This window comes from Dipodomys spectabilis, unplaced genomic scaffold (genome assembly GCF_019054845.1).
Source record: "Dipodomys spectabilis isolate Male_0828 unplaced genomic scaffold, ASM1905484v1 ptg000262l, whole genome shotgun sequence".
NCBI classification, from domain to species: domain Eukaryota; kingdom Metazoa; phylum Chordata; class Mammalia; order Rodentia; family Heteromyidae; genus Dipodomys; species Dipodomys spectabilis.
Genome location: NW_024870939.1, coordinates 3,096,948 through 3,237,678, shown reverse-complemented (window position 1 = coordinate 3,237,678; position 140,731 = coordinate 3,096,948). Strand labels below are relative to the sequence as shown.

The 140,731-nt window shown below is 44.1% G+C and overlaps 1 protein-coding gene and 1 pseudogene across 2 annotated transcripts; both read right to left on the bottom strand.

Annotated features, from left to right (window-relative positions):
- Window positions 1-27,408: 27,408 nt before the first annotated feature.
- Window positions 27,409-137,465, bottom strand: Tet3 (tet methylcytosine dioxygenase 3). Of its 2 annotated transcripts, XM_042699710.1 has the most exons (12): window positions 137,362-137,465; window positions 135,825-136,562; window positions 122,377-122,433; window positions 81,717-83,865; window positions 61,807-61,897; window positions 52,262-52,355; window positions 44,557-44,765; window positions 43,128-43,278; window positions 40,457-40,546; window positions 39,167-39,304; window positions 35,970-36,306; window positions 27,409-35,089 (listed from the first exon to the last, which is right to left on the bottom strand). In XM_042699710.1, the coding sequence occupies exons 2-12, from the start codon at window positions 136,125-136,127 to the stop codon at window positions 33,306-33,308; spliced, it is 5,403 nt and encodes a 1,800-aa protein (XP_042555644.1). In that variant the 5' UTR covers window positions 136,128-136,562; window positions 137,362-137,465; the 3' UTR covers window positions 27,409-33,305. The 2 variants fall into 2 exon arrangements, with proteins under 2 accessions (XP_042555644.1, XP_042555645.1); XM_042699711.1 differs by lacking the exons at window positions 122,377-122,433; window positions 137,362-137,465 and having other exon boundaries at window positions 135,825-136,148.
- LOC122125143 lies at window positions 71,101-71,366 on the bottom strand (annotated as a pseudogene).
- Window positions 137,466-140,731: the final 3,266 nt, after the last annotated feature.

The window sequence follows — 140,731 nt, the reverse complement described above, 5'->3', positions numbered from 1 at the left end:
AGCTCTTCAGCTCAAGGCTAGTGCTCTACCACTTGAATCACAGCACCACTTCCAGTTTTCTGGTGGTTTATTGGAGATAAGAATTTCATGGAGGGGCTGGGAAGGTAGCTCAGTGGTAGAGCGCTTGCCTTGCATGCATGAAGCCCTGGGTTCCATTTCTCAGCACCAAATAAGCAGAAAAAAATAAGCTGGAAGTGGTGCTATGGCTCAAGTGGTAGAGTGCTAGCCTTGAGCTGAAGAGTTGAGGGACAGCGCCCAGGACCAGAATTCAGGCCCCACGACTGGACCCCCCCCCCCCCAAAAAAAAAAATTTCATGGACTTTGCTGATGGGGCTGGCTTTAAACCACAATCTTCAGATCTCAGCCTCCTAAGTAGTTAAGATTATAGGCATGAGCAACTGGTGCCTGACAAGCCACTTAATCTTAAAAGCAAGAAAGCTCCTTTGCTTTGGCTATAGTATAGTTTATCAATGTTTCTTTTCCCTCCCAAACTTCTCCCAAGAATAACCTGAGTACCTCATTTTCTCACATTCTGGAGCAAAACTGAGGATTGGGGAGGAGGGTGCTTGAACCTGGGGATGGAGGTCCCCCATCTTGGTAGGAGACAAAGCCTGCCTCCTAGAATAGAAGCTGAGAACATGTGTTCTTTTCAGCCTCCCTTGCCGAAACAAGAAGCATGTGAATGATCTTTGCCAGGACTACTCAGTTTACTATCCCCCAGCTCCTAACCAACTTAACTAGAAGATGCAGATGTTTGTTATTTTAGGTCATTATGTTTTAAGTTAAATTTTTATGCAGCAAAAGATAAAGAATATATTTGTGAATTACTGCAAGGACACTGGAGCATCTCAAATACTGACAGAGTGACTGAAGAACCAAACTTCAGATAAGACAGGAGCATGGTTGAGTGTTGGAAGCACCCATTCACTAGGCCACACTCCTTTCTCTAGATCAGCTTTACTGTTTCTTTCTGGGTTGGTGTCCACCATTATTAGATTTGATCATGAAATGTGTTGGGGCTTGTCTCCACTGATGGGCTTTTGGGAAGTATTGGATACTGAAGGCTCTGATGTAATCAATGGATTGAGCTCTTGATGGAGTCCTAATCTGTTATTCTTGGGAGGTGGTAGAAAGTAGAAGATGGAGCCTCGTTGGAGGAAATAGGTCAATGAGGAAGTGTCCTTAGGGCTCTGTCTTCCTGTAGTCTAACTCTGCTTCCTGTCTTGTTAGGAGGGGATCAACTCTCCCCTGCACATGCTTCCACTACCATGATGTTCTTCCCAAGTGCATGGAGCCAAGCAACCATGGACAGAACCTCTGAGACCCTGGAGCCAAAATAGCTCCTCTCTTAAGTTGTTTCATCAGGTGTCCTGTTACATGACCTGAAAAGCTAATACCACTCTATATTGCTGACAACTACCAATAACTTCGGATTTCTTTTATATCTTAATGTCAAGCCACTAAGAAGGGCAGACACTCCTTTGAAGTTCCAGAGAAAGCTCACCATTTGTGTGTGTGTGTGTACCAGCCCTAATATGTTGGTCCTGGGGCTTGAACTTGGGGCCTGGGCACTGTCCCTGAGTTTTTTTGCCCAAGGCTAGCACTGTGTCACTGAACCACAGTGCTACTTTTGGTTTTCTGGTCGTTAATTGGGGATAAGAGTCTTACGGATTTTCCTTCTTGGCCTGGCTTTGAACCTCAATCCTCAGACCTTAGCCTCCTGCATAGCTAGGATTACAAGTGTGAGCCACTAGCTCTGGGTCTTGAGTGTCCTTTTGAAAACAGCACAGTTGTCCAGTGTAAAATGTAGTGTCTTAAAGTAGGTGCTCCTGACTGAACCAGTTAGTCTGAGTGAAGGGCACACTCCACAGCCCTTCCCTTGAGGTCTCCTGATGCCCCTCATCCTAATTAGACTGCCCCAAAAGTATTGGACTGACTGGTCAGCAACCCAGGAGGAGACGGGGGACCACAGAGCCCTACTGAGACATAGTGCTAAGGAACCATGAGTCTCAACTTGTTTTCTAGAAAGTCCCAGCTGGGAAGGGAGAGTAAATGAGCCAAAGAGAGCCAATCCTTAGGCTAATGACTGTGGCAAGTTCAAGGCAAATGAATCAGGAATTGTAATCGGGAAATTGGAAGAGAAGCTGCAGCTGAAACCCTGGACTGAGGGATGGGAATGAGGGGCCATGGCAAACTTGGGTTGAGAGGAAGCAGACTTCATGAAACAAGGGTGCTATGGAATCTGGCTGCAAATTAAATATTTTTAAATCACTCACATATGGGTCCCTGCCAGGTCTAAAGGGCTGTTAGGGAGGGGAGAGGAGCTAATACAGATACAACGAAAGTGGTGCTAAAGGTGGGTCCTCAAATCACTTCAAACTCCTTTCGGCTCCATTAGTCAGGGCTACTCTTGCCCTGCTGCTGGCTCTGTCCACGCCCTTGTTCCTCCACAGAACTCCTGGGCACTTTCTCTCCCACCAGTTTAGGAGGCTTGCCACCTCTACACCATAGGAGGCACCACATGAAACCCATAACAATCTCATACTCCTGATAGAATACTATCAGTCATAATTCCAGTTCTCCCCTTCCCCCTCCTCATTCTCCTCTTTGTCTTCATTGTTAACCTCCTCTTCTTCCTTTTTCCTCTCTCTTTTTCTCTCCCCTCAGGGCTGGAGCTCAGGCCTTAGTTTGCTAGGAATATATGCTACCACTTGAGCCCTACCCTCTACCTGTTTTACTTGCATTGTTTTTTAAAATAGAGTCTCAATTTTATGCCCAGCCTATTCTGGACCTCAGTCTTCCAATTTATGCTTCTTGTGTTGCTGGAATAACAGGTGTGTATCAGCCTGCTCATCTTTTTTATTTACTAAGATGATTTTTTGCTAGTCTTAAATTGTGATCCTTCTGATTTCAGCCTCCGCAGTAGTAAAGATTAAGGTGTGGGCCACTACTCTCTGCTCTGCTGCTATCTTAAGGTATATACAGCAGAGGTGACTGCATTTCTTTGTCTTTATGTCAGTGTAATGAGCTCTCCTTTCACAGCTGGTTAATTGTTCACTTAGGCCTGCAGTGTTTAATCTTCTAGGAGACTCTGGAAAGAACTCTGACAAGTACAGGTTTTAGTCTCTCTGAGATTATATAATTGGGTTAATAATTTAAAATTCTATTGGAGAAACTAGTCATAACAGGAATTGAATGGATAGCAGAGAAATTCTCTGACAGATTTTCATCCTGAATTGCCAAAGCTGGACTGCTGAGATTAGTCCTGGGAAAACCTGGTCCTATTGAGGGAAGCAACAAGGAAAGAGATGGACAGGTCCAAGATTGAGGAGTGCACTTGGTTGGAAACAACTGTGGTCCCAGGACTGCAAGACAGTGGATCCCTGTCATTTGGACTAGGAGGGAGGGAGCTTATGGTTAGAACAAACGTGACTTCGTCTGAGTGGAACATGTCTGTTTTATCTCAAACTATCATTAAGGCTGTTGAGCACAGGAGGTACTATTGGCACCTGGCTCCATTATAAAGCCATGCTAATGGTCTTGTCTAGAGTATATCAGGACTAGGGAAAACAAGCCAGGTTACTCAGGGGCAATCATGGTGGTTAAGATTTAAGACAGCATTATTTACCATAGCTAAGATATGGAACCAACCCAGATGCCTGTGTATATAATATTTATACACACACACACACACACACACACACATAGACACACACACAATGGAATTCTATGCCTCCAACAGAAAGAATGACACAGCCCCATTTGTTAAGAAATGGAAAGACTTGGAAAAAATTATATTAAGTGAAGTGAGCCAGACCCAAAGAAACATAGGTCCCATGGTTTCCTTATTTGCAATAACTAGTATAAGTCTAGGATAAGAGAAAAGGTCAAAAGCTATGTACATATGACCATATAAGATGATGTTAAGTGAAATGAACCCCAAGATAGGGACACAACTGTTTTTTTCTTTCTTGCTATTGTTTTTAACATATTTAAAATGTACTATGTGATTTTTTTCTTTGGTATGTTCTTCCCCCCGGTATAACTGCTGTTTTCACTGTATTTGATGTCAGTGCCCTGCATCTTGTATATACATTTTTCTAATTTGGGGAGGGGAAGGGAAATAACACAAAGTTGAAATAAGGATACAGATTGACCCATTGTAACAATGAGATGTACAAGACACTATGTTGAAAACGAACTTTACAACTTGGGGGGTGTGGTGGGGAGCTATAGAGGTGGGAAAGGAAGGGATGGTAGGGGATAAACAAAGGAGGAGGTAACAACACTCGATAGGAAATGGACTCATTACCTTACTCATGTAACTAACTCCTATTTTTACAATAAAAACCATATTAAAAAAAAAAAGACTCAAGACAACTGCAGTCAGGTCAAGTGGAACCCTTCCAGATGTGCAGCATGAGTGAACTCTGAAGCCTCATCAGGCCAGGTTGCCTGTGGTGGCCTGTTTCGTGGTCAGCGCTATTCACCTATTGGAGAAATGAGACTGGTCTCTGGAAGGAGGTAAGCTCAATGGTAAGCATGGTTTATGGCGGGCCTGAGTGGCCACATGGTCTTTCCTAAGAACTATAAAGCTCCCATTTCAAAAGGATCTCTATTTCCACCCAGGATAATTCAAATAATGGAAAATATCAGTGTGGTGATTACATAGAGCCCCACTTGAAGGGCTGATATCAATTCTTACCACCCCCAGTCCAGTGAAGCTTCAGAGCCTCAAACCCTGGCTCTCTACCTTGTAGCTTAAGGGGGGATCCCAGAGATCCCTGGTGCAGAGGACGCTGTTACCTGTAGTTGCCACATCAGGACGCCTCCAAGTGGTCACACTGTCACTTGGGAGCAATGGGGAAATAGTTAAGCCATAGTTTAGAGGTGGCCCACTAGGATTTAATCACAATATTGAAATTTCATTGGCTGCAGAAGGCTCCAAAGCTGATTAACTGTAACAGTGAGCTGTGCTCTACCCAGTTATGTTTTCTATGTATCTCTTCTTTTGCTTTCCTATAATGTGTCTGATCAAGTTTTTGTTTTTGTTGGTCATGGGGCTTGAACTCGGCCTGAGCGCTGTCCTTCAGCTCTTCAGCTCATGGTGAGCACTCTACCACTTGAGCCACAGCGCCACTTCCGGTTTTCTGGTGGTTTAGTTGAGATAAGAGTCTCACGGGCTTTCCTGCCCAGGCTGGCTTTGAACCGCGATCCTCAGATCTCAGCCTCCTGAATAGCTAGAATTACAGGCATGAGCCACTAGTGCCTGACTCTGATCAAGCAGTTTTCAGAATCTGCTTTGGTTGTGGGAGCTGTCCAATTCTCAAATTGTGGTTTGGTTTTGCTTTGCTCAACTAGGCTCTAAATTAATAGGCCTCAGGGATCTTCCTTTTGACACTCTAGGAATAAGCTAAAGGTAGTTCTGTTGTATCAGGGAATTGACCTGATTTCTGAGATGGTGGCAAGACCCTATCACTGAATTTAGAAGAGCAACTATATAGTTTATTATTATTATTAGTGTGGTACTGAGGTGTAAACTTAGAGCCTCATACAAGCTAGGCAGATGCTATACCACTTGAGCCACTCTGCCAGCCCTTTTTGTGTTCATTGTTGTTTGAGATAGGGTCTCACTTTATACCTCAGGCCAATCTGGACTTCAGTCCTTCTATTTGTACTTTCTTGCATCTTTGAGATGACAGGTTCACACTACCCATGCCTTACCATTTATAAAAATGGAATCTCATGAGTGTGTGTGTGTGTGTGTGCGTGTGTGTGTGCGTGTGTATGCTGGTCCAGAACTAGATAAGAGTCTCATAGACTTCCTTACCTAGGTGGCTTTGAACTGCAATCCTCAGATCTCAGTCTCATGAGTAGCTAGGACTCTACAGTTATGAGCCACTAGCTCCTGGCTTCATGAACTACTTTCTTTCCTAGGCTGGCCATGAACCTCAGTGCTCCTATCTCTGCTGCATAGATAGCTAAGATAACAAGCTTAACCCATTGCACCTAACTTTCAATATTTAGAAACCTTTTTAGGCTGGGTACCAGTGGCTCATGCCTGTATACCCAGCTACTTAGGAGGCTGAGATCTGAGGATTGGAGTTTGAAGCCAGCCTGGGCAGAAAAGTCCCCGTGAGACTCTTATTTCCAATCAACCACTAAAAATTGTAAGTGGAAGCCTGGTGCCAGTGGCTCATGCTTGGCTGAGATCTGAGGATCTCGGTTCAGAGCCAGCCTGGGCAGGAAAGTCCATGAGACTCTTATTTCAAATAAGCCACTGGAAAACTGGCTAGTGGCACTGTGGCTCAAGTGGTAGAGCACTAGACTTGAGCTGAAGAGCTGAGGGACAGTTCCCAGATCTAGAGTTCAAGCCCCACAACCAACAAAAACAACTAGAAGTAGAGCTCTGACTCAAAGTGGTAGAGTGCTAGCCTTGAGCAAAAAGAGATCAGAGATAGCGCCCAAGCCCCAGTTCAAGCTCCACAATCGACAAAAAAAAAAACAACAACAAAAAAACCCATAAAACTTTAAGCAAATATGTTTATTAGAGAGATGGACAGGATACAATTAAAAATGCTGGGTAAGTAATCCTACCCGTGGGCATTTACCCAAATGACCACAAACAAGGACATACTAAAGCTACCAGCACATCCATGTTCATTGCAGCATTATTTACAATAGCTAAGATATGGAACCAACCAAGATGCCCCTCAGTAGATGACTGATGAAGACAACGTGGAATTCTATACTTCCATCAGAAAGAATGACATTGCCACATATGTAAGGAAATGTAAAGACTTGGAAAAAATCATACTAAATGAAGTAAGCCAGACCCCAAAAAACATAGGCTCCATGGTTTCCCTCATTTGTAATAATTAGTATATGTCTAGGATAGTCCTAGCAGAGGAACACAATAGCTGAATAGCTATGTACATATGACCATATACGATGATGCTAATCAAAATGAACTCCCAGATATGGACACAAGAGGTTTTTCTTTGTTGTTGTTTTTAATGTATTGTGTGAAGTTATTTCTTTTTTCTTTCATTTTTTTCCTCCTTTCATTTATCATCCGTTGTCACTGTATTTGATTTTGGTACCCTGTGACTTGTATATGCATTTATATGATTTGAGGAAGGGAAGGGACGGAAAACAACGAAGTAGTGAGACAAAGAATAAAGGTTGAACCAATGCAACAGCAATACTCACAATACACTATATTGGGAATGAACTTTACAACTTAAGGAGGGGGAGTTTGGGGGGGGGGGGAGGAAAGTGGAGAAAAGCAGTGTTCAAGAAATGTACTCATTACCTTACTGTAACCCCTCTGTACATCACTTTGACAATAAAATTAAATAAAACATTTAAAAAATGCTGGGTAGAGTCTTGACCTCTTCAGGAAGACTGGAAAGAAGAAATCAACTGTTCATACTAAAAGCAAACTTGCTGAGAACCCAGATGTCTGTAATGCCATCAGATGCAGCGAGCCAAGCTGAGTGAAACTGCCTCACCCCTCCCCCACAGCTGAAAATGCAGAGGTCACGGGAGCAGGAAAAAGAAACAGATTAAGGGGCTGGGAAGGTGGCTCAGTAGTAGAGTACTTGCCTTGCATGCCTGATGCCCTGGGTTCAATTCCTCAGCACCACATAAGCAAAAAGAAAAAAGCCGGAAGTGGCGCTGTGGCTCAAATGGTAGAGCGCTCGCCTTGAGCTGAAGAGCTGAGGGACAGTGTTCAGGCCCAGAGTTCAGGCCTCACAACTGGATCCCCCCCCCCCCAAAAAAAAAGAGATGAAAAGGTTAAAATAACTCATGTTCAAAGAATGCTTTTAATGTTCTTTCATAAAAGCCTTTATTGTTTTTTATTACTTTTAAATTTATAGGAAAAATTTGGAGATGGTACAGAGTTCCTATATACCCTGCATCTAGTCTCTCACATTAGAATGCTACATTCATTACAATTAATGATCCAATATTGATAGGCTATTTTTTTTTTTAGCAGTACTGGAGGCTGAACTCAGGTCTTCGTACTTGACAGACACTGTACTACATGAGCCACTCTGCCAGCTTTTTAAAAATGATTTTTTTATTGTAAAAATAGTGTACAGAGGGGTTATTTACATGAGTAAGGTAATGTGTACATTTTTTTTTTTTGGTTGGTCGTGGGGCTTGAACTCTGGGTCTGAGCGTTGACCCTCAGCTCTTCAGCTCAAGGCTGGCACTCTACCACTTGGGCCACAGCACCACTTCTGGCCTTTTCCGCTTATGTGGTGCTGAAGAATCGAACCCAGGGCCTCATGCATGCAAGGCAAGTGCTCTACCACTGAGCCACCTTCCCAGCCCTTCTGCCAGCTTTTTTTGTATGTGTTTGTGTGCGTGTGTGCGTGTGTGTGTGTGTGTGTGTGTGTGTGTGTGTGTGTGTGTGTTAGTCTTGGGACTTGAACTCAAGGCCTAGCACTGTCCCTTAGCTGTTGTGCTCAAGGCTGGCAATCTACCACTTGAGCCATAGCTCCACTTCCAGATTTTTAATGGCCAACTGGAGATAAAAGTGTCATGGACTTTTTTGCCCAGGCTGCCTTCGAACCATGATCCTCCTGAATGCTAGGATTATATAGGCATGAGCCACTGGCTCATGATTCTTTAGATAGCTTTACTTCATTGTAAAAATTCTCTTAATCCTCTCCATTTGAGTTTATTGTAATGCATTCACTTTTGTCTTACAGCTTTCATCTTATCTGTAAAGGTGGAAGCTTTCTGAAATCCTTGCTTTAGACTTTGGAAACACTGAATGTAAGATTTGAAGGTCATAAACTTACTGGAACAATGAAGTCCTTTTTACTGTTTGGATCATTTACTTTTTTTTCTTTTGCAAGTCCTGGGACTTGAACTCAGGGCCTGAGCACTGTCCCTGAGCCTTTCTGTGCTCAAGGTTAGCACTCTACCACTTGAGTCCCAGCTCCATTTCTGGCTTTTCTGTGTATGTTGTACTGAGGAATTGAACCCAGGGCTTCATGCATGCTAGGCAAACACTCTACCACGAAGTCACATTCCCAGCCTCTGGAGCATTTATTTTTATGAGGACTCATAATGTGCCTTTAAATTTGCCCCAAAACTTAGCTCCTTTCTCTGGACTGTAAAAGACTGAGGTCTTTTCTTGGCCATGACTCCACTTAATCTTAAATTGTCTACCAGCTGAGTGCTTTCTGAGTATTGATTCTGCATGCTTGCCTGTTCCCTGAAGGCAGTAGGCATTGACTTCTGTCACCCGCTGACCAGCTTCCCAGTCCTCTTGGACTGCCAGCCTCGCCACTCTCCTGCACTTTCTCAAGACATGGCCATCAGAGTTGGTGATGTTCATGCAGCTTATGTGTGGCCAAACCTCTTGTTGAGGGATCATCTTGCTTTGCTGTGGTCAGCCATTGGTGACACTTTGTGATCTTGGGGTGCCTCTCTATTTACTTTGTTTGCAGTACTGGGTATTTGAAGTCGGCCTCTGCATGCTAACCAGGTGCTCTACGGCTGAGCAAAGCCTGCAGCCCTTCATCTACTTTTCAAAAACAGGTATGGCAGCGTCATTTTCTCACAAATGCCTTTTTACAATCACTGTGTGATGAGTTCTGGCTTTGTTAGGTGCTGAAGGCATGCTTCCTTTGGGTGTGGAACATGGTGGCTGCCCTGCCTCTCTGAAGGTCAAGTTTTCTGCTAACTTTTAGGCTCTGCTCATGCTTATGTTGTTGACTAGGCAGGGGCAGAAAGCTCCCCATGGGGCTGTGACCCCCTCATCCCAATTCTTTTGATGTTGGTGTTGCTTCAAAAGATTCCTCAGTTGCTTTGCATCCTTAAGTTCCAGATTGTGAACCAATGTAGTAAATTTCCTTAAAAAGCTGGGGGGAGGGGAGGAGCCTTGGCCTGTGTGTGTGTGTGTGTGTGTGTGTGTGCATCTGCATCCTAGGGCTTGAACTCAGGGCCTAGATGCTGTCCCTGGCCTTTTTGCTTAAGTCTGGTGCTCTACCGCTTGAGCCAGAGTTCCACGTCTGACATTTTGGTGGTAAATTAGAAGGGTCTCACAGACTTTCTGGCTGGCTTGGAATCACAGCCCTCAGATTTCAGCCTCCTTAGTAGGATTACAGGTGTGAGCTACCAGTGTGATTTGATCATTCGGCTCTGTGTCCCTGCTATGTGCTATGTGCTCTTGTGGGTCCCTCTGGGTCACTGGGCTCCCAGCTGCTCTCTTTGGGTCTCTTAGGTGGTTATTTCTTCTGGTTGATCCTAATCAAAGTACTAGGGGGAACGCACCCAGCACCCCCTCATCCCAAGTCCCGTGTGTTTAGTGTAAGTGACCCAGGTGTTTGCAAGCATGCATATTCCTCGAAAACAACCAGAGCACAAGTGGAGGTGGGGGCAGGACAGAGGGGTCTTGAAGCCCTTGTCCTGCCCGGCTGCAGCAGAGCAGCCTGTGGCCTGCACCAGCTGAGAGCTTTCCAAGCATTGGCTCCTCCTTCTTCCCTGTTCAGTCAGTGGGCCTTGACTGTTGTCCCCTGCAGCCTCATTGTTGACTCTGCCATCTTCGCCACTCTACTGCAGCATCACATTGCCTGTGCTTTCTGAAAGACAATGGAAACATGAGATGGAGGGTTTTTGGTTTTTTTTTTGGTTGGTTGTAGGGCTTGAACTCAGGACCTAGGCACTGTCCTTGAGCTTTTTCTACTCAAGGCTAGTGCTCTACCACTTTGAGTCACAGAGCCCAGTTTTCTGGCAGCCAATTGGAGTGCTGGCTTTGAACTGCAGTCCTCAGATCTCAGGCTCCAAGTAGCTAGGATCACATGCGTGAGCCATCAGGGCCTAGCATGATCAAATTTCCTCTTTTTTTTTTTTTTATAAGTTTTTTATTGTGAAATACTGTACAGAGGGGTTACAATCACATGAGCAAGGTAATGAGGCATTGGTGCCTCCTCCTTTGTCTTTCCCCTACCATCCCTTCCCTCCCATCTCCACAACTACATTTCCCCCATCCCCCTCACCCCCGCCTAAATTGTAAAGTTTGTTTTTCAAAATAGCATCTTGTACATCTCATTGTTGCAATGGGTTAATCTGTATCCTTATTTAAACTATTTGTTTTTTTCCCTTCCGCTCCCCAAATTGTACTAACGTCAAATACAGTGAAATGGGTTATACCATGGGGGAGGAACATACAAAGCAACAAAAAAATCATGTGGAGTCTTTTGAGGATCCTCCATACTACTTTCCAAAGTGGTTGAACAAATTTACACTCCCACCAACAATGAAGTAAGGTTCCTTTCTGTCCACATCCCCTCCAGCATCTGTTGTTATTAGAGTTCTTGATTTTTGCCATTCTAACTGGGGTGAGGTGGTATCCTAATGTTGTTTTGATTTGCATTTCTTTTATGGCTAGGGAGGTTGAGCCTTTCTTCATGTGTCTATTGGCCATCCTTCTTTCTTGTTCAGAGAAGTTTCTCTTTAAGTCTTTAGCCCACTTACTTATTGGGCAGTTGTTTCTTTGAGGATTTGTTGTTGGGGGATTTAATTTTTTGAGTTCCAAGTACATTTTAGATATGAGACCCTTGTCCATTGTATGGCTAGTGAAGATCTCCCAATCCGTAGGTTTTCTATTGATCTTGCTAGCTATGTCCTTTGCCATGCAGTTCATGCAGTCCCATTTGTCCAACCTTTCTTTGATTTGTTGTGTTTCCGGGTCTCTCTTAAAAAAATTTCGGCCTACGCCAAGGAGACCTAGGGTTTCTCCTATTCCATCCTGTAATGTTTTCAGAGTGTCTGCTTTGCCTCCAAGGCCTTTGATCCATTTGGAGTTGATTCTGGTGCAGGGTGATATATAAGGATCTAGCTTTAGTTTTCTACAAGTAGTTAACTAATTTTGCCAGCACCATTTACTGAAGAGGCTGTCTTTCTTCCATTCTATTATTTTAGCTCCCTTATCGAAGATTAGATAGCTATAGGTCTGTAGGTTCATTTCTGGGTTTTCAATTCTATTCCATTGGTCCTGAGGTCTGTTCTTGTGCCAATACCAAGCTGTTTTGATTACTATGGCTTTATAGTAGAGTTTGAAATTTGGTATTGATATTCTTCCAGCAGTGTTCTTTCCATTGAGGAGCGTTTTTGCTATTCAGGGTCTTTTATTGTTCCATATGAATTTTTGGATTGCCTCTTCTATTTCCTTGAAGAATGAGGTTGGAATTTTGATAGGTATCACATTGAATTTGTAGATAGCCTTGGGAAGTATTGCCATTTTCACGATGTTAATCTTTCCAATCCAGGAGCATGGGAGGTTTTGCCACTTTCTAAGTTCTGTTTTGATTTCCTTTTTCAAGATTTTAAAGTTTTCATCATAGAGATCCTTCACTTCTTTGGTTAATTCCTAGGTATTTTATTTTTTGTGGGGCTATTACAAATGGAGTTGCTTTCCTAATTTCAGCCACACTTTTCTCATTGTTGGCATACAGAAAAGCCATTGATTTTGGGGGGTTAATTTTATACCCTGCTAATTTGCCAAAGTTTTGAATCAGCTTAAGTAATTTGGGAGTGGAGTCTATGGGATTCTTTAAATACAAGATCATGTCATCTGCAAAGAGGGAGAGTTTTATTTCTTCTTTCCCTATTTGGATCCCCTTTATGTTTGCATCTTGTCTTATTGCTGTAGCTAGGCAGTCTAATACTAGATTGAAGAGAAGTGGAGAGAGTGGACATCCTTGTCTTGTTCCTGAGTTAAGAGGAAATGGCTTTAGTTTTTCACCATTAAGTATAATGCTGGCTGTAGGTTTGTCATATACAGCCTTTATTGTATTGAGGAATGTTCCATGGATTCCTAATTTTTCCAAAACCTTCATCATAAAGGGGTGTTGGATCTTGTTGAATGCTTTTTCTGCATCTATTGAGATAACCATGTGGTTCTTATCCTTGCTCCTGTTGATGTGATGAATAATATTAATTGATTTGCCTATATTGAACCAGCTTTGCATCCCTGAAATGAATCCTGTTTGATCGTGTGTATGATTTTTTGGATGAATTTTTGAAGTCGATTAGCCAAAATTTTGTTGAGAAGTTTTGCATCAATATTCATCAAAGAAATGGGTCTATAGTTCTCTTTCTTTGATGAGTCCTTTCCTGGTTTTGGGATAATATATACAACATTTTCTTGATCCATTCATCTACTGAGGGGCATCTGGGTTGGTTCCATATCTTAGCTATGGTGAATAATAGTGCAATAAACATAGTTGTGCTGGTAGCTTTAGTATGGTCTTATTTGTGATCATTTGGGTAAATGCCCAAAAGTGGGATTGCTGGGTTGTACGATCAAACTTCTTGATGAGTGATCAGGCCCCATGACCGGACCCCTGCCCCCGAAAAAGATTACTCTGTTTTCAACAGAGGCCACATGCCAGTCCCACAGATGGAGTGCTTTGAGGAAGGAGCCTCTGGGGAAGAGCTTGGAGGTCCACTCTGCTGTCTCTTTAGACAAAGGAGGGGGCCTGGTGGGGGGGCAATGATTGCAAAGCACCACTGATAACAAGGTCCTGGGGCCACTAGTGGGCCTTCCCATGTCACCCCAGACTTCCAGACTTCTGCCTTCTATCCCTGTGGATCACCTATCAGCCCAGACTGTCCCTACTAACCTCCTACCTAAGTTATATGACAAAATCAATGTTATACCAAAGGCAATGTGAAAGCAATGTGAAACGGAATATCAGAGGATTAACTCCAAGGACACAGAAATTCATGTGCTTGTATATGTTTAAAACTTACATTTCATCCTGGCACTGGCGGTTCACACCTGTAATCCTAGCTGCTCAGGAAGCTGAGATCTGAGGATCATTGTTCAAAGTCAGCTGGGCAGGAAAATACATGAGATTCTTATCTCCAATTAACCACCACCACCAGAAAACCAGAAGTGGTGCTGTGGCTCCAGTGGTAAAGCACTAGCCTTGAGCTGAAGAGCTCAGGGACAGAGCCCAGGCCCAGAGTTCAAGCCCCACAACCAACCAAAAATAAAAACAAAAAATATTTCAACAGCTGCTGGTGGTTTATGCCTGTAATCCTAGCTACTCAGGAGGCTGAGATCTGAAAATTGGGTGCAGGAAAATCCATGAAATTCTTATCTGCAACAAACTACTCAGAAAAAGCCAGAAGGGGCTCAAGTGGTAGAGTGCTAGCCTTGAGAAATAGAATCTCAGGAGCAGCACCCAAGTCCAGAGTTCAAGCCCCAGGATGGGCAAAAGTAAAAGAAAGAAATGTTAGAAAGTAAAGTGCAGGCCAGGTGCCGTAGCTCATGCCTGTAATCTTAACTACTCAGGAGGCTGAGGGTTGGGAACTACAGTTCAAAACCAGCCTGTGCAGGAAAATTGTGAGACTCATCTCCAATTAACTAACAAAAAGGCAGACGTATGGGTGTGGCTTAAATGGTAGAGAGCCAGCTGAGTAAGCAAGCAAATTGAGTATAAGGTTCTGAGTTCAAAACTCCCAAGACAAGTACCAAAAAAAGTACCAAAAAAAGTGTCAGGTAGATGGATGCGCCTATAATCTGCACGCCCCTTTACCTAATGAAACAATTTTCTTGTTTACAAGATAAATCTAATACTATCATTAACCTTCATTGAGGAAGATTTTTCATTAAGATTCTAGAAGGAATTTTGTTTTTAGAATCCATTTATTAAAAGCAAGTAAAAACCCTTTGTTCTTAAATGATTGGCAGGCTATAGCTACGTTTTTTTCTTTCATTTAAATATTTAGCTTCCTTAAAAAGCTAGAAAAGAAGTTTAACCGAATAAAGGTAGTAAAAAGGAAGCAAAAAAAAGCATAAAAGTGTATTGAGTTAGCAGAATATAGTAGAAATAAAAAATACTAGTTCTTGGGCTGGGAAGGTGGCTCAGTGGTAGAGCTCTTGCCTTGCATGCCTGAGGCCCTAGGTTCGATTCCTCAGCACCACATAAGCAAAAAAGAAAAGAAAAAAGCCGGAAGTGGCGCTGTGGCTCAAGTGGTAGAGCGCTAGCCTTGAGCTGAAGAGCTGAGGGACAGCGCCCAGGCCCAGAGTTCACGCCCCACGACCGGACACCCCCCCCCCCAAAAAAAAATACTAGTTCTTTGAAGAAGTTAATAAGACAAACCATTAACTAAACTGATAAAGAAAAATGGAAAAGGAAGCACAAAAATACAACACAAGAAGTGGGAAGAGGACACAAGCACCAGTACAGAAGGAAAAAAAAACACAAAAACACGTGTTACTCCCAGCTGATTTGTATAACTTTATACAAATGAGTTTGGAAACAAAAAGAATCATCTTGGAAGAAAATACAGTATACCAAAATTGACCCTTGTAGGCCATATGCATGCATATAAACATATTTTCTAAAATATGGTGCATGCAGGGGAGGATTGCAATGGTGTAAACTCCTTTGAACACCTAACATATAGTTTAGCACATTGCTGGGTTAGATGAATGCAGAAAGGAAGGATGGGCAAATACTGCCATAATATTCGATGTGCGTATGTGAAAATGGAACCCAGTAACTTGAGGGGAGTGGGGGGGGTTGGAACAGATGTGGGAGAACAATGGAAAGGGTGAAACTGATCAAGATACATTGTGCAGATAAACTGATATGTTGACTTGAAACTCTTTTATACAAGTACTTAAAACTAATAAAAAATTAAACCAAAATTAAAAACTAACTCTTGTAGTGATAGGAAACATTACCAGAAACAAATCTCTATAAAAGAATAGAGAGGGATGGGAGGTGTGGTTCAGCTGGTAAAGTACCAGCCAATGAGTGAAAGTGTCAGATACCAAGTTCAAGTCCAGGTTTTGGGTCTAATAAAAAAAAAAGGAAGAAAATAATAAATCAGAATTTCCAAGTACATGTAGAAGTCTACCAAACCTTTAAATACTAAATAATCCTAATATTACATGAATTTTTCCAGAGACTAGAAAATGAAGGGAATTGTCAAAGCCATTGTAAAGCAAATACAAAATCACATCTAAATCTGATACAACCAGCACAAAATAACTGTTGAATAATCACACTTAATAGTTAATTAAAATATTACACCCCCCAATTTAAAAAGCCATTAAGGAAATAAATCACTGTGATTAAGTGGGTTGTGTGCAAAAACAACAACCAAAAAATATACAGAAAAATAGAGATAGTTCATATTTGGAAATCCATTAGTATAGTTTACCATATTTATCTATATGTGTTAAAAGCCCTTTTAACAAAATTTATCATCATGTTGGGTGCTGGTGGTTCATGGCTGTAACCTAGTTACTCAGGAGGTTGAGATCTAAGGACTGTGGTTCAAAGCCAGTCTGGGCAGGAAAGTCTGTGAGACTCTTATCTCCAATTAACCACCAGAAAACTAGAAGTAGCGCTGTGGCTTAAGTGGTAGAGCACTTGCCCTGAGCTGAAGAGCTCAGGGACAGTGCCCAGGATCAGAGTTCAAGCCCCACAAAACAAAACAAACAAAACAAAAAAGAGTCTCATGGATTTTCCTGCCTTCGCTGCCTTCAAACTGCTATCCTCAGATCTCAACCTCCTGAGTAACTAGGATTACAGGCATGAGCCACCAGCACCCAGTTTAACAGCTCCTCCCTCCCCCCAACACTAAAGAAGATCATTTTGAAATTAACATGGAAAGAGAAATGGGGTGGTGGTGGGGGAAACATGCAGGAATTGCCAATAACCTCTAAAAAGAGGACAGAGACACTAGCTGTACTAGACATTAAGCTATACTATAAATATTGCTGAACATCTGTAATCCTAACTACTCAGGAGGCTGAGATCTGGAGAATCATGGTTTGAAGCCAGGCCCAGGCAGAAAAGTTTAAATGACTCCATCTCCAAAATAATCAGCAAAAAAAAAAAAACCAGGGCAGGAGGCATGGCTCAATAGAGCAAGTCAGGCAAGTTAAGGCCCTGAGTTCAACCCCAGTACTGGCCATAATAATAAAAAAAAATTGTATGACAATGTATCAATGTAACCACTAGGATGGTTATTAGCAAAAACACTGTGGATCAGTCTCAGAACCCTTACATATTGCTGCAAGGAGTGGGAGGGGGTAAGAACGGTGAGGTGTGGACACTCAGGGGAAAACAGTTTAGAAGGGCAACCACATGGCCCAGCAATCCCAAAAGTCTCATTCATACATTCCATAAAAAGCTGCACGTGCTGCAATATGGGAGAGCTGGGAGAGAACCATGCTAAGTGGAGGATCCAGGCACATAGGCTACATACACATTGTTTGATTCTACTCACATGAAATGGCCAGAAAAGAAAAATGCACAGAAATAATAGACACCATTAGAAATGGGGCTAGGAAGTAATAGCTAATATGTTTTTTTTGGAGGGTGATTAAAATAATCCTGAAATTAATTAGAATAATATGTCATTTGCAGGGAAATGGGTAGACCTAGAATGAATCATGTTAAGTGAGGAAAGCCAAGGTCAGAGACACAAATGGCCCATGTTTTCTCTCAGATGTGGAAGCTAGATCTAACATACACTGGGACATGATAACTTATGCAGGACTCCAGGCATTCACACACAGATACCAAAGGAGGATATTCTTAGGAGAGGAACACAAAGGTGTAATGCCTATGTGCATCTGATCATATAAAATAATATTTATCAAAATGAACTTCAGGAAATGAAAATGAGAGGGTTTTTATTTGTTGTTGTTTTCTGTCTTATTTGCCCATTTATTTGTCTTTGGGAGATAATAGTGGGCACAGAAATGGAGGGACAAATGATGAACGAATGCAGCAGTGGTACTCACTAGACATGATGTTGGAAATTAACTATACAAATTGTAGGGATGGGAGGGAAAAACTGGAAGAAAGCGAGGGAGGGGGTGACATTGTCCAAAAAGAAATGTATTCATTACCTAACCAATGCAACTGTCACCGCCGCTCTGTACACCACGTTTATAGTAACAATAAAAAATTTAAAAAATCCTGAAATTAGTAGTGATCCACACAACTTTGTGAATGTGCCAAAAACAAACTAAATTGCTGACTTTATTTTTTTAATTTAAATTTTATTGTAAAGGTGGTGCACAGAGGGGTTATAGTTACATAAATCAGGTAATGAGTACATTTCTTTTTGAACAGTCTTTCCCCCTCCCTAATTTTCTCCCATATTTTCCCCTCCTGACCTCCTTCCTCCCCAAGTTGTGAAGTTCAATTGCAATATAGTTTCTAGTGGGTTTCATTGTTGAATTGGTTCACCCTTTGCCCTGCCATTTCTGGGATTACTCTTCCCCTCCCCAAATCAGATAAACCTATATATAAGATAAGGAGTACAGAAATAAAAAATAGTGACAAAAGGGAATAAACCAAAGGGAAAAAGAAAAAAAGAAATAATTGCAAACAGTACAATAAAAAAGCCCTTTTTGTTTCCATTTCTTGGAGTTCTTTTTGATAAGCATCTTTTTTTGGATCCGGTCGTGGGGCCTGAACTCTGGGCCTGGGCGCTGTCCCTCAGCAATTCAGCTCAAGGCTAGTGCTCTACCACTTGAGCCACAGCGCCACTTCTGGCTTTTTTCTTTTTGCTTATGTGGTGCTGAGGAATCGAACCCAGGGCCTCATGCATGCAAGGCAAGCGCTCTACCACTGAGCCACCTTCCCAGCCCAACTGTGGAATATTTTCAATTAAACATGTCCATTTATGACTAAGGGAGCTATATCAGAGTCACCCCTTCCATCGTCCCCCCCCCATTTGGCCCCACCAATGCCTCAAGTTTCCTAGTTCCATTTTCGTATGTGTACATTGAGTATCACGGTTGATTCTCCCATCATTTCTCTTTGCATTCTTTCCTCTTACCTCTTTTTTAGCTTGCATTTCATCCAGTCAAGACATGTTTTAGTTTTCTGATATTTTGTTTCTTTTTTTGGTCGGTCGTGGGGCTTGAACTCTGGGCCTGAGCGCTGTCCCTCAGCTCTTCAGCTCAAGGTTAGCACTCAACCACTTGAGCTACAGCGCCACTTCCGAGTTTTCTGATATTTTGATAAGCTGATGTCTGCTAATAGATTAAAGAGGTTACACCATGGCAATCTACCAGTGTGAAATACCATACTTTAGTTTGTTCAAGATATGGTAGAATATTGTTATGCAAAGTAACAGGCAGGGATAATCAGTAGTTGCTAGAGGCTAGGAATGGGGGAAGAAGACTTAGAACACTTTTGGCAGCGGTAGAAACCCGGGTTTGGGTGGTTGGTGGTTGCCTGACAGTTTACTTGAAAAAACAATCAAACTGGACATTTAAAAAGAACAAATTTTCAGCCAGGCACTGGTGGCTCTCGCCTGTAATCCTAGTTCCTCAGGAGGCTGAGCTCTGAGTATCATAGTTCAAAGCCAGCCTGGGCAGGAAAGTCGGTGATACTCTTATCTTCAATTTACCACCAGAAAACCAGAAGTGGAGCTGTGGTTCAAAGTAGTAGAGTGCTAGCCTTGAGAAAAAGAATCTCAGGGACAGAACCCAGACCCAGAGTTCAATTCCCACGACTGACAAAAAACAACAAAAACCCACTTTTTTTTTTTTAAAAGGAGTTAAGTCCTTTTTATTCAGTGTTGCTGAAGGAAATTTCATTCCATTTTTTTCTTTAAAAAATACTTCATTGTTGTTTTAGAGGTGGTATACAGTAGGGATACCTTAACATACGTCTGGTAATAAGTACATTTCCTTCTGTTGCATAGTGTCATCTGTTCCCTCATTCTCTCCCATGTCCTCCCTCCCATCTCTGGCCACCAGTTGTGGGCTTCACTTTCATCAATGTCCAGTGCAGCCAGTGGCTCTGCTGCTGCACTTTTCCACCCATTTTTCACTGACTGTGTGCTCTCCCCCACCTTCCCTCCGATGTGCATGTACACATATACTGTATATGAAGTAAAGCATACAGAGTCAGGGTTGGGAAGGTGGCTCAGTGGTAGAGCGCTTGCCTTGCATGCCTGAGGCCCCGGGTTCGATTCCTCAGTACCACATAAGCAAAAAGAAAAAAGCCGGAAGTGGCACTGTGGCTCAAGTGGTAGAGCGCTAGCCTTGAGCTGAAGAGCTGAGGGACAGCACCCAGGCCCAGAGTTCAGGCCCCACGACTGGAGACCAAAAAAAAAAAAAAAATACAGAGTCATCAGAAAAGGGAAAGACAACTTAACAAAAGGCTCTTTGTTTCCTTATCTTTGGAGTTCGTTTCAGTGTCTATATTATTTAATATACATATGAAGAGGTGCTTGGGTATTACAACTTGGTGATTTTCTCCTAAGACTATGAGTGTCTAGAATTCTGTATAATTTGTCATATCCCATTGTGTTGTTGTTGTTGTTGTTGGTCGGTCGTGGGCCTTGAAATCTGGGCCAGGACGGTGTTCCTCAATTCTTCAGCTCAAGGGTAGCGCTCTACCACTTTGAGACACACTGCCACTTTCAGTTTTCTGGTGGCTTATTAAAGAATTTCACAGACTTTCCTGCCTGGGCTGGCTTTGAACCACAATCCTCAGATCTCAGTCTCCTGAGAATCTAGATTATAGGTAAGAGCCCCTGGTGTCCGGATTCCTGTTGTGTTTTAAATCTAATTTCTGCATGTAAGGGAGAACATGCACTGTTTGTATCTCTGAGTTTGGCTTAGCTCACTTAACATGATTTGTTCTAGTTCCATCCATTTCCCTGAGAATGACATCATCATCATCTTTATTATTATTATTATTATTATTATTTTGGGTCCGGTCGTGGGGCCTGAACTCTGGGCCTGGGTGCCGTCCCTCAGCTCTTCAGCTCAAGGTTAGCACTCTACCACTTGAGCCACAGTGCCACTTCCGGCTTTTTTCTTTTTGCTTATGTGGTGCTGAGGAATCGAACCCAGGGCCTCAGGCATGCAAGGCAAGCGCTCTACCACTGAGCCACTTTCCCAGCCCCAGAATGACATTATTTTATTCTTTCTAATGGCTGTGTAAGATTCCATTGTACAGGGGTACCACATTTTTTGGATCCATTCGTCTATTGTGGGGCATCTGGGTTGTTTCCATATCTTGGCTATTGTGAATAGTGCAGCAATGAACATGGATGCGCGGATGTCCTTGTTGTATCTTGGTTCATGATGCTCAGGGTAAATGCCTAGGAGTGGTATGACTGGGTTGTAGAGCAGGTCTGTTTAGTCTTTTTGAGGGACCTCCAGACTGCTGTATAGAATGGTTATATTAGTTTACATTCCCACCAATAGTGCACTAGGGTTCCTTTTTCTTCACATCCCCGCCAGCATTAATTGTTGGTAGAATTCAGAATATTGGCCAGTCTACGTGGGGTAAGATGGTATCTCAGGGTTGTTTTGATTTGCATTTCAATTTCTTTTTTCAAGACCTAATTTCTGTAACTTTGTCAGCGACTGTCAAAAGTGATCATCTTTATATAGCCTGGTTTGATTGGATGCAGGCAGGTGTGTCTACCTCCAGTGAATCTATTATTTATAGCTAATCGAGGGTGAAATATACAAATTGAGTTACAAACAAGTGGGAAAGTTCCACAATGAATTCTAGAGGTTACAATAATGTGCATGTATTTTTTTTAAAGATTGGTTCCATGGGATTTAAAATGCCCCCTAACTGGGAGACAGTGAGAAAAGGGGTGACATTGTCCAAAAAGAAATGTACTCTTAGCTGGACACCAGTGGCTCACACTGTAATCCTACCTACTCTGGAGGCTGAGTTCAAAGCCAGCCTGGGCAGGAAAGTCCATGAGACTCTTATCTCCAATAAACCACCAGAAAACCAGAAGTGGTGCTGTGGCTCAAGTGGTGGAGTGCTAGCCTTGAGCTCAGGAACAGCACCCAGGCCCAAAGTTCAAACCCCACGACTAGCAAAAAATAAATTTACTCTCTACCTGTCTTATGGAAATGTAATCTCTCTGTATATTTTTTTATTTTTTGTTGGTTGTGTGGCTTGAACTCTGGGCCTGGGTGCTGTCCCTCAGTTCTTTAGCTCAAGGCTAGTGCTCTACTACTTAAACCACAGCACCACTTCTGGCTTTTTCTGCTTACATGGTGCTGAAGAATCGAACCCAGGGCTTCATGCATATGAAGCTCTACCACTGAGCCACCTTCCCAGACCTGTATATCATTTTTATAATAACAATTAAAAAACTAAAAATGTCTCCTAGTTATAATTTTTTCACATTTTTTATTATGAAAATACCGTACAGAGGAGTTACATGAGCAAGATAATGAGTACATGTCTTATCAAGCATTGTTGTCTCCTCCTTTGTTTCCCTTTCCCATCCCTTCCTATTCCCCCCCCCCCCACACACACACATCCTCCTCCAGCCAAAGTTGTAAAGTTTGTTTTTCAAACTAACGACTTGTACATCTCATTGTTGCAATGGGTCCACCTGTATCCCTATTTAAACAATTTGTTTTTTTCCTTCCCCTCCACAAATTATACCAACATCAAATAAAGTGAAAGCAGGAGTTATATCGTGGGGGAGGGCCATACAAAGCAACAAAGCAATCATCTTATAAATATGTTAGAAACAATTGCATGAAAGGAAAAACATTTGAATACTTATCTTGGGGTTCATTTCACCTAACATCAACTTATCTGACCATTTCTGCTTGTCTCAGACATATATATACTAGTTATTGGTAATAAGGGAAACCATGGGGCCTATGTTTCTTTGGGCCTGGCTTACTTCACTTAATATAATTTTTCTAAGTCTTTCCATTTCCTAACAAATGGGGCAATGTCATTCTTTCTGATGGAAGCATAGAATTCCATTGTGTATATATACCACATTTTCTTGATCCATTCATCTACTGAGGGGCATGTGGGTTGGTTCCATATCTTAGCTATGGTGAATAATGCTGCAATAAACACAGTTATGCTGGTCTTGCTTGTGATCATTTGGGTAAATGCCCAAAAGTGGGATTGCTGGGTCATAGGGGAGGTCTATGTGGAGTCTTTTGAGGAACCTCCATACTGCTTTCCACAGTGGTTGAACAAGAAAATTCCATGTGATAACAGACAGAGAATAACAAAATTGAAGTAACTTAAGTTCTTTTTCTTCATCCTTGTAATGGAGTGTTTGCATTGTCATTTCAAATGTACTGTTTAAAGCAGGGATGTGTGGTTCCCCAGGAATTGGAAAGGGATTACACTTGAATCCAGAGCTGTGGTCCAGCAATTTAAATGTGAATGTAGCTGAAAAAGGGTCAAGATATCCTTTGTGAAAATGCCAGCTGATTAAGGGGATAATTTCTTCAACTCTCTCTCTCTCTCTCTCTTTCTCTCTCTCTGTGTTAGGACTGGGGCTTGAAATTGGGGTTTTGCTTGGCTGTTTCACTCAAGGCTAGCACACTACCACTTACACTACACCTGCACTTCCAGCTTTTATGCAATTAATTGGTGATAAGAGTGTCTCAGATTTGTCTGTGATCCTCAGCTCTCAGCTCTCTGAATAGCTAGGATTATAAGCCTGATGCTACAACTCTTATTCTGAACATGTGTTATTGTCCTTTAGTGAGAACTCTTAATATTCTCAAGGGGAATTCAAACGCTCTATTCTGGGGGATTTTTGTTTCTTTTTTGTTGGTTGTGAGGCCTGAACTCTGGGCCTGGGCACTGTCCCTCAGCAGTTCAGCTCAAGGCTAGTGCTCTACCACTTGGGCCACAGTGCTATTTTGGCTTTTTCTGCTTACAAGGTGTGGAGGAATCAAACCCAGGGCCTCATGCATACAAGACAAGCACTGGACCACTGAAACACCTTCTCAGCCCCTTTTGTTTCTTTTTGTTTGCTTTTCGTCAGAGACTGGGACTCAAATTTTGTACCTAATGCTTTTGCTCCTTGGCTGGTGCTCTACCAATGGAGCCAAGACTCCAACCCCTCTGGTAGGATTTTTTTTTTGTCAGTCATGGGTCTTGAACTCTGGGCCTGGGTGCTGTCCCTGAGCTCTTCAGCTCAAGGCTAGTGCTCTACCACTTGAACCACAGCGCCACTTCCCATTTTCTGGTAGTTAACTGGAGATAAGAGTCTCAAAGATGTTCCTGCCCAGGCTAGCTTTAAACAGTGATCCTCAGATCTAAGCCTCCTGAGTAGCTAGGATTTACAGGCGTGAGCCACTGGTGCCGGCTCTGGTAAGATTTTTTAATAGCTACCTGTATTTTAGTGTATAATTTTTCATTTTCTCTCCCAATCCCTCTCTATTTCACTGGCTCTGGGGATGAAACCCAGGACTTCCTGCATGCAAGGTAAGTGCTTCACCACTGAGCTACTCTCCAGCCCTTCACTGTATAGGCCTTCATGTTCTATAGTGAATTCTGTCCCCGGCACTATACTATCAATTGTGCTTTTGGCTAGACGCCTGGTCGAGAATCTGATGCTCTTTTTTATTTTTAGCAGTACTGGGGTTTGAACTCAGGGCTTCATGCTTGCTAGGCAGGTGTTCTTACCACTTAAGCTATGCCTCCAACCTTTTTTAGTCTGGTTGTTTTTCAGATAGAGTTCTCAGGTTTGCCTAGGTATAGCCTTGGATTTTGATCTTCTGACTTATGCCTCCTGCATAGCTATATTGGACAGAAAAGTGCCATCATGCCTGGCTTGTTTTGTTGAGATGCGCTCTTGCTTTTTGCCTGGGCTGGACTTGACCTGTGTACTCCTACATCTACTCTCAAGTAGTTGGGATGACATCAAGACGATGAGTTTCAGGATGTTAATATATGGGTAATTTGGCAGAGTAGAGAGGCCTGTTTTAGTTGTGGTGTGGTTTAAGGATTTGGCTCTGAGAAATAGCCATCCAGATCCTAGTCCGGTTGCCAAGACTCATGAGGGAGGCTTGGGTTAGTCACAGCTTTGGGAATCACTGACATTGGAGTCAGAGTTGAGGCCTAGTGTGTCTGAACAAGGGCTTTAAAGGGAAAGCCTGCAGACCACGGAGATTGAGTTGATTCCCCTGGGGAACTGGCATTTAAAAGACACAAGGCACCAACAGGACTATGAAGAGGAGAGTGAAGTGTTCAGGCCCTTGGGATGTGGAACATTACCAGCCATGGAGCCAGGAACAGAGGGCTGGGATGGGTAAGGGGGGACTAAGCCAAGGTTTTAGAAATGCAATGAGGAAGAGGCTGTCTGGCCTGGGAATCAGCTTTTTTTTTTTTTTTCTGGAGAAGGCAGGGCATGGACAAGTGAGTGAAAGTTGAGGCTGGGTGTCTATGCTTGTAGAAATGGAACAGGATGCTGGGGAAAGGATTGATATGACAGCGTGAGGCCGGGGGGTGGGGGAAGGTGCAGTAGGATTAGGTCTGGGCAGACCCAAGAGTATGGAAGGGGAGGAGCTGAAGAACTGGGGTAACAAATGCGGTATGTCCTCCCAGAATGGCAAAGGATGTCAATCAAGTCAGTAGGATGGGACACCCAGGAGCAGGGATCAGCGTGTACAGAGAAAAGGCTAAGGACACAGGGAAGTGAATGAAGGGTAGGAGGTTGGGGGACATCTAGTCAGGTGGGAGAGGGGTATCTACCTGTCAAGACTTCTGGAGGTGGGAGTGGGGGTGGGGTTGTCAAGATCTAGAGTTTGACAAGGCTGTGTTCCTGTCTTTCCTGTCACTTATCCTTGGCGTCCTCAGCATTGACAGGAATGTGCAATGGGTAAGTGTGGGTTGAGTGGTGAGTACCCATTCTTTGCAGACTAAAATGGGAGGCGTGAAGATGATTGGTGGCTCTCCCAAGTTAGCTTTTCATCAGGTTGTTGACTGTTGTGTAACTAGCTAGGAATAATGGATACTCCCGCAAAGATAAGATTCAAAATAGGCAGAGAGAATGAGTTAAACAGACAGGCCACTTAAAAATGGCTGAAATTCAAGTACTGCATGAAGTACTTGTCTATGCGAGTTGCATAGACAAGTTGAGAATTGATTGGGAGTTCACATGAGAAGTCATGATGTGGTCTAGGATTATTATTGGACTCTTCAGGGACTAACAGATTTGTGTGTTAGTCATAATGGTTCTTTTTTTTTTTTTTCCATCGGTTCTGGGTCTTGAACTCCGGGCCTGGGCACTGTCCATGTGCTCTTCAGCTCAATGCTAGCGCTCTACCACTTGAGCCACAGTACCACTTCTGGTTTTCTGAGTGGGTTATTGAAGATAAAAGTCTCATGGCCTTTTCTGCCCAGGCTGGCTTTGAACCTAGATCCTCAAATCCCAGCCTCCTGAGTAGCTAGGATTACAGGTGTGAGCCACCATGCCCAGCTCATAATGGTTCTTACCTGCCATGTTCTAAATGCCTGGGACTTTTACTTCTGCAGTACTTTATTATTCTTCATATCTATCTTCATATCTACCTTATGTTAGTAACCTATTTACAGAGAATGACAGAGAGATGGAACTGATCGGCTCACATCATGAGAAAGAGAGTCATGCATGTTCTTTCCTGAGCCTTCAGTGCTTTAAAAGTTATGAAACATTGGTGAGCACTTATCAAAATACCATGACTAGATCGTGGGGTTCTTAGTATCTTTGTGTGGGATTGACCACCAGATCCTACCTGGAATCAGATGGCCTGTCTCTAGAACCAATGAAGAATAATGCTGTAGGTGTGAGCAGGGAATTAGGATTGGAGTCATGTAGCAGAGGGGTCTTACTGGGACACTGCTGTCATAGGAAGAGACTCTGTGGGTGGGCTTACACTGAAGTATATGTGGATTAGTTCATAACTGCACCAAGTTGATATGGAATCCCTCAAGAATTTGATATCTAAAGAACTCCATGTTAAAGATATTTCTATCTGTACAACATAAAACAGGCAGATATTTTAAAAGATGTAGCTCTGTATTACTGATAGGCCCTCAGCAGTGAGCATTCCTGTTTACAATGACCTAGTGGGCTGTAGGGGGGTTTATGGAGGCTGAGTTGCTTGTCTCAGACACACGATGTGAGCGTGTTTGTGATTCCAAGTAGTAGGGAGAGGCAGCTTTTCATTCCTCTTTCTCCTTTCTCCTTCTTCACTCAGTTCCCTAATCAAGAGCCAATACCAGAATTGACACTATTAATTAGGAACATTGGGCCTGAGGGAGCAGAGCTCTTCTCCATCTTTTCCCTCTTCCTGTTCAACTTATGTCCAAGGCATTGGAACCAGACAGAATTCAGTGATCATTAGTAAATGCAATGCTGGAAGGTAAACTTTTAATGGTAGGGGAAGGGTACATCTAAGTTGGCAGAAGCCAGGTTTACCAGCAGACAGGGTCTGAGCACCCCTTGACCAGGTGGCAGGAGCATCAGGGCAGTCTCCCTCACCGTGGAGTCAGGGCTTCCGCTGGGCATCTACAACAGAAACTGGAAGAGGGACTATGGGTCTCTTCAATGTCACAATTTAGTCCATGTTCAAGAGGGAAAAAAAAGACCCACGCTGAATTTGAGTGCAAAAAATAAATATAAAATTTATTAAAACACCCACAATATTTTAAAGATACCAGGAGTAATACAGTTCACAAACCCAGTTGTTTGTGTAAATTATAATAAAATACAAATCAAAAAAAGGATACATACTTGCAATTTCTAGGCACCCTAAATTAAATTGACTGAAACACTGGGGGAGAAGGAAGGGCAAGGCGGGGGGGTAGCTCAGGAGGCAAACCAATAAAGTAGAAGGAAAAATATTAACAAAAAGGCAAAAATTATACAAAATAAAATTATCAGCATAAATTTACTGTACTAAGGATATCTACAGTTTAATAATACACATCCTATTGCCTTGAGACATTGCAAAAAATCTACCATTCATCCATCAACCCCAGATAAAACTTCATTTCAAGTAGCCACAGTTTACAAAGTCAAGACGGAATATTCAAGTATGGTTGTTAAGTTCACCTCCATTGGAAGCCAAGTAACCAAACAGGAATTCAAACAGATAAGAAATAAACCACATCCGAAAGCTACAAGGGTTCTAGATTAAGTCTAATGCATTAAAATGCCACGAGACGACCAGTCCTTGTTTCTTTAAATACATGAAAAAAAAAGACACCACTCCATTTTTTCTCCCTCTTCCCCCCAAAAAGAAAAAAGAAAAGATATTAGAACCAAGAAAATTTGAGATGTCCAAATGTGCCAATTAGTATTTTAAGTTGCCATGTCAAGAGTGATGAGTGCCCTAAGTGACGGCAGTCACGAGGAGAAGAGCACGAGCAATATAAAAAGCGTCCCTGATATCAGAATAGAAGCAAGTGAGGACCAGGCCAAATAGCTCGCTGATTCTTAGGCACAAATCAGCTTCAGACCTGGCATGGCCGCCAAGGTCTTTGCTCGGGGGAGAAGCCTATTGCTTGGCCTTTGCTGGCAGCTCTGCAGGAGGAAGGGCTGGGTGTGCCAGACAGGTTACACTCATAGAAACAACTGTGCATAGGAGGGTGTGGGGCTGGGAGCCTGTGCGGGGGTACGCACCTCAAAAACGTTCTTTTGGTCCAGGGTATGTTGAAGTTGGCCATGGACAGCAGCACATGCAGCTGGCAAATAAAACTAGGTGTTGAGGGGAAGTCATTTGAAATGACAGCAATGATGACAAAGCTCAATAAGATGGGCATAGGAAATTCACATTTTATTCAAAAGCAAGAAAACTTATGGAGAATAAAAGCCAATCATGCTCCTTCCTTTCAGCATTTTGCCATCATAACTGCTGAAGAATGAAAACCAAAATGACCCCAGATTTGTCAAGGTCAAGTATGTCATCAAATGGATAACCTGCAGGTATCAGTCGCTCAGAGAACCTATTGAAGATGTCACAATGTCCTGCTTTTGAGGTATTTAAAAAAAAATTGTGACAGTGGATGATGCAAAAATGGCGCTTCCTGTTATGTTCTTAAAACACCCAACTTCTGTGGACCCAAGGAGAAATTTAGCACCAACTAAAAAAGCAGCCTCAGTGGCACCAAAGGACAAAGGCCCTATGTCTCCAGTCTGGATTCAAGGAGCTGCCCAAGAGCAGCAGAAGCCATGCTGGCCAAAGGCTGTGGTGAGCGAAGGAGCAAGCCCCTTGTCTGCCATGGTCCCGGTGCCTAGTGAGGAAGGAGCTCTCTCTGGACCCTCAGTGTCCCCGTTCAAGGCTCCAGGGTCATCTGCTTAGCACCCTGGACCACAGGAGGATGCCTGCCAAGCTAGAAGAGGCAGGAGTACCTGAACCCCCTTCTTCTAAAGCATCACCCCCAGGCCCTGTCTCATCTGGCCCCAAAAGATGGGTACAAAAATCACAGTGTCCACTCTTCACTGCTTCCCTGACCAAGGAGTGACTTGCTTTCTTGCCTTTCTTTGGCCACCAAGGTAAGAACAACAAACCCAAACAACAATAAACCAAACCAAAACAAAAACCTGTTCAGAGCCGAGTATAGCATGGTAAACAGAGGTCTAGGAAGACAGCACCAAAAGGGGGGGGGGGGAATAAAAAGCAGAGAGACTGGAGCCCACCTTGTTTTTGGTTGGTCGTGGTTTCAGAACATTGATAGCACCTCAGCGAGACAGGATCAGGGACAGTCACATTAAAACACCATAGCACCATTTTATTTAGACTATTTCAATTCATAAAAATGCTTCCTAGTCCATAAAACACATTTCAGTAACAAAAGGAAAGATACTGGTTGAGGCACATCAGGGCTATCGGAGTTTCCCACCACCTTTGCCTTGGTGTGAGATCTTGAAGAGTTAAACTTCAAGAACAAAGTCTGGCTGGATTTCTTTCACTGACATCAGATTACAACCATCCTCATGCACCTATTGCTGTCTGATACAAAGCGACGGAACCACGCTACTTCCTTCCTTGCTTCAGCACTTTTCAAAACAGTCTCTTGCTCTGCAAACTACTGTTTCCAAGAGGCAGATGGGAGGGCCAGAGGGGCCTGGAGAATCCCTTTCCATGCACACCACTATCATCTCAGTTAGAAGGCAAAGTAGCACCCAGGAGATTGGGTGTGGGGAATTTAGGCCCTGCTGATAAACCAGACCCGAAAACAACCCCCTTCCCCCAAATCTATGCAACACCCTTAGTGGAGCTTTCTGATGGTAAGATGGTTTCTGAAGCTAGCACCAGTTATTTTGTGAGAACCTGCTGCAAGGTTAGTTTTTACTTAAAAAAAGGTCTCTTACGTTGAACTTTCCAAGTACTTCCCTGGTATACAATAAGCCGGGAAAACAAAGCAAAAAATGAAGCAGACATGTGCACGGTGTGTGGATGGTGTCTGTGGATGGGGCACCCAGGGGGGTGACTGTGAGACTATCGTTTTCCGATGACACAGTACTCTTAAAACTTGGTCATGCTGTTAGGTTCTTTAGTTGCAATGGCTTTCACTTTTCTTCTCATGATACAAATGTCTTTCAATCACTTTTAGGGCTTAAAAAAATGATTAGTGCCAGTAAAAAATAAAAATTTGATTTTTTTTTTCTTTTTTAAGAAGCCTTCAGCAGCAAGGGGAGGGGGGCTAAAGAGCTGTGCATAGTTACTTCTTCTTAAATACACGTCTAAAGCATGCTCATTTCAGTGACTGAGATTTGAGGTAGGTTATACATGTAGTGTGTGAAAAGTCAGCATGGGCACGAGCATGGCCACAGCACCCCTAACTCTGGAAAAATGCTCGCTCAGGGGTGGGGGTGGGATTGGGAACATCCAACACAGACTGCCTCTCCCTCACCTCGCCTGGCCTCGCTGGAGCCTGTTTCCTGGCCTAGAGCTTATGAACCAAGGCTGTGTGGCAAGGGGGACACACGTCACATGCTTTTTAGCTTGTATTGGTTTCTTTCTTCTAATGGCTTTGCTACCGTAGGGTGACAAGAGAAAGAGTATACTGAACACACATCAGAGAGACTCACACATGCCAAGTATCAGAATCACCTGGGTTACACTCAGGACCTTCCAAACCAACAGCCAACCTGGGGCTTCCACGAGCCATACGGACGGTCACATTCTCCAAATGTTTCGCAAAATAGCATATTTCTTGCTTAAGATCATTTAAAATGAAGTTTTCAAGGCACCCCCGCATCTACCTAAGCAAGGAGTCAAATGAGACCTGCGTAAAAGTACTGATGCGATAAGCAAAATAGCTTTTAAAGGACCCAACTTTTCCTCAAAACTAGAAAATCAGCATGCTTCTTAAAGACTCTGCCTCCTTTCGCTTGTCAAACTGAAGGTCAGAGGTTTTCCTATAAATCTGAGTTCTGAATAAATCTAAATCCTGATAAGCTCTTGGGTATTTATTTCAAAAGCAATAATATTTCATTTTTGTCCTGTAAAATAAATGCAACTTTACAGAATATGGTAAAAGTGGAGGATAGACAAAGCACATTAAATATTTAGCTACTATTTACAATTTCTCCCACAATTACATGTTAAAATGTATTTTTTTTCCCCCAAGTTGCTGTTTAAATCTAGGCAAAAGTGCTTAAAAAAATCTTTCACTATTTACAGTTAAAACCAGACCACATGAATGCTCAGGACATCTTACAGAGACTCTCCGCCAGGGCTTCCGAAGCTTCTAGTAAACGCAGTGGGGCGGCTCTCAGCTCTGACGCAAGGCACCTGGAGGCTCAGGAACTTGCCTTTAGCATTGCCATCTGATTGTTAAACTTAATTCATGAAGACCCACATCTGAATAAAACTGCTTAATAAATACCTGATTTTTTTTTCCCTCAGGGCTTGACTGTCACTCACTGGGTGGTCATGTCCCCCCTGTGTGCCCTCACGAAGCTTCCCACTCACCACACATATCCACATGAGTAGCTTGGTTTCTTTTCTGTGAATACCACAGGAAAGCACACACTCCAATAAGTCTGACTTGCTGTAAAATGAAGGTTGCTTCTACCAGACAGGCCCAACCTCTCTTTGACAATGTCACAAAAATTAAGCACCACATTCTCATCAAAAGACTACACAAATGCACCAGAATTTTAGAATGGGTGTGTTACAAGGGGTGGAAAGGGGAGGAAGGAAAAGAAAAATGATCCGATGGAGAACTGGCACCAATGAAGGAATAAAAATCATAGCAACCTGTTGAAAACGTTTGACTCTTGGACTTTCAAATTAAGTACAGGCCCCTCCCCACATGAGAATAAGTTGGGGGGGGGGGACCAGGGAGGCATGCACCATTGTCCGATGTGGAGATCTAGGAATAAGGACAGATGTGTTAACTGTTGTTACACTGGCTCGCTGAGCTCCCGAAGGACCCCACCTGACCCAAGAGTCAAGAAAGTTCCAGCACAATACTTACAGCACCAGGTTCCCTGCACAGCACAGCACCAAGCAGAGCCTTAGAGCCTGGATAGCTCGTCACAGCTTGGGTTCAACTTCTTGTTTTTAAAAATACAGTAGCCCTTTTTCAGTATCAGCATAAACTGTGGGGCGATTTTTAAAAACTGCCACTAAGATTCCTTCAGCCCAGTATTCATTGGCTTATCAAAGTGGTGGAAAGGGCTCCCAGGAGCCTCTTGACTCTCGCTCCAGCATGAGGTGCCATCTAGCGAACCAGGACATCATGTACTTGATAAATAACGGACAGAGAGGATTCAGTGTGGAGACTAGCAAGCTTGAAGCGGTCTACTTGCAATCTGGTTTCTGGGGAGATCTACACCAGCATCTCTGGCCAGACCTGGGGGGGCTGAGGCCCACTGCCAACTGGGAAGGGACCCCAGATGTTGTGTATAGCTTTTCCCACCCTACAGAGAAGACAGAGGCTGTCCGGAGCAGTCCCTGTGCACGGGGAGGGACAGACGGATGGACCGGGGCTACCCGCTGCCCTTGGCTCGGAGGGGCAGATGGCTGAGAGAACCATCAGCTCCCAGGAGGCTGCACTGGCTGGGTAGGAACAGCACGGCTGGCCTCTCCCGTCTAGCTGCTACCATTACTATTGTCGCTTTTTTAAAAAATCCAATAAATATACATTTTAAATGGAATTTAAAACCACTCCTTTGTGAAAGGACACTATAAACTTTCTTTCCATTATTGTGATATACAAGGATAGAGTTTTAAAAACAAAGGAAAAAAAAGCCCCTCAAATAAGGGGAAAAATAAAACATGGAGATATAAATATTAAGATCACGAAAAAAAAATCACCCGACAGCCGTAGTTTCTTCTTCAAAGTGCTGGGGAAGTAGGAAAGGGAGGGGCGGGTCAGTTCTGAGGTTTGGACCATAAATACATATATATGATAGGCATATCCATATATGTAGATATAGAAAGACTTCTGCACCCCCAACCCGCCCCCAGGTGTGAGGGCAAAAGCACCACAGAGGCAGCTCGGGCGGGCCCGACGCTGAGGTACGCTGGCTCCTGGCACCTAGATCCAGCGGCTGTAGGGGCCAGTGACCTTTGTGTAGGCATAAGAGGACACGGTGACCGCCGAGTCTGTGGGCATGGCCAGTGCCTGCCGGGTGGGGACAGCCCTCTTCTTCTCCTTGTTCTGGGACTCTGCAATGATAGCGCCCCCCCACTTGCGCTTCTTCCCATACAGCTTGGCCTCCTGTTGGCCCAGGCCCAGCCTTGCAGCTTCCTCCTGCCGCGCCCGTGCCCGCTCTGCCAGCTGCTTCATCTTAGCCTCCCAGAGGGCCAGCCCGTGATTGGGCTGGTTGAGGTTCTTGTGCTGGTAGAAGACCAGCGAGATGCGGGTGGGATGGAAGCGGTTGGGCTTCTTGAGCGGCGTGGTGGCATGCAGCTCCCGCCGGGCGCACTCGATGAGGATGGAGCCATGGGCAGGGGCCACGGCCACGCCACCAATGTTCTCATCCAGGAAGTTGTGTTCACTGTCTGACCACAGCTCCTCTTCTTCCTCCTCCACCACTGGACCACCCTTCTCTTCCTTCACCACCCCTTTGCTGGGGGGCTCCTCAGCCGTCCCTTCCTCCAGGCTGAAGGGATCCCACAGCTTCTCCTCTGACTTCAGGGCCCCAAATAGCTTCTCACTGGAGCCCAGGGGCATACCGAAGGCCTGCCAGGCTTTATCCAGCTGGCTTGAGCTGGAGGTAGGAATCCTTGCCTCCTCCCCTTTCATGGGATTCCACAACTTGTCTTGAAACCCAGGACCGCCTTTCAGCGCAGCGTTGAAATCTGCTCCCCCTACTCCCCATGGCTTCTCAGTCAGACCGGGCCCAGCCAAGGCCGAGGAGCTGTTCCCAAACTTGCAGGGGCTCCATGGTTTGCCTCGCAGCCGTCCTCCAGGATGGGGGGTTGACGGCTGCCCCTCACCAGGAAACAGCCCCCACTGGCCATCTGGGAAGTGTGCTGGGGTCAGGCAGCTAGCTCCAAAAGAATTAAGCTTGTCAGATCCAATGGCAGGGCTCTCCCCTCGAGGGAACATACCCCAGCCGCCACCTACACTGTTAGTCCTCTTGGGTGACATGCCTGAGCCTCCTGAGTACTGCCCCCAAAGGTGATTGGGTCCCCCATTCTGAGATGCTTCGGGCAAAGGTGTTTTGCCCATCTTTCCAGAGTCTCTGGGTACAGATTCAGCCTGAGCCAGTGGGTCTACTGGCTCTTGCTTGATGGATCTGTTATAGCAGTTGGAGCTTTGAGCAAAGGGAGAGGGGTCCCTGGATGCCGGGTGGAGCTGGGGAGCCTTGGGAAGTAGATAATCCTTGGGACCTGGGTAAGCAGGCTGCTGGTGGTGAGGAGCAGGGTGGTGGGTATCTGTGGTCACAGCCTGGCCAGGCAGCTCGGCAAACTCAGCACCACCGTAGGCCGGGCTCAGGCTGTTGTGCAGAGCGTGGAGGTCTGGCTTCTTCTCAAAACTTCCATTGCTCCCACCGTGTCCCCAGGCACCAGGACCCAGGAACTGGGAGGGAAAGACGGGGTTGCTGGATGGAAAGCCATAGTAGCTGAAGGAGGGAAGAGCATACTTGGCGTGGAAGCCATTGACGGAGGCCAGGCTGGGCTGTGCATAGTGGGAGTGGTAAGAATACACACTGCTCATGCTGTAGGGATCTGAGGGCCGGCAACTGCCCAGCACCGAGTAGCTCTCCACCACCGCGTTGCTGCTGTACTTGAAAGAGCTGAAGTGGTTCTGTGGCTCCACCTTCAGGGAGGGCTTCAGGCTTTGCTGGGACAACCCACCCTTCAAGGACAGGCCTACAAAAGCAGAAGGCAAGGTGTGAGGTGTAGGGCTTGGGACCTGATCTCCCTCTGTCCTTGAGATGGGTCTTGTCAGGAGAGGCAGGATGGGTGAGTGCTGAGCCTGCAATTCTCCCTAGGTACTCCTAAGCTCAGGCCCCAGTCCTGGGGGTGCGGTGTGCAGTTCATGTGGCTCTTGCAGTATTACCTCTCCACGTTAAACTCAGTTTTCACTAAAGCAAACTCCATTCCCATATACTGGTGAGGAGAAATGACAGCTGCCTACAACCCTGCTGCCCACCCTGGGCCCTGGTGTAATGTTCTATTCCCCAGATGAAGAGGGCATGTGAGCGCAGTGGAGGGGAATCCAAAGGCTCATTCCCTGAAGATAGTTTTGTACTCACTTGCCCAAGTGATTCCACTGTGTTACCTTTTTTCCTTTTCCTTTTGTGGTACTGGGGCTTGCACTCAGGGCTTCATGCTTACTAGGCACTTTGCCACATGAACCATGCCCTCTAATCCTTTATGCTTTAGTTATTTTGTAGATGATGTCTCAGATTTTGACCAGGGCCAACCATGAGCCACATCCTATTATCTATGGCTCCTAGGCATTAACCACAGTGCCTGGCTTATTGGTTAAGATAGGGTCTCCCTATCTTTTTTCCCCAGACTATTCTTGAACTGTGATCTTCTCATTTCTACTTCCCAAATAGTTGGGTGTTTTGAGAGACTGTGCCACCACACTAGGCCCTATCAGGTACCTTTCTGACACAGTGGCTCAGGGGCCAGAGGACTTTCTGCCTGAGTAGCCAGCATGATGTAGGAAGGAGGGATGGATGAGGTAAGACCCCTGGAAGATCTGACCCATGCCTGTCCTGGTTGTGTTCTCTCTACACACCTGGGTCGGTGGGGACCCCAGCCAGCTCCAGGGCCTCTTGCTTGATCTTCTCGGGGGTGCTCAGTTTCTCCTTCTGAATCTTCTTCTTCTCAGCTGCTGCCTTCCTGGCTTCCAGCTGCCGCTGGCGGCATGACTTGGCAGGCTCTGGCAGGCGCCGGACCTCGCGAGGGAAGGCCGTGAGCACCTGGATGGCCCCACTGCTCACCTTGGCATTCTGGTTCTCCTCACTACCAAACTCATCCGTGTTGGCCATCTTGTAGAGCGGGAGCACATGTAGCTGTTCATCCTCAGGAATCTGGCCCACGCAGCGATTGTCTTCCTTAGTCAGGGTGCACACCTGTCCCACAAAAGGAGAAGTCATGGGGCTGGGGGCCACGGTGGGAGGGAGGGATCTGAGTCCTCACACATGTGACCTCTTTCCCCACACAGCCCCACTTCCAGCCATTCACCTAGTCCTACGACTTCCTAGAGGTTCTGAAAAGCAACAGTATCAGCAACAAGTAACAGTCTGTACTGTAGCTTTCATAGTATCTTACTGTCCTTAGTGCTGCTGAGAGGGGCTGTGATGGCTGGTAAAGTCAATGCTGATGAGAGCCTGGGCCGGGCTAGGAGAGCTCTTCCACCTTGCAGCCCCGCATTGCTGCCACTGCACATGTCACCTAGCTGAGCCTCAGATCTACCTTCGCTTTTTTTTTTTTTTGTTGGTCGTGGGGCCTGAACTTTGGGCTTGGGCGCTGTCCCTCAGCTCTTCAGTTCAAGGCTAGCGCTCTACCACTTGAGCCACAGCGCCACTTCCGGCTTTTTTCTTTTTGCTTATGTGGTGCTGAGGAATCGAACCCAGGGCCTCATGCATGCAAGGCAAGCGCTCTACCACTGAGCCACCTTCCCAGCTCCAACAAGTATATTTTCTTATGCACTAAATATATTTGATATGATTTAAGATCTACATAGTATTGCTTTTTCTATCAATGTGCTAGTTTACTTAACTAATCCCTTATTATACATTCATACTTGTTTTCAAATTTTCCCTACCCTAACAATATTTTTCAAACTCTCCTTTGAACTACATTTCCTAAGATACTTTATTTCTTAGGTCTGTGACGCAAACCTGCTATGTACTGCCAAACTGCCCTCCAAAATGATTCAGTTTTCTACTTATTCAATGAAACATGTTTCAAATTTTTATATTTTTGAAATTAATTTTTTTTTGTTGTTGGCTTCTTGGCCTCAGGGCTTGGGCACTGTTGCTGAACTTTTTCACTCAAGTCTAGTGTTCTACCACAGTAAGTCACAGCTCTACTTCCAGTTTTCTGGTAGTTAATTGGTGGTAAAAGTCTCATGGACTTTCCTGCCTAAGCTGACTTTGAACGGTGATCTCAGATCTCAGCCTCCTGAGTAGCTAGAATTACAGGCTTGAGCCTCTAGCACCAGCTACAATTAATTTCTTTAAAAATACTTTGCTCACTACTATTGTTTGCTTTCTCAATAGGTCTTGCTTCCCCTCTCCCCCAAATATATTTTATTCTCTTATTTTTATTTTTCTGGGTTTTTTGTTTTTGTTTTTTTGCAAGTGTTCTAACACTTGAGTTTGAGCCCCCAGCCAAACTCTTGTTTCTGTACTCTTGATACTCTGGTCTTGATCTTGGAAGAAGGGCTCCATACAGAGCTATCTAATTCTTGGAGATGGAAAGCTGTATACATAGCCATAGCAATTGTGGGTATAAATCCATATCCTTGATACAGATAGCTTGAACTAAGAAAAGTATACAGATACAGTATATAGATACAATGTGATCTCCAGCTGTTTGAAGAGATGGTCATCAAATGCTAACTGTAGTTATCTATAAGATTTTAGGTAAATCTTTTTTTAAATATCATTTAAAAGTTGGTACTTTTTTTTCTCTTCAGCTCAAGGCGAGTGCTCTACCACTTGAGCCACACTGCCACTTCCTGTTTTCTGGTGGTTAATTGGAGATAGGAGTCTCACAGACTTTCCTACCCAGGCTGGCTTTGAACTGTGATTCTCAGATCTCAGGCTCCTGAGTAGCTAGGATTATAGGCGTGAGCCACTGGTGCCTGGTTAAAAGTTGGTACTTTTAATGACAGTTATTAGTTAAAAGACAATAGTTCTCATTTGGGGGGGGGGGGGAGAGAAATTACATTAATTTACACCAAATCCCAGAAGCTTTGAGATTCAAGCAACCTCATTGTTCTCGCTCTCTCCTATGTCCCAGTGCCTTCCCTTGGCTTTTTTCCTCACCCTGACACCTCTCCTCTCTATGTATTCCAGCTAGATACCCGCACACAGCCTGTAGACAGGAGCCTGATCCATCTTGCTTCTTAGTCTTGAACACAGAGACAAGACGGGGTAAAAATGAAATCCTAGGATGGGAACATCAGTCCCCACAGGATTAAAAGCTATAAGCGGAATCTAACAGCCACCTTCCCCCTTTCACAGATTCCTGCAAGAGAAGATCCTCCCTACATAGGATCTCATTAAAAAGCAGAGCAGAACACTGGCATCACCACCTCTTTGAGAGATTCCCACCATCTATCCTCCTTCTGCACTCACTTCCCACCTGAGCTTTGTGAACACTATGTTCTTCAAATCTCCCTCCTCTACACCCCACCTGCACACCTAGTAGGTACATCAAACTGAATTTTTGACTTCTCACCCCCAAACCTGGTCTTCTCATGATGCTACTGTTCTGTGAATGGCATCCAGACCCTTCAGCTGTTAGAGCATCTCCTATCAATTTATCCCTTCATTTCCTTCTCATGGTCTTTAGCACTACTATAGCAGTCACTTGACATGGCTAGAAACTTTGTTCCCCTGATTCTCCAGCATCTAGACAGGGCTTGTGGTCTGTTGATACTTAATAAATGTTTGTTTAATGTTTCAAAGACTACTTTGTAAGACCAAGTGTCCACTAAGATCTAGAAGTATACTTTACCTCACCAGAGACTTGAGGTGAGCAAGCAGCCTCATTATCCAGAGTTCATCTAGTACAGAATCCATCCCAGAACTGTCCATTTATTCCCTGAAGGTTTTCTCCTATTTGATCAGACACCTCCCAGAGAGTCTGGCCTCCATGTTCCTCCCTAGTCTAAGTCCATTTTCTATACAAATCACAGCTGGGTTTCCCTCCCAAGATCACCCTACAGGTGGTGCGGTGAACAAACACAAGATTCCTTACCACTGTGCACCCATTGTAGAGGTTATGCTGGTCTTTGTGGGCGTGGGCACAGAAGTCCATGCAGGCAGTAACCCCGGAGAAGGGTCGTCCTTCCTTTAGTCCCAAGCGGCAGTCTATTGCTATTTCCTCATTGGTCACCTGTGAGAATGGCCAAGGAGAGTTGTTTATAGAATCTGACGTGAAATGCCTTGATTCTGCACTTGGGGAGTTAGGTGAGGGAGGTTAAAGATCACAGTTGTCTTGAACTTAGAGATTTTTCTGATTCAAAAGCCCCAGCTCTCAGAGTTACTTCTAGTCCTGCAGTTATCATTTTCTTCTACATTAACTCAAGCACCTCTTGTCTCATTTGGGAGATGCAAGGGTAGGGGAGCTTTGTCTTTCATAGTGGAAACCAGATCAGAGGAGGGGGAGGACTATTAGGAGGAGGCCATGTAGAGAAGGGTTTTGAGAGGTGGTGTGGGATGCAGTTAAACCTGGAATTAAAAGGAAAAAAAAAAAAGAAGAAGGCTGGGCACTGGTGGCTCATGCCTATAATCCTAGCTACTTAGGAAGCTAAGATCTGAGGAATGCAGTTCAAAGCCAGCCTGTACAGGGAAATCCATGAGACTCTTATCTCTGATCACCAAAAAGCCAGAAGTGGAGCTATGGGTCTAGTGGTAGAGAGCTAGTCTTGAGCTGAAAAAGCTCAGGGACAGCATCCAGGGCCCTGAGTTAAAGCCCAGGACTGAAAGAGGGGTGGGAGAGTCTTGAGCTAGGAATTAGTAACTTACTCCTGTAATCTTAACTACTTGGGAAACTAAGAACAGGAGACTCAGCCCAGGCAAGAGAGTTTGCATGATCCCTTCTCAACACGCCTGTCATCCCAAGCTATATGGAAATCTGAGACTGGGAGAACCATGGTTCCAGGTCAGCTCAGGAAAAGTTCACCAAGAGCCCATGGAGGAAAATTAGTCATGGTGGCAGGTGCCTATAATTCCAGCAATGACAGGAAGCCTAAAGTAGTTGGATAGTTGCTCAAGTACATGCCTAAGGCAGGAAGCAAGACCCTATCCTAAAAATGTCCCATGAAATACAGAGCTAAAGGCATGGCTCATGGTACTGGACCAGTCTAACAACTGTAAGGTGCTGAGTTCAAACATCATAACTATAAAAAAAAGGAAGGGGGTTATTTAAAAAAAAATAATTACACCATTCCCTCACTTCTGGGCTTGAGCACAAAGAAGCACACATTTCCACTTCGCAACTTCAGGGAGCCTGGGTGGAGATGGCATGTGGTCTAGGCCCTAGTACCTGGTTCTGATAGGCCTGAGGGGCCAGCTGCTTGTAAAGGGGAGCGACTTCAGTGGCCAGGCCCTGGAAATTCTTCCGGAGCACTTCTTCCTGCAGAGGGAAAAGTCACACACATTCAGAGTGGCCCTGTCTGGAAAACTTCACTTGTTGAAAATGAACTCCATTCATCCCCATCCCCAGGTATCACTAGGAAAGTGGAGGTTAACTGCCATTGGGATTTTAGTGTTTCCTCTACCATATCCATTTTAATGTTGGAGACTCAACAAGAAAATTCATTGCCAGAAAGGCCCAGTCATCTTGACTACTGGGCTACCATTCCTCAGAGCCATGGCCCAGTTCAGGCCATGATTCATAAAGCAGGCTCTTGTTTCCAGTGCTGAATGCTCTGCCACAAGTGTGGTATATGGTAGGCAGGGAAAAAAACAACAGAGTAATAGGTAAGAGTCTTCTTTCCTATGCTAAAGACAAGAAAGCAGAAGCAGACATGAGCTCTTTGCTATGAACGCTATAGCTGGCCTGGACCAGAGCCTGTCATGAGCCAGTTGTTCTGGGGAATCCCAAAGCTTTAGCCACCAGACTGACATACTATTTGTATTACTCAAAAGACACATATGGCTATTGAAATGTATATTAATTTTAACTAAATTAAATTATAAATTCCATCCCTCGATCTTACTAGTACATTTCATATGCTCAGTAATGTGTGTCTCCTGTAGGGGACGGGACAGCAGAGAATGTTTCCATTACAGAGAATGCTCCACCAGATGGCGCTGCTCTAGACAAAGCAGCAGCACCTCACTACCCTTAGCAGAGTTGGGTCACCTCACAGGATGGCAGCATGGCTTGCAGAGCCTCCTAAGAGGCCATGAGCACAGGTAATTGAGAGTTTAAGAAGACAGCAGGAGGAAGAGACAAAGGCAAGTAGGCAAGATTAGAAATGAGAATTGAGAGTGATGGCTTAGCGGTCAATTTAGTAGTGACAGGGATTGGCTACCTCCCTGGCTGCTGCCTCCAGCACAGAGGGCTTGAAGCCACATAGCCAGAGATGAGATTTGTGAGCTCTAGGGAAACAAAGCCTGGGATGGAATCCTGCCTTCACCTTGACCAAGCCACAGCACTTGTGCAAGCTACCTGTTCCTCAGTAAAGTGAAGAACAGCGTCCAGTTCACTGGGAGATCCTAGGATGAACTCAAATACCTGTGAGGTGATCAGCACTGACCGTATCCACCATATAGCAGGTACACAGGAAATGGTGGCTGTCAGAATCAAGCTAGTATCTGTGACAAATTAAGCGAGTGGCTTTTCATTCCTGGTAACTCTTTGGTGTTGGTGACCATGGTGTTTCTCTAGTCACTGAAGCAACTGCATTTGCTGCTTCATATGGAAAGTGGATCCTATCTTATAAAATTCTTTATCAGGCTGAAACCCAGAGGTTTGTGGTTTGAAGAAAAGTCTGTGAGGCTCCATCTCCAAAATAACTAGCAAAAGTAGGACTGGAGATGTGGCTCAAATAGTACAGTGTCAACCAAACATGCTGAGCAAGCAAACAAGAAGCCCTGAGTTCAAACCCCAGTACTGCAAAGGAAAAATGTATTCTATCAAATTACACTTACTTAAGCTCAGAAAATAAACATCGAGTGTTTTTCTTTGTTGTTGTGTGTGTGTGTGCAGGGGAGGGGGGGGGGGAAACAAAAGCTCTATGTTTGAAAATGCTTGTTAAAGAAGAACAAAGCTGGAGAACAGTTGTTTTCATGGGCTGGGGAGAGGAGGCCCAGTAGATGCTCCTGCCCTACAGGAAAGTGGGAAGCCCTTTTGGTGCTAGGAGCTTATAATATTGGAATGTAAGGCCAGTCTCATGATGTTTGCCTACATCCTAGCAAAGGGACCCAGCACCTCAACTCCTCAGGATCACAGGCAAAAGAGAGGGAGGCTAGAAGTGACATGGTAAGAAGCCTAACACTTGTGCCTGCTTTGTGTCTGGAATTCTGAGGTCACTTCTTGGGATGGCCATTCAACATGAACGAGAAAGGAGAAATGGTTGAGGCTTATGGCTCCTACATCCTTAGTAGAGCCTATAGTAGAGACTTGGGGGCCCTAGTCCCATTGTCATGGGGATAGAGAAGAGGTCCTATGGGCAGTGACCCAGGTGAGGCGGCTACAGAGAGAAAGTGCATGCCTAGCATCTATATTGTATGGATGCCAGCCCAGACTAAGGTCCAGGATCCAGCATTGAAACAGTGAGGCCCTATTATGACCAGATAGATGCCCTGCAGGTGGCAAATCATAGGGACTTCAGACAGTCCTGCAAAGACTCAAGAGGATGACGCATGGACTAAAGGCCCCCTTTTTTTGCTGTACCTCCTGCACTCAAAAACATGTCTCAAAAAGAAATCTGATCCTTTGACAGGACCACCTTCTGATAAGCAATTTGAATACGTAAGTTTTCAGAGTAGTTACCCTAAAGTAGTTGATTAAACTGAAAAACCTGAGGTAGTAAGTTTAAGTTTGTATGCCTCTATACACCTTGTTTCACAGGAAGATAAAGTCAAACAATTTACATCTTCTGCACACCTGTGGTGTACCAATCTTACCTCCCATTTGACTACTGAGGACTCCAGGGTGAGAAAGGATGAGAGGGAGGCGCTTGTGTTTCCAGCACAGCTCCACTCACCTCTTTGGGATTGTCCCCTGCGAGACGGAACTTGCGAGGTGTCTTACTTCGTGCATACTTGCAGCCGTTGAAGTACATGCTCCAGGAACAGCCAAAGGAGAAGGAGGCACCACAGGTGTTAGGGTCTTTGCCTTGGCAGGCGCAGGTCCGACTGCAATGAACATCATAGGGTAGGTGTATAGATGTGATATCTTTTTGCCAGACTGTTCTTCCTCCCTTAAGAGGAAGAACTACCCTCTCTTTCCTGACCCCAAATTCCTTCCTCAGATTTCTTTTGAGGTAGAAAGCTAGCTCTCAGCAGCCTGTTAATCCTCAGTCCTAAATTGCTGGTCTAACCAGAGTTTATTGTTGGGAAAAGTGTATGGGTTGAGATAAGGCAAGGAATCTAGTGAAAGCCTGAAGGTTCATGCTTTGCCTTAACTGTAATATCCTGGCCAGCTCCAATGTAGTCCAGCCAGCAGGAATGACATGAGACCTAAAGCTTGAATATGCTTGCTCCTTTAGGTCAGATACTGATGGGTCTTAAAACTAATAGACACGTTACAATTCAATAATCAACAAAATCCAGAAATCAAAATGTCCTTCAATTGGAGAATGGATAAAGAGCAACAAATCCACATAGATGTGGATACTGACATGTTAACCAAGTAAATTTCAGAAACGCCATGCTCAATGTAAGAAGTCAGGTTCAGGGACTATATCGCAATATGATCCCAGTTATGTAGCATTCTTGTGAGAACAAACCAATGGAGGCAAGAAACAAGATGGGTGGTTGGAAAAGGGTTGCTAAAGGGTCCTGTGGGAGTGATGGAACATCATCTTGACTGTGATGATAATGACTATAAGTGCTAAAACTCTCCCAAGTACCTACCTAAAAGGCTTAATTGAAAGTAAATGTACCTTACCATAATAAAAGGTAGGTTTCATAAATATCAAGACCATATATTTGGGGAACACATATACTTTTTTGCTAACATCAGTTAAGACTCAATAGTGGGCTGGGAAGATGGCTCAGTGGTAGAGCACTTGCCTTGCATGCATGAGGCCCTGAGTTCGACTCCTCAGCACCACATAAGCAAAAAGAAAAAAGCCGGAAGTGGCGCTGTGGCTCAAGTGGTAGAGCACTAGCCTTGAGCTGAAGAGCTGAGGGACAGCACCCAAGCCCAGAGTTCAGGCCCCATGACCGGACCCCCCACCCCAAAAAAAAAAAAAAAAGACTCAATAGTGATCTGGAGCCAGAACTCACCCTGGGATCTGTCTATGGGTGAGCAACTGTTCCTCAGCCTCGGTCCTAGCTCTGCAGAACACACGGCTTCCAGGGAGGAGTGAGCCAGCCCAGGGCTGTAAAAATTCCTGGACCTGCTGCCTGGGCCTGGTGGAGGACCCTGGTTCCCTGACACTGCCCACCTACTGCCACCCTGCTACGTACTCATCGTTGAGGCCACATCTTCGGCTTGTGGGGTTGCCATACTTCCGGAGGGTGTCAGTGAGCTCCTGGTAAAGGGTGTCTCCAAGGCTGCGGGGGATGCCTTCCCAAGCCAGGATGAGAATGACGATCACAGCATTCTGGCAGTGGTGACCTGCTCGGTGCCGCACCAGGCACAGAAGCTTCTCCTCCAGTGTGTGCCTGCGGATCACCTGCAAGGATGGAGGGTTCAGTTAGCTGCAGGAGCTATGTTTCCTTCTTGGTGTCATCCACCTGTCACTGCCACACAGACTTGGGGTGCCCAGTCTTTCAGGATAGTGTCCCATGGGTGCCACATCCTGCCAACAGCAACCACACAGATTAAGAAGACTGATATAATCACAGGGCAACAACAAAAACCCCACAGTTTCTTCAAAGAATAAAATAAAAATTAGCAGCAAGTCTAAGATACTGATGACTGGCCACAGACATAGGAGTAAAATTATGCAAGATAAATTCCTAAATCAGAAATATATAGTCAGAGATTGTTTTCTTTGTATTTTTGTTTTTGCATTACTAGGATTTAAACTTGAGCTTGCTAAGTGGCAGGTCCTCTCCACTGCCATGTCTCTAGCCCCTTTGTTGCTAGTTAGTTTTGAGATAAGGTCTTCCTTTCTTCTCGGTCATGTGCCCGGGCAGGGTAATGATCTGTCTATCTTAGGTTTCCCAGCATAGCAGGGTTATGCCCACCACTCTAGCTCTTTCTGTTGAGATGAAGTTGCGAGGGCTCCTCTGCATGAGCTGTCCTGGCACTAAGATCCTCCTGACCTCAGTCTCCCAAGTACCTAGTATGACAAGATTACATCAAAGAAACCTTGATAGTATCCTAAAGCATTTGCAGAGAAAATGTGGTACATCTGTGTGGTTTTGGTTAAAAAAGCAAGGGCATGGCACTTGGGAGAACAGTTTGTGGTTCTTCAAAAAACAAAACACAGCTATGGGAAATAATGCTGCGATAAACCCAGTTGTGCTGGTAGCTTTAGTATGGTCTTGTGATTGTTTGGGTAAATGCCCAAAAGTGGGATTGCTGGGTCATACGGGAGCTCTATGTGTAGTCTTTTGTGGAACTTCCATACTGCTTTCCAAAGTGGAACAAGTTTACACTTCCACCAACAATGCAGTAGGGTTCCCTTTTGGCCACATCCCCTCCAGATGCCCCTCAGTAGATGAATGGATCAAGAAAATGTAGTATATATATACAATGGAATTCTATGCCTCCATCAGAAAGAATGACATTGCCCCATTGGTTAGGAAATGAAAAGACTTGGAGAAAATTATATTAAGTGAAATAAGCCAGGCCCAAAGAAACATAGGTTCCATGGTTTCTCTTATTTGCAATAACTAGTATATGTCTGAGACAAGCAGAAAAGGTAAAAAACTATGTACATATGACCAGATAAGATGATGCTAAGTGAAATGAACCCCACGATAGGGACACAAGGGTTTTTTTTTTTTTTTTTATCTTTCTTGCTGTTGTTTTTAATGTATTTTTAATGTACTATGTGATTTTTTTTTTTGGTATATTCTCCCCCATGGTATAACCCGTTTTCACTGTACTTGATTCTGGTGCCCTGCATCTTCTTTATACATTTTTCTAATTTGGGGAGGGGAAGGGAAATAACAAAATGCTGAACTAAGGATACAGGTTGACCCATTGTAACAATGAGATGTACAAGACACTATGTTGAAAACGAACTTTACAACTTTGCGGGAGGCGGTGGGGAGGGAGGAGTTAAGGAGGTGGGAAGGGATGGTAGGGGAAAAACAAAGGAGGAGGTAACAACACTTGACAGGAAATGTACTCATTACCTTACTCATGTAACTGTAACCCCTCTGTACAGTATCTTTACAATAAAAAATATATACAACCCCCCCCCACCGAATTAGCATATAATCCAGCAATTTTACACCTTGGAATATTACCAAAGGAACTGGGTGTCGAAACTCTATGGTATGATTCCACTAACATGAGGTACCTAAATATGACTCGGAGAGATGGAGAGAAAGTAGATTAGGGTTGTCAGGAACTGAGGAAGAATGAGTTCCTGTTAATGGGACAGAGCTTCACATAGGGATGATTAAAAAAAAGTTTTGTAAATAGACTATGCTGATGCTGCAACAATGTCAATGTACTTAATGCTACTGACTTGGACACAAACTAATTGAAATAGTAAATTTTACATTGTACATGTTACCATAATTAAAAAAAATGCTACACTCATCAGGAACCAGTGGTTCTTGCCCATAATCTTAGCTACTCAGGAGGCTAATATCCTGGTTCAAAGCCAGCCTGGGAGGGTAAACCCAAGAGACTCTAACTAGCACAAAGCCAGAGTAGAGGTGTGGCTCAAGTGGTAGAGCACCAGCATTGAACAAAAACAACTAAGTGAAAGCTTGAGGCCTTAAGTTCAAGCCCTAATATTAGCACAACAAAACAAACAAAAAGATATATTCAAAACACTGAATTGTGTACTTTAAAGGGCTGAATTGTGAGGTATGAGAATTACATCTCAAAAGCGGTTTGGTTTTTGGTGTTGGTCATGGGGCTTAAACTCAGGGCTTGGACACTGTCTCTGAGCTCTTTCACTCAAGGTGAGTGCTCTACCACTTTGAGCCACCATGCCACTTCTGGTCTTCTAGTGGTTAGTGGGAGATAAGAGTCTCATGAACTTTCTTGTGAGAGCTGGCTTCAAACTGTGATCCTCAGATCTCAGCCCCTTGAGTAGCTAGGATTGCAGGAATGAGCTCCAAGTGCCCAGCAATAAACCCATTTTTAAGCCAGGCACTAGTGGCTTACACTGTAATACTAGCCACTCAGGAGACCTTAGATCTGAGGCTCTGGGTTCAAAGCCAACTTGCGCAGACAAATCCATAAGACTCTTAATCTTCAATTAGCCAGCAAAAATCTGGAAGTACAGCTCAAACAGTAGAGCACCAGCCACAAGTTAAAAAGCTAAGCAAGAGCATGATATCAAGTTCAAGCTTATGAGTACTGGTGTTTGTGCCCTCGCATACTCACAACACTGCTCTGCAGCTAGGAGCCAGGTGCTCTCTTTCCAGTTTTCATTCTTTCTCCAAACAAAAAGATGTTATCAAGGGGCTGGGAAGGTGGCTCAGTGGTAGAGTGCTTGCCTTGCATGCATGAGGCCCTGGGTTCAATTCCTCAGCACCACATAAGAAAAAAGAAAAAAGCCAGAAGTGGCGCTGTGGCTCAAGTGGTAGAGAGCTAGCCTTGAGCTGAAGAGCTGAGGGACAGCGCCCAGACCCAGAGTACAGGCCCCACGACCAGACCCAAAACAAACAAACAAACAAAAAGATGTATCAAGGTCCTGGGAACTGGGTAAGGGGATGGTTGAATCTTCTCAAAGGGCCCCAAGTAATGTATGATCAATATGGGGTGACCCTGAGGCTAAAGGACAGGTAGCAGGTGGTTTCTGTGCTGTGTGGCTTAGAAGACTGGGTATGGTAGTGGTGCTGAGTGGTGAGATAACAAGGAGCATGCTGAGATCAAGCTACTTGGGAACACCTAAGTAGCTATTTCTAGTAGTTCTCAACAGGATGAGTCTGGAGATCAGGAGCTGCCTGGGCTGCAGATGGACATGCTAAACTCTGTCACTTAGCCCATGTAGAAGGCTTAGAAAGTGGCATCTGGGCACAGACAATAGTTATGAATGAAATAGCCAGATGCAATGCCAGGAGTGGTGTGGACACAGCAAGGTGAAGGCATCTGCTCATCAGAAGTGAGCTTGGCTTCTATCAACTGCCTGGGGGGAATGCAGCTAGTTGGTGCAGATAGTTTGTTCCATTTGCAAGAAAAGCGAAAATGCAAACTTAAATGATGTGAGCGCCACATTCCATCTTTTGACAAAATATACAAAATTCACAATTTAAAATGCCTATTTTAGTGGTATTAGGTACATGGACACTGTTTTGCAACTACAATGATTTCTGTAAGTTTCTGAAGCAAAAGCTTTATTCATGAAACAATTACTCCATCCTTCCTTCCCATGACCCCTGGCAACCAACTGTTCTACTTTCTGTCTCCATAAATTTGACTCCTCCAAGTACCTTGTATGAGTAAAATTATATGACATTTGTCCTTTTATGACTGGCTTTTTAAATTTTAGGTCTGAGACTGGTATTTGAACTCTGTCCCTAATGCTTTCGCTCATTGGCTAGCATTCTACCAACTGAGCCAAGCCGCCACCCCTATGACTGACTTTCCTTAGTCCATTCATGTAGCATGTGTCAGAATTTCCTGCAAATTTTTTTTTCCTGCCAGTCCTGGGGCTTGAACTCAGTCAGGGCCTAGGTGCTTTCCCTAAGCTTTTGTTCTTAAAGCTAGCCCTCTAATTTGAGTCACAGTTCCACTTTTGGCCCCCCCCCCCCCCCCACTCCCCTCATAGCTAATTGAAGAGTCTCATGGACTTTCCTGCTCAAACTAGCTTGGAATTGTGATCCTCAGATTTCAGCCTCCTGAATAGCTAGGATTACAGACCAAGGCACCACCGGGACCTGGCTCCTACATTATTTTTTTATTGCTATTATAAAAGTGATATACAGAGGGATTTCCTGCGAACTTTTAAAAGATACTTTCCATGCTAAAGAACTGGTCAGGAACTATTGCTTTGGACAAGGCAATGACAGCACTTCTTTCTGAATCACCAATCGTATCATTTTAAGAACTGCATTCTGGGAACCCGGAACACACAAATAAAGTCAGCTATTACATCAGAACTCTGTGTAGCTGCCTGATTTCATGCAGACTGGGCTGGACATAGGGGTGGTCAACATTATCTGTGGACACTAATGGTTTTCAGACCATGGTTTTCCAGGTGCTATGGTCAACCTATGCTCGTGGTTTGGGGCAGTCCACAGGCTGGCTACCCTCAGGGGCATGTGTTCAGGCCACACAGCAAGACCTAACCAGCCAAAGCTGTGACTGAGGCCATGTCATTCTGTTTTCTCAAGTGGCAAAATAAATGTCACAGATTAATGACAGCTCTCTCTCTGGCCACAGTGTTACAGCCCATGGGTATATCAAAAACCTAGAAAACAAAAAAGGGGCACTGCTCCATGCCTATACACCTTGGAACCCAGAAGGAAGAAACAAAAATGTAAAAATCTAAGGAGAATGCATAATACCACCACACCCAGGCACCACAACATTTTCTGTCTGACAATCACAATATCTTACCTAGGTTCTGGGCAAGAATTTCCTGGCACTGTAACATCAGCAGCATGACACCAGCAGAGCCCAATCTACCCTCCCAGAGGGGCGTGGCTACCTTCAAATCACAAGGTACCTGCTGGCTTTCTGGGCTGATCCATTCCATTCTCACATCATTCTTCCAATGTATTTTCAGGTACCTATGATGTACCTTGACTGACTTTATCCCCTAAATCCCAATCACTGCTTTTAGCTAATAGTACTGAGGTACTGGTGGGGGTGGGGGTGTCTAAGCTACAAAAACACAGACATTAACCCTGGCTGAAAACACAACTCCTGGACCAGTGTGCAGTGACTCCACAGGAAGTGGTTCTACCCCAGGCAGGTGGATGCTGCTGCCACTTCCCCATGATCACAGAGCACTGGATAAAGTGCTTGATGCCAAGCTACCACCAAGAGTAATCTTCCCTTAAAAGCACTTCTGAGTCACTTCCCTAGCAGGTGAGAGGAGAGGGAGTATCTACTCCCTCTTAACTTCCAAAGGAAGTACAAATCGTTACAGGAGCCCTCCTACCAAAATTCACCGAGTATTTGGCAGCTGTATATCAAGCACCTCTCATTCCCAACCTGCCACACTGACAGTGGCTACAAAACAAAACAAAAAAAAACCCCAAATCCTCAGCACTATTTTCTTACCATTCAGTTTTGTGACCAACTACCTGTGTGTTCTTGCCATAAGAAAAAAAAATGTTTTCTTGTTTTATCATTAGCATGGAAATTTTCCTACACTTGCTACACATCCCCTTCTATGCATCGTCTATAAGGTTTTGGGGATCTCCATCAGCTGTTCCATCCTTGAAAGACCCTCAGGCTGTATTCTACATGTGCTCAGACTCTGTGGGATCAATGTACTGAGGATGGGATTTGTCCCTTCCAACCTTCAGCTTCCTGCCCATAATAAACATGTTCTTTCAGTCCTGGGCAGAGTCCTGCAAGTATGATCAGGAACAAAAGCTTTACCATCTACTTCTAGGTTCTGAACATACATAGTCTCTTCTTTAATGCTACCCACATAACCAGCCACTTCTCTCTTTAAGCTGCTATCTTTTCTGATGCTGGAAAGCTCTATCTATATCCTAAGGATCTTCAGTTTCTGATCCAAGATGTGAATTTCTCAAAAAAACCAAACAGAAACATCACTGTCATTCTCTTGCCACAATTATGTGACAAACACAAAGATGGGGACAATATTCGTCATACCCGTGAGTGCACTAAGTAGCAGATTCCTTTGTTGTATGTAATTCTGCAGTAGAGACTGAAAACAGTTAAAAATAGGCATGTGGCAGTTAAATATTCACATATCTATAGCCACTAAATGCAAAGATGCAGAGGACAGGGGTCTGCCAATTTAAACTAGCATGTGTGCAGACGGACAAATGCTGATGAAGGTCATCCTACCAGTCTCCTCAGAGTCAGCCATATGTGTTCACCAGCCATTGTGACTTTGCCCACATAACCTTCTCCTCACTGGGAATGCTTCCATTACTGCCCAGTCCACTTAATATGGCCCAGTGCCCATGGTGTCACACCTCCACTTTCTTGGGAATACCTAACCTGAACATCAAATCCTGCCACTCCAGTCCCTTGTTCTTGACTTCTACAGCAACATGTTTGCCTCTCCAAGTTAAACCTCATCTTTTTATGTCCCCACTGCTTTGAGGATCCATAAAGCCTAAACAGCTTGAAGATGAATATTCTGGGTTCCTTCAGAAGTGTGTGGGTATGAGCAACTTGTATACATACCCTCACTGAGTACCCAGCAGATGTTAAACTCATAGGTATTCCAAGAGCCTGGTTTCAGCAGAAGCAGATGATTAAAGAGCTACCTAGAGTGAGAAGGGAAAGCCAAGAGAACTGGCCTTTGTTTTTGGTAACTGGGATTGATGTCAATGATAAGTCTCCTTGCTGAAATGCTCAGGCTTCCTGGCAAGAAACACTAACTCAGAGGCTGGGCAGAGACAAGGTGGATCACAACCCTGTAAAGCCAGTGGCTTTGCAACATCCCTCAGGTTGGATCACAGCAGGGTAACCTTCAGGGTCCTTCCTAGGTTCCAGGAGCATAGTTACATGGAGATGGGAGAGGAGACTCCTCAGGGGCCCATTTCCTCAGAGTGATGGCAGCATTTCCAGCTCCCCATTTCCTTCCCCTTTAGCTCTGAAGCACAGACCACATGAACTAAGCAGAATGATTAACACAATTACAACAGAGATCAGTATACCAGGGACTAGCATTTAATCAAGACAAAGACAAGTAGCTTTTGCTAGGAGAAAATGACCCTAACCAAGCACTAGGCATTGGCTCCAGAGTCTCTTCATGGTGAACATGTCTGTTGCCTTCAAATACATTGACCCCTTTGCTTGTCTGAAACTTGTTCTGCTATATGAGCTCATGGGCAAAGACAGCCAGGCACATCTTGGCTGTGGAGACTTGACACTCACCCACTTGGCAATGGGGCAGCCACGGGAGCTCTTTCCCTCCTTCCCCGTGTAGATGACCTTCTCAATCCGGATGGCTTTCCCTTTCTCTCCATACCTAGAGAAGGAAACAGATGGTACCATCAGTATAGTGGAGCCACAAAGGAAAATAACCCATGGCAAGAAGGCAAGCCCATATGCATATTAATTCAAGCTTCTAGTTACTTGGGGGAACAACAGAAAGTTTAAGTTGTTATTCTGTAATCAGAGGCTCTTGAGACACAATGGGTACTTAGCAGGATCCTAGGCTGGCCTTTGCTTTTCTACCCATCTTCTGTTTACATTCATCTTTAGTCCCAGGACAGGAGGCAGTTAGGCAGAATGTCCTTGATTAGTGACATCAAGAGAATCATTTGCACTCATCCCTGCTAGCAGAGTTATCCGAGCATTCACTATTTATAAATTCAATAACACAAAAGAAAACAAATGGGGAAACCATTTACTTAACCACCTAAGTTACCCTATGAACAGACAAGACTGAGGGAGTGTTCTGGTCACACAAAAATACCAATGTCCATGTTCACCTAGACAATATTGGAGCCTTCTACATATACTCACTTCCCTGGGCCTGTCCTGAGTGCTCAAAGCCTAAGTTTTCTAACACCATCTAAGCAATGATGAAAGTATGTAACAGAGCATAACTGACTTGCCTAAGGCCACACAACTTTATCAAATACATTTTAACATCTAAGAAGACAAGTGTTGAATAGTTTTTCTTTTTTGATCAATAAACATAATATGTTTAACAGACTTTGTGTAAGTCAAGCTATCCTTATTGAGTTTGTTTTATAATGATTTTAATTTGATCATGGCACCTTATTTTAATATATTATTAAGGTGTAATGCTAGCATAGCTACTACTAAAATACACATTCTCTAATTCACTCCACTTCTAGAAATTTACATCCTCAAAAATAACCACAAATACATCAGGCTAGGGGTGTAGCTCAGTGGTACAAGAGTGGATATGATTAATCCTACCTGACTCAGAGATACACATATCTTTGTAGATGGTTAGAAAGACTGAAGGTTAACATTAAACTTTTAACGAAGTGTTCTGCAGGAGGAATAATTGCTGAAGTTTCATCCACTCCATACTTGAATTTTTTTTTTTTTTTTTGAGACAGGGTTTAGCTATGTAGCAGAGGCTGGTCTTAAACTCACTGTCCTCTTGCCTCCGCCTCCTGAATGCAGGGGTTTACAGGTGTGCCTCACTATTATAGCTGGCCTATACTTAGATTGAGTCCCTTTCTTTTATTGTTATAATTAAAAATGATAATAAAAGGGTTTTTATTAAGCTTTCTTCTTTCTAAAGATAACTAAGGACCTCAGCTAGTATTCTCCAAGGATGAAACCACGATCATTATCCATATCATCTAGAAAATTAGTAAAAGTAAGAGGCAGGCTCTAAAGTTTCATCCTTGACCCACTTGATGAGGAACTTGGTAGAGTCTAGCACTCTGTGCTTCCACAAGCCTCCTAAACTTTAAGAATCATTGCTCTAAAGCTGTGCTTCTCCAGGGTTAGCTCTGCCACTCTGATGAGATCAGTTCTCCCATAGCTCAGCAACTTGCAAGCACAGTGTTGGTTCTTTGTTTCTAGAACAAGCATTTATAGAACTCCTAGGCTGCAGAGATTCCCTTTCCAAGACAGACTGCACAAGAATGTGGGTAGTGATGCACCATTCTCAGATATGAGTTTGAAAACTGACTCATATTATCCAATTATCTGTGACACTGAGGATCCTAGGTATCTAAACATTCAAGTATGAAGTCCATAAAGAAATTGGGAGCTAGGTGCCAGTGGTTCACCCCTGTAATCCTAGCTACTCAGGAGGCTGAGATCTGAGGATCATGGTTGAAAGGCAGCTTGGCAGAAGACAGAATACACCAACTGGACCAAAAAGTGACAGATATGGAAAAATCACTCAAATTAAACCAAAGGGAAATTCAAGAGCAAGCAGATAATGCTAAAAAATTTAACCTTCGCATAATCGGAGTGGACGAAGGTGAGGAATTCCAGAGCAAGGGAATGCAACACCTATTTAACAAGATAGTCAATGAAAATTTTCCCCACCTCAAAAACGACCATCTTAACTACATCACAAAAGCTTATCGAACACCCAACAAGCAAGATCCCAGGAGAAACACTTCTAGGCACATAATAGTAACAATGATGGATCTGAATAATAAGGAAACAATCCTGCATGCAGCAAAAATGAAGAAGGAGCTATACTACAACGGGAAAAAAATTAGAATCACTGCAGATCTCTCCACACAAACAATGAATGCAAGAAAAGCCTGGGAAAGCACCATACGAGCCCTGAGAGCCAATAACTGCCAACCCAGACTGATATACCCGGCAAAGCTAGCATTCACATTCGATGGAGAACTGAAAACTTTTAATAGCAAAGAAAAACTAAATGAATACATAAACATTAAGCCAGCATTACAAAGAATTCTAAGAGGGGGGACACAACCTGAAGAAAGCAACCAGGAACTGGGACCTGCCCCAAACAGGCATTACTCAAAGTCTAACTGAGCAAGCACAGGAGGAAAGGAAAGAAGAAAAACTTAGGAAAACGGAATGGCAGGGACAACAATGCATCTCTCTATACTTTCTCTTAATATAAATGGGCTGAATTCGCCAATTAAAAGAAAACGAACTGAGGACTGGATCAGAAAACAAGACCTATCCATCTGTTGCCTTCAGGAGACCCACCTCTCAGCCAAACATACAAACAAACTCAGAGTGAAGGGGTGGAAAAGGATCTACCAATCAAATTCCCCCAATAAGAAAGCAGGTGTAGCTATCCTGATATCTGACAAAATAAACTTTTCATTAAAATCAGTACAGAAAGACAAGGACGGACACTACATATTAATAAAGGGAACAATCCAAGAGGAGGATATAACCATCATCAACTTATATGCCCCAAATATTGGTGCACCCAGATATGTTAAACAAATGCTCTCAAACTTACAGAATAAAATAGATCCCAATACGATAATACTAGGAGACTTTAACACGCCACTCTCACCAAAGGACAGGTCTACCAACCAGAGGATTGGTAAAGAAGCTACCGAATTAAGTGAGGCCATACTTCAAGCGGAATTAACTGACATCTACCGAGTATTTCACCCTAAAACAACACAGTACACATTCTTCTCAGCAGCTCATGGAACTTTCTCCAAAATAGACCATATCATAGTTCAGGCAAGGAACTTAAGCAAATACAAAGGGATCGACATAATCCCCTGTATCCTATCTGACCACAGTGGAATCAAGCTAGCTCTCAATAACAAAGCATACCGCAGAAATTTCTCTAATACATGGAAATTGAACAGCACACTCCTTAACAAGGCCTGGGTAACAGAAGAGATCAGAGAAGAAATAAAGCATTTCCTAGAACTCAATGAAAATGAAAACACCTCACAAAGAAACTTGTGGGACACAGCAAAAGCAGTCCTGAGGGGCAAATTTATTGCCCTCAGTGCCCACATCAAGAGAATGGAGACAGACCAAATAAATAATCTCATGTTGCAACTAAAACAGCTAGAAAAACAAGAAAAAATGGGACCTAAAGCTACTAGACGAAGCCAGATAACCAAATTGAGAGCAGAGATTAACCAATTAGAAAATCAGAAAACCATAACCAAAATAAACCAAACAAAAAGCTGGTTCTTTGAAAAAATAAACAAAATTGATGGCCCGTTGGCAAGATTAATTAAAAAAAGAAGAGAGGAAACCCATATTAATAGGATTAGGGATGCCACGGGAAACATCACAACACATACCCAAGATATCCAAACAATTCTAACAGACTACTTTCAAAAGCTATACTCTCTAAAGGAAGAAAATCTGGCGGAAATGGATGCATTTTTAGAGAAATACAAGTTACCCAAACTGAGCAAAGAAGAAGTTAACCAATTAAATAAGCCAATATCCTATAATGAGATACAGGAAGCTATCAAAAGTCTTCCAACAAAAAAAAGCCCAGGACCAGATGGATTCACAGCAGAATTCTATAAGACCTTTAAAGAAGAACTAATACCCATACTCCTCAAGCTCTTCAGAGAAACAGAGAAGGAGGGAGCTATCCCAAACTCATTCTACGAAGCCAATATCACACTCATCCCCAAACCAGGCAAAGACCCAACCAAAAAGGAGAATTACAGGCCAATCTCCTTGATGAACACAGATGCAAAGATCCTTAACAAGATTCTAGCTAACAGAATCCAGAAACACATAAAAAAAATAATACACTATGATCAGGTAGGCTTCATCCCAGAGACACAGGGATGGTTTAACATACGTAAGTCAATAAATGTAATCCAGCATATCAACAGAGCCAAGGTCAAGAATCACATGATTATCGCCACAGATGCAGAAAAGGCCTTTGATAAAATTCAACATTCATTCATGCTAAAAGCTCTGGAGAAAATAGGAATAGAAGGAACATTTCTAAAAACAATAAAAGCCATTTATGACAGACCAATAGCCAATATTATACTTAATGGGGAAAAGCTACAACCAATCCTCCTAAAAACAGGAACAAGGCAAGGATGTCCACTGTCTCCACTCCTCTTCAACATAGTCCTAGAACCCTTAGCCAGGGCAATAAGGCAAGAAAAAGACATTAAAGGGATCCGCATAGGGAAAGAAGAAGTTAAACTATCCCTTTTTGCAGACGACATGATACTATACCTCCACGATCCCAAAAACTCCATCCCCAAACTTTTAGAAATCATAAGTCACTTCGGCAAAATAGCAGGATACAAAATAAACCCACAAAAATCAGTTGCCTTCCTATATACTGATAACGCACAGGAAGAGAGGGAAATAAAGGGAGCAACCCCATTCACAATAACCTCCCAAAAAATAAAATATTTAGGAATTAACCTAACCAAAGATGTAAAAGAACTATTTAATGAGAACTATAAAAAGTTAAAGAAAGAAATTGCAGAAGACACTAGGAAATGGAAAGACCTCCCATGCTCCTGGATAGGCCGACTTAATATAGTAAAGATGGTGATACTTCCAAAACTAATATACAAATTCAATGCAATTCCTATTAAAATCCCAATGACGTACATCACTGAAATACAGAAAACAGTCCAAAAATTTATATGGAACAACAAAAGACCTAGAATAGCCAAAACAATTCTAGGGGATAAAGACAATATGGGAGGGCTATCCATGCCGAACTTCAAACTCTACTACAGAGCTATAGTCACAAAGACAGCATGGTACTGGCACAAAAACAGACCCGAAGACCAATGGAACAGAATAGAAGATCCAGATATAAATCCACAGGCCTACAGCCAGCTGATATTCGACAAAGGAGCCAAAGACATACAATGGAAGAAACACAGCCTCTTCAACCGCTGGTGCTGGGAAAACTGGGCAGCCACATGCAGAAAACTAAAAGTGGACCCCAGCCTATCACCATGCACCAACATCAACTCAAAATGGATTAAAGACCTTAACATTAAACCTGAATCTCTGAAACTACTGCAGGACAGAGTAGGAGAGACACTTGAACTAATAGGCACAGGAAGGAACTTCCTGAACAGAGTCCCAGGGTCACAACAAGTTGGAGAGAGACTCGACAAATGGGACTACCTTAAAATAAAAAGCTTCTGCACAGCTAAATCTATCGCAACTAAGCTAGAAAGACAACCAACTAATTGGGAAAAAATATTTACCAGCAATATATCAGACAAGGGGTTAACATCCTGTATATACAGGGAACTCAAGAAACTAATCCCTCCCAAACCTAACAAACCAATTACTAAATGGGCAAGGGAACTAAAGAGGGACTTCTCAAATGAAGAAATAAAAATGGCAAAGAAACACATGAGGAAATGTTCATCATCCCTGGTGGTGAAGGAAATGCAAATAAAGACAACCCTGAGATACCACCTTACCCCAGTCAGAATGTCCCACATCCACAAATCAGCCAACGACAAATGCTGGAGGGGATGTGGAGAAAGAGGAACCCTATTACACTGCTGGTGGGAATGTACACTTATACAACCACTTTGGAAAGCAGTCTGGAGGGTCCTTAGAAAGCTAAAGATTGACCTCCCTTACGACCCAGTCATACCACTTCTAGGCATCTACCCTGAACAACAGGAACCAATATACAAGGACACGTGCACCTCCATGTTTATTGCAGCACTGTTCGCAATAGCTAGGATATGGAAACAACCTAGGTGCCCCACCACAGATGAATGGATCCAAAAATTGTGGTATCTATACACAATGGAATATTATGCAGCCATTAGAAATGACAAAATAATGGCATTTGCAGGGAAATGGATGGAGCTAGAAGGAATCATGTTGAGCGAGGTAAGCCAAGAACGAAGAGACAAACGGTACATGGTCTCCCTCATAAGTGGATGCTAAATCCAAAAGGTTAGGTGATACGACAAAACTAACAGGACTTAAGAAACAAAGAACTCCCGCTCATCTGGTTGAACCACTACTAAATATCCTCATGCTGCTGATCACAAATATGGTATATAACATGTGAACACTGTTATATATTACAGACTGTGGTAGACAATTTGCTCCAGGGAAGTTAGAATGAACTTGTGACTTTGAAATTATGTAATCATTTAATCACAATCAAAAAAAAAAAAAAAAAAAAGAACCTCGGGGAAGGGAGGGAGGGAGGGGATGGTAGGGGGAAAACAATGGAGGGGGTAACAATGTTCAAGAGGAAGTGTACTCATAACCTCACTCATGTAACTGTAACCCTCTGTATAGTAGCTTTACAATAAAAAAAAAAGAAAAAAAAGAAAAAAAAAAAAAAAAAAAAAAAAGAAAGGCAGCTTGGACGAGAAAGGCCATGAAACTCTTATCTCCAATAAACTACCAGAAAACTGGAAGTGGCCCTGTGGCTCAAGTGGTAGAGTGCTAGCCATGAGATGAAGAGCTTGGGGCAGCATCTAGTTTCTTCAAGCCCTACAACCGACCAAAAAAAAACAAAAAACAAAAAAAGAAAAAAGAAATTGGGATACTGTGGGATTTGCTGCCTACCTTCCCTCCTTTACCAGATCTGTATCAGAAAAACTGAAAGTACTAATTGCTCCTTAATTTCAGTTTATTTTCCCCTCTCTGGCTTTAGCCAACTCCTGTCACAGTATGGTGGTTCTTCATAGAAATGATGGAGGAAAAGGAAAAGGAGAGAAAGATAGTGAGGGCCATTTATAAACTTGCCTCCCTCCTCCCCCTACCCAAGTGTTTTCATTCATTCATTCATTCATTCATTCCCCTCTTTGGTTCCACTAAGGGCTAAGAATGTGGCTCAGTGGTATAGCACTTGGGCTCAATTTCCAGCATAATGACAACAATAATAGCCTATAAGATAAAAATGACAAGTGACAAAATTGGGGAAAAGAGGGAAAGGGTCAGAAAATAAAGGACTGATAAGTATATTAAATACAATAGGTGGAATTTGGGGTATATTTTTGAGACAAGCCTGGAATATGTTATCATAGGAGAAATAAAAAACATTATTAAAGACTCTAGGCTCAGAACTAGAGGTGACACACTCCTTTCTAGTGTGTGCATGTGTGCACAAGTGTGTGCATACACACACAAGTGCTCATGCATGTGGGGAAGAGAGTGTGGTAGTGATGATACAATGCTGACTCTACACTTACTAGCAGCCAACATAAAGATGGAAATGCAATCTGTTACATGATTTACAAGGTTCTTGAGATAAAAATAAACCAGTTGCTGAGGAAAACCATAAGTATTCGTGGTGTATTCTTGAGAGGAATTCCTCCCTTGAATGTTTCTAGAGAATCTAAAGTTGGCTGCTATTTCTAAGCAATGAAGAAAAAAATACATCCTCAACTTTATCACTGCCTAATGATCCTTGTTTCAGGATATACTCTGCTTGAGTTAAAAGTGACTTAGAGGGCTATATGGAAATCTTATGGAATTATTATTTTGCAAAATGGTAAAATACAGAAATGCAAAATCAAAAACCAAACAGCCATCCTAGACCAAACATATACATCTGACTCCCTTGCAGAAAATGACATGTTGACATTCCTTACAAAAAAAATATCTTTGGCCCAATGCTGACTTGTCCAGTCTGGGAACTGTAGGAGACATGCATGTGGGTGTATGTAGTGGCATGTACAACACACACTGCTTTAAACCTACTTGGTTCTCCTGGACTCAGAAGGGCCTTTAAATTCTATCTGAATTTACAGAGCAGCTCTGTGATCAAACGCTTTTCTGGTGGGCTACTCTAAACAGAATGGTTCCAGATGACAAGAAATTGAGTGATTCCTGTATAACACTGATCTCCACCCATCTTGTCTGACATCTCAATCATGTTCGCTGCTATTCTGACAGAACTAGTCTGGTTCCCCAGGTGACACAAAATCTTGTTCTCAAATCTGTGGAAACTAAGCCATTCAGCCTTCCACACAACTACATGTATATATTGGCAAACATATGGCTATGTCTGTATCACCTTTGCCTTTATCTTCTTTGAACTACTAGTACTTATTGTGTCTTTTTCTTTTTAAAGCAATCTGTGCAAGTCTATGAAGTATATGTGACAGATACTCTGTGGTTCTCATATGGGAATGCAGAGTATCCTCACAACATTCTCAGATTGTATGTACCTCTGAAGTATCTACTATGTGCTACAGCCACAGACACAGATACAGACTTTAAAGTCTATATGAACAGCTTAAAAAAATCTATATGAATTGCCTAAAAAGCAAAACAAAGTTAAACAACAACAAAAAAAAACCCTCCAAAATCCTGAATTTGAATTTAGAAAATCAATATAAGCTTAGGATGTAGTCAATCTCTAAATAATAATAAAGATTAAAAACCTGCAACTTCAGTCTTGCTACTGAAAATGGCCTAAAAATAATGGACAGACAACTGTAGCAATGAACACCCACACCCTTAGTAGTCAGAATCTTTTTTCTAAGTGATTTTTCCTCTAGTGAATCGGGATTTCTTGACTATATGCACAATATGGCTTTAGAACATCTTGCATACAAGAAGTCAAATACATGATACAATCTATGAAGTAGTTTTGAAAAAGAAAGAAAAAGAACCTAATTACAATTGGGCCTTTAGCTCTGACTATCAATTTATAGGCCTTCTAGAGGGCAGAACATTTTAAACAGTATCACAGAAAAGCTACCAACAAAACTTGAGCTAGGGGAAATTAACTCTGTAGACACAGAATCAAAAAACTATGTTTTTTTTTTCAATAAAAATATTTCAGGAATAAGAGAAAAGGTGGAGAGAGGGGGAGGGGCACATGGAAGGCAAAGCTACAGATAGAAGAAACAAACCCAGACCTGAAAGTAATGTTCCCACACTTAATCTGCTACAACCTGAATCATGAGGCTTTTCATTTTGAATGCTATTGATACAAAGCAACAGAAACCAGCAGTACTTACAATCCACATTCTATCAACACACACCCATGCTTCCTCAAGTATCTGTGCAATACTCACCGCTCCTCCATCAGTTCCCGAATAGAGGCTACTGTGGGGCCAGATCCCAGGTGAGTATAATATGGACCTTCATCTTTCTCCACTATTTGTTCTGCATAGAAACCAAAGAATAGGCATTATTTAGAGATATCAATTAATCAACATTAATTTAGAAAAGCAAAACTACCAATAGGAAAAATAATAGGCATGTTACAAAACAGGAAACTCAAATGGCTTATAAATATGTACAAATGTGTTTCATCCCTTTAGAAATTAGGAAACACAAATTAGAGTCACAATAAAACTGGTTACACACCCACAAAATGGGCCAAAATTTAGACATCTGATAAAATGAAGTAAAGTCTGTGGTCTAACCACTCTGGAAGTCAGCTCACACTCACCCAGTAAAGCTGCAAGCTGCACCCAGCAAGACTCAGCAATTCCATGTCTACATGCACACTCTAGAGCAGGCATCAACACTGCTCCCAATGAACTCAATATCCAGACTCACAGAAGCAGCATTCACAACCAGGTAAAAACAACAACAGATGAGAAGACAGGCTAAGTGCAGTGGAATCATATAGTGGCATATGATTTGGCCTTGAATACTACACTAAATGAAATACATCGAACACAAAAGAATAAATACAAGAGTCCACTGAATCAAATTACCAAGAAGAGGAAAATTCATAAAGGAAGTAGGACATAGAAGTTACAGGGGCTGGGAATAGTGAGAATAGAGAGTTAGTGCATGATGGGGAATGGTTGAGGGTGATGCATGAGTTGTAGAAATGCTACTGACAGTTGCATAATACTGGAAATGTAATCAATGCCACTAAACTGAATGTACACTTAAATAAGTCTAAGATGGCTAATTCTGTTATATTTACCACCACAAAAAGAGAAGCAAGCATACTGACACATACTATCACATGGATAGACCTTGAAAACATGTTCACTGACAAGCCAGATCAATTCCATTCATATGAAAGAGGCAGAACAGATAGAGCTATAGAAGCAGAGTGACTTGAAGACAGGGCTTGGGGGTGGGCAGACAAGAGTCACTGTTCAGTAGGGTCTAATTCCAGAGAAGTGAAAATGCTACCCAATGAGTTAAGAGGTAGCTGTACCATACTGTGTTCAAACTCAGTGCAACTGAATTGTTCCCTTTAAAATGGTTAAATTTGTTATGTGAAGTCCACCTCAATTTTTAAAACTGAACAAACTATCGATTCATGCAACAATGTAGATAAGATTTAAATGATTGTTTTCTAAGTGAAAGAAAGCAGAACCCAAAGGTTACATAGTAGTAACTTTGTTTAAACAGTGTTTTGACTGGATACTATAAGGCTAAAAACAATAAGAACTCTACACATAGTACACCACTGTTCTGCAATTGGTAAGTTTGTTTCATATCTAAGGAGACAGGACAACTGAATGCAATGTAGTTGCATTTCACATTTTGTCTGGATCTTGTAATAAAAAGAACAATAATGAAGTTTAAAAATCTGCAGTTAAGGGGCTGGTAGAGCGCTTGCTTTGCATGCCTGAGGCCCTGGGTTCGATTCCTCAGCACCACATAAGCAAAATGAAAAAAGCCGGAAGTGGCGCTGTGGCTCAAGTGGTAGAGCACTAGCCTTGAGCTGAAGAGCTGAGGGACAGCGTCCACGCCCAGAGTTCAGGCCCCACGACCGGACCAAAAAAAAAAAAAAATCTGCAGTTAACAGTATTGTGTCAACATTAACCTCTTACTTTTGATGTACCAGAATTATATAAAATATTTACATTAGGGAAGGTATGAAAAGGATGTACAAGAGCTCTACCTACCAACTTGGCAACTCTCCAATAAATATAAAAACATCTCTAAAGAAAAAAATAAAACAAACCAGGTAGTGAGCTGTAATTTGTGATCTTGTCCCATAAGAAATCCTGATAGTACTTATTACCTTATTCATGTAACTGTAACCCCCCTGTATGGTATTTTTACAAAAAAAAAAACAACAAAACATTAACCAAAAAAATCCTGACAGGTCACAGTAGCACACACCTGTAATCTCAGCTACCCAGGAGGCAGAGATTGGGAGGACATCCCGGGCAAAAGTTAGTGATACTCTCATCTCAACTATGAAATTAGGCACAGTGGTTTATGTCTGTAATCTACTACTCAGGAAGGTTGCTGTGTGAAACCAGCCTTGGGCAAAAACATGAGATCCTAATGAAAAGTAACTCCAGTTCTCACACACATCAAAACATATAAAAAGATTTTCATAGGGACACTTGAGCAACCGTCAAAATTGGAAACAATCTACTAGAGATGGAATGTCTGTCTGTGCCTTCCCAAAGTCCTGTGTGATGATACTGGGATGCGAGGCTTTCAAAAAGTATTAGGTTATGAGATTGGGGCTCCTCTGGTTTCCACTGCAAGCAGCCTGAGCTGAGAGTACTTAATCCTAAATTTAAACCCCAATGCTGCACCTTCCCCACCCCCAAAAAGAAAGGCTAGCGACGATGTGCGTATTTGTGAATGAACAGTGTTGTTTCAACTTCCTCAGTTCATGAAGGCATCAGGTTACTTTTCCCTTCCTACTGTCGTGGACTATTAGCATAGTCTCCTGCCTGGTCCCCATCTAAATCATCCTACCCAATGCCACCTGTTATGTTCCCAAAACACTACTTCCCACTGACAGCTCTGACAGGCAGAGGACAGAAGCCAAATTCCAGAGCACTGTCAGCAGCCCCTCACCCCTGCACACCTCCCTACCATGAAGCCACCCTCATAGCCTCCTGCCATACAACCATACAGTACCTGGCGTCTTTAACTGTTTTCTCACTAAAAACACTGTCTTCTCCTTTTGGAAAAACTTACCTCTTAAGGTATTGTACAAGTATCACCTGACAGGCGAAGGCTCCTGAACTTTTTCAGTGCCCCTGTATGCAATAGCAACATCAAAGCATGGGTTGTGACCCACAAGGAACTGTTGTGGGGCACAAACAAGTGCAAAGCTGCAGGTGAAGGTTTCATCCCTGATCTCTCAACTCATGTCTTCACATGTAAAATATATTACAGGACTTTGAACGGTTTGGGGCCTGTAATTTGAACTCAATAGGTTATTGATCTGTCAAATGACTGTAGGACATACAAGTTATACAACATTCAGAAGCTTTAAAGCAGATGATAATATTTAAAACATTAGAAAACTGTTGAGGATGAGATGAAATGTAAGGTAATAAGCTTAATGTTACATGAATAAATGGTTTCAATTAGACTTAAAAATTACCTACTCTGCCAGGCACCGGTGGCTCATGCCTGTAATCCTAGCTACTCAGGAGGCTGAGATATGAGGATCTCGGTTCAAAGCCAGCCTGGGCAGGAACGTCTGTGAGACTCTTACCTCCAATTAACCACCAGAAAATTGGAACTGGTGCTGTAGCTCAAGTGGTAGAATGCTAGCCTTGAGCTGAAGAGCTGAGGGACAGTGTTCAGGCCCAGAGTTCAAGCCCCATGACACAAAAACAAAACAAAACAAAACAAACCTACCTACTCTAAATATACACTATTCAGACCCATGAAACTACATTTATTACAGAAGGAGGTAAATGAAGAGTCAGCCAAGAGAAGGTGGGTGCTGGAGGTAGCAGTCTGAAAGCCCTTCAGAGGTGCTAGGAGACCATATAATATACAGAAAATAGAATAAAGTATATACCATAACTTCTGAGCTCTGTTCCAGTTTCTATTGTCTGGAGAAAAGTCAAAAGAATGAACTGACTACAGGGTTTTTGTGGCAACTGGAACATAATATAGTTTTTGGCGACTACTTCTGCTTAAAAATGGTAAAACTCAAAACTCTCATGGCTAAGGCAAAGAAGACGACATTCAAGGACAAGTTACAAACTAAATCTTGGCAACTCTATCTCAGTAGCTGCAAATGAAAGAAAGACGATGTAAACCAAGCCAGCCTGGAAACTGGCCCGTCAGGTTTCTCTGGGAGGGCCACTGCAACACCCTGGGAAGACACTACAAGAGCCAAACAAAACCAAAGCCAATTTCAGCAATTATAAGGTAGCCCAGCAGTGTCTTAAAAACACTTTCTTTCCATTGCACCACTTTCTCTGAGAATATACTTCCTCTAGGGGGGATGGGGGATGGGGTTATATGTGAAGAAATAGTATTGAAACTAGGGTGGGCTTAGAGGTGTGGCTCAAGTGGTAGAGCAACTGCCTAGCAGGCGTGAAGACTTGAGTTTAAGCTGCAATACTATCACCCCCCCTCAAAAAAAAAAACAAACAAAAAATCCCATAACTCTATGGAACTGGAAATGTGGCTCAAGCAGTGAAGTACCAGACTTGGGTGAAAAAGCTGAGCAAGAGTGATGCAGTACAGAAGTACAAAGAAAAAAAAATCACCCAGGTCTACATTGTACATCTATATACACGTACACAAACCCACTCACACAATTTCTTCTTATGCAGGTATCTCCTTATTTTCAGAGTTTTTGCTTTATATAATCATTACCATATAAGGTACTTTACAATAAATGGAATGTGGCCACTAGACCTACTATTAACTTTTACGTTGCTAATACCATATGCATGCCCGGAGCTGAATTTACATGCTTTTGCACACACAGTAACTTTTTGTTTCAATGCTGAATCATAACACACACTTTTGAAGTTTTAATTTTTCTTCATGTACAGCCTTGTGTTGTTTTTTTTTTTTGTTTTGTTTTTGTTTTCTCCCAAAGGCTGGTCACAGACTGATCTTCCTAACTATGGCTTCCCACATATTTGGGACCACATCTTGGCTTTTTGATTGAGATGAAGTCTAGTTTTTTGCCCAAGCTGGCCTCAAACTGCAATCTTCCCCAACTCCATCTTTCCAAACACTTAGGATTATAGGTATAGCTTGACAAATTATTTTTGGAGGGTGACATTACTGGGGTTTGAACTGAGGGCTTCATGACTTGCTAGGCAGTGGTTCTATTGCTTAAACCACATCTCCAACCCATCTTTTTGAAACAGAGGTCTTACTAATTTCTTGCCAGGGCTGGCCTAAAATTGTGATCCTGCCAATCTCTATCTCCTAGGACCACAGGCATAAGTCACTGTACATAGCTGGAAGACATTCATTTTCTCTCTCTCTCTCTCTGTCCATTTTTTTTTCTTTTGTTAGTAGTGGGGCTTGAACTCAGGGCTTGGGTGCTGTCTCTGAGCCTTTTACATTTAATTTGATTGTCAAGGTGATATACAGAGGGGTTACAGTTACAGAAGTAAGGTAATGAGTACATTTCTTGCTGAACAGGGTTACCCCCTTGTGCTCAAGAGTTGTGCTCTACCACTTGAGCCACAGAGCCACTTCCAGTTTTGGAGTGGTTAGTTGGCGATGAGTCCAACAGGGATTCTTTTGTCTGGGCCGGCTTCGAACCTCTATCCTCAGATCTTAGCCTCATGAGTTGCTAGGATTATAAGCGTGAGCCACCAGCACCCAGCTTAGAAGACATTTTAAACAGCACTTAAACTTAATAAATAAAATGTTAACAATATTTACAGTTGATTAAAAAGATAATAGTATGACAAACTATGACCAGATTTCAAGTGTGTACCTGCATCATAATAGTGATCTGGTTGACAACACTGAGTATACGCTGTATCCTGGCTTCAAATATGTTAAGAATTTTTAAAAATATACTCATACCCACATGTATCATCCAATAATAAAGGTGGTATTAAGCCACCTTTTATTCTGCTAATTGGTAATTAAAAAGAAATCTATGAATTATATTGGCTTTCTAGTAAAAAGAAACAATTGATGAAGAACAGCACACTTTACAAAGGCTCTATCCTCTTAATTTATTATTATTAGGTGCCAGTCCTGGGGCTTGAACTCAAGGCCTAGGTGCTATCTCTGTGCTTTTTTGCTCAAGGCTACTGCTCTACCACTTCAGCCACATTCTACTTCTAGCTTTTGGTGGGGGGGAGGGGGGTAGATAATCAGAGAAGAGCATCTCAGACTTTCCTGCCCAGACTGGCTTCAAATCTGAGTAGCTCGGATTACAGGGATGAGCTACCAGTGCCAGGCTTCCTCTTAAAATTTTAAGCACACAAGATGGTATTGGTAACTATAGATACTATGTTGTTTTGATCTCTAGAGCTTACTTATGGTATACAACTATAACTATACCCAGTGAACAACTTCCCATTTCTCTCCCACCCTCTGCAACCACCATATATTTTTCTGTGATTGACTTATTTCAATTAACATAATGGGGGCTGGAATGTGGTACAGTGGTAGAGTGCTTGCCCAGCATACATGAAGCTCTGGGTTTGAATCCTCAGCACCACATACACAGAAAAAGCTGGAAGTGGCACTGTGACTCAAGTGGTAGAGTGCTAGCCTTGAGCACAGAGAGGCTCAGGGACAGTGCCCAGGCCCTGAGTTTAAGCCCCAGGACTGGCAAAAATAAAATCAATTATCATGTTTTCTAGATCTGTTCACGTTTAGAAAATGCCAGGTATTACATATAAGAATGATAGAATGAGCAAATAATCACTTTGCAGTTCCTAAAAGATGTTGGATACAGCCAGATGATGGTAGCTGACACTTAGAAATCCCAACTATTCAGGAGGCTGAGATCTGAGGATCATTGCAGTTTGAAGCCAGCCCGGGGAAGAAAGTCTGTGAGACTCTTCAATAAACTACACAAGGAGCTGGAAGTAGGGCTGTGGCTCAAGTGGTAGAGCACTAGCCTTGAGCACAAAAACTCAGGGATAGTGCCCAAGACTGGCAATGAAAACAAAAGCAAAAAAGATGTATGCAAAGGAAGTAAAAAGCAACTTTACAATGGCAAGACCAGACTTTTAACCTAGTGATCCCCTACCAGTGAGGAAATCAGAACCCAATCCAATCCTTGAATCTAACTTCCAGTGTTCAAGAAACACAGAAATAGAGGAATAAATTAAGCAACAATACAAATTCAGAATTACACAAAATACCAGACAACTAGCCCCATTCTCAACAATGTACTCTGGACTTAGACTTGTCTTCCCTTCCTGCAATGTTCTGCATAAACCACCATCTAGGGACATACACAATGTTGTATAAATCCTATGCCTTGCAAAGAATTGTAACTGAAACTTACTTTGCAGCTAATAAAGTGTACTAATAGGCTCAGTTATGGGCTAGAGAAGAGACTATACTCTGCAAAGTTGCGATAATATTCTACATGCAATATATCCTCTGAGCCAACAACATTTGGTACTGATTTCCCCACAGTTAAATACAGTTTCTCAACCTTCCTGATGTTGTTTAATGCCATTAGTCTCTCCTTACTTGTTGATTCTGTCCTATTTAGTATTGTATTTACTGCCTCATCATTTTGTTTATCAAGTCTATATGCTTATTTTATCTTTTGTCATAGATTTTGTATTTTATTTTTCTACTAGTAACACTCCTAGCAACTTGGAAAAGCTACAGAATTTCTTTGTAATGACAGTAGGGCTTTTTTTCTTTTTTGCTAGTATTGGAGCTTGAACTCAGGGCCTGGTGCTGTCTCTTAGCTTTTTCCACTCAAGGCTGGTGCTCTATCACTTGAGTCACAGCTCCACTTCTAGCTTTTTGGTGCTTAATTGGAGATAAGAGTCTTACAGACTTTCCTGTGCAGGCTGGTTTCAAATCACAATCCTCAGATCTCTACCTCCAGAGTAGCTAGGATTACAGGTATGATTCAGCACCTGGGTTGATGGTAAGACTTTAAAAGACAAAGATGTTAGCACTTCTAAAGTTTCTCCTATCTCTCTCCTTGATGTTCTTACCTGATTTTTGTTGGTACACTCATTAACTCATTTCTCCCTCTCTATAAGACACGACATAAAAATAAATTTCAAGTATAAATATCCTTTGTCTTGGGAAAAATATTCACAGTTGTTTAAATTTAGACTTTACATTTGAATAGATTCAGTGTTCACTCCCAGACCGTTTATAACACAACATCTCCATCATTTATTTTTAGGCATGTTCAAAAAATTTTAGTTTCTGCATATTTGGAAATACACTGGGGTTTGAACTCAGGTCCGTGTGCTTGCTGGGCAGGCACTCTACCACTTGAACAACTCTGCCAGCCCTGGAAATGTCTTAATGAAGTTTACAATATATGAATGGTGATTTAATTTGGTAGAAAATTCTTGGATTACTTTACTTTGGATCTGAATGTTGTAACAAAAGACTCACCCACAACAAATATCCCTTGCCAATTAGTATGAAAAAGATAGAAACACAAAGCTGAAGAAATAGGCAACCAATCTGTACAGCCATTCCACAAAAAAAGTGTATGTTAGCCACAATATTGTTATATGCCTGTCACAAAAAAATGATTGGCACTACTTCCTGGTGAGGATGGCAGGAGTTACAACCACTCTGGAAACTGATGGTACCTACTACAGTTAAACACACATGATTTCAGTCCAAGAAATAAACTCAATAGAAGCATATACATGTATACTAATGCACCAAGAGATGTGAATTAAGAATGTCTTGTAATGATTATATAATGATTTATAATAACTCTTAACTGGGAATGACCACTTCCAAACTATCTGCAATCTAGTGGCTACACAGTGGCTTATTCATAAAATGGAATATCCAAATAGTAAGAATGAACCACAGATACTGCCACATATAACACACTGAACCTCATAACCAGTGAATGAAAATCAAAATATAAAAGAGTACATATTGGGGCTGGGAAGGTGGCTCAGTGGTAGAGTGCTTGCCTTGCATGCATGAGGCCCTGGGTTCGATTCCTCTGCACCACATAAGCAAACAGAAAAAAGCCGGAAGTGGCGCTGTGGCTCAAGTGGTAGAGCGCTAGCCTTGAGCTGAAGAGCTGAGGGACAGCGCCCAGGCCCAGAGTTCAGGCCCCATGACCGTACCAAAAAAAAAAAAAGTACATATTATAGAAACACAATTCCATACATATGAGATTCAAGAACAGACAAAAATAATCAATGTCATTAGAAATTTTAATAGTTACCTTATGGACCTAGAGCTTTGCTTTCTACAAAACTGAGAGGGTAGTGGGGAAAGGGAAGTGTGAGAGAGGGAGAGTGGGAGATACAGGGGATAGGAGAAGGGGGTCTGTGGGCAGGGGTGGGCAGGGGTTCACATTCTCCCTCACAGAGGCAAAACCTAGGTATTGATATCTGCGCCCTCCCTTAGGCCAAAAGAACATCGAGGAAGGACCAAAGATCTGCAGACATTTGGTCCTTCCTATCATCTGTGGGGAAGGGTGGTCCCAAAGGCCCTGAGCCCTGCCCTCAGAGCACACTAGCCCTGGGCCAAGGGGGCTTTGATGGTGGCCACCAGCCTCAGAATCTTAGCCTTGGTGCCATATAGCTATCACCTCTCTTCTTGCAGTGAACCAACTTCCTAGCTACCATCACTTTGCAGAATCTGGTAACCTGTGGTATTCCCTTGCCACAGATGTCCAGACACCAGGGAATTAATTTTCCAGTTTCTTCTTGAGCTGGAGATACTTGGGCATGTAGCCTCAAGCGCCACAATACAGGACCTATAGAGTGAGGGCCATGGTCAGGGACCCCAGCACCCACCCACGATGATGCTCTGTGCATCAGGCTGTAGGCACAGGGCCAATTTAATGTAATTTTGATTTTGCCTTTCCAATAGCAATAGCATTGATTTTTTTCAACCATTTAAAAACTTAAAAATTATATATGTTTGTATATATACTACATATGTATACACACACACACAGACACACACAGACACACACAGACACACACACACACACACACACACATACTACTACCAGATGTGAACCAACCCCAAGTTTAGAGCATCAGGTGGTGTCTGGGGGTTGGGTGACGAATATCCTGACTTGTTAGTAAAGTTCTGTTATATACAAGGCTGTATCTTTTGTAAATTTGTATTGAGCTGTATTCTTGAGATTTATAAGCTTTCCTGTATTTCAGTAAAAATACTTTAATAAAAACCCCTTTAAGTTCACTAGAATAGTATTTGACAATTTTTACTAGTTTACTCCAGGATGTGGTAATTTCTTACCATAAAGTTTTCGTTTTTAATTTGTGAAAAGTTTTCCAACCTAATTCTGGCTCTTACCTTCCTTCAGTTCCATGCTACTTGCTGGGAACACCAATGGATGGCTCCCAGGTCCCCCACAGAATGTCTGTGTATGGGACTCCAGCATCTATCTCCTTTGATGATGTTCATTTCTGTGGTGGGTTTTCAGTTTTGTACCTGTTTTGGAGTGCTCTTTTATACTGGTTCCTCATCCTAACTGATTTTCTTTTCCTACAATTCTGATTTTACTTTTCCAGCTTCTAATACACTTTTTGTCTTTTCTTTTCTTTTCTTTGTTTTAAAGAGAGGTTTTTTTGCTAATCCACTACCTGGGCTGATCTTAAACTGTGATCCTCCCAGTCTCCACCTCTTGGGTAGGTGGGATTACACAGGCATGACCCACCTTGCCAGGCAACTTCCAACACAGTTGTAAGGGCTTTGTAATCTCATAGTTCTTCTGGAGCTTTATCCATAACTCATCACTTTGTGACTTAGCCCTTCGTCTTTCATTTCTGATTTCAATATTTCACTTCTAGTATAAATGTGTCCAATTCTTGTCATATCATGTAAATTTTCATCTTAAATTCTATATGAATTCCTCCAACTTCAGTTAACCCTTTGTTTTGTCTCTGATTTTGAGACAGTCTTTTGTTTTCCAGGCTGGCTTCAAACTTTCAATCCTCTTGCCTCTACTTCTCAAATGCTAGGATTACAAGCATGTGTCACTCTGACTGGCCATGTTAAATGAGTATTTTAATAGGGGAAGTTTATCTCTAAGAGCTTTCCTACTCTACTCACGCTTGTTTATCCGTGGGGAATGATTCTTGCTGTCTACTGTGTGGCAGGAAGCTTAGCCAGTATCCCTGGCCTCCAGACATAAGCATTATTATTCCCACTGTGACACCTAAAAAATGTCTTCTTCAAAACATTGCCAAGTGTCTCATTTTTGGAGAGGGAAAAAATAGCCCCCAGCTAGAAACCATTGGTCTAGGGCAGACACAGTGCCTGAAAGCTGTAGTCCTGGCTAATTGGAAAGTAGAGATCTGGAGATTACATACTTTGCAGGCAAAAAAAGTTTGTGAGACATAATCTTGACAAATGGGCATGGTGCATACTCATCATTCACCTGTCATTCCAACTAAAGGAGAAGTATAATTAATGGCTGGGAACTGAGTCAAGTACCCATTAATCCCATTAATCCCAGCTACTCAGGGAAGCACAAATAGGAGGACTGCAGACCAGGTTTTCCCAGGGATAAGGGAAAAAAAAAATCTATCTCAGAAATAGCCAGTGCAAACCAGGCACTGGTGGCTCCTGCTTGGAATCCTAGCTACTCAAGAGGCTAAATCTGAGGATCACAGTTCAAAGCCAGCCAGGGCAGAGAAGTCCATGAGATTTTTTTTTTTAATCTCCAATTAACCACCAAAAAATGCAGAAGCAGAGTTGTGGCTCATCCAGCCTTACAGAAGCAGAGTTGTGGCTCATCCAGCCTTAAGCAAAAACCACACACACACACACACACACACACACACACACACACACACACGAACGAACGATAGAGCCCACATCCTGAGTTCAAGCTCCACTATTGGCAGAAAAATAAAACAAACAAGCAACCCAACAATGAAAAAAAAGGGCTAGCAGGGTGGCTCAAATGATGAGTGCCTACATTAGCAAGTACAAGTAAACTCAAGTGCCCTGAGTTCAACCTCCCAGCACTGCCAAAAAAAAAAAAAGTCACTCATCTATACTCATTTGCTCATACTCCTGTTTACTTTGGAACTTAAGCTAGAAAACTAGGTATTATAGAGGTTTCAATTATTAGTTCAAAAGTTCAGCAGTCTGAGGTAATGAGAGGAAGTGGGACTGGCTCTGACCTGGACAGTCCCAACTGGCAAGTCCATCTCTAAGCATGTCATTTTGCTAGAGTCAATGCCTCTATATTTGTAATGTGTGCTTATGTGTGATGTGCTACAAGTTGAGTTATATGCTCTGTGAAGATGGTATTTTGGATTATTCCCTCAAAAGGGTGTGTTTCAGTCTCTCTGATAAGATCACATTTTTAAAAAACCTCAATTGGCTGGGAATGTGGCTCAGTAGTAGAGTGCCTCCTCACATGCATGAGGCCCTGGGTCTGATTCCTCAATACACATCCACAGAAAAAGCCGCAAGTGGCACTGTGGCTCAAGTGGTAGAATGCTAGCTTTGAGCTGAAGAGCTCAGGAACAGCGCCCAGGCCCAGAGTTCAAACTCCACGACCCATTAAAAAAAAATAAATTGATTAAAATAAAAAGCCTCAATTTTGGTAGAATTTTTGTTTGGTAGCTCAGTACAAAGAATTTTCCCTTCCAGTGGCCCTTGATACTGCTGGACTTCAGCTGCAGAGCTGGTTCCTAACATATGGTTTCCTTTCTCTCCAGCCAACCATAATCAGACCAGACTTTACCCTGCCAGAAGCTGGAGCAGAGTCATAAAGCTACCTGCTTGCTTTCCACAGAGCACACCTTCTACATTAGGTGGTTTCTAGCCCATACCAAGATGTAGGGCTCCTCTGAGCCTTAATGATTGTCTCCCTCAATGGGAATTATATACTTTAGTGATACAGTTTGTGTATCTTTAACTTGATACTATTCTGGCACATTCCTTGGAAGAGATAGTTTAAGAGTGTGGCTATCAGGTGGGAATGGGAGGGAAAAACTGGGAGAGTGAGGGAAGGGGGGACATTGTCCAAAAAGAAATGTACTCATTTCAATACTTGGCTTATGTAACTATAACCCATCTATATATCACCTTTTTAATAACAATGAAAAATTGAAAGAAAAAAATAAAAGATTGTGGCCATCATCAAATTTTACCTGGCAGCCCAGTGCTGGTTGCTTACACCTGTAGTCCTAGCTACTCTGGAGGCTGAGATTGTGGTTCAAAGCCACACTGAACAGGAAAGTCTGTGGGACTCTTACTTCCAATTAACCACCAGAAAACTGGAAGTGGAGCTGTGGCTCAAAGTTGTAGAGTACTAGCCCTGAGCAAAAGAGCTCAAGGACAGCCCTCAGGCCCTGAGTTCAAGCCACACAACAGACCAAACAAACAAAAACACAACAACTAAATTTAGCTGTTCTTTAATTTTGTTTCTTTTTGTTCCTTTCACTAGGTTTTGGGAAAGGAGTGTTTTGCTATCTTGCCATTAGGTTTCCATTATTCCCTTCCGTCCCCAGTGTAATGTTTCTTTCTTCTCCATAAATGTAAAGTGGAACAGCAGAGAAATGGCTCAACTCTTCCTATAGAAATATCTGTTGACTGCCTTACTTTGAGCAGTGAGACAATATGTAGCTTTTTCTAGAATATATAATAGAAAGCTCTGGGGGAGACCTCAGGAGAGCAAGATTCAATTTTTGAGAAAATCCTGGTTTCATGGCTCTAGGTGTTTTTCTTAACCCTGTGAACTTAATTTTATACTCATTAAAATGCTGTTCTACTTCTGCACTAGGCTGAGGGTGAAAATGAATTATTTTTCTATCAGCAAGAGATATTCAACATAACAAATTAGTTATTACTACTAACAGAAAGAGGAACTCTCAGTTTTTAAATGACCTTCCAAGTTCCCTCCCTGTCTACATAGACAAGGGTATCCACATGTTCCCAGGGAAAACTCAAGACTAGAAATGTATGTAGGAGCACAGCTGAGACACTTACAAAAATGACATTGGTATAAAGACACTATACAATTAATGCACAGATGTCAAAATCACACAATACTTTCATAACTACTTCTCTTTCCAAATAGCCTTCCATAATACTTCTTCAGTTTTTAAATGCAACTTCAGTGGTCTTAGTGTTGAACACCTTGCTTGGGTGCATAGCCAAATAGATCTACTGCCCTGTGCCTGTGAATAATTTACCAATAGCAGGATGTCCCAAGAGGTAAGCAGGCGATAAGAACCTAACTGTGATTATGTAATGTGTTAAATTTTTCACACTAAAGACTCAGGTCAGCTGCTTATGAGTCTGGGCTGCATGCAAGTATCTTTGTGGGTTTTGTTTTTGTCAGTCAAGGGGTTTGAACTCTGGGCCTAGGCGCTGTCCCTGAGTTCTTCAGCTCAAGGCCAGTGTTCTACCACTTGAGCCACAGCACCACTTCTGGTTTTCTAGTGGTTAATTGGAGATAAGCATCTCACAGACTTTCCTTGCCCGGGCTGGCTTTGAACCACAATCCTCAAATCTCAGCCTCCTGAGTAGCTAGTATTACAGGTATGAGCCACTGGCACCTGGCTATTTAAATATCTTTATAATAACTAAATTAAAGGTAAAGAGATTATGTCGAAGCTGCTATGATATTTCTGTAGAGTTGAAATACAGAAGTAGAATGAGGTTGACAGTTAATTAAAAATTACTAAGGTGCTTGCCATATGCTTGGCACTAGACTAGCTGCTTTAGAAACAATTCGTAGTTCTTGTTCTTTTATTTTGACTGGAGGCTGCGTGAGGTTTGGAATCAGAGCCTCACTCTTGCCATTTGAGCCACATCTACTAATGCACAGAACAAAGTCAGACAAAGCAGCAGCAGCAACAGCAGCAACAGCAACAGCAGAAGCACTAAATCCTGACTATCCCTTGGCCCTGATACTGGTAGCTAGTTCTGGGCTCTTTAACCTACCCTCTTCACCTTTTCTTACCCTATCTCTTCCACATGAACTTCAGAGTTCCTTTGCCCTCAATGTTGCTGTTCTCTATTCTCAGGCTTTTTCTTGGTCTTTATGTTCAGCCTGAGGAAATGACCATGACTGGAGCTACCATCCATTGTTGAAGAACACACCATTCACAGATCCTACCAGACACCGTAGGTTCCTCCCACCGATGCCAAACTGGTTCTCTTCCAGTATTTCAGTGCCAGTGAATGTACCACTCTCCACCTCGTCTTTCAACCTGGAACCTCAGGGGATGCCTGTGACTGCCTCTTCTCCTTGCTTACTCCTATATCCAACTGCTGCCACTTGCTTCTTATTCTTTCTCCCATCCATTCCTGCTCAGTGTCCCTCTAGGCACCCTTTACTTTTTGTCTGAGCCTGCAAACTGGTTTGTCTGCTTTTGGTATCATCCTCAGTTCCCCTGAAACTACTTCCTGGCCACTCCCAATCCTCCATCAAACATGCCAGTCACACAAAATACTTGCATTTCCCAGTGTTCTCTCACCTCCATATTTTCATGTGGCTTTGTATGTCTTTCATCTCTATGATGTTTATACCCTCTGCCTAGCATTCAACATCTTTTCCTGGTTAATGAATTCAACTTCTATTGATCCTTTAAAACTCAGATATCACCTTCTTCGGGAAGCCTCCTACTAATGTCTCTCTTCCCAGGGTCAGATTCCCTGCCTTTATACTGATACTTAACTATTGTCTCAAAAAATATTGACAACATAAAAAGTTCCTCTTCATTTCAAATTGAATGTAAAGGCAGAGGATAAATTTTCATTAAAAAACTGTAGTAGACAGACTACATGATTGTAAACATGATTGTTAACTTAGCATTGCCCATTAAGGACTGTGATCCCTACATCTTAGGTATACACTGTCACCAGGCAGACACTGAAAGCAGCCATACTTGCTAACAATGCCACTCCCTTATTTAGACTTACAAGGTATTGGGTAAAGGAGATGTTTTTCTTCTGGCCATTTCTTTCAGGTAAGATAATCAATTGGCTAAAAACGCAGCACATCTATGGAAGCAGCTGAAATCTACATGTCCTAACCTCCTGCTCTGGGCTCTGGTTTAGTCTCTGTGGCTTCCTACTGGATGCTCTTTAGAGACATCAGGACAACACTTAAAAGCTAACATAGACTGTTTCCTCATTTACAAAATGATGACTACATCTCAAAGGATGCTTTTCTGACTAAAAAGTTATTTGGACTCATTCCTTGTGCTAATCTGATTCCTCTGGGAACTCTCATTACTGAGAATGGATACAATGCACAAAGACCAGGCTCACCACCAAGGTCCCACCTCTGACAAAAGCATCACAGACTAAGAATGGTTGGCCAAGAGATCTTGAATGCATGCTTCAAAATATTAGAAATATGTTGACAATACCCATACATCCCTTGCTATAGTTAAGTATAGAAATTCAACTTACTAAATTTTCTCAAAACCGTAAATATCACACTTCATTTCAGAGGAAGATATTTCCTTCCTTAGCTTCTAAATTTACTTCTTTGAAATTTCACATATGCCTTTTCATTCTAGTATTATATGAATCCCTTTTAGATGCTCAGAAAACAAAGCTCTTAGCAATTAGTGTTTTGGTTACCTGGTGATGCCTTCCATGCTACTGCTAGAGGCACCTTTAAAAGCATTGCTCGATTATAAAATACATTTAACCATAGAAATTTTCAGAAAGCATATGAGGGAAAAGTCCAACCCTAGAAACAATTACTTGGTCTAGCTCCCACTAGTCTTTTTTCTAACCCTTTTCACCTAGATGGGATTATTTTATTTTATTTTTTGTCAGTTGTGGGGCTTGAACTCAGGGCCTGAGCACTGTCCCTGAGCTTTTTTGCTCAAGGCTAGTACTCTACCACTTTGAGCCACAGCATTACTTCCATGTTTCTGGTAGTTAACTGGAGATAAAAGTCTCATGGACTTTCCTGCCTGGTTTGGCTTCAAACCATGATCCTCAGATCTCAGCCCCCTGAGTGGCTAGGATTGCAAGTGTAAGCCACCAGCATCCAGCAAGATGATCCTTTGTGTACTATTTATTTTCTCTGTTTCCACCTAAGCCTTTTTTCTATATTCACAATACAAGGTAGCTTTGGTACCAAGCTTTGTTTAGAATGAGACACAGGTAAAATGAAGCTAGAGAAATAAATGACTTGGTAGTGATAGACTGCTCCCTGCCTATACCCCCACCGCCAGGGCAGCACTACTGCACTGCCATTGCTGAATCTCTCAGATGCTATCTTCTGCATCACTGACTTCAAGCTAGGGTGCATCCTCTCTGAGGACTCCTCAGGCTGGAGAAACAGAAGAATACTGAACCACCATCCTTATCTTCCCCACACTCTCAAGGCCACCCTAAGCTCTGCTCATAGACTCTTCAGTCTGAAGGAATCACTTTCCAATTCTCCCTATATTTGTCTATTTCATTTTTTAAATTTTACATTTTTCAAAACCCATCTCTGAACAACAGCTTCTGTAAACTATTACACTCTTGTGATAGGACCGAGTTGGTTTTATACATGTTCTCTTGATGTGGCCACTTCTTTGTGACAGCACAATGCTGATGAAAAGAGGCATATAGCAGAGTATGTAGAAGAGACCATTGGATATTTTATCAACAATTTTGTTTTTTTTTTCAAGTAAGCAATGATGAACCTTTTCTCTTCATTTTTATCCTTAAAAGAATGTCTGATAAGAGAACAGCCAACTCTTTTTTCTTCTTTTCTTTTTAAAAAATTTTTGTGGTCCTAGGGTTTGAACTCAGGACCTTAAGCTTGCTAGCCACATGCTCTACTACTTGAGACAACCTCTCAAATCTTTTTTGTTTTTTTTCCTTTTTTGCCAGAACTGAGGCTTGAACTCTAGGCTCGGGTCCTGTGGTTGAGCTTCTGTGGATTTTCCTGCTCAGGCTGGCTTTGAACTGTGATTCTCAGATCTCAGCCTCCTGAGTAGCTAGGATAATAGGTATGAGTCACTGGTCTGGTTCATGCCCTGAAATCATTTTTAAGGGTCTCCAATTTTGCCTAGGGTGACCAAGGGCATGATTTTCCTACCTCTGCCTCCCAAGTAGCTAGGAGTATAGGCATATACCACCATGGCTGGCTTTTCCTCTCCCTTCCTTAGGGAGTGGGAGCCCTTAAGTAAGTGTTCTACTACTTGAGCCATATTCTTAGTACCTGGCTGATTTTTTCAAATAGGATCTTTAACTTTTTCCCCCAGCTGGCAGTGAAACACATCATCCTATCTTTATCTCCTGAGTAGTTGTAATTATAGATATAAGGTACCATGCTTGGCTCTTCTTCTCTAAGTTGTTTTTTTCTGCTTTTTCTTGCTATTTGGGCTCTTCCAGTCCTACGGTGTGTCAGAGGCAATTTTAACAACTTCCAAAGATTAACATGAACGAGGCTGAAAAGTAGATGTTATTATCATTTTCACTGTGCAGTGGAGAAAACAGAGATTCTGAGAGATTACATGAAGTACTCCAAGCCTCCCAACTGTGAGTTGGAATTCAAATTAAAAAACAAAACAAAAAAACAACAACAAAAAAACTAGCTTGACCAACCTTTATAGCCATATAACTGAAGGCCACAACTGAACATTTACTATAATAAATCCCAAATGCTAGGTAAGGATGTTCTTGATCTTAGAGGAGAAATATAGAACATAACACCAAACCCAGGTAATGGGACAGACACAAACACCAAGACCAATTCCTATGATCACAAAGAACAGGCTTCCTCCAAATACTGGGATATACCTCAAGGTCATTTCATTGTTGGTCAGATCTACAAAGAATGAGGGTAGTGGGACTCATGGTCCTGGAGTATGTCTGTGAACTTCTGGCAAGAACCCTGACATGTCTTCACATTATTTCCCAAGTGAGTCCTCACCATTGGCCTCACACCCAGTTAGAGTAGGACAGCCAGCCCAGCTCACCCGCATTTCTTGGGAAGCAGCATCCCAATAAATGACAATTTACTTGTGAGAGAACAGCCTGCTTTTTCCATTTGTATATCATGAAGTCACACAAATTCAACCACTTATTGCCAAGCATCAATGTGTTCTTCTGTTAACACATGAAACAAGCAAGTCTTTTACAGAACACTCCATAAACAGTAGAGTGCAGGAACTACCACACCACCACACCAGTGACCTCCTGTTGGATGGCCATGCCCACAACAGAGGTTCCTGAGACCCTCAGTCCCACTTTCTTCCCAGAATGCAGACATACAAGTTGACTTGGCTTTTTAGTATTCTGACCTGCAGCACAGGTGCTCATATAGCCCATACTTAAGTCTGTTAGAAAGGCTAATTCGGACCTTGACATTACAGTCTTGAGCAATGATAGACTTGGGATTCAAGCCTATCCAAACAAAGTGCACCACCTCCCCCCAAATCTGTGTCCTCAGTACCCATCACCAACAAAGCCAAAATCCAATTGCCCTATCTCTTCCCTGTAAGAGGCACTTGGTTTGCTGCCTTCTCGACCCACTCTCAGGGAGGCCCTCATCATTTCTTGCCTCAGTGATAACTTTCTTACAGTTCCAGTATTTCCTTCTTAATACAGGCCAGAACTGTCTTGCTCTCCACCTACTTGCTCTCAAACCCTCAGGAACTTGCTACTGCACATAGGAGAAAGTACAGCTCCTGACCTGGGTTGCTGGAGCCCTGATCAATCCAAAAAAGATGGGTGGAAGGGTAACCTTTTTTTCCCCTTACCTTTCCTTCCTGCCAGACCAAGGACAGTCCAAACAAGTCTCATCTTTCCACAGCCCAAGCTACTCCCTCTCTCTTTCTAGAATGTCTCCTTTCTACCTGATGGGCCTAGAAGGGCTCAACACTGACATCTCCTCCCACAGGAAGCCCTCCTTAATGGTCCCAACTCAATGAGTAGGTATTACACAGAACCTATGCCCACCTCCACCTCCACGGCACACACACCACAACAGCATTATCACTTTTTCTGCAGTGTCTTTTCTACCAGCCTATTAACTCATTTCACTGTCCCTAAGATCCAGCGTGGTGATCAGCACACAGTAAATAATATGCCAAACCAAAGAGCCTAGAAATCCAAGCCCACTATGCTGCCACCTTTTGCCCTTTCTTGACATCGAGGTTGGACTTACCAACACAATCGCAGGTAGGGAACTCAGCCTGGGCCCTCTTTGCAGGTGTGTCCAGCAGACTCTTGGTGGGCGTGTCCAGGTACTTAAGAGGTGACTCCAAGAAACCACTGAGGGTGGGTGTGAGTGGATTCTCAGCCTTAGTGGGTGTAGCCTCCTGGCTTACTTCCTCTGAATGGAAGCAGGTGGTTGAAAGCACAGTCACAGCTCCTGAAGACTCAATCTTGATCTGCTTGGGAGAGCGGGTGGCAAAAGGGCTTTCAGGGGCTGGGATACAAGTTGGCTGGTTCTCGGTGTCTTGAATGGGCACAGAAGGGGGGCCAGGAAGCCCAAAGCTATCCCCAAATTCGGCCTCAAACTGCCGGATGAGCTCTTCTAACTTGTCATCGGCAGGGGGAAGGGGGCCAGTGGAGCCTGGCTGCAGTGCTGCCATAGGGCTAGGGGACCTCATTTCCTGAGTAGGGGGCAGCAGGCTGTCCCCGGAGGGACTAGGTGCAAATAGCGCAAGAGAAGGTTCTGGGGGCAAGGGGATGGCAGAGCCCTGTGTGGTAGGAAGAGGGTCAGGGAGAGGGGCTGGTGGAGGTGCCTGCACTTCCTCAGAGGCTGGGGATCTCAGCCCTTCCAGAATGATCTGCCTGAGAGGCAGGAAGAGAGGCTGCACTTCCCGGGACCTGGACTTCTTGATCTGAATTGGCTTTCTGACACTGGGCTTGATCCCAGGGGTTGCTTTCTCCGTTCCCACAAGAGCTCCAGCTGGTGTAGAGGGCTTCTTCTTCTTTTCCTTGGGTGGTCTATCTGGAGGCCGGGGGGCAGGTGAGCTTGGTGGGGCCCACCAGCCAGAAGCAGGAGGCTCTGATGGAGCAGGGAATGAGGCATCATGGGCCTGTTCTAGAAAGAGACTGCGTTTGTGGTGGAGGTGCTGCTGCAGGGCAGTCTGAGCCTTCTGGTGGGTGTCAGGTTCTGATGATGGTGGGGGAGCCTCCCTCTGGAGATTGGGGGATGGTGATGGGGCTGGGGAGGAAGAGGATGCCTCAACTTTGACCTTGGGCTTGGTGGGCAAGGCCTCAGGTCTCTTGAATACTGACTGGATGTAATCACTGGCGCTGCCCAACAGCTGCTCCAATTCAGCCATGGGGTCAGGGCTGGGGCGGGAAACAGGCCAGGAGTTCCGGGGGTTTGTTGCTGGTGGGGTTTCAGTGCCCCAGGCCTCAGAAAACTCAGTCCTTGGAGTTGCTTGGGGGAAGGCTGGGCTATTGGGAACAAATGGTGGGTGTTCCTCAGGGGGAACCACAGGCCATGAGGGAGCCCGGAGGTAGGACTGGGGGGACCTGAAAGGGGCAGAAGGGGACAAGGCCTCAGGGAGGGGACAAGAAGCCTGGGAGGTGGAATGAGAAGGCTGGGGGAGGGCGGAAGAGAGCTGTGTGAGTGCCTCGATGGCGATGGCGGTCTGCAGGCTGATGTTCTTTTCCTTAGCGATGCTCAGGGCACTCTGGGACAGGGGCAGACCCTCCAGGGGAGGTACCTGGGGGACCTCAGCGCTAAGGAGTGGCCTGGTGCTGGGTGCTGGGAGGCTAGCATCTCCAGGAGGCAGAGGCCCTGGGAGCCGGGGCCGCTCCTGCCCTCCCTCCATGACCACAGACTTGATCTTCCCCTCCAGCCACTCGAGGTAGTCAGGGCATTCTGGGCCATCGCAGTTGCAGTTGGGTGGTTTCATGCCATGCCGTGCAAGGGCCAGGGCTGTCTGCAGGGTGTCAAGGTCTTCACTGCCAGCAGGGCAGCCTTCAGGCCCTGGCCGGGGGCCCCTGTTGTTGTTTCCAGCCTCACGACTCATCTCACGGTTGAAGGTTTCATAGAGCCGGGTGCTAAGGGCCCCATAAGAGGATACAGCTTCGGCCACAGCCGAAAAGGCCACCAGATCGTGGGCATCTTCCAGGCGAGCAGTGTGGGCTGGGGCTGGGGCAGCGTCCCAGTTGGGCTTCTGGTCTACCCGCCAAGGACCCGCAGCTCCCAGTAGACTGGGTCCGGCGGGCTCTCTAGCACCATTGACCGGCGCCCCTGAGGTGCTTAGCTGCCTTGAGTCCCCATGGTACACTGGCCCTGAGTCCATCTGACCTGGAACAGGTCCATCAACCGGGCTGAGCTCTGAGCCTGTCTGGAGAGAGAGGGAAGAGGAAAAAAGGAGGAAAAAATGAACCATGCTGTTGGAAAAGCATTTCTCTGCTTCACAGCACCAGGGGCATTTCTAATCCCCATTTCCTTACAAATTCTATTGAACTGACCAAGCCTCAGTTCATCTTCCCACACTCCATTCCTTAGTTGGCTTTACCAGCAAAAATGGGAAAGAAAAACTCTTTAAGAGATCCTGATGTGGAATCTCATGTTGCTCATGCTCTCTGAGAGCCCGAGTTTGACCCCTGACAGGACTCCCACAAAACTAAGATACCAGAAAAAGGTCCTTAACTTACAATGTCCAAAAATCTCACAGGATCCTGTTTTCTTTAATATTTTTTGTCAAGAGGGAAAGAAAACTAACCAAGTTCATATGCTGTTCAGGAGTAAAAAAAGCTGTGTTCCCTCAGCTGACCAGGACTCAGTCATACCATCCTAAGTAAAGAGCCCAAAGTTAGCCGGGTGCCAGTGGCTCATGCCTATAATCCTAGCTACTCAGGAGGCTGAGATCTGAGGATCACGGTTCAAAGCCAGCCCAGGCAGGAAAGTCTGTGAGACTCTTATCTCCAATAAACACCAGAAGACCAGAAATGGAGTTGTGGCTCAAGTGGTAGAGCGCTTGCCTTGAGCTGAAGAGCTGAGGGACAGCGCTCAGGCCGAGTTCAAGCCCCACAACTGACCAAAAAAAAAAAAAAAAAAAAAAGAACCCAAAGTTTCTTGCTCTGTCAAGCCTTTGCTTAAGCACAGGTTGACCTTAGGGTGCTAGTGACATACCCAACCTTCCCTCAAGCCATTGATACACACACATATACAATACACCTAATGTATACAAAACACACAAAAGAGAAGGCATGACAGAAAGGCCCCAATCCAACAAGGTAAAAGTTAATACATAATAAAACTGTTTGCAAGACTTTTTCTTTTCAGTTTTAAACTCAGAACCTTTCTCTTGTTAAGCAGGCACTATACCACTTAAGACACATCCTTATCCCTTTTTGCCTTAGTTATTTTCTCAAACAATCTCTCTTTTCCTCCTCTCCCTGACCAGTGCTTCCCCTCCCCCACCCATCCAGGCTAGTTTGGACTGTGATCATCCTATTTATGCTTCCTGAGTACCTGAGATAACAGGTGTGTACCACCATACTCATCTCCATACCCAGTCAAGATATGGTCTCAGACTTTTTGTCTGGGCTAGCATTAAACTGTGATTCTTTCAGTCTCCAAGTAGCATGAGCTACAGTGCCTGGCCTGTTTGCAAGCCTAATCTCTTACCAAAATTTTTTCCATAATATAGAACACCAAGGAAAAGCATAGAAGGAATGATAGACTTTGAAAGTCATAGTGGAAGCTGCTAGTAGTAGGTAGAAGACTGATGAAGTACAGATCAGTATACACATGGTCTATGAAAGCCTCTTGAAGATTACTTCATTACAATAATAACTTCATGGTTGTTACAGTTGGATCTAGAATGTTTCCAAGGTTCATTTGTTGAAGGCTTGGTTCCTGGTGGGTGGTGCTTCTGGGAGTTGGTAGAAATTTTAGAAAGTACAACGGAGCATGTCTTTGGAGGGATATTGGTGCCTCTACCCATTTGCCTCTCTCTCTCTCTGCTTCTTGGCCTCCATGAGAAGAACAATTCTGCTTGCTACATGCGCCTCACTGACATGATGTTCTGCCTTACCACATGCTCATAGCTATGGGCGAAGTAACTGGACACTGAAATCACTGAAACCATAAGCCAAAATAAATCTTTCATTCTAAGCTGCTTGTCTCAAGTACTTTATCACAAAAATGGGAAGCTGACTAATTGTGGAGAACTCTAGTAGGCATCGCCTTAACCAAATAAGCAAAGTTAGCATCACCAACATCATGTGCCTCTTAATTATACATTGATAACACCAGTCACACAGAACTCCTGCCAAAATCTAGAATCCGGATCTATTCATGAGGAAACGAAAGATAAACCCAAATTGCAGGGTGTTGTACAAAGTATTTAGAATGTTCTCTTCAAAAATCTCAAAGTCAAGAATCTTTTCCAGTTTAGATTCTAAAATGGGGAAAGGTGGCACTATTAATACAAAAAAGGTGGCAAAAATATATGGGACAATAGATAAAATTTGAATATTGGCATAGATGATCCTGTGAACATCTTAATCTTCTTGACTTGGATCATCGGACTATAGTTATATGAGAATTGTTCTAACTCTTAGGGTATATACAGAAGTATTTAGGATTAAAGAGGCACAGTTTTTCTAACTTAGTCTCAATCAGATTAAAAAATAATTACATTCATAAAAACATGCAGAGAAAATGAAGTAAATGATGCAAAATATCAACTTTTTGAATAGGCTGGAGTTCCAAGAACTATTTTTCCAACTTTGGTATATGTTTCAAAAAATCCTATCAAAATTAAAAGTTAAAGAGAGTTTAGTCCTTTCGGTAAAACACAAAGTGTTTTAATTGGGTGGCTAAGAAGAAGCCAGATCCAAGACTTTCAGATATGGTGATAAATGGGCTCCAAAGTAGTGAAGAAAACTGGGACTTGGGGACAGCCCTTTGGGAAGTGAGACCTGCCCACAGCTCCTGCTTCATCTCCACCATTGCTCCCGTTCTGGCCACAAAGAATTCTCTTATTTCTCCAATAGGCCTAGTTCTCTAAGATCACCAGGCTTTGTACATGCAGCTTTTCCAGCATCTTAGATGAATTACTCAGACTTATCCTTCTACCACTAGTTTATTATCACCTATTCTCTTACCTAGCTAACAGAGGTTTTTGTGGCCTCTGCCCCTGAGCTCTCAGGACACCCTGTACACTGTGGCTCCCAGGTTCCCATGGTCCCTCTGTGAGCACTTACCACATGCTATAAACTATTTTCTGTTCAAGTAGTTGCCTCCCCCATCTAGTGGTAGCTCCCACAGGCAATGTCCAGCTCCTAATGACTTCTATGTCTTCTGCTTGTAGCTGAGGCAACTTCATACTCCTGAGAGAAAGAAAGGCCTCCCTTTCCTATTGGTCATGGAATAGGGTAACCCTTACCAACACTGGTAAAAGACTACCTTTCTAATACCTAGGATGTGGCTAATGACCCAGCACTTCCTTCTTTCTTAGAAACCTACACAGATGTGGCTAGCAGACTACAAAATCTGAAGTGATCAAATTTTACCTACTTCTGTACAAAAGACGAGCACATATAACCAAGAGGAAATGTGAAAGAATAGCAAGGATTTACAAAAACAATGTCAGAAAGACTAATGCTGCATGAGCAGAGGCCTCCCCAAAATGGTCAGGTCAACTAAACAGGGATTTAAGAAGATATTTTGGTGTGTGAATAAGAACAAGGAAGGGGTAAGGCTAGCTATGTGCCTCTGAATTTCCTGCAAAAGAAGATATGTTCATAACCTTGGACAAAAAAGCTCAGGAACATTGCCCAGGCCCAGAGTTCAAGCTCCAGGATTGGTGTGTATATGTGCGTGTGTGTGCACACACACAATGCTTTCAGACTAAAAAGAGAAGAGAAAAAAATAGATGTAGGTTATGAGGTGAAGGAAGTGAAGCTAGTATGGATGGAAGATTTCAAGAAACCCTAAGTACCAGTTTCCTGGCCAACAGATCCCACCATTTCTCAACACCTGCCAATCCTGGAATAAACTCACCAGCAGGAGAAGCTGCCAACAGGCACGGTGTGAAAGCATCATTTCTAACACCTAGTCCACCGATATGAAGAATCCAGTAGGATTCCTGAATGAGTAAACAGAGGAAGCACAAAGAGCCTGGTTCTATGGCAAACCATGCCTCGTGTCATATAATCAGTAGACAAGTAGATGGAGAGATACTATGGCAGATAGTTCACAAATCTGGGGCCAAATATGCCTCATATTTTACTTGGCCCATATAGTACTAGTATTGTTTTGCCAAAATTAAAAAAAAAAAAATCAACCTGCAAATAAAATCTGGATTTTCTTGAAGGTTCATTTTGCCCTGGAAAATCTGTTAACAGAGCAGTGGCTACTGGTTACACAGATCATAATGTCTCCACTTCACACCCGATTTCACCATCCACGTTGCTTTCTACGAATCAAGGCCAGAGGTCAGGGATTGATTACTTACTAATTGCCTGAATTAATTATCACATCATTCACTGTGCTACTTGCCAAGCCCTTGCAAGCATTTAAGTTTGCAATTTGGTCTGTAGATGGTAAAGTTTCATAAGGTCTGCTGTGACCCCTTTGAAGCAAGCTACATAGAGTTAGGGGCTCACTAATGGCTAGAGGGTCACATGCAAATGATACAAATGGTGTATTAGCTGGTGAAGGGGAAATCTCCAGTAGTCTGCAACAGGGCTATGTTCTTGGACCAGTCCTATTTGACATATTTAAGCAATAACAATAGAGAAGGCTGGGAAGGTGGCTCAGTGGTAGAATGCTTGCCTTGCATGCATGAGGCCCTGGGTTCGATTCCTCACACCACATAGGCAGAAAAGGCCAGAAGTTGTGCTGTGGCTCTAGTGGTAGAGTGCTAGCCTTGAGCTGAAGAGCTGAGGGACAGCGCCCAGGCCCAGAGTTCAGGCCCCACGACAAAAAAAAAAAACAATAGAGAAGGCACACTTATTGAGAAGGCAGATGTTGAAAACAGGAAGGATAAACTGAGTACCAGATGCCGAAAGGTCAACAGGCTAGAGATAAAAGCTTAACAGGGAAAACAGAGTCCCATACTAAGGCCCTAAACTACATCATGCAAACAACAGATAGGAGAAGCAAATAACAATGTCAGTAGTGTGCATTAAATGTATTAGGAATTAAGAAAGATAAAAAGATGACAGTTAACTGATGGTACACTCAGTGCGATGTGATATAGCAGTTTCAGTCTGCAACTCGTGGTTTATTCAAACTTTCTGACTACAATGAATGGTAAGAAATACATTTTATAGTGCAATCAATTAGATAGAATACTAGATGAATTAATATGCCTTTTTCTTTTCTTTCCTTCCTGTTTAAGGCAGGCTGAAACCTCTTCTTTTTCTTTCTGCAGTACTGGGCTTTGAGTTGAGCTTCATGTTTGCTAGCTAGAAGCTCTATTGCTGAGATACACATCCAGCTCTTTTTTGGCTGGCTATTTTTGAGATGGGCAGCACTTCCTGCTCAGGCATGCACCTGGACCATAATCAGCCTACTTTAGGCTTCCTGTTGTAGCAGGGATGACAGGTACACACTACCATGCCCAGCTTATTTTTTCTGCCTGGGTAGGTCTGAAATCATGGTCCTCCCAATCTCAGTCTGGCTCAGACTGTAGTCTTTCAAGTTGAATAGACAGATCCCTCAGTTTGACAACACATATGGCAGATGTGTGTGACAGCACTGCTCTGCCCAGCCTGTACTTTAACATAGGCTCCTATGTAGAGCCACATTCTCCAAGGACACAGAGGGAAAAAAAGCAGGACAGCTCTAATTGTAACAATCACCATAAATATACACAACTATAATTTGTCAATAAAAACAAGTAATGCAAGGAAGAAGTTCCATTTGGTTGTAGAATAGAATTAGACTTGTTTTGAGTTGCCCTGAAGGGTGGAATTTAAAAATGGATGAAGTTTTGTGCACAGAGAATTTAGTCTCCATTTAGGGAAGAATTTTCTTAATATTCCAATACTCAAAAATGCAATGAACCCAATCCCTCTAACAGCCAAGAAGTAATGAGTTCTTCTCCATGGAGATAGTGACATGGAAACCCAGCAGCTGTCTGGCAAGTATCAGCAGGGAGGCAGGGCAATGCAGGGAAAGGAAGGAGGTCAGTTCAGGTCCTTTCAGACTCCCAGCTCAGAGCTGTTCAATCCTAAACCCCTTACTTTCTCCTTTGGAACTGTAAGGATGCTCATCCATATAGGCATCCTGCCTAGACTTCTCAACTGTTCTAACTCCAACCCCAAGGGGTAGTCTGTCTAAAATGGAATAAACTCTCCATCTCCTTTTCCAACTTTTCTACTTTTGTACCCACCAATGTTTCCCACCTAACCATTACATGTAGTCTCACAACAAGCCCAGTCATCAGAGCCAAACGGCCCTAAATATGAACTGTTTATCTCCTTCCACTCCATACCTTCCCTTCCTTCCTAATCAGGCCTTTGTGTATGTGTGCATGTATGTATGCATGCATATGTTATGTGTGTATATGTGTGTGTGCACGCATGTGTGTGTTCATGTGCATGCTGGTCAGTGCCTTGGCACTGTCCCTGAACTTCTTTTCTCAAGCCACAGATCCACGTTTGGCTTTTTTGGTGGCTAATTGGAGATAAGTATCTCATGGACTTGACTATCTGGGCTGGCTTCAAACCCTCAGATCTCAGGCTTTTGAGTGGCTAGGATTACAGGCATGAACCACTGGCACCCAACTCATGCATATTTTTCAAATGTCCCGTGCAACAGTGACTCCTTTAAGGAATTCTATACACCTTACCCCCTCTTCCACCAAAGACACAGACATACTCATGCTCACTTTTCCACCTACCGAGAACATACCTCACCCTCCCTGTACACTCCCAGCCATCAATTTCTACCTGTCTTCAGATTTTAAGGACTATTTTAAAGATGCACGTTAGTGCTTAGTATGCATAGCAGACTGTATTTTCCAAGCATGGCCCCAGCAATATATCTATCCCGTAAATTTCTCTCATTTGTGACTTTGGCATTTTTCACAATGCCAACTAGAGATCTCCACTCTCTTTCCTCCAGTCTGGGTGGGCTTGTAACTATGGTAGAAGTGACACTACCTGACTTTCAAAGCTGAATCAAGAGGCAGTACAGCCTCTTCTGGTACTGTCCCAACACTCCTGGAGCCAAGCCAGTATGCTGTGAGGACACCCACGACCATAAGAAGTCCATATGCAGAAGTCGTCCTAAGGAGTCTTTGAGTATCCCAGCCCAGATACCGAGTTACTTGTAGCTCCTAAGCATTCTCAATTAAGACCTTAAACATTAAGGAATGATTCCAAATGGTATCATTTCTAACCAATCCATGGAATCTAAGAGCATAATAAAGTGATAGGCACATATGGCTATGTTTTGGGGCAGTTGGTTACAATACAGCAGACTGTATTTCAGGAACCTTAAAAATATAAAAGATGAAAGGAGAGACGCAGGTCAACAAATGTCCTAAAGCACACCAGTGCTTTGAAAGCAGAAGTTCTTAGGGTCTAGTGGAAGGTGAGAGCTGTGACTTAGGTGACAAAGCTGTGTGTACACATCAGCTCCTCAGGAAGTAGTAGACTGAGGGCTTAGGTCTCTTCTTGGATTGTAGAAAGATATTTCTTTGCCTGTGAGATGAGGGAGGAGTTTGTTTCTTTTACGAAGGCATGCATGCATCCAGAAAAGTTCATCTGTAAAGGTGGACAGGCATTTGAACGAAGAGGAGGAGGCTGAGGAGGAGGAATTCCAGACGAAAGGGAGAGCATATGCAAAAGGCATAGTCATGGCCAGGGGCTGGTGACTCATGCTGTATTTAATCCTAATAACTCAGCAGGCTGAGATCTGAGGATCATGGCTCAAAGCAAGGCTGGGCAGGAAAGTCTGTATGACACTTATTTTTGCTTATCTTTAATAAAGTACTAAAAAGGGCGAAGTGGAGCTGTGGCTCAAGTGGTAGAGCTCTAGCTTTGAGCAAAAAATACTCAGGGATAGCATCCAAACCCTGAGTTCAAGCCCCAGGACCAACAAAAACCCACAGTCAATACTGGACACTGGTGGCTCATGCAGGAGGCTGAGATCTGAGGATCATGGTTCAAAACCAGCTGGAGCAGGAAAGTCCATGAGACTCTCAGAAATTTAGAAGTGGCACTGTGGCTCAAATGGTAAAGCACTAGTCTTGAGCTGGAGAGCTGAGAGGCAGTGCCCAGGCCCAGAGTTCAAGCCCCACGACTGACAAATAAAAACAAGAAAAAAAAAAAAAGATCAAAAATGAACTATACAACTTTTGGGTGGGGGACAGGAGGGAAAACTGGGAGAGAAATGAAGGAAAGGATGACACTGTCCATAAAGAAATGTACTCATTACCTGACTTATGAAATGATAACCCCTCTGTATATCACTTTTATAATAACATTTTTTTAAAACCCACAGTCATAATGAACTCAGGCAGGCCTGGGGATGAACTCCCTCAAAAGGGAGGAGGCAAGCATGTGGGTCACAGCATGAATACCACAGAAATACCAGATAGTCTAATACCACTGTCCAAATCTATGAGAGAAAAGACCTGAACTAGGGCACTGGCAGGGAGATGGGGATGAAACACAGTTAAGGAGGTAAAATGTAACTGTAAAGGAGTAAGACAGGAAGAAAATCAACAGATTCTTTTTCTGCATATCCCAAAATCCGCAGCCCCCACCCATGGCCTCATTCTGTTAAGGACCTTTATAGAAGGCTATGTGACTAACTCCCCTCATCTTAGGGTAACAGGGACTTACACCAGGAAAACTGAAAAGTGGTAAAAATTCATCAGGCAGAGAAATATCTTTCTACAATCCAAGCAAGAAGAGACCTAAGCCCTTAGTTTACTACTTGAAAAGCTGATGTGTACACACAGCTTTGTCACCTAAGTTACAGCTCTCACCTTCCACTAGACCCTAGGAACTTCTATCAGGGGCCCTTGCATCCTGCTTGGTAAATATTCATCTATCACCTCCTCAGCAGCAAACTCCCTTCCTAGATTTCCAAATCCTCACTAGCCCTTAGACATCTGCAGGGATTCAACAGTAGCAGCTTGCCACTAGATGTGGGGCAAGGCTGAACAATAGTGGCACTCCACTCCCCAACCCTTTATTTGGCCACCATGAGGAATACAGAAATGACACCAGCTTCCCAAATCTTTCCTAATTCACAGAGTAACAACATGTGGAGACAGATTAGCAGTTCTCTACTAAAGGGAAATAGAAGGGAGGAGGGAAGATTAAAGACATTTTCATGGAAGAGCAAAGTCTTCATTGATCATTCTTTCTTAGGCCCTCTGAGAAAGTAAAGTTGGGGAGGAACAGAGTCCGGAGGGTTGGCTTAGTACTGTCAGCAATTATACACCATGTCAGAAGAAACATGTTCAGCCAGAAAGAATAAACCTGCCACCAACCTCCTCAGTGGCCCGTGCTCTAAAATGGAATCTCTAAGAGTGAATTCTCATGTGACTCCAAGATAATGGTGGCTGCTTCCTTGCCAGCTGGCTACTAAATCCCACTTGGAGCTTTCCCAGCCACATACCCCACCAGCTCTTCTCCTCTGCTCAGACAACAGCTGTTTAGGGTTTGAACATTGCAGCTCCACCCTTTCCTTCAGTCCCACAGTTCAGCATTCACCTCCACATGAAGCCAAATCCTTCCTTCGTCCCCCAAATGAGTAGCCCCATTCTCTCTAATAGCACACAGGTCATATTTATGGCCTAGTCTGTCTGGAGCTGATCAATTATTTATCCCTTAAGAATATCCTCCCTCCTGGGATTTACTGACAAAGCCAATCTGTAAGCGGAGATAGAGTTCTAGGGGACTCTTGCAGAGGATGTGTACATTTGTCGGCTTTTGCAGAAGAGAGGAAGGACAAGTGAGAGTGAGAGCATGCACGTGCATGAGAGAGAGAGAGAGAGAGAGACGGAGACAGAGACAAAGAGAGAGACAGAGACAGAGACTGAGATTGAGACAGAAAGTGCATGTGGGCATGTGCACACACATGCACACGCACGCGCGTGCACACACTAGCCAGATGGGTGTAAACCTCTGCTACCAAACTGGTCCTGTCTGAGACAGGAAACCCAAGAGGGTTATGTCTAACTTCTGGAACCACCATGTGCTATTGGAGGGCATTTTTATGTGAGGGGAAAAGTGGTTTTTGTGGTTACTAGGTACATATCTGTAAAACATTTTGAAATCTAATGTTTTTCCTACTACTAAATGGAAAGATACAGACCTTTCAGTATCTAGGAGGAAGCTCAGGAGAATGCTGAAATGAGCCTAATTCCCCAAGTTAACTATATCTGGCAAAAGTACAAACTTTTCATGCCTTCTGACCTAGCAATAATAAATGTGGCTCCCAACAAGAAAGGAAAAGAAGATGAAATAGGAAAGTCTTCAAAATTCTTGATGGAATACCCTTATGAGATGATGTATTTTGCTAATTATTTCACATTCATTTATCTCATTTAATTATCACTAACTATTGAGTAGACACCTTAGATAAAGAAATGAATACAGAGGTTAAGTAACACCTCTGGATCACACAGTAAGCCAGAAAAGTGGTACTGCTAAGTACTAAGTACTACTAAAAACTCTTAATTTTACTACAGGAAATGCAAAAATAAGACAACAGTTACATGTAAAAAAGATTTTCTCTGAAGCATTAACAGAAAAATGACCACCTTAGTGTTTCAACAACAGAAGTATAGTTTTTAAGAGTTCTTCATGAAAATAAAATGGGGAATAAACACATGAAAACACTCATCTTTATTAATAATTAGAGAGCTACAAAATAAGACCACAATGAGGCTAGATATGATAGTTTATTCCTGTAATAACAGTTCTTAAGAGGCTGAGGCAGGAGGATTGCAAGTTTGAGGCCATACTACATAATGAGCCCCTGTCAGGGAAGGAAAGAAAGAAGGAAGGAAGCAAACAAGCATATTGAGATTCCATTCCATATGCATCATATAGTAAGAACATTTGGTTTGAATCTTGCACCCACAACTTACTAGTTGTGTGAGCTTAAACAAGTTAGTCAATCTCTCCGTGCCTGCATTTCCTCATCTGTAAATTGGACACTAATAACAGTACCTATCTAATAAAGCTGTCAGGAGGATTCAACAAACACACAGAAAAAGCACTTGTAACAGCACAGGTGATACAATAAGCACCAAGAGACTATTCTAGTTTAACACCAAGGGCTGCTGGGGTTTAGCAACAGCCTTTCCTAGCAAGAAGGCAAAACAAGAAGGAAAGTTTTATGGACTACATGCACATAGATACTCACAACAGTATTACTCATAAACACTAAAGCGTGGAAATATTCTAAATGTTCATCAACCACAGAATATGCAACTCAATAGTATTCAGCAGCAAGAATGAACAAACCACAAATGAACCTCAGCAATTTTGATTTTTTTAACACATTTTGAAGGACTGAATACATTCTGCTGATTTTATAGAGCTCTAATAAACAAGCCAAGTTAAATGTAAAGGAATGTAAGCACATGATGAAAACTTTAAAAGACAAAAGGAAAGTAAGCACAAAATTCAAGGCAGTGGTTACCTGAGGATGAAGCTAAGAGATGGACTGGAAGAAAACACACAGGTAGTTTCAGTAATGTTGAAAGCATCCTACTTAACATGAGTAGGGTGTTCACATGTGGTTTTCATATTGTTATGCTTTTGTCTGTTTAATATATACACATTAAAAATACATATACACACATATAAATACTAGGTCTAGAGTGTTTATATACATATGAAAAATTATGACATTTCCTAAGTAGATGTACAACTGTTTAAAATGATAAAATATAGGAACATAAAAACACAGGGAAATGTGTTAAAAAGACAATGTATTTGAACTACTTACATAGATACTTTGCTAAGGTTTTCTGATGGGGGAAGTGAGTACAATTTAAAGTGGGGGAAAAAATTCAGGATTCAAGATAATGCCCAATTTAACGAATCAACTCCTTCATTAACAACACATATGTATACACACAAATAAAACATCAAAAGAATACACAGAAATGTGAGCAATGCTTACCTCTGGGTGGTAGAGAATGAGTATACTTTCTTGTTCATAGCCTCCAAAACTTATTGTACTTCATTTTCAGAGAGAAGGGCTTAAGAACAGAGAACCTACCCGCATGGTTGAAGCCTGTGCAAATGTTACTCACTTGTGAACAAGACTAGAAGGAAGCCTCTGGGGACAGGAATTTGTGGGTGAGGTTTTTCGTGCTATTTCTGTTGCTAGAGTTGTTTGCTTTACAACACACACAGAGGCAGCAGATCACACACACATGCAGAGGTAAGAAAGCTGAGCAGATGTCTAAAAGATAAAGAGCACTGGAGAACGCGCCGATTCAGTGGGGAGAGAGGAACCAGAGCCACAGGCCTGCTGTGCACCCTCCTCCCCCAGCCTCTTAGCCTGCGGCCAGGGGGCAGAGAATCCAGCTCTCAGGGCAGATGCACGCCCCTGGCCTCACGCAGCTCCTGGCGGCCCGGCCAGAGGCCAGCAGGAGGAAATGGAGCCCGACCACATCTGAAGCCTGGCAAAAAGCTGCTGCCTTCCGAGGCAGCCAGCACACAAGAACCAGGTCGTGATGCGCGCAGACGACTCCCCCACCTCTCTGCCCCCCAGGCCAGGACTCCCCGGGCAAGCACGCAGCCCCAGAGCCGGGGGCCATCCGCCCAGCCACGCCGCGCACGTCCCTCCGCCAGAAGAGCCCCCATCAGCTCCGGGTGGGGCGGGGCATCCGCACAGCCACGCCCACCCAGCTGCCCACACCCAGCCCTCAGCAGCACCTCCAGCTCTAAAAGCCTAAGGAAACCAGAAAGCAAACATCTCCAGCGCCACAGTTCCCTGACAGAGAGCCAGCCAGCCCTTGGCAAATGGCCCCACGCACGTTTCCTGAAGGGGCCTCAAATCTCTCAAAACTCAGGATTAGTTAAGGGGGTAGGGTTAGGGAGGTGGAAGATAACAGCTCCAGAAGTGCTACTTGCAAGCTGGGTTAAAGCAAACACTTCTTTAAATGTAAGTTTCTCATTCTTCAGCAGACCGCATCTATTTTAGCAGATGAGCAAATGAGGCACAGAGAGAATGACCAACTCGAAGGCTCAAAATTGGCAAGTGGTAAAAATTGGATCCAACATCCTCTGCACTCATGTGGAGATCCATGGCCTCCCAGCTACCAAGTTCTAATCATTCTTTTGGAGAATGAGCTCCCACGTTTGCAGGAGGAGATAATAACCATTAATGGACTTCAACTCACCCCTCAAAGCACTGATGAGTTTGCCCTCTCCTCACCTATTCCTTCCTCAAGAACTCAAAAGGCTCAATGCTGTTGGTTCATGTCTGCACTCCTAACTACTTAGGACGCTGAGACTTGGAACCACCCCAGGCAGAAAAGTCCAATACACTCCACCTCCAAAATAATCAAGGAGGTGTGACTTGAGCCAGCATGAGCAAGTGGAAGGTCCGGGAGTTGTAGCTCCCAGAGTCCTAAGATCAGTACCATAAGAACAAAAAGGACTCAAGAGGGCTTGAATTCATTTAAAAAGCAACGGCTCTAAAATCTGGAGGAAAATTAATTTGGGGCAAAGAAAGAGGCATCTACTAATCAGTCATAAGACCAACTTTACCCAGTGGGCTAAGAAATATAAAAGGACATTTCTGCCATTAGAAATGTGCTGCTTAGCCGGGTGCTGGTGGCTCACGCCTGTAATCCTAGCTACTCAGGAGGCTGAGATCTGAGAATCGCAGTTCAAAGCCAGCCCGGGCAGGAGAGACCGTGAGACTCCTATCTCCAATAAACCACCAGAAAACCGGAAGTGGCGCTGTAGCTCAAGTGGTAGAGCGCTCGCCTTGAGCTGAAGAGCTGAGGGACAGCGCCCAGGCGCAGAGTTCAAGCCCCACGACCGACAAAAAAAAAAAAAAAAGAAATGTGCTGCTTGTCAGAAGGCAAGAAATCAAGGAATGCAAATAAATACTCTTTATTCTAAACCTCCACTCCTGAAGAAATCATACATCTCAGTATAAAGCCTCATTATCTAGTCACTGCTAGTCTGTGAGCCCAGAGAACTGAAAGATGATAGTAATTAGGCATTTCAAAGTCTTACACTCAACAGTGGAGAAAAAGAGAAGAGGACCCTTATTGCCACCTCATCCATGATCTGCCCTAAGAGTCAGAAGTGAAGAAGAAAATAGTCCTGTGGCAGACACCCCTTTCCCTATTGCTCACCCCCTCCCTAGGTTTATGTGACTCTGTTGAATTCTAGTTCTCTTCTGTTCTCCCAGACCACCTTCATTCTCTCAAGGAGCTGCTCTCCATCCTCCCCATTTCTTCCTCTCAGCAATCCACATTCCACCTGGAAACTCCACCTCTATACAATGCTCTGCCAAAAGCTTCCTTTCTCCTTGACTGCCCTCCAGCTACTAGACATTATTCCACTTGGATGCATCTGAAGCCTGAACACTTAAACCTATTTTAACACACGCGATCCCTTTTCCCAGCAACTCCTCTGAACATCCCTTTTTAAAAAACTCATATTAAGAGCCATAATCCTGCCAGGTGCCAGTGGCTCACACCTATAATCCTAGCTCCTCAGGAGGCTGAAAGCTGAGAATCCCAGTTCAAAGCCAGCCCAGACAGGAAAGTCTGTGGGACTCTTATCTCCAATAAACCACCAGAAAACCAGAAGTGGCACTGTGGCTCAAATGGTCGAGTGCTAGCCTTGAGCTGAAGAGCGTAGAGACAGCACTCAGGCCCAGAGTTCAAGTCCCATGACCAACCAAAAAAAAGAGAGCCATAGTCCTGGACATCACCATCAATGCTTCTTTATGTTTCCACATGTGAAACATCCCAAAACCTGCCAAGCATGCCTGCTGTGAGCATTTCAGATCTGCTTTCACTCACGTGGCTTAATATCTTTCTCTTTTTTGGTAGTACTGGGGTTTGAACTTGGGGCTTCGTGTTTGTACTCTTGCTCCTGTGATAACACCTCTAGCCCTGCTTTGTGATTTTGTTTTTGTTGTTTTTTTTTAATCTTTTTTTTTTTTTTTGTCAGTCATGGGGCTTAAACTCAGGGCCTGGGCCCTGTCTTTGAGCTTTTCTGCCCAAGATAGTGCTCTACCATTTTGAACTACAGCTCCACTTTTGTTTTTCTGCCCAGACTGGCATTGAACTACCAACCTCAGATCTTAGCCTCCTGAGAGCTACAGCATGAGCCCCTGGTGCCCAGCTCTGCTGTTTATTTTTGCTTCTAGCATGCTTGGGTATAATCCATGTGTGCCAGCCTTTCCATTATAGTTAGGATAAATGGAATGACGCAGGCCCCACTGTGTCAAGCTCTCCATTGGTAAAGGGTTTTATGAGCTTTTCTGCTGGGGCTGGCTTCAAACGGAGGTCCTCTCAATCTCAACCTCCCAAACAGCTAGAATAATAGGAGTAAGCCACTGGCACCTGGCATCAGCTGCCTTAATCTCTTGACTTCTCAAGGGACAATACTGGGGTTGGAGGTGTGGCTCAGTTGATAGAACACCAGCCAATGAACAAAAGTGTCAAGTACTGAGTTCAAGTCCCCATCTTAGACCTAAAAGAAAAAGAAAAAAGGGGAGAACAATACCGGTAGGAGATACCTTGATTGGTCACACCCCCCTCAGACACCATGAGATTCATTCAATCCACTGAGCCCAGACATTCAGATCCTAACTCCCAGGCCAGGGTTCCTCCAACACACAATTTCAATCTTACCTTTTGGATTGAATAGTAAAAATAAAGGCAGATCAATAGATTAAAGTAGATGAATGAATGTATCAAGGACAATAAAGACCATTCCAAGGAGTAGGGCTGATTGTAGGAACTTTGGTTAATAAACCTACATTTGTAAAAAGTCTTCTTGAGCCAGGTGCATAATGGCTCACACCTGTAATGCTAGCTACTGAGGAAGCTGAGCTCTGAGGATCTCCATTCAAAGCCAGCCAAGGCAGAAAAGTCCCTGAGACTCTTATTTCCAATTAACCACCAAGAAGCCAGAAGTGGAGCTGTGGCTCAAGTGAACACAAAGCTCAGGGACAGCACCCAGGCCCTGAGTTCAAGCCCTAGGACAAGCACACATACACATCTTTTCTATACATCAGTGAAAACTGAAAATTCAGTATAATGGGAATGTTTTAGAATATTAACTCCTCATCAAAACCCTTAAATACCAAGGGAAAAAACTAGATGAAATAGAAAATAAATCTAGCAGAATACCACATTGTACATAAGTTATGATTACAACCATTTAAAACTATGCGTGCAGATGACAAAAGACAGAATTTAATTTTTTCAAAAGTAAGAGTAACTGTGGTAGCTCTACAAAATTATATTGTTATCAACACACACATTAGAACAATCATTCCTTTCTTTTCTTTTCTTTTTTAGTTCCAAGACTGGAACTGGAACTAGGTACCTGACACATGCTCATTGGGCTAGTGTTCTACCATGCCTCCAACCCCACAATCATGCCTTTAAAAAAAAAATCTGTTTACATATAATTACATAATCATTCACTTATCCCTCTACCATTTATTAAATCAGTACCACTTTTAGGCATTGGGGGATGCAGTGTGGTGAAGGACCAGAGTTATTTCCTCTAGGACCAGGTCTTCGTTAGATGTCTGAATTTGTCTTAGATCCATTGAAGTTTCTTTAGGAACTTATACTGTACAGCTACTACTAAAATGTATGTGGCAATATAAGCCTATTTCACATATTTTGTGGCTTTAAATATGTAATGAATGAAAAGTGACACTAACTGTGAACGTATGTCCAAGTGAAATTGCCTTGTGTATAGTTTCTGGTAGGCTATTAAAGGCATGCTATAAACTCATTACAGAGGCTGGGAAAAATCTGGGTGAGCAACCCAAGAGAATAAAGAGAAGTCCTCGAATAAAATGGAAAGGTTAAAAAAACAAGTCCAGAAGTTGCTCAGAGACATAGGGGAGCAAGAGGCTCTTTTTACTAGAAAGTGGAAGGGAAAACAAATAAATAAAAACAATATAACCATGCAGACCATAGTTTATACCTGATACCTTTTTAAAATGACACAAAATACACTTACTTTAAAAAATTGAGATTACTAGTATATTCACTGTGTTTTTATACACTAACTTATTCCCTTAGTATATCATAAACATTTTCCCATACTGTTAATCAGTCTTCAAGAATTCCATTTTAACAACTGCACTATTCTCCCTTATTTGTACATAGCATACACTTGGCCTGAGGCTGAATCTCTAGGGTTGTTTGCTATGCTTCTGTTACACATACTACAGGGTGGTTTCTTACCTCTTGCCACCTCTACTTGAGCTTATGATTCCCCTGAGGACAAGGATACCGAATTGGCACTAAGGGCTGAATGGATGGACAAATCTCTCCAAACATTATAAGTAGAAACGATAATAACTGGTCAGGTTTTTACAAAGTCTAGCACAAAGGTTGCTTCTTATTTGGGAGATTAATGAGGACTTCCCTTTAAAGACAAGAGGAGAGTATGGCAGCACCAATGTCAGCTGTGTCCCAGGTGATAAGGCCCACTGTTTGAGGAAAGAGGAGTCTAAGAATGCTCAGCAAGGAATATGTCAACTGCATATGGCCAGCAAGGGCTAGGCCAATATTCTTCCAAGCAGCCTGAGGACTAGTGCTGTTCTGATTGCCATTGGTCCAGCACAAAGTACAAAAGCTCAAGGAGTTTTAACTTACCCTTGTGTTAACATTTGACATGGTCATGACATCTAGGCACATGATAATTTTCCTAGTATTATTTTACCAAATGATCAAGTCTATGATGGATTAGAAAATTTAAAAATTAGAGAGGATAATAGGCCCCAAAGTGCAGTTAGACAGAGGGAATAATTTCTATACTATAGCATAGTAGGGTAACAACTATGATGAACAGTAATTAATTGTATGTTCTAAAAGAACTGGTAGAGAGGATCATTAATGCTCAAATACAAAGAAATGATAAATGTTCAAGATGATGACTACACCAATTATTGAGATGATGAATATGCCAATTAACCTGATTTGCACATTACACACTGTATACATGTATTGAAATGCTACATTGTTGGGTAGGCATGGTGGCTCAGGCCTGAAGCCTAGCTATGTGGATGGATCTCAATTCAAGGCCAGCAGAGACAAAAAAAAATTATAAAGACCCCATTTCAACAAATAAGTCAGGTATAGTGGTTGTCCTAGCTAGCAGGAAAAGTAGGAGAATCACAGCCCAGGCTAGAACCAGGCAAAAAAATACAAGACTGTAAGACCCTATCTTAAAAATACAAACAAAAAACTAAAGCAAATATTTCTGGAAGTAGGGCACTTGCTTACCATCAATTATTAATAGCAAATGGTTCAAAGCCAGCCTGGGTAGAAATGTCCAAGGGACTCCATCTCCAAAATAATCAACAAAAAGCTGTGTGGCAGTGTAGTGAGAAAGCTGGGCAAGTTCAAGACCCTGAGTTCAAATCTCAGAAAGAAAAAAAAAAAAACAGTGGAAGTGTGCAAAGCCACACCATGGGAAAAATATGTATAAAGTATATACTTTATAAAGGATTTCTATCTGCAGAAACTCAGAACTCAAGACAACCCAACTAGGCATGCCAGCTAGACATGGTGCATATCTGTAATCCCAGTACTCAAGAAGTAAGACAACCAGGTGCTGGTGACTCCCGCCTAGAATCCTAGCTACTCAGGAAACTGAGATCTGAGGATCATGGTTCAAAACCAGGCTGGACAGGAAAATCTGTGAGACTTCTATCTCCAATTAATCCCCAGAAAACTGCAAGTAGTGCTGTGGCTCAAAGTGGCAGAGCTCTAGCCTTGATAGAAAAAGGTCAGGGACAGCACCCAGGCCCTGAGTTCAAGCCCCACAACTAACCAAAGAAGGAAAGAAAGAAAAGAAAAGGAAAGAAGAGAAAAGAAAAGAAAAGAGGAAGGAAGGAAGGATAGGACTACCATGACTTGGAGGCTAACATGGTCTATAGAGTATTCCCCTATCTCAAAATACCAAAATAAATATAAAATACATCAAGGAGGAAGAATGTTCACACAAAAAGTATCTGTTCATTCACACATTATTCCAAAGTAACCCAAATATCCACCTATTGATAAACAAAATATGGTCTATTCATACAATGGATCCATTAAAAGGAGTGAAAAATTGACACATGCTGCTATGTACTAGGTATTAAGTGAAGCCAGATACAACAGGTCACATATTGCATGATTCCATTTGTATGAAGTCCCATATTAGGGAAATTTATAGTGATGGAAAGTATATTGGGAGCTGCCAGAGGCTGAGTGGGAAAGGGGGCGTGTGTGAAGGCGACAAAGCTAAGGGAGGCAAGTGCTATTTTTCACAGGGTTTCTTTTGGGGGGGGTGATAGAAAATTGTATGAAATATAGTAGTATTGGTTGTACAGCTCTGAAAGTACTTATAAAACCACTGGACTGTACACTATAAAGGATGAATTGTATGCCATATGTTTGTATCTTAATAAAGTCATAATTTAGAAAAGAAAGCCTTTAGAGAAAACATTGTTTTTGGTTCTGTAAGCAGCCTTCTGACAAAAACAGAAGATGAAGAATGGAGTGGTGAGCTGATCCTCAAACAAAGGCAGGGTGGAAAGACCAGCACATTAGCAAAGACACTTCTGAGTCTCCTAAGGTTTCCTAGTGTTTCCCCATTAGGATACAAGGGAAAGTGAAAACAGGTGGGCTCAGCCTTAGGATTTCAGATGCCAGTTCCTTTTTAATGGAAAACAAAGAGAGCACTCACGTCTCATACCCCGGTAGAGAATGAATTTCTCCCCTCCCTGCAGGGCTGGTGGCAAGAAAGCTAAATACAAATCATTTGTTGAAAAACAACTAATTAGTTCTAAATAAAGAAGATAACCTATAAGGTCAATTACCTGTTAAACGTCCCCCTTGTAATGGAAATGGCCATTCCAGCCACACTGGATCCAGAGCAGGTGACCCTCCCTAGCTGGCTCTGCCCCTGGGCAGTTCAGAAACATCTTAGGCTATAACTCTGGATAGGAAGAAAGTCTCAGCCACTGACTCCAAATTGTGATGGTCAGAAGAAACATGGCTAAAACTCACATCCCTAATTTCAAGCTGTTACTCCAAAGAAAGCAGTGGCCTTGCCCCACCCAGGGCAATGATCTTGCTCCTCAGTACTTTTCTCACACAGTGGATGGGCCAGTTTTAAAGTCTCTCTAGCCCCAGGTAGGGCCTTGATCCCAGGCCAACAACAAACCTGCTAAGGAAAGGGTGGAGCTAGGGCTGTGGCCCAGCATTGCAGATCAGGGCAGAAGCAGAGAGCAATGGAAGACAGTTCACTGAGGCCCAGCCCCATCTCAGTGCCTGCAGACTTGGCTAATGACACAGAACGAGGGGTGGTAAGACAGGACGGCAGCTTGTAGATTCCTGCCCCAGTTCTTCTAAGATTCTTGTTGCAATCCCTAAGCAAGTCATTTTACCTATTCTGGTCCTACATTCCTAATAAGCTTAAAAATAATTCCTAAAAACTATCAGGAAAACTAGAATCTGCTCCATACTGGGGGGGGGGGGGGAGGGGGGGAGAAACAAAAAAAAAAAAAGCTTAGAAAAGAAGGGTGAAAATGGCTATTGCCTATGAACCAGCCCAAGCAGACAACTCAGACTCCGATCTCCAATTAACCAGCAAACAACTAGAACTGAAGGCATGGCTCAAGTGATAAGAGTGTTAACCAATAAAGGACAGGGGAGCCAAGAATGCAAGGCCCTGAGTTCAAGCTCAAGTATGGGTATGTAGATACACACAAAATTGAACAAAGACAAAATCCTGAAAAACACCTTATCACGGAACATAGGGTGAAATATAGTGGAGTTTCTCTCATAAAAGATTGTGATAACCATGTAATTGTAACCCCTCTGTACAGTATGTTCACAAATAAAATTAAATTAAAAAAAAAAGATTGTGACAACTGACCAATTTTGCATAATGTACAAAATTATCACATTTAAATTAAGCCCACTAAATTATCCTGCTCTTTTGGACACCATTTGTGTGCATGTGTATGTGCATGCAAACACATGCCAGTCCTGGGCTTGAACTTAGGGCCTGGGTGCTGCTGTTCCTGAGCATTTTTCCTTAAATCTAGTGTCTAGGTTTTTGGTAGTTCTCATGAACTTGCCTGCCCGGGCTGGTTTCCAACCTTGATCCTTAGATTGCCTCCTGAGTAGCTAGGATTACAAGCATAAACCACTAGCACCTGGTACCATTTCTTTTCAGGGAAATATTTTCACAAAATTAAAGGCCAGGAAACACTGATATCACATAAATAGCTGATAAACCTAATAGTAACTAATAACTGATTAAGAGCTTTTCTACATCAACTGTGTATGTGGAAGTATAAAATTCTTGTTTTTAAGACCAGAAGCCAGTGGTTCATCCTGTAATCCTAGCTACTCAAGAGAAAGAGATGTGGAAGATTTGGGCTCAAAGCCAGCCTGAACAAAAAGTTTGTAAGATTCCCAAGTATACACTTGTCATTCCAGCTATGGGGGGAAGTATAAAATAAGAGGATCCTGGCCCAGATTAGCTCAGATTAAAAAACAAGATCCTATCTCAAAAATAACCAGAGCAACAAAAAAAAAGGTGGGGGAAGGGGGAAGTCATAGCTCAAGTTATAGAGTGTGCTTGCTCAGTAAGTGCTAAGTCCTGAATTCAAACCCTAGTACCACCAATAATAATAATAATAATTTTTATTATTTTGGTCACCCTTGGTAAAAGTTGAGTAGTAAGGTTGAGTACTAACTTTTGAGTGCAAATTAGGTGGGCTATTGTAGCTGACTAGAAAATAAAATGTGATAGTATTTATAAATGAGTTCAAGAGCCATCTCTTGAACTCTGCAATCTCTGCAAATGACCAATGAATAAACCTCTGACAAGACTTAAACAAAAAAAAGCAAATATTAGAAGTTATAAAAGGAATAATTATTATCCATGAATTTGAAATGCTTTCTAAAAGCCTTGAAAATATGAATAGGTAACTTTTGAGGTCATTTTTTTCCCAAGAGAGATAGAAATACTAAAAATCAATTGCCAGAGAAGACATCTGCCAGAAACCTAATCCCCAGGCCCGAAAGTTGAGCTGACTTCTTCTATTCCTCTATTTAATTCTTCAGATCCCTATGAGAGAAGTAGGGTCTTCCATCATTTTATGTCCAGAAAAAGAATACAGGGCTCAGCCATTATGTCTAAGTCAGCTAACCAGACTAACATGTTTCAGAAAAAGCCTTCACCTCTCAAAAGTGAGTTTCAACATGCTTGTAAAGCACTTCTGGTGATCAGCTGGGTATAGATACTGGTACACTGCTACTCAAAAGTCAGCTAACACAGTCTAACATGTTTCAGAAAAAGCCTTCATCTCTCAAAAGTGAGTTTCAACATGCTTGTAAAGCACTTCTGGTGAACAGCTGGATACAAATACTGGTCCACTACTACTCAAAAGTGTGGTCTAGTCAGGTGCTAGCGGCTATTCAGGAAGCTGTGATCTTAGGTGGTTCAAAGTTAGCCAAGATAGGAGAAGTCTATGAAACTCTTATCTCCAATTAAACACCAAAACAAACAAACAAACATCATCAACAACAAAAAATGTGTGATAGTGCCCAGGCCCTGAGTTCCAGCACTAGTACAAAAGGAAGGAAAGAAAGAAAGAAAGAAAGAAGGAAGGAAGGAAGGAAGGAAGGAAGGAAGGAAGGAAGGAAGGAAGGAAGGAAGGAAGGAAGGAAGGAAGGAAAGAACAGAGAACAAAAAAGTATGGTCCAAAATCTGGCAGAATGGGTATCACCATCTCTAGAGAGCATGTGAAATATTCAGAATCTCAGGTCTTACCCCATAGGTTAGAAAATATACTGTAGTAAGATCCCCAGATTACTGAACCTTAAAATATGATAAGCACTGGTTTGGTCCATTATTGTCCAACCTCTCTTCAATTCCTCAAAATTAGCTACACCAATTGCCTACTCTGTTCTGTCTGCACAACTAAAGTATGTGTGTGTGTGGGGGGGGGATCAACTCAAACTAATGGAGCTAGATTTGATCATCTACTGTATTTTGAAAAATGAAAAACTCTCTCCTACCTCAAAAAAGTAAGTTGTAGTATTTGCCAAGTTGTTAACACTACTAACTTACGAAACTTATGAATTCATAACTCACACAAAAGAAAATAGAAAAGAAAAAAGAAAAGCAGCTCACAACTAAACGTAACAATAAAAAGTCTGTAAATCAGACTTTTTCCCAGCATTTTATCTCAATTAGGGAAGTTTTTATAATAAATATTTTGGTAACAGCTATAAAAGTCAATAACTTAAAAAGATTGTTCTAGAAAGACCAAAATATTAATAGGAGTATATGAGTTGTAAGTAGAAATATTAAGAATTAAAAAAAATTATCTGCTTAGTTTGCTTTTCTGCAATGAAGTGGCATTCTTTGTAACAGACAACAGTTTCCCAAGTTTGATAGCTTTTATATCTGTTTTAATTCTCTTTCATTTTCACAAGTGTTTGCATGTAAGGCCCAGTCTTTCTATAAGCCCTCACAGCCCCTTCACAACATTTGAAGGCATGTCATTGCAGTCCTAACCACGTATTGCGAGCTCTAAATACAGAATCCCCCAGCCCAGCAGTCTTCAAATTCATGTGCACAAGAATCACTTGTAGAAAGCTGGCTATAGAAGCTGATACCAGATCTCACATTTTGATATACAAGGTCACTGAAATACCCTTTGAGAATCTTGCTTCTAAACCCTATGGAGGGGGCTGGGAAGGTGGCTCAGTGGTAGAGCGCTTGCCTTACATGCATGAGGCCCTGGGTTCGATTCCTCAGCACCACATAAGCAAAAAGAAAAAAGCCGGAAGTGGCGCTGTGGCTCAAGTGGTAGAGCGCTAGCCTTGAGCTGAAGAGCTGAGGGACAGCGCCCAGGCCCAGAGTTCAGGCCCCACGACTGGACCCAAAAAAAAAAAACAAAAAACAAAAAACCCTGTGGAGGTGAGGGTGAGTGCAGGCAGGGGAAATCCCCAGTTGAGTGAACTAGGACTCTAACAAGCTGGCAGGAGACTGTCTACCTTCCAGGTACACACACAGGCTTGACCAATTAGTGGTCGGTGCCTCTGTTCTTTGAAAGAGAATAACTTGTGCATAGTTAAAAGCTTTGTCCTACAGGTGAGTTGAATGAAGGCCTAAGCAGCTCCATGTTGCAGCCTCACTGCTAGAATGCACTCTGCCCAGGGAGAAAGCATTTGGAACAACTCCATGGGTTCATGGAGGTCCATCTGTCAGAGTTTTTGCTAAGCATTCAGAGGGCAGCTCCTCCAGAGCTGGCAAAGAAATAGCCATGCCTGCCAAGAGGGGCCTTTCCACCCAGACCCAAGGCCATTGGGCACCCAGCATGTGGTCTGCCCCTGGGAGGTAAGATGTACATGGGATGGAATGGGATGGGAGCCCTCCCTTCCTCATCCCCAACATTTCTTGGGAATATGTACCCTTGCTTCTACTGTTTTGGAGGATTTAAAACTAGTAAGAGCCAGAGAAGCATTTCCATCTCATCCACTGCTCTGAGTATGGGAGATGTGTGGACAGGAAGATAGAGTGAGCCCTGACCGCCAGCTAAATGAGTAAATGAGTAATAGTTCAATGCAGCTGTGAAGCGAAATGTGCCTTTGTGGACACAAAGCTCTTATAGAGTAGGAACCTGCTTACATCCTCAGCTTTCACCTTGATTTTATACAAGAGGCAGAAATTCTGAATCCTGCTTAACAACATCAGAGATTACCAAATTTCCCCAATCCACAGCCCCCATGGCCTAGGGGCAAGTCCTTTGCTTATGGGTCATGATGAACTCAGCCTTCCTAGGTAAGCAGGCATCTTCATCACCACTGAGGAACTTGGACAGCAGGGATCAGGACCTGAAAACCTGAAGGTCTGAGGCGGGCAGGGCAGAACAGCATTCTGTGACAGTCTTATTAGAAATAACATCGTTCATGAGAAGATTAAAATTCAAACACCATGGGAAGCATCAGCATGTTGCTATCATAAACCTAAATAGGAAGGAACCACTTAAGGGGTACAAATTCTGGAGAAGGGTGAGGGAAGAAAGATGCTACAAGAGAGGATCCTAGGAATGCAGACAGGAGACATGGAGCTCATTTCACCAGTTTGTCCTAGGGTTTTTTGGTTGTACTAGAGTCTGTGGGGTTTGCGCTTGTTAGGAAATTCTACCAACTAGAGCGGTGTCCCCAGCCCTTTTTCTTTGGTTATATTTCAGATAGGATTGTGCCACCACACTCAGCTTTTGGTTGTGAAGGGAATCACACTTTTCCCCCCTGCCTGAACTCCGGCCCCCGCCCCCCCCCCCCCCCCCCCCGCCTCGAAACACAAGTTACTGATCTTTACACCTCCTAAATGGCTGGGATTACAAGCATGAACCACCACGTCTAGCTTTTGCCAGTGGTCTTTACAAGCTCTGCTTCCAGCCTTGATGAATCCTCTTGCCCAAAGAGGAGTGGCAAATGTTTGTTTGGGGCTGCCTTTAGGCATTTGGGAAACAAGAAAGCAGGTCTCCCTACTAGTTAGTACTAATGAGGGTTAATGACAAGTGAGTTGTTGTCCCAGGGTAATTATGAGGTGTGAGCCCTTCCCTGATGTCTGCATGTGGGAAAATGGCCTAGGACCTTCTTTTTCCTGTGCAGACAGTGAGAGTATCCCATCTGTTATCCAGATCACAACCTCCAGGCTCAGAGCCAGGAAGGCCTTAGGCTCTACTCCTTGCCTTGGTCCCAGACTACATACTTTGAAGAGGTAAAGTTCACCGACTTTCTCACCAAATTGTTTCAGTAAGCACTTACTTATTAAAAGGGTTTACTGCATGTTAGATTTTGTGCCAGATACTATATCCTATCACCAGGAGCCCGCATCTAGGCACTATATATAGGGTTGTCACAGCGGTACAGAGAATGAGGGCCAGGGAAGTGTCAGACAGCAGCCTAGAGGAGCTGAGGAGAAACAGAAGCAATTCTGATTGCTAATCCTTTAGAGGTGGGTTAAAAAGTTCAACCAGGGCTGGAGGCGTAGTTCAATGGCAGAGCACTTCCATGGTGTGGGTGAGGCCCAGATTCATTTCCAGCACTTGGTGAGGAAGAGACACAACAAAAAAGACCCTGTTCCTAACAGCAAAAACAAAGAGATGTGTGACAACCACATGAAGGAAATTTTAAAACCTCAATAAACACCCAAAAGGCTTAGAATAGATGTACTTCTCTCTCTGAATGGAAAGACTCAATACAAAGCCATCTATTCTCCCCTTGAAGCCTAAAGTTCCATGTGTTTCAGGTAGAAAATTCCCAACTTTGTCTCACAGAATGGACAAGATGTTCAAAAGCTGCTTTGGAGAAATTATACCACACACAGAAATAAGGCAAACAAATGTTATGGAGGAAGTTTTTAAAACTATATTGTTGCATTAAAAATTGTGGCAATTGCCAGTGATGGTGGCTCATATCTGTAATCCTAGCTACTCAGGAGGCTGGGATCTGAGGATCACGATTCAAAGCCAGCCTAGGCAGGAAAGTCCATGAGACCCTTATCTCCAATGCACCAGAAAACCGGAAATGGCGCTGTGGCTCAAGTGGTAGAGCACTCACCTTGAGCTGAAGAGCTGAGGGAGAGCGCCCAGGCCCAGAGTTCAAGACCCAAGACCAACAACAACAACAAAAAAAAATGTGGCAATTAAAAGAATGAAATCACCTGGTACAGTGGCACAAATACCTCTGCCCTTGGGAGGTGGAAGCAGGATTGTGAGTATGAGACCAATCTGGGCTACATAGTAAGCTGTGGGCCAGCCTGAGTTTGGTTCAAAGCCAGTCTGGGCAAACAAATATGAGCTAACTCACCATTAAAAAGCCAGAAGTAAAGGTATGGCTCAAGTGGTAGCACACTAGCCTTGAGCAAAAAAGGCCAAGCAAGAGTGTAAGCCCTAAGTTCAAGTTCCAGTAACAGCACACACAAATACTAACACAAAAAAACAAAATTTTAAAAATGGATATACTATTTTTAAAATTCAAATATATTCCTAAGTCCACACTTCTCCACCCCTGCTCACAACCTCCCTTGCTTTTTATGGCACTCTCAGTTGCTGGGATGAAGGGCATCCCTCAGTAGGTGTTCTACCTTCTACCTTGGGCCAAGCCATTCTCTGCTGCCCTGACAAGTTCAGGGCCACAATAGGCTCTGCTAGGCCCAGACAGGGGAGACTGAACCTTCACAATATGGATCATTGGTTCCTTGCAGTAGTGATCCTTGACAAGAATATGAAAATGGGATTTGCAGAGGCAGTGCCCAAGAGGTGTCCCATTCTGTTTCTTCCAGTATCTTTCCCTTTCTATCCTAGAATATTTATTGTAGCTTAAAGGTTACTTTTGGGGCTGTATTTTCTAGGGATGCATGAAAGAAACAGGGAGCAAAATAATGTGCAACCTAGTCCATCTCAGGCCATGAGCTCTATGCCAAATGTCTATTTTTCCCTGTCTGTCCTTAGATTCTAGCTTTATTTCTCTAGCACTAATATATGAGGCTTTCCTAAATGCTATTACTAAAAAGTTCCATGTTAGCTTAGGATATGCTCCTACTCTAGACAATAAGTTCACTGATTTTGTTTAGGTGAAAAAGTTTTTCACATGCTGTTGTCTTATCCAGGGGGGTTGGACCAGGATTCAAGGAGTGATCAAGAACTAAATTGGCAACAGTTGTCTCCAATCTCAGCTACTCTGGGAGGATCATAGTTCAAAGCCAGGCTGGGCAGCAAGTTAATGAGACCCCTGAACTGAAAAAGTAAGCTAGGAATGGTGGCAGGTACCTACCAGGAGGATTGCAGTCTGAGGCTAGCCTGGGCAAAAACATGAGGCTCTCTTCAAAATTTATCTAAAACAAAGCCAAGTGCCAGTGGCTCACACCTGTAATCCTAGCTACTCAGGAGGCTGAGTTCTGAGGATCTCGGTTCAAAGCCAGCCCAGGCAAGAAAGCCCATGAAACTGTCTCCAATAAACCACCAGAAAACTGGAAGTGGCGCTGTAGCTCAAGTGGTAGAGCGCTAGCCTTGAGCTGAATAGCTGAGGGACAGTGCTCAGGCCCAGAGTTCAAGCCCCACAACCCGACAAAAAACAAAACAAAACAAAACTAAAACAAAAAAGGAGCTATAAGCATTGTTCAAGTAGTACCTCTTGCTTTGAAAACATTAGGCCTACATTGTTGAGGCCATCACAGTTGCACTTTCAAGGATTCTCAGAGCCCTGTTATGAGGAAGTGGTCAGGCTAAACAGGGACTTGGGATTCTCAAGGTGGTTCTATTTTCCAGAACTCCAACAGACATAAATTATTAAAACCTAGAGAAGGAACTCACAGTTGAACTTACAAGAAAAAGTCACATATTTAAATGTGTATGTTATCAAAGAAGAAATAAAAAGGGTATCCTAAAAAGCCAACTGAGAATCTAGAATAAAGATATACCAAATAAACCTAAGGAAAATGCAATTTAAAACTAAAAGTATGTGACTCAAGTGGAGGAGTGTCTAAAAGACTAAATAAAGCGGAAATTAATGCTTTTTAACACATGTATGTCCTTTGAAATTCTATAAAGGAGGGGAAATTACAGTAGTGACAGAAATGAAATAGTTAACTCTATGTACATAATGTTAATAAATTTGAAAATGAATCACTTGCATGGAAATTAGAATTATGCATCAGTAACTATAGAAAAAAAACCTTCAAAAAAACACTCATTGGTAATAGGAAAAAACTTAAAAAGACGCGATCATTTCTTTAACATTATATATGGAAAAAAAGTCAAACAGCAACCAATCAATAAGCAATGCCAAGTTTAAGGCTAAAATGCATAAAGGTCAAACATTTATTGAGAAAACACCCATCTACATTAAAGAAGAAGAAATAAATAAATTCCATAAGGGGCAGATACTCTCTATTCAGTAAACAGTTAGCAACTCCATTTAGCACAGAACAGACTTCCCAACTCCAGCTCCACTAATCATGAAACATTAGCCCCTGGACAAGCTTCTGGCCTGATTCTCAGTGTCATCATTGGGAAATAGGGTGACTCTACCTGCCCCAGAGTTACCATGAAAACTAAAAGAAGAAACTATGAAAGCTGCCTATGTGCTCACCTTGTACATGTTTAGTGTTAAATACATAGCATGACTGCTACTTTTCAAATAAAGTGGGCTATCATGCAGTATGATTCCATTTTTTAAACACCACACAGATATACAGTATTTAGAAAAATAAAACTCTGGATGGGTACTCCAGGTAACAGAGATTATAGTAAAATTATGGGCAACTTCCTCCCCTCCCACTTCTACTTCTGTCTTCTAATTTTTCCAAGGTACGTGTTTTATCTGTATAGTCAAAAAAAGAGCATGGCCAGGTGCAGTAGCTCACAATTATAATCCTAGTTATTTAGGAGGTAGAGTTATTTGGGAGGATTCTGATTTGAAGCCAGCCTGGCAAAAAATTAGTGAGAATCTCATCTTAACCAATAGCTGAGTATAGTAGTACAATCTGGTCACCCTAGCCACACAGAACGTGTAAAAAAAGATCATAATCCAGCATAGTCTATAATCCATTAGTGCCAACACAAGCATAAATGCAAGACCTTATACCCCCAAATAAAATAAAGTGCAGTGGGGCATGGCTCAAGTGATAGAATGCCTGCCTAGCTAGCAGGAGGCCCTGAATTCAAAGCCCAGTGCCCCCCCTACACACACACACACACACACACACACACACACACACACACACACACACACACACACACACACACACACACACACACACACACACACACACACACACACACACACACACACACAGAGGGAGGGATGGGAGGAAGGAGAAAAGATCAAAGGCCAAAAGATCCAAGTTTTAGATGGCACCAGTGACTCACACCTATAGTCCTAGCTACTCAAGCGGCTAAAACCTGAGGATAGAGGTTTGAAGCCAGCAGAGTCAGACAAATCCAAAAAACTCTTATCTTCAATTAATAGCAAAGAGCAAGTAGAGGGATGGTTTAAGTGGCAGGAAGAACGTCAGCCTTGAGTGAAAAAAGCTAAGCAAGGTCCCGAGTTTAAGCCCCAGACCAGTACAAAAAAGTTTTAAATTCTACCCTATACACTGGCACCCCCTCCTTCCAGAGTACCCACGTAGGTAGATATGAGAAGGTATTTAAAAGTATGCCTAAAATGGAGGGACAAAGGGTAAACAAATGCAGCAGTGGTATCCACTAAACACTATGTTGGAAATGAACTATACAACTTGTGGTGTGGATGAGAGGAAAAAACAGGGAGAGCAAGGGAAGGGGTGACATGGTCCAAAAAGAAAGGTACTCTTTACATGACTTAAGTAACTGTAACCTCTCTGTACATCATCTTTATAACAATAAAAAAATTTCTTTTAAAGTATGCCTGGCTCATGATAAACTAAAACCCTCTAAGTCCAAAGGTAGCATACACTGCTGTACTGTCTTGACTTTGTATAAATGCTATAGAAATTTTGAGCATTAGGGTCATTTTTAAATCCACATATGTGCTTTCGTATATGTGTATATTTGTATATATATTTGTGAAAATTCACCATGTTGTACACAATATGGGCAGTATGCATATATGTGCTATATAAAATATATTTTCTATGTATATGCTATATTTCAATTAAAAGTTTTAAATATTAAAAGCTGAGAGGAGACGCTTAGTTTCTATCATGTACTGCAGAGTTTCCTTCTGAAATTCTGGTTTTAATAACCAGAGTTCATACTCATGAATCAGTCTCATGGAAGAGAACATTCAATCCAGCGTGTCATCTGTCTTAACTTTTCCAGACTTTGTATTATCACTAAAACTATCAACAGATGAGAAAAAAACATTTTGGGCTAACCATGGTTATAGGAGACACAGGGAAAGTCAAACTGGACAAGGAAGCTCTCAACCTGGGTAGCCTCAAAAAATGCTGGGGCTGGCTCCACTCCAGATCAATCACTTCTATATATATGGCAAATATCTCTAAGGTTAGGTCCAGGACATTAACTCTTTCTTAAAAGTTCCTCATATCATTGATCAGGATACATTGTGTTAATGTGTAGAAATGTCACAATGAACCCCATGTCTTGCACAATTAATGTATGCAAATTAAAATCTCATCAGAGGATTCTGATATGCAGCTAAGGCTGAGAACCACTAAACTAGTTGAACCAGAGGGACTGGCCACTGGAAACTCTTTAGGCAAGTTGAAGCATAGCCCCTGTCTGTCCTGGAGGAAGCTGTGGGGGGTAGGAATTTTTAAGGCTGGCATGCTCTGGCACCCAGCCAAGTCCTCCTTTATATCCCATTTCTCCAAACCTGGCAAAGAGGCTTAATAGGGAGACCAACACCTCTCCTACCACCCTGTAGAGGTCACAGCATCTGTAAGTGATGGGGGAGGGTCTCCCCAGGGTTAGACACAAAACCTTGAGTTCTGTGGCTCCTAGCCGAGATGTTCTGACTGCTATTCAGCCATTTGCCAGGACTGCCCCAAGACACACGCCATTCCAACCACACAACCCCAGAGCTAAACCCTAACTACTACCCATGGTCCAAATGATCTCTCTGAGAACCCACAGCTAGAAAACAGGAAACCACTTAGGAATAATAGTAGAGGGCAAGGCCATAGGGCAGAGGTCAACATAAAGCTCAGCCATCAGCTAGGACCTAGTTAAGAGACAAATAGCAGGACCAGTGAGGAAGAGGATGATGCATGGCCTGCCTGCCTGCCTAGAACTTCCAGCATAATCTGGGAGCCTCAAATGGCAGCCTTGTTCTCTGTTCACACTAACTGTGCAGTAAAACCATGCATTTCTGGAGGAATGGCTTAAGCGATAGTTATGTGCCTAACAAGTGCAAGGCCCTGAGTTCCAACCCCAGTACCCCCCCCCCCCCCCACACACACATTCACACAAACGTGCCCAGAAAAGAGAAAAAGAGACTGAGAAACAGAGAAAGAACCAAACAAACAAGAAAGGAAAGAAAGAAACAAAGAAGGAAGGAAGTGTTAGTAGAAATGGAACTTCTCTAGGGTACAGGAAGGTAACTGGCAAGAGCCAGCTCCTTCTGTAAACTCCATCTGCTTAGCAGGGCTGGGAATCAAAGTCCACAAGCAGAAAATGCAGCTCCCCAAGGACAGACATTTGGGAAGAGTTGGTAGATGCTTCAGAGGCACAGAGCTCAGAAGCTCACTGTCAGGGACAATATGCAAACCCTTTCAATGCCTTTGTTTCCTTGTGAAGCCCGGTAGTTTAGGATTACATGTGAAAATGCATGGAGGCGGGGTAGAGAAATCCAATTACTTAAACACCAAGGACACAAGAGTTCCAGGCCACAAACACTGGATTTGCTTAGACTCTAATCCTCCTATCCTTAGTGAGTTTGCCTCTTAAGGAATATTTTTGTGGCAAGAAAGTATTACTGATCCCATAGCCCACTCCGTTCCTCTAGAATGAGGCAGTAGGAAAAAAGGAAATTAGTATTTTCACTTAATTTTTAAAGATTTTTTTTTAATGTCTGTCATGGGGCTTGAACTCTGGGCTTGGGCGCTGTCCATGCGCTCTTTAGCTCAAGGCGAGCGCTCTACCACTTGAGCCACAGCACCACTTCTGGTTTTCTAGTGGTTTATTGGAGACAAGTCTCACGGAGTTTCCTGCTTGGGCTGGCTTTGAACCATGATTCTCAGATCTCAGCCTCCTCAGTAGCTAGAATTACAGGTGTGAGCCACCAGTGCCAGGTTGTACATATGAATTTTAATTCCATCCTTCTCCCCCTCTACCCTAGTATTTTTACATTTTTGTCTAATATTTAACATTTTGAACAAAAAGGCCAAAGACCCTCAGCTAGGGAAAGTAGGTACAAGATGCTTAAACTCAGCATTCAGAAAGATTAGGGTGTCCATCTTTACAGAAATCTACCAATAGATTAAGAATACCCAAACAGAAAGGTGAAAAGGGGATGCCATAGACAGGTTGAGAGTGATGGGAATGTATTGTAAACACCTGTAGAAATGTAACAATGAAATTCCCCTCTGTAAGTAATGTAAAGCTCCCTCCCTACAACAGGAATCCCTAAATGGAAAAAGCTCAGAAGTCAAGGTGCTTTGCATCTAAGGCCCAAGACAATGCTGGGATCTACAGACTTGACCCTAAACTAACTTCTCTCCAAGTTATACAGTGTTCATTTGTTCGTGATCTCTTTCTGTCTCTCACTTACACACACACAAATCTCACACACAGATTTCTGCCCTTCAGGGGGCCCAAGGTTCTGCTGCTCTGCCATCAAATTCCTAGGCTAGCAGAGATAAAGGGAACACAGAAAACATCTTTTTCTACAGAGGCTAAGGTACAAGTGAACCTTTTGGAGCACTCCAAAGAACCTTTGGAACAGAGACTTTTTTTTTTATACACAGAGGGTATAGATGAACAAGTAAGCCATGTCTGAAAGAGTAGGGAGGCATCAAAACAAAGATTCCTATGCACTCTCAAAGTTCAAAAGCAGTACTTAAGTCTGGTCCATAAACTGTTCACCAGTCTATCACAACACAGAACCTTCTGAAATCTTTACAGCAATATGAAGAAACCGTGATATCTAAGGGCATGATCACTGGTCCTGCCTGGTTGGATGGCCCATAGGCTAGTTTGGATAGTACTGACCATCGGAGGTTAGCTACACCTGCTGCAAAGTGTGAGCTAGTTTTATATAAACTATGTTTTGGAAATTAAAAACAAAAACAAAACAGGACTGGTCCTTTCCCAGGTTTAGTTTGAATAAAGCTAATTTTGGAAGGCAACACCCTGTCACTTTACAGAGGAAACTTAAAAGTCCATGGATGTAGTGACTTCCCTTGGCTAATGACAAAGTCCAAGCATAGTAGCACAGGAGGAAACAGAAAAGAAAGAGATTAAACAACTGTGCTTTTCATCTTTTCTTAGCCAGTGTTTCTCGCTGGAAACCACCCCTTCCCACCCACCCCTCCCCCCAGAAAAAATAGGGGCTGGCAATATGACCCATACTTTTTTCAGTACTGGGGGGTTTGAACTCAGGGCCTTGTAGCAGTGATTCCTGATAGGCACCATTGTGGCTCAGCTTCTCTGCATTGAGATGGAGTCTCATAAAAAAAAAAAAAATTCTACTCTGGTTGATCCTTCCAATCTCAGCTTCAGCTGGGATTGTCTGAGAAGACAATGTCTGACAAAAGCCACAATCTTAGTATGCTGAAAACAATTTCAGACTCAGGTAAACAGCATAGATATAGTATTTCCATTTTCTCTGGATCTCAAACCTAACATATCTAAATCCAACACTGCTTTCAAAATTAAACTCCCTTCTCAGCTAGACCATTTCTAAACCACTACCCAAACCTGTCATCACTAGATCCCAGAAACACCAACATACTGAAAACAAGGTTGGCATGTTGATTTGTCCTTCAAAGTCCCTTGAGGGTCACTGGACCAGAGAAAACAAAGGTAAAAAGCTGGGTATATATAGGTGTTTTGCCTACCCCAAACACACAAGGTAAGATCAAAGGCATTTATTGCATGAAAATAAAATCTGGTAATGCTGATTCCCCAATTAGGAGTTCTGATTTTAAGTAATTTAGCCAATGTCTCTAACTTCCAATGATTTTATGAGGTTTGAAGAATGATTTCTGCATTTTTTTTCCTGCATCTACTACTGAACTGGGAATGTGGTAAATGAACAGCAAATGGTGAAAGACAAAGGGACAAAGAAAGAAGATAAAGAAGATGAGGATGGGGTCCTGGTCCTCATCACCACAATAATCTATATGTTTGAATCAACCAAATCATTGCTGTCTGTTTAAAGGCTTCCTAAACTAATCCAAAGAAAGCCACCTCCTTCTCAGAAGCTGCAAAGATGCTGGGAACAAGGGGGAGTCCTCAAGTGACTGCCAGATGTCTGGGTGTGAGAGGAAATGAGGCCAAAGCCCAGGAGGTTAGGAGTGGGAAAGTAAGGATTTAAGAGGATTGGGAGACCCAAAAGCTGAGCCAAATCAAAGCACCTCCCCACAATCTCTGTCCTTCACTACCCCCTAGCCAGCCAAGCCATTTGCTACAGCTTCCAGGGTATGGGAGGGGACTTGGCAAGACCACAAAGCCTATTTCTAGCAGACATGTCCATCTGTAGCTGGAGGGAACTCAGCACTCATGCTCTTCCTCATCAGGCCCAGCAAGAGAGCTGCACAGCCATCATGGTGGTCGCTGAATGCAGCCCTAGGTTCCTATACTATCATGGACAGACAGCTCTCCCTTCAGCTCACTCTTGCCAAGTCCTCTTCTTTGACATTCAAAAAAAAGGTTGGGGTCACCAAGGAGGCAGAGGTAAATTATAGGATTTAACTCCAGTCCTTATCATGCACAGGAAAGCCCTCTCTTTCTCCATCATTATATTCAACTCTGCAATCCTCTTAGTTCATTCCCTAGCCTGCTCTAGCCTGATAGGCTTACTTGCTTCCCTATCTCCAAGTTCATTGCTTGTAAACATACAATGGGATCCTCCTAGATTCTTGAAGAGTGCTGGAAGAAAAACCAAGAAAGAACTAGCAGGAGTGATGTACAGTGGGTAAAAAGTTGGGGATCACAGATTCTTGACAACAAGGCATTTCTGCTATGGTCAAAAGGAGAGACAGAAGGCAGAGATCCTGGGCACAATCCCAAAATAGTTTCCAGACATCCTCAGCCAGTGCAGTAGAGTGTTCCCATGGGGCAGAGCGTGGGAGCTGTGTGGGAGCCCAAAAACAGGGTGGCCTGCTGCTCTGGGCACTTGCTCCTGTCCAGACTGCCAAGGGGGGGGGGGGGGAGGCAACGACAGTGTACACTATATGACATGCTTGCTGGGATGTCATGGGTACACATAAAGCACACTAGACAATAAAATGACAATGTGTATTCAACAAATTCAATTCTGTGCCTGTTCCAGGCACTGTGTACACCCATATATCAGGCTACTCCTAAAGTTCTGGCAACACTTGGCAAACAGCACACATGCATATTCTTTCTGGCTTCATTCATGCAAAAGGCTTACTTCCATTGCGTGGGACCACAGACTGTGGCACACACAACACACAGTGATCTCAGAACAAGCTTATACAGCTCACCCTTATTCTTTATTCCACAACCTAATGATGGAAAAGGGGTGAGCAAAACTGCCTCATGAAGGGTATGTAGGATATCATTCCCACTTGCCACCCAAGAAAACCTATGTGGGAGAAGGCAGAACTAGGAACTGGCAGCACTCAGACCTAAGTGCTGGCAGTGCTCAGGCTGAGATAAAGCTACAGATTCTCAGACAACTTAACAATAAAAACAAGCAGATACAATATCAGAACTGAAAGAACATAGCCATCTCTGAGAAAAGGGAAGGGAAAGAACTATTTGAAGGGTTTCCTCTCAAATTTTTGGGGTGCTGGTCCTGGGGCTTGAACTCGAGGCCTCGGGTACTGTCTCTGTCCTCTACCACATGAGCCACAGCTCTACTTCTGGCTTTTTTTTTTTTTTTTGTGGTTAATCGGAAATAAGAGTCTCACAAACTTTGCTGTCTGGGCTGGCTTCAAGCAGCAATCCTCAGATTTCGACCTTCTGAGTAGCTAGGATTACAGGCAAGCCTCTTTTTAAGTAGCCCCTGCCACAGGTCCATAACTTCATGGACCTAGAATGAGAATAGAAACCTCTAGCAGATCTGCAGAACTGGTCTCATCATTCCAGGCCAGAGGAACACTGGCCAGAGAACTAGAGAATACACTGGCAAAGAACAGAAGGGAAGCAGGTCTGCCAAGGAGAACCAGCAGCACCGCAGGCATGCATGCATGCATGCAGGTGGGGTGCTTTGGAGAGTAAACAGACCTGCCAGCAGTCTCCTCTCTCAGCAGAGGAAGTTCAGGATGACAAGGCTGGAAATACACTGGAAGGAGAGACATGCCTCCTCCGTGAGTCCATCTGTCCATATCCTCTTGTCCTGCTTTCCCTGGGCTGGGGCAGAGCAAGGCCACTCAATGATCTCCACATCTCCAGCGGCTATTAAAGCAGGGCACGGGTTGCCTATAACTCCCCAAGTCAACAGTAGGTAGCCAAGTGGAGGTGGAACCTAGGGATTCTGCTCAGTAAAGGTGCAAGGAGAGTGGTAAGCTCACAGTTCTCTGCACCCACGGCATCATCAGTACACACCACCCTCTTCTTGCCTCAGGGCCTCCCAGTCTCATCCCACTACTCTCAGCCTCAGGAAGACATGCTAGCGCCCCTGGAGAGCGAGTGCTACCTGGCTCATCTCCATTCTCCAGAAAGCTTCAGAAGCAGAATTCATTCCCTCCCCCAAGCACTTCCTACTCTCAGATTCTCTGGGATGAGTCCAGGGAACCACCCTGGCCTCTGGATCTACCCTGCAGCCTCAGCTTCACTCAGGAACCCCCATGGCATATGGGGAAGAGAGTCAGCCCCTCCCTATCAATGTTGTAAGATGGCAGGATGCCAGTTTTAGCACCTCCATGAAGCTTCCCACAGCTTTCCCAGGAAGCAGGAGGAGGACTTACAGAGAGAAGAAACTAAGAGCATGAGGGAACACTAGCATCTCACCCACCTGATACCCACACAACCAAGCTCTCCTCCTCCCTTCCTCTCCACTAGGAAGAGTCCCACTGTCCCTGCCCACCTGTCCCCATACTCCCTCTCCCAGTCTCTATGATCTTAGGAGACAGCAACACAGAGCTGCCTCCTACTTTTTCCTCCACTCTGGACCAGCAGAGGATATTGCTGAGTAATCCTAAACTCACAGCAGGTCTTCAACCCCCCAAACAGGAGCAAAGCCCAAGGAAACCTACTGATCTGTGCCAACCTAGGAGGATTATCATGGTGTCCTAGTAATGACATACTCTGCTAGACTGTCCATTCCCCTGCCCCAAATACCCCAATCACCCCCTCCTGCCTTCAGGCAACCAACCACCTGGAGCATCTCAATGCCCCCTTCTTTGCTTCCTACACACCTGGAAACACTTCCTTCCTGGTCCCCCAGACACTAAGCAGCACCAGACTAACAGCAGACACCCGCTGGCTTTCCAAGCCATAATGTTGCATCAGCCCCCACCCTACCCAAAATAATCCTCACCCCCACCACCTCCTCTCATCTCCAGCCATCTCCATGGTGACAGCAGCATGACTAATGACACCCTATCAGCTTCAGACTCAGGAGGATAATTCCCTCCTTCCCCTTACCGTCACCCCCCCCCCCCCCAGGGATTTCTGCAGATTGGATGCAAACCAACAGTGCCAGGGACATTCTCGAGAGATTTCCAGAGGCAGAGAGGTGGGGAGTGGGTTGCATCTCTTAAAAAAAAAAAACAGTTCGACAAACCAAACCCCAACTGCACCCAAACCATCCAGCTGAGAAAGCAAAAAGAATCCAAACAAAACCCACACAGGCCTGAGAATTCATTGGCCGCCCACACTCGCGCTGCCCCTCCCCCTCAGCTGCTGCTACACACACAGTGGGAGATTAAGGGATCACCAGAGGAGACCCTTTATTTTTATCCAATTCAGTCGAACACTTCCCCCAACACACACACACACACACACACACACACACACACACACAAGGTACCTTGACAACCGCCCCTTGTGTCCACGGCCCCTTTCCTTCACCAGCCTTTATTTCCACCTGCAAAAGAAGCCAGAGACGGATGAGCCAGGCTGGTGCCAGGAAAGCAGCGAAGTCCTTCTGCAGCACACTGAAGGGGAAGGAAGGCACGGGAAGGGAAGGGGCCTCGGGAAGAAAGCCTCGCAGGGACCATCTTCCTGTCTCCAGCTGCCGCCCAGACCTCGCTGACGGGCTATTCGCTCCCACTGTTTTGTTTTCCTTTTTTCAATCCTTCCGAAACCCAAGAAGGCTCTGCCCACCCCGTCTAGGTCCAGCCTGACCGGCCCTCCAGGCCCTGCGCGCTCTACCTCGGCCGGCCTTCTGCGGTGCGTCGGCCGCCGCCGGGCCTCCCATTATCCCCGGGCCGGAGGGAGCGCACAGAGGGAGGCACTGCAGAGGAGGCGGCGGCCAGCTGCCGGCTGCGCTCCCCTCCCCTCCCCTCCCCTCTCCTCCTCCTCTCGCCTCCTCTCCCCTCCGCCCGGCTGGTGTGCGAGGGGGCGGCGCGCGCGCCAGCCAATCCCGCGGCCAGCCCGGCCTCCACCGGTGGACCTGCCCAGCCGCAGGCCGGGGCCACCCCCGAGGGTGCAGCTGAGCTGCTCGAGCTGCTTCTCAGGCCTGTCGCGGCTCCCAGGCAGGCTGGAGCCTCCGGGCACACTCTGCCTCCTCTCGAGGATACCCGAAGGTAGTACACAGGCGTCCCCTACCCTGCCGGGGTCAAAGATTGCACCTGGGGTAGGGCACCGGCGGGTGGGTCTCGGCCCCTTCCAACTCCCCGCCCCACTCCGCCCCGCCCCACCCTCACCCTGGCAGCCACGGAGACATGAGTTTGAAGCTCTCTCAATCGCTTCACTCCTCCAAAAAGGAGGGGGAAAAAAAAAAAAAGCAGAGGGAGGCAGTGAGAACCTTTACCCTGTTTCACAGATGAGAAAACTCAAGACATAAATTACCCAAGGTGACACAGCTAGAACCCAGTGGCCTCCAACCCGGGTCACCCTGTCTCGTTTTGAAGATCAAACTTTTCACCAGCATGCAGTTTTACTCCTTACCCTCCTGCACCCACCTTAGAAAACAGGGTGCTTTAGGGAGTCCACACTGCCTGTACTTCAAACCTCCCCAAGTCGGCTCCTTGCATCTGCATCCCCACATCCAGGATCACTCACACCTGGTACTTAAAACATGCCCTCACCCCACCCCACCACGATTTCTCCTCTTCCAGAGGCTGCAGGAGATGCCCTTCCCAAGACTTTACTGGTCCCAGACTTCAGGGCTTCCCATCAGTAGAGAGACAGAGGAGGGGGAGCAGCTCAGACCTCAAAAATCTCTTCCCTTCCAGTTCTCAGATTCTAAGCCTATGAAGGCTGCAACACACAGGAGACTAAAGGGCAGACACCTGAAGAGCAACAACAGGGTAGAGAAAGGTTCTACAGTCCACTCCTAGATTTGAGTCTAAGGCATGCCTGGGCATATCTTAGCTGAACACCCCAGAACTCTGACTGTCTGACACCCACAAATTCAAGTTCGGTTCGCAGCTCCACTATTATCTGGCTAAGTGATAACTTACCTCTGTAAGCCTCACCTTGCTCATCTGAAGAATGAACTATCGGCTACTTCACACAGTTGTCAGGGCTCCCAAGAAGAAACGCAGTATATTGCCTGCCCCACTGTGGGTGCTGCTTGCTACCAGCACTTGGCATTTGTGGACGAGCTCACTGGGTGCTACCTCTCATTCTCACAGATGAGTAAGCTGAGGCCAGAGAGAAGTGACTCATAGGACTTGGGATGCGTGAGCACTCCTCCTGATCTAGTGATTCGCTCTCTTACCCACTCCCTTACAGATGCCTAATTGCTTTCCTCCCCAGGGCCTCAGGGAGTACTTAGAACACTTAGAACAGGATAAGCTACTTTGGTAGAGACAGACAGCAAAGCTGGCCTCAGGTGAGGAGGCTTCTGGCTGCACTGGGGCCCACACCTGCCTCCCCTTGGGGACAAAGGTCAGTTCCACCAGTCTCCTCCCAGGTCAGGGAAGGAGGCAGGTGATAAAAGAATAAGGCTGGGTAAAGTCCCTCCTTTATTCTGGCCCCCCAAACTCCTGTGATATAAGCTACCTTGCTTCCCTACACCCAGAAAAGAGAGCCTAATACTGCTTGGACAGTACCAATGAATACTGTGGCTTCTACCACTGCCAGTTTATCAAGCCCCTGCTAACATATCAGGCCCTATGCCAACCTCATTGCAGTATCATCTTATTTGACTTACTCCACATACAACCTTGTTTCTTATGGGAGAACAAGAGATATAGGGATTTTAAGTTACTTGCCTGTCAACACAGCTGGTGAGAGGCGGCTGAAATTCAAACCTAGTCCTTTCCCACTGCAATCCTCTAATCCCTCCTCTCTGCCAGTCCCAGGGAGACAAGGAGATACCTATCATTTCCTTTTAGATTCTCTTTCAGACCTGGGAGAATTCCCTGTGCTTCTGCTTGGAGCCCTCCCCTTCCCCAGCCCCCTGCCCCCCAAGCAAGCAGATGTGGCATGAGGTTCAATCTAAATAGTGCTTCCTCTCTGCAAATTTTTCCGTCATTGAGCCTCCCTACACATCACGGACTCCTACAGAGTTCTTATAGAGCACCTCTTCTAGGACACTGGTCAAGTCAAGTACAATTATTTACTCAACAGTCTGTCTTCCCCACTCTTCTAGGCTCTGCACAAAGCTAGAACATTCTTAGCTCAGTTTCTATATGAAGCAGCAAGGTTCTGGACTCTCCTAATTAGTCTTCTCATTGAGGTCCCCAAAGATCTAAGGAGACATGTACTCCTAAGAGGCAAGACCTGCCACAGCTGAGCTACAGCTAAATCCCAGACTTATCCAACCAATAGAGGCCTTCCTCACCTGCCTATAAGAACCATGGAGCCGGCTGGGCGCTGGTGGCTCACACCTGTAATCCTAGCTACTCAGGAGGCTGAGATCTGAGGATCTGGGTTCAAAGCCAGCCCCGGCAGGAAAGTCCGTGAGACTCTTGCCTTCAATAAACCACTCGAAAACGGGAAGTGGCACTGTGGCTCAAGTGGCAGAGCACTCACCTTGAGCTGAAGAACACAGGGACAGCGCCCAGGCCCAGCGTTCAAGCCCCACAACTGACCAAAAAAAAAGAACCATGGAGCCAAGTTCCTGATTTATCTCCCTATACTATGCTAACACAGCTCTACCCTCTCCAGCAGCCCTTGGCGACCCCAAAGGAGATTATCATCTACAAGGTAGTCTACCTGCTACCATTCTCATCCCATCCTGACCTCCTTCCTCTTCTGAGGCACCTTGGAATGCCAAAACTTGAGAGAAATGCATGCCAAGGCCACTCAGCCTCCATCCAGGATTTTTTACTCCTTTCTTGACCTCCTCCCAACTCTGTGCCCTCTATATTTGTAGAAGCACTTGAGGCTCCTCCACATAGGATCCCACTCCCGTCTTCCATTGCAATCCACTGCATGCCCAGCAAGAAGGATAGGACCACAGCCCTTCCACTGGGGAAAGGTGAATGGACTTCACACAGATAAAGACCAGGGACTGAGAACACATCTGGACACATGGTTGGAGGGCTCTGTATCTGAAAGCATTGCATACAGTATCTTATTTAAACATTAAAACAAGTCAATGCAACAAGAACTATTCAGGCCCATTTTACAGCAGGAGAAACTGGGATATAGAGAGGGTTAGCATCTAGCCCAAGGTCACACTGATAGAAGAGCACTAAGGTTAGTATCTCCTCACTTAGGGTAGTACAATTCAAGGACCACTATGATTAGCACTATGATGTTCAAATTTACCTACTTCACTTACAGCTAGCAGAAGATAGAGGCAGACAGGCTTCTCATCTTTTCCTGTTTTGGCTGTGTCCTGAATGAGGTCTCTACTGGGTTTTCCTTCAAAGATTTCTCCAGGAAGCCACCTCTGGCTAATCCAGCTTTCTACAGGCGTATATCACTTCTAACATTTCTCATTTGACACCTGAAAGTTGTCTGTGTATGTGTGTCCTGCCTCCCCAGTCACAATGGCTGGAGTCTTGCCTGCCCAAAGCTCCTGTGCGTTTTTGCCCAACATTCCACCCACCGAACACACTTGGAATCAACTGTGAGAAAAGTCTGTGACCTCCTTCCCTTTTGATCACACAAAGGATCCTGCTAAAGAAACCCAACACCCACTCCACCTTCAGAGCCTATGTTTGAAGTCCCCGGTGTCCACGCATCCATTTCCACCCAAGTAATTGCAGCCCATCACACATACATCATCCCCTATATTGGAAACTCTTTGCGGTTGTCATGGGAACTGCCTTTGCCTTCATTCACCGATCAGGCCTCACAATTAGCTTTGGCAGCGGAAGTCTATGTCAAAGGCAATCGCAGGGAGGAGAGGAAGCTGAGCAGCAGCAAGAAGAAGAAAAAAAAAATGTGTCCCTCCTTGAAGATGCAACAGATCCAAACTGAACCAAAGCTTTCAGTGTCCAAGGGAATCAATCTATTGAGAGAGAGCCAACAACTCCACCCTCTCACTTCCATGCCAACAGATAGGATGCACCCACAGCCTCTGACAGGTAGCAATCCATCTTCTGTCTATACTCCAAATGCCTTCTTAAAACACCTATGAGATGTTCTGTGAGCCCAATCAGGAACTCTAAACCCTAAATTCAAGTTTTGAACCATGAATATCCAAAGCCCAAGACCATATGATGCTACACAGAAGACAAGACAGCAAGGCTTAATGCTGGAGCTCCCTAAGACAGCCCCCAAAGAAGACTTCCTTGAGGAATTAACACAAAGCATCTAACCGTCCTCCTCAAGAATCTATGAACACCAGCCTGTCTTTAGCCTTCTATCCTTCTCCCAGCCACAAGCATTTCAGTAGCATCTCCACAGTGGGCAGGGGCAGAGACAATACCATCCTTTTCATCCTTTATTACACTGAACCTCTCAAGACATGTTCCTTTCCTTCCCAGCAGGGCCAAAAGGGGCCCAAAGGAGACTAAAGCTGGTCTTTGCCCTCAAGGCACCTCTTGCTTATAGCTCTTCCAGAATGTGCTATAATTATCTACTTCCATACATGTATCCCTCCCCCAGACCTTGAGCTTATTAAGGACAGACGGTTAACTGCCTCCTCTTAATTCCTTACTCAGGCTCAGCCTGGTGATTGCCTAGTCAGTCCCAGGCAAGGCTTATTGAACAGAGCTAGAAAGGCAACTTACAAGTCTACAGGTGAAAGCAGATATCATCCTGTACAAGCTCTTTCCCTGTCCCCAGCCCTCACTTGAGCCCTCTTCACCCTGTAGCATGAACACAATACAGACTAGATCCAGCCCTCACAGAAACACTCTGCTATCTCTTTCTCTTCCAAGGCTCCAGAATCATTCCTAGCCTCATTGGGAGAACTGGAGTACCCAAATCTTTCTGTGATCAATTAAAAAAAACAAAAGATTAGAGAAAGCAACTCGATGTTCTCAGAAGTGGAAGAGACTCTACTCCAGTATACTTTGTCCCTCCTGTTTGACAAAACTTCCCCAAGCACACTTCCTGAGGCTTCTCTTGGCAGTAATGAGATAGGGCAGGGGGCTATGAGAATACTTGCAGTCAGGCCCATGCCACCAAATGACTCTATCCATTTCAACTACCATTCTAAGAATCCAGTGTTGCTGCTCTAACAGCAGTGGAAGTTGTACCATTTGTCCACTAACTCCCAGGGTAGGTGTGGAGGAAGAGGCATAGGTGTACATGCTAGAGCAACACCACAGGGACAGAACCATCTGAGAGTGTCTGAGCCTATTGTCTGTGTTACTGGAAACACTGGTATGCTTCTGTCCCTGTCCCTCAGTGATTAATAAAAACTTAGGTTTATCAGTTTATTATGCAAGTGATAGGAGACTGGGTAACTGAGGGATATATGCACTCTAGGTACGGCAGTGCTTCAGCCTTGTGTGTATGCACTTAGGCAGAAGACCACATCAACCTTAAACAATTCTCAGCACTACTACCTGGGCTGTAGCAGGACAAGGAAAAAGATGGAAGTGTTTCTTTTCTTTACAAGCCATTCTCTTTCTTAGCACCTTGCCTTCATTTCAAAGGCAGCTGTAGAAAGTGTTGAGGAATGGAATGGGGAATTAGGAGAACTCCTGAGACCCCAAGCCTGGCCTGCCAACTCTCCTGAGTACCACACTACCTTCTTATAAATGAAACATCCCCAAGACCCAGGAGAGACTAGAAGTTGACATGAACAAGGTTCACTGGGACTGCTGATCAGGACTTGGATTGGGGAGGGTTCCTGTTCCCCAGTAGGAGGCTATGGGAAGCCACACCACATTCCTATTATTCTTTCCCTACAGCAGGTAAGTAAAACAAAGATGGTGCATTCAAGACACAGTGAGTTTCTTTAGAACCCAGGAAATCATTGCTTTCCCCATTTCTACAGACTTTACTACATTCCTGGATGGGGGCCATGATCATAAACCAAAAATCTGTCTGAAAGCAGCCAACCCAGATAGCTATTTCCCTAACCTAAAAAGAGACTGAGGCCAGGTGCAGGTGGCTCACACCTATAATCCTAGCCACTCAGGAAGCTGAGATCTGAGGATCACGGTTCAAAGCTAGCCCAGGCAGGAAAGCTGAGACTCTTATCTCCAATAAACCATTAGAAACTGGAAGTGGCACTGTGGCTCAAGTGGCAGAGTGCTCACCTTGAGCTGAAGAGCTGAGGGATAGTGCCCAAGCCCAGAGTTCAAGCCCCAGACCAACCAGAGAGAGAGAGAGGGAGAGAGAGAGAGACTGAGGTGAAGGTGCAGGTACCACACAGAAGGTGCTATACCCAGCTCACAGCACTGCCCAATAAAGTTTCTTGCAGTGACAAGAACATTGTTTATATGCACTTGCTAATTTCTGAACTACTAGCCACATGTGGCTATATAGTACTTGAAGACAGCGACTGTGACAGTTACTGAATTTAATGTTAGTTTTTTAACTTAAATAGCATGGCTATCATACTGGACAGGTCAGCTCAGGTAGATTCTCCCTCCTTCCCTCCCCCTTTCCCTCTCCCCCATTCTCTTCCTCCCTCCCTCTCCCCCTTTCCTTCCCTTGCTTTTCTTCCCCTCCCCTCCCCTTCCCTCTGTCCCTCTCCCTCCCCCCTCCCCCGCTTCCTCCTTCTCTCCCCCTCTCTCCCTCCCTCCCTCCCTCATGCTGGGGCTTGAACTCAGGGCCTCATTCTCTTGCTTAGCTTTTTCAATTAGAGTTGGTGCTCTATCATATCATCGGTCTGGAATTTTTTGGATGGTTAATTAGAGACGAGAGTTTCAGATATTTCTGCCTAGGCTGGCTTTGATTCTCAGATCTCAGCCTTCTGAGTAGCTAGAATTAGAGGTGTGAGACACAGGGCCCTGGCTTATACTTCTTAATTTGAGGAGGACATGAAATTCTTGAGAATCTGCTAAAACCCACAGACTTTCTCCCCTGTGAAAACATAGCTCTGCACACTCACATAACATTTGGTTGAAATTTTTTTGTACTTTTTTATTGTAAAAATACTGTACAGAGGGGTTAAAATGCGCAAACCTTATCCCAACCCAGATCCAAGATTAAGTCTAGGCTAGGTCTAAGATTAAGTCTAGTACATTAAAATGATTAAGTCTATAGTTGGGCATGAAACACATTTGTAATGCACTTTATGTGACGCCCTCTCACATAATTCAATACCAAGAACCACAAAAAGAAAAAAATCCAGAAATGTTGTGGCCTAATGTTTCTTCTGCAATGTAATTTTCTCGGGAATACAGACTAGACCTGCCTGATATTATGCTTTACATAGTTCTATGCTTTACAATATATGCTTTACAATAGTCCAAGTAAGAAAACCCAGAGAGAGAACAGAATATGACCTTATCGTATCCTTGCCCATCAGCACCCTGCCTCTATGCAGCCACACAAAGATACAGGAAACAGAACCTCTCAAGCTAGCTCTTGAATGTACCAACAACTAAGATGTTAAACATTCTTTTTTCTTTTTTTTCTGACACAGCTTTAGTTTGTCTGTAAAATGTTCACCCACTAGTAAAAGTTCTATGCACTCCCCCACATGAAAAAACATATTAGACTTTTCCATATAAGACTTGCTATCACCTGCATTCCTCATATGCAAGCTGAACAGTTATCTTTTTCTGGTGTGTGTGCTGATACCAGGATTTGAACTCAGGGCCTAGGCATTCTCATTAGCTTTTTTTTCACACTTGTAGGTTAACTGGAGATAAAAGTCTCACAGACTTTCCTGCGTGGCTGGCCTTAAACCACAATCCTCAGATCTCAGTCTCCTGAGTAGCTAGGATTACAGGCACGAGTCACTGGTACCCAGCTTTAGCCTCACCTTACCTAATGGGACTACTCTGACAGTTCTCAAGATGGGTTATCAATATTCCTAAAAACTTTCATCTGTTCCTACCTGATAGGAAACCAACATTCCTTACTTGTGAATTTTTCATGAGTTAGCTGGGGCTACTGCCCCTTATACCATCCCTCAAATTAATGCTAACTACCAGTACCCACCCAAGAATCTATTTCCTGCTTCTTGTGAAAATGGAACATATCCTTATATTCTATAAGCCTGATCCAGACCCTTCCAAGATCCCATGGACATCCCCCTCCTCTACACAACCACTTTTTACTACTTTCAGAGGCCCTGTTCCTGAAGCCCTTCTGATCAGCAAACACCTTTTGAGATCTTAACTTGTCTGGGCTATTCTTGTGTCCACCTTTCTAAAATCTTACAAGCCATCTTTCAAAATAATCTATTCCAGAGCCATCAAAAATTAAAATTAGGGCTGGGAATGTGGCTTAGTGGTAGAGTGCTTGCCTAGCATGCATGAAGCCCTGGGTTCCATTCCTTAGTACCACATAAACAGAAAAAGCAGGACGTGGCGCTGTGGCTCGAGTGGTAGAGCGCTAGCCTTGAGTACAGAGGGGCTCAGGGACAGAGCCCAGGCCAGGAGTTCAAGCACCAGGACGGGGGTGGGTTGGGGGTGGGGTGGGCAGGAAGTAACATAGTAACATTAAGGGCTGAGGTATGTGGCACAAGTGCTAGTGCATCTGCCTAGCAAACACAAGGCACAGTTCAAACCCTACTACTGCAAATAATTTTTTTAGAGAAGAATGAATTAGCATGAAGATTATGTGTTTATAATGCCTAAAATCTCTGAAAAAAAAAAACTACATTTCTTGGCAGTCTTTTGTCTTCTGGATGCCTTACTCAACATAACATTCTCTAAAGATTGATGGGACACACAAGTGGTGCAGAGGGCCCAGGGTCAGGTAGGGCAGCTGACTGGCTCTCCTTTCCCTAGTTTATCCCTTCTAGTACACCAGGACCCAATGGTTGTTCTCTTTGTTGCTAGTTATAGTCCCAAACTTGTCATCCTACCCCTTCTCTCTCATTCTTGTGGGGAATGTACAGAAGACTTATTACCAGGTGTATTTTCCACCAGCTTCAGCATATTCTGACCAATGAACTTTCCGATGTGCCTGTGAAGGCTCAGCCCACTCCTGCACCTGTCTTCCGTGCCTTGAACCCCAGCATTCACGACCTTTACCATCTGTGCTCAGTAGAAAGTAACCCTGCGGCCACACAGATGGTTCATCTTTCCCCACTGCCACTACCTTCCTCCATAGGCTACCATTCCTGACTGTTCTATCAGCATTTCCTTTTTAAAAACCAATCCTATCCCTCCAGCTGGCCTCCCTTTTAGAGTCTGTGGCTTTGGGGTTAAAAACTACTTGCATTTCAAAGACAAGGTTCTAAAGTCTCTGGTAAACACTTCCCCTTGCCCAGTGTTTCAGGCTCCACAAATGCCAAGATGGTGCCTCTTTCTCCAAAGATCTCATCCCTTTCTCCACCAATCAATTCTCCCTTTGTTACTAACAGCATCATCCTTCCTTACAGCTTCTGTGCTTAGAAAGAGAGCTACCAGCAGACTGGGCAAGAATTAATGTTTTATGATTGTTTTTTTTTTAAACACACACAGACACACACACACACACACAAACCCCTAGTTCCAAGGTAGCTTGTCTGTATCTGGCAGAAAGCTGTGTTTCAGCCATTAAATCCTCCTGGTGGAGGGTTAGAAAATATTCTCAACCCATGTATCTTTTCATTTTCACTGATGTTTTCTTAGTCTTGTTTCCAGCTTGATGTACATATTTTTCTATGTAGAGGGTTGTTTTTTGTTGTCTCCCCCCCCCATAACATTCTACTCAATTGGATCTTTATTTCTTCACCAATGGGCGATTAATCAGACAGGCCCAGGACCACGATGACTCTTTGTGCATGGCATTCAGCCTCTTCCCCTATGTTCTGTCCCACAGTTCTTTCAGCAAGCCAGGAATGTCTTGAAACATGTAATTTGTATTGCAAGTTTACAACTCAGATTAATGCACAGTTGTTTAAACAGTTTCTCTTTCACTGTTCTGTACACCCACTAGGATTACCCCTATTTTACATTTGAGAAAAACAATGCTCAAAGATTAACTTATCCTGGTCTACTTTGAGTCCTACTCTGCCGCCATATCAAGTCCTACTATTCTAATCAGCTGTCTTCATTCTGCTATGAGCCACTGTTCAGATAAATAGATCGCAAGTCAAGCAGCCTAGTATCTAACTCCTTCCTGGAATTAGGCTTGTAGACCATGGCACATGACTGAACTCCTTCTGGTATGTTACCTACAGCTACCACCAACTTTTCCCCAAAATCACATTAGGACCTGAAGAATAGGTCACCTGTCCCTGGGAAGCTGTCTCTAGTCTCAAAATGCTGAACTACTTTTTCAAGTAGAAGGATTCCCCCAGTCCCCTCCCCCAAAGCTCACTGGGAGGTGGGAGAAGGATAAAGAATACGAATGGAAGACAAAAAAAAGATAAATCTTCTCCCTTACAGGATGATACAAGGCAGCTGTCAATGGAAAGCTCAAAGGAAGCCCCAAAGGCAGCTAGAAGAAATGGAGCTACGGCAAAGGAAAGGGCACACCATTCTAAATGAGGAGGAAATTCCAAGGAGAGATATGTGTAAACAGTCTAATTTCTGAGGTTCCTTGGATGATGTGTCCTAGCCCACCAGAAGAGTCAGGGCCAAAATGACTTCTTCAGACCTGGCATATGGTCTTTCTGCAATCTCCCAGGGCTGTTAAATACTTTGCTCAGACAGTCAGGTATGTCTCAGTTCTGCAACTATGCCAGAGACAGTTGAAAGAGGTGGCTCTTGGATAGTGGTTCTCAAGCCTTAAGCCTTCAGTTAAGCCTTCAGTTAAAAAAAATGTGGAGAGAACCACTAGTTTCCATTTTACATTTTACTAAGCAAAGATTAAACAAATAAAAATAAAACAGATCTTTCTGTACACACCTACACTTTGTAAAAGAAAGTGCATTTCAAATATCCAAAAAGGACCTAGCCTTAGGACAGAAAACTCTTTAAATCAAGGAAAATAAGCCTTAGGGAAAGAATTTCTCTCCACTCTCCCATGGCACTATTTTTATAGAAACCAGGTGCCAGCCCAGATTCACAGACCTGCATGTAGACCCTCTGTCCTAGGACACTACAGGCCATTTTACCTCAATTTGGGAAACAAGGGGGACTGCCAGTCATAGCAAGGTCCACAGAGTGCAGATCTCTCTCACTTAGCTAGGTTGTCTGGAAGCCTCAGCCAACCCAGATCTAAGTTATCTTTACCATGACCACCACACAGCCTGTACCGGCAGCTTATACACAGAGATGACAGGTCCTGGCCTCACTCCCAGCCCCTTTCACTCAGGTATGCCCTGTTGTTGCCAAAAGTAGCACTTAACACCATCCACAAGGGTCACTGATTCAAGAGCATCAGCCTATAAAACTCAGCCTCCTAACCCCTCTGGTTTGATTATGAGAGGAATGGAATGAGGGAGTGGAGGAGGAAATGAATACTAGAAAGAAGGCACTAAGTTTTACAATGTACGCGGAGAAGGTCTTCCTTTCACCAGAACACCAGACTTCATGCCCAGAAGTGAGACTTGTACCAGATCCCAGCCCTTTCAAAATGACCTGCAAGGCACTGGGCCAGTGGTGCTAACCGCCCTCAAGACCAGCAACTTAAAGGGAGTAGAACACTATCTCCCAGGCTGGGGTCACAAGCTGTAGATAAGATCCAGATGTCTGCTTTGGTAAGTACAGAAAAAGGGCAGTCTGTGGTCTGAATCACAAAACATAGCATCCACAGCAAATAGACACAGGAAAGTAAAAAGGGAGGGAAATTTTCAGCACCACCATTTCCCTAACCTCCAACATTTGGATCCTTTTCCCTAGCCACAGAACCACAGCCCCACAAGCTTGAGGCAGGGCTCTGCACTCAGCGGTCAGGGAAATCCCAAGTGCATGCCGCCAGTCCATGATAGCCACAGGTGCCCTAGCCCTCAGAGCGTGAAGCTCGCAGGTCAGCTGAGGAGGCTTCAAAGGCCATCAAGTACAACTCTTCTATTTCCCCAAGGAGAAGACAGTCCTGAGTTGTCTGGGCTCTCAGATAAATCAGTGACAGAGCCAGGGGAGCCTTGTAGACCGCTCAGGACTATGTCTCTGTCCAGCGGCAGTTCCGCTGCCTGAAGTGACCTCAGCTGCTATACCGCTCTGCCTAATCTGCTCAACTTTGCTTGTCTGTTCTTCTGCCAACACCCCACTGTCTCAGCTGCCACCAATCTCGTGCCAGCAATCCACCACCAGAAAATAAGAGAAAGATGGCCAATGCAGGCTCACTCCCACCACCCACCCCTTGCTCATCCCAAATCCTTCTCACCTCCACCCCAAATACAGGGAGTTCTCCTCTTTGAGAAGACAGTATCTCAAAAGCACCATTAATGACCATTAGTATCTGGTGCCCACTACCGAATCTAGGAAATTCCCAAACTGTTTCAATCATCCTACTATCTGAGAAAAACTATGGCATTAAGGATTAAGGAAAGAACATCCCATTCCATAAGGTAGCATGAAATCGCTCTACACTCCACAGCTTACTTTCCAAAATACTTTGTCTGGCGTCATCACTGACCACATCACCTAGACATTTGTGTTTACTAGAAATGTAACCTTTGGGGCTTCAAGCCGATCAAGCTAGACATCACTGTCCTATATCAAGTGCAAACTTCAGACATGCGAATAGCACTGCCACTTGGTCACTCCCATATAATTGTCAGTCCTGCCAAGAAGCCTCCTGGGCTTGCAATGTCAGCTATGATTCTAGGTATGGCCCCACTCAAAGGCCAACCAAGGAGATCAGAAATGGGAGAATGGGCTGAACGAGATGCGACTCTTATCAGACTTCCATGATTACAACACTCTGGAGGAAAGGATGGGAGCCTAACAACGGCCAGCTTACCTCCTTGAGAAGCCCCACTTTTTTCTTCAGCATCTCACACTTGCGCAGCTTACAGATCTGGTGTGTGCGGCGATTGGTACAGCTAGTGCAAGCCCCGCAGTTTTCCAGCCGCCGGCAGGGCTCACAAGTCCCACACCGTTTCCGTTTCTTTCGCCCATCTCCACCCCCTCTCAGTTGGGCTTCACTCCCAGCCATGGAAACCCCAGGACCCTGGAAGCCCCCTACCATCACTTGGCCCTGAGGGAAGTCATAAAGGCCTGGCAGGTCTGGCTGGACCGCCAGGGGCACCTGAAACTGGCTCATGATGCTGATGCTACCAGAGGCGGGGGCATAGGTGCCAGGCAGAACCACAGTCCAGTTTTTTGCTGCCTGTAAGGTTCACCAACGGATTCTTCTTTCCTAAAACAGTCAAGATCTAAAGGGCAAAAGGCAAGGAGCTTCCGTGTCTGGGATGGGTGGCGCCTTTTAAGCCCTCTTCACCTCCTCTGCAGCAGTCTGACAGGGCTCCTTCCAGGGCCACCCTCCCACCTGCTGGGGCCCAGGATCTGGGGGAGGAGAGCAGCAGCAGCAGCCCCCAGGGAAGAGATCATCTTGGCTGGGTGGGTTCTTCACCCTCACCCACCCGGGACCCGGGCATGAGGTGAGAAAGGTGGGTGTGTGGTGGGGCAGAGCAGGGCGAGGAGTACTCTTCCCGGTATTGCTCCTCCGGGATAAGGATGATGAAGGCAGCAGCACTGCCTGAAAGAGACAGAAAGGGGAAGCGTATCACTCGGGGCTCAGGGGCAACTTTCACGTGTTACCTCTTCCTGCTTCGGGGGTGGAGGCGGGGGGAGAAAATGGGGGGAAAGAGGGACAAGCACAAACCAAGTCCTCCCCGGCACCTCAGGCAGGACGCACCAGGGAGGCGGCCTAGGGCCAGACTAAGTGCTAAGGGGGCCTTAGGCGACGAATTAAAGGGGTGATCGCGGTGGGATTTCTGAGAAAGTTGCCCTCTGCACTCCCAGCTTTAGCTTGAGTTTCACCTCCATCGCCCCACACCCCCTCACCGGGGACCGCGGGGCCCTGCCCAAGGGAGCGGAGCTTTCGAGATAAAGTTTGCTGAGCGCCTCGCTCCGCCGGGATGCCCCGCGCCCCCGGCACGGAAGCGGCCTTGGAGGTGGGGACGCGCCGGCGAGAGCCCGCGCCGGCCGCCCCGCAGCGCCTGCGGCCCGTCGGGGGAGGGCGGCCCGCGCCGCCGTGGGGGCGCGGGGAGGGGGGCGCGCTCGGGGCGCGGGCCGGGCTGCGCGCGCGCCGCCGCCGCCGCTCGGGCTCCTTTGTTCTGGGGCCTTGGCCGCTAGGCTCCGCCGGCTCCGCCGCCCCCGCCCCGCCGCCCCCGCCTGGCTTCGCGACACGGTGACCCGCAGCACCCTGCCCGGCCCCCCCGGCCACAAAGTAGCGGCCTCCCGCCCCCCCCCCCCCCGCCGGCCCGGGGCCGGACCCCCCCCCCCCGCCTCCCCTCCCCCACCCCTGGAGCCGGAAAGGCACCGACTGCACCGACCTGCCCGCCGCCTCTGGGGCGGAGCGCACAAAGGGGCAAAGTTTCCCGGCCCCAGGCCGCCGCCACCACCGTCGCGGCCGCCGCCGCCTGAGGCGTCCGCCTCCCGGAGCGCCCGGCCCAGCAGAGCTTGACGCGCGGAGCCCCCCGCCCGGGCCGAGGAGGGGACGGCGCAGGAGGAAGGAAGAGGCAGCGGCGGCCGCGGCGGCGGCAGCAGCAGCAATGAAGGCGTCCGCGGGACTCCCCGCCCCCCGCGCGCCGCGGCACGTGCTCGCCCGGGGACTCCCCCGCCCGGGAGGGCGCGCACGTGCGGCCCCGCCGAGCCCCGCCGGCCCCGCCGCCGCCGCCCCCGCCGCCGGGCCCGGGCCGCGCCACGGGGGGAGTGCCCGCGGAGGGGGGTTGGGGCGCGCGCTGCGGGCGGCTGGTAGGGGCTGGGCCGGGCCGCGCCGCTGGGTCTCTGCACCTGCGATCCGGTCCCACCCTCGCGGTTAGCCCTCTCGGGACTCCGCGGCCCCCCGTGGCTGCCCACCCCTGCCCTCCCGCGGCGCGGCAGCTGAGGCCAAGCGAGGTGGGGTGGAACACGCGGACCTCCAACCTAGGCCCTCGGCCTAGCGGGCCTCGGTGTCCCCACTTCCTGCCACTCCCTACGGGCACGAGCGGTCCGGGACGGCCCGGTCACCTCCACGAGCTCTGAGTCCGGGGGCCCGACTGTCCCCCTGCGGCTGCCGCTCGCGCATTCCGAGGCAGGACAATGGGGGGCATCGCGCGTTTGCGTACGAAGTCAGCCTGGCCCGCAAGAAGGGGGTGCCCGGAGGCCAGAGGCCGCGGGGCCACCGACTGGGCAACCCCTCGAGGGGATCACAGGCGAGCGCCCTTCCCAGGCGGACCCCGGGGCCCGGCCCCCGCAAGCTTCCCCCTCGCGCGGCGCTCGGTTCTTTTGCGTCGAAAACAAAGACTAATCCGATACCCCCCGCCCCTGCCTCCCAAAGGAGGGGGAACGGGACTGTCGGGGGGGGGGGGAGGAGGTACCCCCGGAGGACCGTGTTCTGAGGGGGGCTCAGACAACCTTTGTGGGACTCAATGGTGCGCCCAAGCCCTAAAACCGGGTGTAGACACTTTTGAAAAGTCGCCCTGGGCTATATTCCAGACAGAGGTGAAGGGGCAAGGAGCAAGCTGTATTTCCAAGTTACCAAACTGCCTATTTTCTGCTGCTTTTTCTTCACCTGTTGTGCAGGCCAAGTTGAAATTCCAGGTTAGATTAATTGAGCTCCACCCATCTGGCTTGACTGCCAGGCTGGTGCCCGAAGAAGCTGCCTTCCATCTACCTGGGTTGCTGTGGAGAAGGGTGGGTCTCTGACACACACGGGCAAGTCCTGGCAGTAACTGCTTTGGGTGGACTAGCCTGACCAGTTTGGGCGGTGCTCACCGAGCCAGGTACCTGGCAGGCATCCCGGTCCCGGCTGATGCTAACAACTCAGCCAGAACTGGAAAAAGAGCATTCGCCCCGGCTATTTAGAAAAAGAAGAAAGACAGGAAAAAAAAGTAACTGATCTGAAGTGTTGTCCAGAAAGCCCTAGGCAGTCCAGGTAGCACAGGTTGTGGGGAACTTCCCTCTTGCAGGCCTGATTTTGACAGCTTGCTCCGGTGGCTGGGCTGTCAGCTGTCAGGGTGGGTGGTGAATATGACTTCAATACCTACTTCCTACCCTTGGCCTTGGGAAGGATTGTTCAGTGAAGTAAGTCTAGAACTATGGTGCAATTTTCAAACAGAAGTTGTGGACTTGTATTTTCAGTATAATGATTCTTAGTGTTTTAAGTAAGTAATGTTTATTAAAGGAAACATGGACAGCACAGGTAATTTGAAGGGGGGAAAATCACCCCAATACAACTATGTTTAATGATTTACTACATTGCCTGCTAGCCTTTCTAATCCATAGGTGTTTACTTTTTAATTTTTTTTCTTTCTAACTTGATTTAATCACTGATTATGCAATTCACCTTACCGTGACACCATAAAAATCAGGTTCCTATTTGGTAATAATTCTGAAAAGGTAGTGTGACAATGTGAAGATGGCTTTGTCCACAGTTAACAGTGTGACCTTGAACAAGGTGCTCACCATCTCTGAGACAATCCAAAAAAAGCATTTAAAATAAGGCTCAATAAATAACTTCTTGTTTGAATCATAAATTAACCTTGTGAGGTAGATATCATCATCAAGCCCATTTTAGAGATAAGGAAACATGTAACTTTTCCAGGGTCACTCAGCCAGTAGGTCGTGGACTCAGAATTTGATACCAGCATCTTTCCTCCTGCATTCTGCCTTGGTAAGTGCAGAATTCATCAGATCATGAGGGACAGTAGGAGAACAGCAGCAAGCCAAGAGAACCACCCAAATTTAAGAGGGAACCAGGCTGCCAGAGAACTGCCTGCCAAGCCTTCCTAATCACTTCTCTCTCGGGAACTTTATGCTTCTTGAGGAAAGCCCTCCCCTTCCTCCCACCCTACTTCCCTACTCACCAGATTCCAACAAATCCTGCAGGTTTGAGCATAAATGTCAATTCTTCAAAGAGTCCTCCAGTAACTCAGATCCCAAAGCCTTAGGAACCCTGCACGGAACATCTCCCCACAGAACAGGTATGGGCATTGTAACTATTTTCAAACTTCCCTCCTAGTTACAGAGAATTCCTGGAGGGTAAGAGGACCTGTCCCTTTACCTGTAACCCTAGACCTAGCAACTGATCACCATGTGTTGAGTGAAGAACCAGGTCAGTAATGCCTGATCGGTGAAATATTCCACTAACACCCAGGATCCATAGGCTTCCAAGTTTCTTTTCTATCTTGTGTCTTACTACAAATCCTTACCCTTTAAGGGGTGCCCTCAAATAAAGTCCAAACTGCTTGGGTCCTGCTTTGAGGTCTTCAGCCTTCTGTGTAGCAGAGTTGTTCCTTACTAGTTCACTGCTCAAGGCAGGCAGGCAGGCAGGTAGGCAAGCAGTGGGGACAGCCCACAGCAGCAAAGTATGCCTCTCCTAGCAGCATTGGGGGAGTCTAGCATTTTCTGCTACAACTGCCCCAGGATCAGCAGTAGCATTATCACCTGGGAACCAGTGAAAAACTCTACATGGGCCCCACCTAAACCTACTGAATCAGATAATCTCCTAGTGGGACCTAGCAATCAATTGTTTAACAAGCCCTTAGAAGAGGCACTAAGCTAGAGGAAACAGTAAGAAGCAAGTTCAGCACCCAGCTGGAAGCTAGGGGCTAGGGTCAGGATAAGGACAGCTGGGTGGAACAATAAAGAAAGTTTGTAACTTCATTGAAATATTGTGCCAAGGAAAGTGACCAGCAGCATAACTGGATGTATGTATGTGCA

Excerpts from the sequence above, each read along its gene's own strand:
- Tet3 (XM_042699710.1), bottom strand. The coding sequence starts at position 136,127 with ATGAGCCAGTTTCAGGTGCCCCTGGCGGTCCAGCCAGACCTGCCAGGC. Across the intron at positions 44,766-52,261 it reads GCTGCCCCATTGCCAAGTGG|GTGATCCGCAGGCACACACT; the intron begins GTGAGTGTCAAG and ends CCATCCTTGCAG. Across the intron at positions 36,307-39,166 it reads TCTACAATGGGTGCACAGTG|GTGTGCACCCTGACTAAGGA; the intron begins GTAAGGAATCTT and ends TTTGTGGGACAG.